Raw genomic sequence first — 144,179 nt, 5'->3', positions numbered from 1 at the left:
GGGCACATATAGACAAACAACCATTCACACTCACATTCATACCTATGGACAATTTGGAGCCGCCAATTAACCTAGCATGTTTTTGGAATGTGGGAGGAAACTGGAGTACCCGGAGAAAACCCACGCATGCACGGAGAGAACCACTTTTCAACATGGAAGACACAATCCCATCTGATAGACAAATACATTCCATCCTTTAATGTCTTCAACAAAAGGGAAGTAGCCTTCTTTGCAAATGGAGGTGAGGGATTGCTGCTGCATTCGTGGCAAATCTCACTGCATCCGGACTATGTTGGGATAGCGGTAGGAGACTTTATACACAAAAACCTCAAGTCTGTCCTGTCAGGGTTCTTCAAGAACATGAGCTTGCACACGTGCGATTAGAACAGTTTAGATCAGGTCTGCATAAACCTCCTGATTGTGTGTCAACAGAGATGCTTGATATTGTTCAGCATTCCGTTACTGATATCAATAAGTCGAATTGATTTTCATTGTCCTTGTAACAGTGACAATAAAGCTCTATTCTATTCTATTGATCTGTAAGTCTACCTCCATATAGCTGCATTCGTGATTGAATGATTCTACTGCTTGTTGTGGAAGAGACCTTAGAAAGAGGTACTTGTTTTTGTGCATGGCAATGTGCAATTTGTAGTGTTTACAGTCATCTCAGTCTGCTTTACAACCAACATAAATGCTAAGTGAATAGAAGGTTTGGTCCCTCTGTTTATGTCTGCTGGTCAAATAAAAACCTAATTTCCCTTATTTTGTCCTCAGAGTCTCATTCACCTTGGTCTCATTCATCTATTGATTTTATAAGGATTGCCATAAAAGGCCAGCCTCTGAGCACCAATTGTAAAGAAATGATCAATAGGAGATAAACAACATAAAAGGTTCTGTGATACGGTGTTGTATTATGAAGTTATGAGTAGCAGGCTGCCATAATCCCAACATTAAAGAGGCTTTTAAAATGATATTGGATCCTTGTGGAGCAATATAATAGGTTTATTTTAATAAAATACCGTGAAACCTCGATTAGCATCATTAGTCTGTTTCAGAAGGTCCGACTCTAACAGAAACACACTCTAACCAAATCTATTTTTCCCATAAGAAATAATATAAATCAATTTATCCGCTCTAGAACACCAAAAATCTTAACACAAAAAAAGTTTTCAGAGTTTTACAATTGTAAAGGTAAAATAATAAAAAAAAAATAGTTCCACATGCATGAAACGCTTCAAAATTGAGGTGTCCTGATCCGATCTATACATTCGGGATTAGCTGCCAATTAATTTTGTACATTAGATAAAAGATCGGGGTAGCTAGCATACAACGTTCATAACTCTCATAACTCTAATCACAATGTTCCAACACAGAATGACCTTAAATAATCAACATATCAACAAATCATAAACAGGTGAGTTGGACCAGGAAAGTGGATAGAAACAGAACGAAACAGAACAGGAAGTAATTACAAAATGAGGGCGTAGAAACACGAACTAAGGAATAGAAAGGAAAACTCTTGCATTGCGACAATTATCCCCCCCACCGCCCCCACCCCCCAACCCCACGCTCACAAGGATGGATCCCAGACGTCCAAAAAAATCCAAAGTCAAAGAGGGATGGGTGGTGGAAGGACGGTTGTCGGTTGCCGGCCAGACCCCTCTGGAGGTTGACCGGGACAACAAGCAGGGCCCCTCCGAGAGACAGAGGGAATGGTTCAGCTGGTGAAGTCAGCATGACCCCTCATGGGGGCAGCCTGGATGGTAAGCAAGATGTGAGTGACCATTAGATGGCGGTATTCACCTGCAGCACACCCAGTGACCACCAGATAGAGGCATAGTGGTAGGGTTAGGGTTTGGGTTAGGGTTTGTGACAGTAGGTATAGGGCTGAAGGAGGTCTTGATAGCTGCTATCATAAGTGGGCCCCCGTAAGTGGGCACGGGCTTTCGTTTGGGACCACTTCCGACTTCCTGTCCCCGCCGGAAGGGGGCGCAATTTGGCAAAAACGTCCGTATCTCGGGAACCGGAAGTCATACAGTGTCGGAGGTGGTCTCGATGGAAAGCTTGGGGTCGAATTACCCTTTGGTCCTCGTCAGCACGCGTGCGGGTGAGTTCTGTAATAATTGGAGATTTAAAATACTCTTTCGGATCGGAGAGCAGGGTATTACAGTAATCGACAGGAAATAAAAGCATGCATCAGCACCTCCGTACTGGCAAGATACCTGATTCCAAGCATCCACAATCCATTCACATATGGTGGTGTAACTCGCCCGGCGCTGCTTCCATGTTCCACGTCTTTCCACCATCACTCTAACGTCACTTTAAACGCCCTGTTTAGACCAATGTCCAGCGGTTGGAGTTCTTTTGTTAATCCTCCTGGAAAGATGGCAAGTGTAACCCACATAAACTAGGAGCTGTCATATGACTTGGTCAGCTGACATGAAGCCCCCTCCTGATTAACTTCACTTGTTTTTTACGTTAAGCATACGTAATGTACGTATTACGTCATGTTGTCTGATTGGTTGACTGCTGCCAGCATGGTATTACGTCCCTGTGTCAGCAGGAAATGTTGTGGTACCAAAGTAGCACGGCAATATTTTTACAGATTTTGCAACACACACATAAGGTGCACCTTTAATACAAAAATTAAAGGCTTTTAAGTAGGCCTTATAAGTATGGTAAATACAGTCATGGAAACAATTATTAGACAACATTGTTCCTTCAGTTTCCTGTTCATTTTAATGCCTGATACAACTAAAGGCAGAGTTGTTTAATGACAACAAAAATAGGTCTTATGGGTAAATTTTTGCAAGTAATTAATGCGTTCAATAACATGATGCTGCTTTTGATAAGACTGCAAAACATAATTGAATATTCTTAACATGGCTAACTTTCTGTCACGCCCTGTGTGGGTTCGCACGTGACAGGTTGAGTTTGAGTTACCTTCTTGGGCTTTGGTTTCCGTTTTGGACACTTATTTTGTATTGGACTTCCTGTTTTGCCTCGTCTGCCTTCGTTGCCATAGCCACCCACACCTGTCCCTAATTTGTCCTCTCTGTTTAGTTCAGGTGTGTTCTTCTCCCTTTGTGGGATCATTGTCGTTTGTCCTTCTGCTGCTGTTATTGCACAGAATAAATATTATTTACCTGAATTTGGTCCTGCTCTCTGCATCCTGGGATCGAACCGTAAAGCAATGAAGCCGAACCGTGACACTTTCTATCCTACCATTTTCTATACCATTTTTCTCACTAGGTATGCTGGAGCCTATCCCTGGACAGGTCGCAGGTCATATATAGACAACAATCATTCAAATGTTAATCTAGTCTACTTCATGTAATTCTTGTTCAAATATGCAATGTATTATATTTTGGTTTTATTTATGTATTAAATGTAAACATAGTGATATATCGAGGCACGGAGGAGCTGCCTAAAATTACAAACCAGAGAGTGAAAACTGTGCAATGAATTTGATCAGACCCCGACCTGACACACTGCTGCCATCAGCGCTGCGTGTGTGTGTGTGTGTGTGTGTGTGTGTGTGTGTGTGAGAGGGTAACATCTGTTTGTAGGCGTCCTGGGACTCAGTGAGTTTGACCTTGCGTCAGCAGACTGGGGCGGGCCTCTCTCTTACATGGACGTCTGCAGCATAAATGGGAAGAAGTGATGCTTAAAGCACATAAACAAAAAAAAGAGCATCCCTGAATCACAATAAACAAAGAACGCACACACTCGTGTTTGCCGTGCATGATCTATCTTCTATGCCACTTATACTCACGAGGGTCGCGGGTGCCGTGCATGATGTCACTCATATCCATCACAGACAAACAAGCTGAGCTCTATATTTCCCCGCCTCGGAAAACACTGCGGCACTGTCGTCTGGCTAGCGTGTTGTCATATACACAGCTGCTCCCTTTCACGCACACACCGCTGTACACGCACACACACACACACCTCTGGCTGTATGACAATTATATTGATGTTCACCACACACATGCAAAAACAAGCAGCAGCAGCGCACCCTCCAGTGCAAACAGATGCAGAAGCAAAACACACAGGAAGCCCTATGGGGATTTTATTTCGGCAAACAAAGATTCCGCTGGAGCTGTGCAACTGTCTACAATTGCTTTTTTTTTTTTTTACCCTTCCTTTATTCTGTGCTCTTCTACTACAATGGACCCCAACCTTTTTGAGCCCACAGACCGACACGTTTCTGTCAAAGCAGGTTTGCTCCACACCTCATAGCAATCTATTGTGATGTAGCCACATATACAACAAAGAAAAGCACAAATGGCAAATGAAAACACGGCACAAAACACACACACACAAAGAATACTGACTCGCCATCAGTGTGAGCCGGGAGTTTGAAGATGAAAACACAGTGGTACCTAGCTTTTTACGATTGATTCCTTCCTAAAGCTCAGAGAAAAAAGTAAACCTACAAAAATCTAAAATATTTTTCCTACAGGAAAAAATGTAAATTTGTCATACATTACTATTATTCATTCACTCATTCATTTTCTACCGCTTTTTTCCTCACAAGGGTCACGTGGGGTGCTGGAGCCTATCCCAGCTGTCTTCGGGCAAGAGGAGGGACTGGTCGCCAGCCAATCACAGGGCACATATAGACAAACAACCATTCACACTCACATTCATACCTATGGACAATTTGGAGTCCCCAATTAACCTAGCATGTTTTTGGAATGTGGGAAACCGGAGTACCCGGAGAAAACCCACGCATGCACAGGGAGAACATGCAAACTCCACACAGGAATTGAACCTTGGTCTCCCAGCTGTGAGGTCTGCACGCTAACCACTAGACCGCCGTGCTGCCCCTCGGAAAAATTAACAACAATTACATTTTAGAGAGAATAATTCTGGTTTTAGGCGGCACGGTGGTCTAGTGGTTAGCGCGCAGACCTCACAGCTAGGAGACCAGGGTTCAATTCCACCCTCAGCCATCTCTGTGTGGAGTTTGCATGTTCTTCCTGTGCATTCCAAAAACATGCTAGGTTAATTAGCGACTCCAAACTGTCCATAGGTATGAATGTGAGTGTGAATGGTTGTTTGTCTAAATGTGCCCTGTGAGTGGCTGGCCACCAGTCCAGGGTGTACCCCGCTTCTCGCCCAAAGACAGCTGGGATAGGCTCCAGCACCCCCGCGACCCTTGTGAGGAAAAAGCGGTAGAAAATGAATGAATGAATTCTAGTTTTACATGCAGGAAATTAATTATCTTTGGTCCTGATGTTAAAAATATACCCGCAATATTTTGGCAAAAATCTTGATTTGCATATTGATAGTGTTGTTCATTCCTATTTTCTGCATCTCAGACAACGCACCAACATATTATTATTAGTAGTAGTATACTGTCCAGAATGGGTTTAGAGATCATCAAGCATGCTTTTTTTTCTGTGGACGGCAATGCTCTGTATACAGTTGTCCCTATTTTTATGAAACTATTAAATGATCTCTCTTTCGTGCTAAACATTGAGAGATATTACTTTACATTACATTACCTTAACACTGCTTGAAGTCAAGTCAAGTGGTAATTTTTTGGCCTCTGAAGTTTCGAAGAAAGAAATTCGAGGCTAACTGGTTAGCTAGCTAGCTTGTTAGCTCATTCGCTAGCTTGTTAGCTCACTAGCTAGCGACCGCCTCAAGTCCTGTGGACTGCAACGCTCTGTATACAGTTGTCCCTATTTTTCTGTAAATATTAAATGATCTCTCTTTCGTGCTAAACATTGAGAGATATGACTTTACATTACATTACCTTAACACTGCATGAAGTCATGTCAAGTGGTAAGTTTTTGGCTTCTGAAGTTTAGAAGAAATTTGAGGCTAACTGGTTAGCTAGCTAGCTTGTTAGCTCATTCGCTAGCTTGTTAGCTCACTAGCTAGCAACCTCAAGTCCTTGCAGCATAAGAGTTGTGGCCAATGAATAATAGGAGTAAAAAGGTGTGCTATTTCTTGGCTATCGCTCTAATAATGTTGAAAATCGTATTCAGGAAGTCATAAACCAGGTTTCTATGCTCTAACTACAAAAATTATACATTTCTATGAATCCTATACCACGCAAGTTCATTAATCGCAGTCGGTCCTTGAACCTTTTTGACTGCTTTTTAGCCAGTGCAGCATAAACAAACTCTGGCTAGTCCAAAATGCAGCAGCAAGGCTCCTCACCAGAATAAGAGAGAGCATATCACGCCTATATTAGCATCCCTGCACTGGCTCTCAGTGAACTTTAGAATCCATTATATATTTTTTTACTTTTAAGATCCTCTCTGGTCTTGCCCCACACATTTATCAGCCCCGACTCTCTGGAACAACCTTGCAGAGGAGTCGAGTGAGGTCAGGTGCCTTCTTTTAAATCATGTTTAAAAAATATTTTTCACATATCTGCTTTCACTGAATTGGTTTAAAATCCCTCTGTTATTTGTTCTTATTAATCTACACTGTTTTGCACTTTATATTTGACATTTCAATATTGTTGTTTTGTCCAGTAATGCACTTTGTTCCTTTGTTTTCAAAAGTGCTATACTGTAAATAAAGTTTGTTACTATTAAAATATGATTTATTTTGATTAATCAGTAGGCCATGACAAAACTCCAACTTTAAAGGGGAACCTATTGTGCTTGTTTTCCACTTTTATGACCTATAAATGTAGTTAGAATGTTGTATTCTCATGTTAAACGATACCAAAGTTTCAGATAATGAGGTTTGTGTATTTGGAAGTGAGCACTGAAAGAAGTTTGGGATGGTTCAAAACACTCGGTTTGAAAAGTCATCATAAAACTGCCCCTTTGTGATGTCACAGAGCGACACACTTCCTTATATGGGCGTGTCTGTAAACCAGATAAGCTTTCTGCCCTCCCCCAAGCTCTGCTCCTCTGTTTACTTGCTAGCAAAGCCACATTTGTTTACAATTCCTAACATTTATTATCCACTCCTTATACCGTTGATCAACTCCTATAAAGTTAGCGACAAAAAAAACGACACAAAAGTGTTTCTATGCACTCAGTAGTGTGACCAACCACAGCGGAGTGGGTGTGCCTCAAGGCGGGCTGTGGATGGAATATATTAAAACAGATTGTTTTCACGGGAAGCACAAAATTAAAATAGTGAATAGGTGCAGATTCTGGAAGAACCATAAAACTTTGTGTAGCTGCTCTATAGGAGTCCAGAACTCAATACAAAAGGTCCCAAAAATAGGTCCCCTTTAATAATAATGTAATGGGGTCTCCCGCCTCTTGCATAGGCTCCAGCATACCCTTGCGACCCTAATGAGGATAAGCAGCATAGAAAATGTGGTCTCCTCCTGGGCAACATGAAAGTTAGAACTGATATTCTGTAAATATTTGGACAAAGATATAAAGACACAGTCACTAAGGGTCTTGCTCCCTGCCATAGCATGTCTGTACCCTAAGGTAGCATATTAGCTATTGTAGCTCTATGGCTGAGTCCAGGATGTGAGAGCACATAAACATAACATTCTCTCACAGTCCGCTGGGTGGATCTCAAAAGGCGTACATGGTCATTTTATTGTCCGGGAAATGGACACGGCCAGGTTGATCGACAGCATGGATCCCTCTGCTTCATCCCACACCGCTTGCGGCGCTTTCTATGTGGTTGCAGCGCAGTAGTGAGGGTCGAGGCTGAGGTGGACCGCCAGAGGACGCATAGCTTCCGTAGTTCCCTTGTGTCCTCGGGTTGTAAATTCCATAAAGAGCTGCTGCCAGTCTGAAAGCAACCTCCGACATGTGTACATACGTACATGTGTACTGGTGAATGCAAAATCATGCGTCTTACCCTTTCAGAAAAAAAGAACCAGATCATTTTCACACAATCTTTTGGCAAAGATCAGCAACCCACTGAAAACGAGTCTGCGACCCACTTTTGGGTCGTGACACTGATTAATGAATCTGTTACAGAGAACCAAAATGTTATCATAACAGATATACAGTATATATTTATATTCGAGTACAATAATAACTTTACATGTAGAAAACAATTGGACATGCATATAAACACATTGAAAAGACAAATGAAAGCGATAAATGACTATTAAATGTCACTTTTACCTTCATTACAAGACAAAGATAAAGACAGCAATGGAGACCAACATGGTCACCTCTTTCTCGTATGAGTCATTAATAATTAATAATGTTTCTCACCATCTTCATCAAAACACTGGCACTGGCATTTTGCTCACACGGTAATATTTTGTGAATAATAAAGTGAATAAACCATGTACCATAACACAAATGGACTCATGTAGCGTATTAATAAGATGCACGGCATATTGCACGCTGAATGAAAAATTAGGCAAAATGTTGGCATAAAAATTTGACAAGAATCAAAAAACACGCTAACCGAGGCATTTGCTAACCGAGGCATATGCTAACCAAGGAATTTGTGTTCCAGAAAATTTGGATATACTGAAAAATCTGGTCTGTGGAAAATTGAAACATGATTTAAATCAGGTGAGAAATGTGGAAATAGTAAGAATTGTAAAGATCAAAGGGGAATTGTTGATACGGAAACTGGAGGACATTTTTGGGATATGAAAAAAGACTGTTATCCTGCCCTGAATGAGCTAAAATATTGGTTAGCTGATTGTTATAATTGGTTGAGAAGTGTGGACGTGGTCAGAATTGTAAAAATCAAAGGGAATTTATGCTGTGAAAAATATGGAATTTGGGGGAAAGCAAAAATATTTGCACATGGAAAATTGTTAGCCTGGATGTCCTGAATGAGCTTAATGTTTTTAAGTTGGAATGATTGGAATCAGCTGTATGTGTGGAAGCAGTAGGAATTTTGTAAGCGAATTTGGAGTACAGAAAATGTACAATATTGGAAAAAGTTTTGGAACATAAAAACGTATTAGCCTATATATATATCCAGCTGTGCCCTTGATTTTTTAGCTGTGTAATGTCCATGCCACTGTCATGGACACATATCACAGTATTAACTGAAAACACTGCACACAGTAACTTTAATCTAAAATGACGAGACAATGAACTTGTTCCTGCACACAACACACAAAGGACTTGGTTCATAAGCATGGAAGCGACATAAGTATAGTTCGGCCTCACCCATGGACCAGTAAGTACCAAGCTTAGTGGTTGGGCACCCCTGATAGACCAGGGCTCTACATTAAAAACAAAAATGACTTGCCCATGGGGAATCCTTAAGGTGAGAACTACTTGCCCCAACTTGCCCCATGTAAAATGAAAAGACTACCATAATGATATCATTTTTGTGGCATCACATGAGAACATGAGATCTCAAATAAAGATGAAATGATTATCATTTCTTGTGGTTGTTTTCCTACATAGATCATGACGTTGCATGGAAATCTGGATTGTCAAGAGACTTCCAGGCACTTTGCCTTTTAGAAGTTGTGCACCACAATGAAACATTATTGAATAAACACATTTGTGTACTAGTAAAGTGTTTTTAATCCAGAAAAAAATGCTGAATGGTCAAACAATAATTTGTGAAGCAAAGGTGATAAAAACACACAGAGAAATGGAAGCGCTAGATTTTGTAGCTTGTGCAAAATAAGCACTTGGTATTGGATCTAATCAGTGGTGTTTCATTGTGATCACTTCAAATTGTCACAGCAATGTGATTCACTCACCTGTGCCATCATTTGATTTGCTGCCGCTAATAAAATACTTGTTTAGGAGGCACTGGTTCATCACTTTTTGCTGTTTTCCTTCACAAGTTGTTGAAGAATTAGACCATGTTGGCAGGGACGCCATGACAGATGTTTTCGTAGTCAAACCATTGCTGATTGGTTGATCGTGAACAAGAACCGGTGTGGGTAAAACGCGGACCGCGGTCTAAATAAACAATTCTGATTGGTCCATTTCAAGATTTGCAAGGATTTGTTTGCATATTAGCACCGGAATTACGCAGTCCGTGTTTTACCAACACCCAACAAGAACCGCTTTTAAAAAAACTCTTGGCAGTATGGCATGCCAAAGTACACTTGCCCGACGGGAATATCACTGATTGGATTTACTTGCCCCAATTTTGTTTTAACTTCGGTTAAAATCGGTACATCGTTATTGTCGAGCCCTGAAGACAAGAGCCTTCTTTCCTTTTCAGCAACCTTTGTCGTCATCCCTTGGCTGACACTCCCTCAACTTTATGTCCTCACCTTTTGCCTCACCTTTCCCTCAGGAGAATCTTGCCAACGTCATCTTCCTGCGCAAAAGCATCATCAGCAGGAGGCAGAGGTGCCAGCCAAAACTCCTGTCAGCTTAGCAGCTGCCTCTGACTAAGCGGGGTGGCATACGGGCACAATTCCGAATTCGAACAGGAGGAAATTACATCCACTCTAAAAAGTGTGAGTTTTGGTAAGAAGAGTGTTGGTTTTGAAATAACTGAAATCACTGACCATTAGACACAGATAGGGCCCAAGCCTCCATGGGGGCGCTAAGCAATATAGAGTAGATGCAGCGTTTTATACCCACCTGTCCACGTAATTAAATGTCTGACTAGGCAACACAACAGGGCACCTCAGTTAACGCTCCGATACAACTGCCATGTTGACCTCAGCGACCTCTTCAGGTGCATTTCATACAGAACACGACATGCAAAAAAAAAATGTCTGAAAAGTTTCGCAGGCTTCCCTTTGCAGTTTAGCTTTCCAACACTGCGGTGTGTTTACGATGCGTGACATCATTGATTACACTCTTCCTCCTCTCACTATGCTAATCTTACATTAGCAGCGCCTCTCAGCCCTAACCAGTGTTTGTCTCCTTCCCGGCCGCCCTCTAAGTCACAGAAGACCCTTAAACGGTAGAATCGAATCAGCGCACCCTCCTACCCTTTTCTCTCCTCCCACAGTGCTTCCTCATCGCCATTTATTCAGATTACATAGCGACCAACAGGAGGCGAGGAGCTGTTTTCATTGTGTGTTTATCAGACTGCAAGAGACTAAAAAATAAATACAACTTGGGAGTGGGTGGGAGATCATTGAAGCACAATGTGGCCCCCTGGTGTCAGGCAGCGGTTGCGCAGGTAATGGTGGACTTTTTTTTTCCCCCTTCAGTCTGGGATTGCACCGTCACGTCTGCAGCTGATTTAAGGCCGCCTGGTGCAAACTGCATGTGGAGACACAGGGAGCGTTAGCATGCACAATGCCTCATTTTGCAGTCTGAAACATAACCCTGACTCCTGGTGCAATATGCTAGCATACTAATGTTTACTGACTGCACCTCAGACTAATAGCACAGAACAACAATATCTTTAAAAATGAAAGGATAATAAGGAGGTTATAATTGTATAACATTAATTATTTGTTTGTATTTTGAAACCGCTCTTGGGAAATAGCTTACTGGAAATATTAACAATATTTTATTACTATAAAATACTATGACATACTGGAAAAATCTGTACAGAAGTTAAGCTGTCACCATAGTAAAACCATTATTATTGTGCATTCATTCATTCATTCATTTTCTACTGCTTTTTCCTCATGAGGTCACAGGAGGTGCTGGAGCCTATCTCAGCTGTCTTTGGGCAAGAGGCGGGGTACACCATGGACTGGTGGCCAGCCAATCACAGGGCACATATAGACAAACAACCATTCACACTCACATTCATACCTATGGACAATTTGGAGTCGCCAATTAACCTAGCATGTTTTTGGAATGTGGGAGGAAACCGGAGTACCCAGAGAAAACCCACGCATGCACGGGGGGAACATGCAAACAAAAGGGTGGAATTGAACCCTGGTCTCCTAGCTGTGAGGTCTGCGCGCTAACCACTCTACCGCTGTGCAGTTATTACTATTATGATACACATTTCACACTGTCCTCTTTTTCAGAAACATCCCATTCCCTTCTCTCTTCAATTGCCATTCTTCACATGCGACATCTTCCAGGTTTAATCTTTCAACACGGCTATGGTGCGTTCAATGTCTGCCGAACAAAGTGGGAAATTTCTACACTTGATGAAAAATGTATCAGGGAAGAATAAGATAATGAAATGTGGGCTTAGTGAGGCTGCACGGTGAACGAGTGGTTAGCGTGCAGGCCACACAGCAAGGAGACCCGAGTTTGATTCCATCTGTGTGGAGTTTGCATGTTCTCCCCATGCATACGTGGCTTTTCTACCACATTCCAAAAACATGCTAGGTTAATTGGTGACTCCAAATTGTCCATAGGTATGAATGTGAGTGTGAATGGTTGTTTGTCTATATGTGCCTTGTGATTGGCTGGCCACCAGTCCAGGGCGTACAGCTGGGATAGGCTCCAGCATGCCTGCGACCCTCGTGAGGATATGCGGCATAGAAAATAGATGGAGGGATGTTTGACTACATACCAGACTCTCTCAAATGCTAAAGAAAACGATAAACATTAAATCTGATAATTTTATTACTGGAAATGCAAAAGTGCAAAATGCAAAAAAAAATAATTACAACAAAAATTATTGTATTTGTTCCATAAATTTTTATCCCTACTAATAAATCACTACTTTGTGATAATTCCATGTTGGATGCAGGAGAAGCCTGAAGAAGCATGAAACCATTTAAGGTGTTACGTTCCCTTCATGCTGAGGCTGCTTAACGAGTCTTCTTAGCAATGTGAGGAGGCTGGTGGCAGTGTGAAGGAGAGAGCATAGCTAAGTCGTTATCCTGATATCACATGGAGCCCTAACGAGCAACAATGAAACCGTGGATACGTGAAATAAACGCAGCAAGAAAGGAAGATCTGTCATCGGGTTTTCTGTCTCGATCGTCTCCAAGACAGCAATAAAAGAGTCTTGTGACGTCCTGAGGGATGATGAGAGTTGTTGTCTTGTCTTTATTAAAAACCTGACACGACTCTCCAAGGCAAAATATCTCATAACGACTCAGCCAATGAAAATTAAATGTAACATAAGCAACAATTATGCCTTTTAATGACACTAAATGCTTGACGCGTTTACCTAAACTGAAAAAGGCAATAATTGGCTGTGCTTTTTTTAGCTTTCATAACCACCATTTTAAAGTGCATACAGACGTAAATAAAGCTACTGGGTGCTGATCATGCACTTCCAGTGACTGTTTTATCCTGCAAGACACACAAACACAGCCTTGGTTCTTGGTTACAATAATACATCATGCATGCAAAAAACATGACGTTATGAAAACAAACAGATATGGTTCTTAACTTGATACCATTTTTGTTGTAATACGCCTCAGAGTCCGCATAAAACATGAGTGCAGCGTAAACACAGCGGAATAATCCAGCATCTGCAAACTCCACACAGAAATGGAATTGAACCCTGGTCTCCTAGCTGTGAGGTCTGCACGCTAACCACTCGACCGCCATGCCGCCCTGACTGAAATCTATGGTCTATTATTATGATTAAAATACAAAGTGACAGAGACATTAGCTTACATTACTTTACCTTAACACTGCGTGAAGTCAGCCATGGCGTGCCCAACATGACAGAGTAAAAAAAAAGTTCTCCTCCCATCCTGTGTGGAAGTGCAAGTTTTTTGGCTTCTTATGTTTAGAAGAAATACATTTCAGGCTAATGGGTTAGCTCGCCAGTTTGCTTGCTTGTGTCTGCCTTGATTCCCTGCATCATAAGAAGTGTAAACAATGAATAATAGCAGTGAAAAGGTGACTAAAGGCATGTTATTTCAGGTGTGCAGGGCTTGAATAATGTTAAAACCATATCTAGAAAGTCATAAACGAGTTTTTTATTTTTTAACATTAAATAAAATATTATGGATGTATACCAATTTAATGCGGTCAGGACTGGAACCAAGACGGGAACCTCTGTAAATGAGGTATGACTGTTTCCTCAAAGCAGTGATTTCAAGTGAAAAAAAATCCTGTGGTGCTTTTGAAGGCAACTACTCAGCTATGGCGATCTGAGCCACACCGGATCGAGTTCCTCATCCGGTCGGTGTACCGTAAGCCTGTCCAACCTCTTTCGCTGGGGCTTGGCGGAGAATCCACTGTGCCCTCTCTGCTGGATCACTGGAGCACATCCTCAGCTGCTGCCCAAGGGCACGGGCGCTACTGCTGGCGCCATGACCAAGTGCTACGGGTCATTACAGAGGTCATCAGCACAGGAATCTCCACCAGTAAACATCAACAACCAACAAGCCAGTCCATCGCCTTTGTTAGGGCTGGAGAAAAGCCAAAGCAGTGCCGGAGTCAAGCAGGAGGGCTGCTGGCGACAGCTCGAGACTGGCAGCTGAAAGACAGCTCAAATTCCCGGAGAACATGACAGGTCACAACTAGGCAAGTGGTCCTGCTGGAGTTGACTGTTCCCTGGGAAGACTGAATGAAGGAGGCCTTTGAGAGGAAGAGGGCCAAGTATGGGGAGCTGGCAAACGAATGCCAAAGCAGAGGATTGATGCAACCCCATCGAGGTCGGGTGCAGAGGCCATTGTAGGCCATTCTCTCATCAGAGTACTCAAAATGTTGGGAGTGAAGGGAGAGCACAACAGAAGAGCCATCAAGAACATCACTGACGCAGCAGAAAAGGCGTCTAGATAGCTGTGGATCAAACGGGGAGATCCGTGGAGAACAACTAAAGGTACTTAGACACAAGCCGGGACTAATAAACCCGGGTGGGTTACCTGGGCGAGGGTGTCTGTCATGAGACCCGAAACACCCAGTGAACCCAGGATGATGTGTCGTATGTCAGAACGAACATGGCTCATAATAACACGGTTAAAGCATTATGCAAATGTTATGATTGTATTCAATAATCTAGTGTTTTAATATAAACATCCTGTCATTGATCTTTTTCTTCTACATGTACTACAGTACGTACATGAATTTCATCCATCCATCCATCTTTCCATCTCGCTACTGCATATGAATGATATGAATTTGTTCAGAGTTGAGCACGGTGAAGGGGTCATGGAAGTAAAAAGTAATGTTGGAAAATGGAACTAAAAAGTCCTAATGAGTCAGACAATAATAGAGGTTGTGATTTTGTCTCCCACTCGTTGCAAGCCTTTTAGCGTCTTTAAGGCTATGTTGCATAACAGCGTGGCTTTCATTCTTCAGTGGAATAAATGATTTTGTGTACCATTTTAAAAATATCAAATAATCCACTGATCACTGAGGTGGAACTAAAGAGCAGCTCGTTCCTCCTTACAAACACCACGTTATGTAAGCCCGCTCCAGGATGTTTTCTATTAATCGTCGGTAAATGACGTTTTTAGACGGAACACGGTGTTTCACTTTGACAAGCAGGAGGCCGCAACACCACCAGGGTGCGTTCTGGAGGTGCACCATGGAGTTAGAGCGAAGCTCCCAACCAAGCGCACCTGAGCTGACATAAGTATTAGGAGTTTTCCATACATTAAGATCATGTCTGTAGCAGCAGACTAACACGCCACCTGCCTGTAAGTTCCCTAAACATCTCCTCTGCTGACTTGACAAAGCTGGCAGGGCTTGGCAACACTGAAGTAAAATGTGTGAGGAAAGATAGGAGGATTTTAATGACTGAGTCTGCTCTGCAACATTAGCATTGAAGTCATGACAGGCACACGTGACGATAACCATAGAACTGAGCTGGTTAGTCTATTTGTTGTTAGGTTGTGCTTTTTAGTTTGTTAGTATTAGTGTTTATGTTGAAAGAATTCAAAGCATGAGTGCTATTGATTTTCAACAAACACAAGACGGTCACTCAGCCAATATACAGTATTTGCAGTTAACTGAGGGGAACCATGACGTAATTAGAAATATAGGTACTGTGCCTTACCGAAAGCCAAGCATGGCATTGGCAGCCTCACGGTTTGGGTTTGCATGAGTGCTACCAGCCCTGGAGGAAGCTGCGGTTCATTGAGGAAAACAGTGATTTCCAAACCAAGTCAGTAGCAACATACTGGTGTCTTACCTACATTTAAGCATGGTTGTCATAGTATCATGATCTGGGGACAAACGAGTGCTACCAGCCCCCGATGGAGCTGCGGTTCATTGAGGAAAACATGGATTTCCAAACCAAGTCAGTAGCAACATACTGGTGTCTACCTACATTTAAGCATGGTTGTCATAGTATCATGATTTGGGGACACACGAGTGCTACCAGCCCCTGATGGAGCTGTGGTTCATTGAGGGGAACCATGATTTACGAACCAAATCAGTAGCAGGATAATGGTATCTTAGCTATATTTAAACATGGTTGTCGTAGCATCATTGTCTGGGGCAGCAAAAGTGCTGCCAGCCCCCGAGGAAGCTGCGGTTCATTGAGGAAAACATGGATTTCCAAATCAAGTCAGTAGCAACATACTGGTGTCTACCTACATTTAAGCATGGTTGTCATAGTATCATGATTTGGGGACACACGAGTGCTACCAGCCCCTGATGGAGCTGTGGTTCATTGAGGGGAACCATGATTTACGAACCAAATCAGTAGCAGGATAATGGTATCTTAACTATATTTAAACATGGTTTTCGTAGCATCATTGTCTGGGGCAGCAAAAGTGCTGCCAGGCCTCGAGGAAGCTGCGGTTCATTGAGGAAAACATGGATTTCCAAACCAAGTCAGTAGCAACATACTGGTGTCTTAACTACATTTAAGCATGGTTGTCATAGTATCATGATCTGGGGACACACGAGAGCTACCAGCCCCTGATGGAGCTGCGGTTCATTGAGGAAAACATGGATTTCCAAACCAAGTCAGTAGCAACATACTGGTGTCTTACCTACATTTAAGCATGGTTGTCATAGTATCATGATCTGGGGACACACGAGTGCTACCAGCCCCCGATGGAGCTGCGGTTCATTGAGGGGAACCATGATTTACGAACCAAATCATTTGCAGGATAATGGTATCTTAGCTATATTTAAACATGGTTGTCGTAGCATCATTGTCTGGGGCAGCAAAAGTGCTGCCAGCCCCCGAGGAAGCTGCGGTTCATTGAGGAAAACAGTGATTTCCAAACCAAGTCAGTAGAAACATACTGGTGTCTACCTACATTTAAGCATGGTTGTCATAGTATCGTGATTTGGGGACACACAAGTGCTACCAGCCCCCGATGGAGCTGTGGTTCATTGAGGGGAACCATGATTTCCAACACAAGTGAGATGCAAGATCATTGTGTCTTGCCTTTATTCAAGCATGGTGGTGGTAGCCTTACAGTTTTGGGCTGCACGAGAGCTGCCAGGAGAGCTTCTTTGAGAGGAACCATGATTTCTGACCCAAATTAGTAGCAAGATAATGGTATCTTAGCTACCTTTAAACATGGTTGTCATAGTATCATGATCTGGGGACACACGAGTGCTACCAGCACCCGATGGAGATGTGGTTCGTTGAGGGGTACCATGATTTCCAACACAAGTGAGAAGCAAGATCATTGTGTCTTGCCTTTATTCAAGCATGGTGGTGGTAGCCTTACAGTTTTGGGCTGCATGAGAGCTACCACGGGAGCTTCTTTGAGGGGAACCTTAATTTCTGACCCAAATTAGTAGCAAGATAATGGTATCCTAGCTACATTTAAACATGGTTGTCGTAGCATCATGGTGTGGGGAAACAAAAGTGCTAGCAGCTGCTGAGGAAGCTGTGGTTCAATGTTGGGAACGATGATTTCCAACAAAAGTGACAAGCAAGAAAATTGTATCTCGCCTACATTCAAGCATGGTGGTGGTAGTGTGATGGTTTGGAGATACACGAGTGCTACTGGCACCCAAGGGAGCTGCGGTTCATTAGGGGAACCATGAAGTCAGTAGCAAGATTATGCATTACCTACAGCCAAACATGAGCGTGGCAGCCTCACAGTCTGGGGCTGCATGAGTGCTGCCGAGACTGGGGGAGTGGTGAATAAAAATTTGTTTGTGTACCTTTGTAATGCAGTGTACTACTACTGTATTATTGGTATTGTTGGATGTAGCAGTGGTGAATCAGATCTATGCACGGGCACACTGCGGTGATAATGTAAAAGAATAAAGTACGATCCAACATAAATCCATGAGGGTTTTTTTTAGCACTCGGGTGTCCTCTTTTTGGGTGCTGAGACAGCAGCTTTCCTTGGTGGCATGAAAGCCGTCATTGTGATAAGACTTCATTACGCTCTTAACACGTTTGACGTGCCAGAAGACGACTTTATTTGATTCCAAGAGAGGCACACGTTTGGTTTCTCTCCGTCATTCAGCGGCATCATTTACTGCTTTCGTCCCTCTCTCCTCGCTCGCTTCCTCTAATCCTCCTTTTTTTCCAATTTTCCTCCCACACTAGTGGCTGAAAAGGGAGCGAGATGAAATGAGAGGAGCGGCGAGGCCGACAGCGTGAGGGAGGTGAGAAATGATGTCACCAGAGTTGTGAAGGAGGATTCAGAGACGAGGTAAGGATGCAGGAGGTGGAGTGCATCAGCGTGAAGAGAGTGGGAGACAGGCATCGTGATGAGGCGGCAAGAGAAAGAACCATGACAAAAGCAAGCCGGAGAGGACGCGGGGGAGGAAGGATGGAGCGGCCGCTTTGACTGCGCTTGCTAAGAAACGCCACAGGTGCTCTGCTGCCAGCTGCAACGTGTGGTCCTCACGTGGACCGCAAAGACAACTCCGGGTCACTGTTTTCACAAGAAACCGCTTTCTTGTTTCACTTTAATAAAAAAAAACCAGAACCGTCGTACGAGCATCTGAAGTATATCAACACAGCTATGGTGCCTTCAATGTCTGCCGAACAAAGTGGGAAATTTCTTCACTTGACGAAAACTGTATCAGGGAAGAATAAGGGGGAAAAAATGTGGACTTGGTGAGGCTGCACGGTGAACGAGTGGTTAGCACGCAGGCCACACAGCAAGGAGACCCAAGTTTGATTCCATCTGTGTGGAGTTTGCAAGTTCTCCCCATGCATACGTGGGTTTCCTCCCACATTCCAAAAACATGCTAGGTTAATTAGCGACTCCAAATTGTCCATAGGTATGAATGTGAGTGTGAATGGTTGTTTGTCTATATGTGCCCTGTGATTGGCTGGCCACCAGTCCAAGGTGTAACCCACCTCTCGCCTGAAGACAGCTGGGATAGGCTCCAGCACCCCCGCGACCCTCGTGAGGAAAAAGCGGTAGAAAATGAATGAACTTAAAATATTCGGGCGGCACGGCGATCTAGTGGTTAGCGCACAGGCCTCACAGCTAGGAGACTAGGGTTCAATTCCACCCTCGGCCATCTCTGTGTGGAGTTTGCATGTTCTTCCCGTGCATGCATGGGTTTTCTCCGGGTACTCCGGTTTCCTCCCACATTCCAAAAACATGCTAGGTTAATTGGCCACTCCAAATTGTCCATAGGTATGAATGTGAGTGTGAATGGTTGTTTGTCTATATGTGCCCTGTGATTGGCTGGCTCCAGCATACCCGTGACTTTCGTGATGATAAGCGGTATAGAAAATGGACAACTGGATGAATGGTGCTGTATAAAAAATCGTGCCATTTAAGGGTTGAACACAGAAAAAAAAAATCATGTAACAACAAAAAATGAGCTTTGGGTGAAGCATATCCCCCCATGCTGTGAACATTACCACCTTGGAGGAAAATAAAATTTTGTACTCTGAATTGAAAGGTTTCCCATCCGCAATGCACAGTCAGTGGCCATTTTACTGAATGAATAGCAAGATGGAAAGATTGTAATCGGGGAACGATTGCATTTGACGGGCGCAGAGTCCACTGAATCAACGTCTTTTTTCCAGTTTTCCCCATCCCGAAAAAAGAAGTCAAATGACATTTATTGAGCTTATAATGGGAAATTGCTCATGAAAGTGGCTCAAATTGAAGGATCGTGCTGCTCTGAGACTTGACAATAATGTCCAAGCGGAATGAATAGGAAATGAATGTAGGTCAGAAGTGTGGAAAAAGGAACAGGAAGCCATCTTAAATTAGCATCTAGTCAAAAATAGGCGTCCTTCATGTACTCATCTCATAGTCCTGCATCAACAAGAGCCCCAATCTCGCCCTCTAGCATCTTCACGGCTGATTTTGTATCGTGATGAATAATGAAGGTTTGATTTCTCCGAGGAGCGTCTGCTCGCGCAGCACCTGGACAGCACCACGCATGTCTGCCGGCCAAGTCAGAGAGCCGCTTTCCTTCCTGCCGCCGCTGCTGCCACCCACTAACTACATCATTTTCAGATGGACTGGGAGCCTTTTGGAGCCAGTCGACACCTCCCTCTCCGGGGAGGGTGGGCATGTTGATGCAGCCATGATGAATTTCTTCCCAGCTTGGCTCGACCGGAAATGCAAACATGCAGTACACTCTAATGCTTCACTTTGCTGCCAAAACTCTATTTAAAAAACTTGTACTGCTGCTCGAGTGTTGACTAGAACTGAAATGTTCTTTTTACCAAGCGGTTTTTAATTATTTGTTTCATGCGTGTTGCCTGCCAGCCTCTCAATGAGGTCTGGCAACTCAGCTGTGCTTTATGGCGTGGCTCATTCGCTCACTTCCGTCTTCCCCCCCTCGTTCTGACAGACAAACGGCCATGCCTCCTATTCCGATTTAAGCAGACGCTTTGATTGATCGGATCTGGAAAATGCCGCCATCCTCCGCGATTGTGGGCCCCAGAAAGGCGTCCGCTTTTATATCTTATTGGTGTCAGCGCTCGCTGAAGGCACAGAGATGCATCAAAAAAAAAGCTCTGGGACTCATTACCAATTCCCTCTTCCAGAGACGGATTAAATATTATTTATGGTGCGGGATGGGGGGGCGGGGGGGGTAGACTTAAGTTCACTTCAATTGCTTCTGCCCCTGTTGTCAATCTAAATGATGCGCTTGCTTTTATTTGAGAGCTCAATGCATTTGGATACTTTTAAATTCACCATTTTGCCTCGGGACGTCTGCAAGAAGATCAGCCGCCCAAATTAGGATGAATGCGCCAAAAAGAAATATTGACTAGATATTGACCAACAAGAATTTTATAAATTATACCTTCTCATCTGATGATCAGCAATTCACACTTCATGTAAAATGACTTATTATATTATTATATATTATTATATATTATTTGAATTAAAAATGTATTTTTAAGAAAAAACTTTTTTATTACTATTTTTTTTATTTTTTTGAGACATTTTCAACCAAAATGAAGTTGCACATTTTTAATAAGTATATTTGACAAAAATGCTAAATTGAAGAGAAATAAGCCACACATTTTCCCAAAATAAGTAATATATTTTCAACTAAAAATAGTACATATTAGAGAAAAAATTACTAACACGTCTTCCATTAAAGAAGCAGTGCCTGGGGACTCCATGGTGTTAATATTATTATTTGAATTAAAAATTAATTTTCAAGAAAAAACTTGTATATTTTTTTATTTGTGTATTCAAAAGATTTATTTAAATGTTGTATATATGAAAAATATTGGACACATTTCAGCAAAATAGTCCTATTTTTTATATATATATAAAAAGCACATTTGGACATTTTCAACCAAAATGAAGTTGCACATTTTTAATTGTTTAATAAGTGTTGTGTTTTACAAAAATGCTAAGTTGAAGAGAAATAAGCCACACATTTTCCCCCAAAAAGTAATACATTTTCAACTAAAAATAGTACATATTAGAGAAAAAAGTTACTAACACGTCTTCCATTACTTACACGTCTTCCATTAAAGAAGCAGTGCCTGGGGTTTCTTCAGGTCCTGGATGCTGTCAGGCTGTCTGGGTTGACGTGACTCTTCAGCACTGTGTGGACCTTAGGGGCGGTGCCTCTGGATTGGCAGACCGGGGTGGTGGTCCCCATTTTTGGTGTGTTCCAAATATTGTGGGATGACGCTCCTCAGCCTTCGTGGTAAGGTATATTCAGACGTTCTGGAGAGGAAGGTCCGTCGGAATCTCAGATTCAGGAGAAGCAGTGTGTTTTTTGGCCTGGTCTTGGAATTTTGAACTCTACACTCGCTGCAGGGTCCTTGAGGGTGCATGGGAGTTTACCAGTTTTACCAGTTTTATCAGTCTACATTTTTGTATGTTTTTTGGTTCACGTCCACATTTTGTGGACTTGGAGAAGGCATTTGACTGTATTCTTTCAGGAGTCCTGAGGGGAGTAATCCGGAAGTAGGGGTTATAGGTCCCCCAAATTCAGCGTCAGAGTTTAGTTCGCATTGCCGGCAGTTAGTTGGATTCGTTTCCAGTGCTGGTTGGATTCCGCCAACCAACAAGGTTGTTGGGAGCGGGGGTAATCTGGTTTGATGATTGCAGGATTGGGTCTCTGCTTTTTGCAGATGACGTGGTCTTGTAGTCTTCATCGGGTCATGATCTTCAAATGTCATTGGATAGGTTTGCAGCTGACTGTGAAGCGGCTCGGATCAGCATCCGCACCTCCAAGTCCGAGTCCATGGTTCTCGTATGGAAAGGTTTCAAGTGCCATCTCCAGGTCAGGAATGATACCCTTTCCCAAGTGGAAGATTTTAAGTATCTGGGACTTTTGTTCACTCGGAAGGGAAGGCTGGAACACAAGATTGACAGGCAAATTGATGAAACATCTGCAGTGATATGATCGATCTACGTTCCTACCCTCACCTATGGCTTTCCGTAGTGACCAAAGTACCTGATTGCATGTCCATTTGGCGCCTGGGCGTCCCAGCCTCACATTTGTACCAGGGAAAATTCAGAGTGCTGCTCCTCCGTATTGAGTTGAACCACATGAGGTGGCTTGGGCATCTGGTCAGGAAGCCTTCCTGACCCCTTCCTGGGGAGGTGTTCAGGGCACACCCAATCAGTAGGATGGCTTGGAGAGACGATGTTTGGACTGGAAAAGTCTTGGGATCTGCTGGGACAGGCTGGACAAAGTAGACCGGGAGAGGGACACTTGGCTTTTCTCTGCTTCAGCTGCTCCCCCTGCAACCCAAACTTGAATAAGATGGATGGACGATCTTAGTAATAGTTGATGGTTAGCATTAAAGACAGAGCAGTATATTACTTAGATCATCTGATCACATCTCAACGCTAATGTCATGTCTGTCTGAAGGCCGCTCTTGCAAGATTTGATCAGCGATTCCTTTGTAGCAACGTCCTTTGTGGAAAGATCACCTGCTTTCTCCTGTTATTCTCCGCAACCTCTGTGGACGTCCAGTTCAAGGATCCTTTTGATGCGGCGCCACATATGAGGCGCAGACACATTAGCACCTCATCATACACCTCGTCACTCATCTTTTGCATTTTGTCTCGCCATCTGTCCGTCCTTGTTTGCACGTGGGTGTTGTGTGCTGTCAAGGGTGGAGGGAAATGTCTCAAGTCTTGGCTTACTTAAAAAAAGAAGAAAATGTCTCCTCTCCACAAAAAGTCACTGCCACAGCAAAGGCTGAGCCGAGCTGTATCAAAGGTGTCAGCTGGTCGCTTGACACGAGCCGCTGAATTTCCGATGGGATTATTTTGCCAAAGACATCTTTGACAGCACCACAGAATTGAAAGATTTTTAGTAGGAGAGCCTCGCTATGCTTAGGGTGGTGATGCTTTTCGGATCTATCTATTGCAAATACGACAAATAACGTGAAACAGGAAAAGGATCGCTTTACATCTTTGCATGTTAAAGTTTGACATTTTTTCTAGCATATTAAAATGTATCAGTTGGTTTTGTACTGATTTACATGTGGAAGCAATGGCAATTAGTTGTTGTTGGCTCTTTTTAGAAAAATTAAGTAAAAAAATATATATAAATATATATTTATATATTTATATATTTATATATTTTTTATTACATACAGCATGTCTTCTTCAGAAAATTTTGTACGTTTTAAATTTATATATATATATATATTTTTTTTTAATTTATATATATATGTTATTACATACAGAATATACATATATATTAATTACATACAGCATGTCTTCCTCAGAATTTTTTTTATATTTTAAATTTATATATATATATATTTAATATATTTATATATATTTTTAAAATTTATATATATATAAATTTAAAATGTACAAAATTATCCGAGGAAGACATGCTGTATGTAATCAAAAAAATATAAAAATATATAAAAATATATAAAAATATATAAAAATATATAAAAATATATACAAATATATACAAATATATACAAATATATACAAATATATACAAATATATACAAATATAAAAATTAATTACAAAATGGAAAAAGTCTCACAAGAAGGGTGTACTATTTAATTTGTTTTTAATTCTAAAAAGAAAAATGTGATGTGTCTCTTTTAATACGATATGGACATGACATGTTTACACAACGGCTTCCAATTCCCCTACCATGAATATGAATCATGTTCAAGGTTAAGATTAGACTTTTTTTTAATTACTGACCGTTGATGAGGTCAAATATAGACAATATAGACGGTCTTATGTTACCTGCTCTGATGTTTAAATTGATTTTCATGTCGGTCAAATGTCGGACAACAAAGAAGCACTTTGTATTTTTGGAATTAGTGCGTGATTATGATGACAAGCACATTGTTAAAGAACATTTTCATGTTTAACAAGTACAAGCCTGCAGTAAAAAGTAAGTATTGAATAAATTCAGAGAAAAATTCATTTCTATTCAATCTTGGTTAAAGGTTGTTGTTTTTGCCTGAAGAATAATATTTGCATGCCGGTGGTGACGTGAAAAAGAAGGCTGCGAGCAGTGATGTGTGGCCTTAATGAGATGCCAAAGCCATGATGGCTCATTGAAAAGATAACGCTTTCATTAAGCTTAAATAAATCAATTTAGGTAGGCAAAATTAAAATTATTCATCTATGAAAGATCGCAGGCACACTAGCGTATTGGCAATCTGTAATTAAAGTGAAATGTAAAACCAGTTAGTCACGCTTCATTAACGGTAACGGGCAACGCAGCACGCTCAGTGGAGGGTTCACAAGTTCACGTGATATCTTAAGACTAAATATACGCCAGTACGTCCTGGACTGCCACTTTCTCATCATGTGATGACCTACGACCCGGTCACGTCGTATGATGGGTTTTCTCTCCTTATTATGATGCTTTGCAACTCCTTTTATGAACTCAGGTAGCAGCAGCGGAATCATCCTCTTCAGACTGCAAGATGTGATTTCAGGAACATAATTAAAAGTATTAAAGCCAAATGAGACACACAGGGAGTCAAATAATAGACTGACAAACCTTAAAGTCAAGTCAATCCACTATGTTCCCCCATAGGAAATAATGATAATAGAAATAATCTGTTCCAAGGTCAAACTATGGCCATCCAAACCCCACACTTTGATATTCCAAACTGCTTATAGCAGGGGTCTCAAACTCAATTTACCTGGGGGCCACTGGAGCTAGGGTCTGGGCAAGGCTGGGCCGCATCAGGTTTTCCAAAAAAAAAAAACGCATTTATTAAAAACAGAAAAATATACAAACTTTTTCAGTGCTTTGGTTCCGATTTTCTACAATAAAAGCTCTGATAAAACATTCCACTGTTCTCAAATATCTTAATTTTTATTTTTCTGCACAAAATAAGATGAAAAATAAATAAACAAATCAAGAATAAAGAAAATCGATCAATCAGTAATAAATAAATAAAAATAATAATAAAACGGCAAATAATAAAAACTTAAGAAACCACATATAGTTGGTGAGTAGACAAATTTTTTTTTCAAACAATTTTTCAGATTAAAATGAACAAAGCATTATTAGAGCCCTGTAGACATGACAAAACACGACTATAGTCACATTTATACTTTTTTCATTTACAACATATTGCACAACTGCAGGGTCTTGAGACACATGCTAACTCGCAAACTAGAGAGCTAGCGACCTAAACGGTAGCCTTCAAGTTATTTCCTTTAAACTTAAATAGCCAAAAACGTACCACTTCCACACGGATAGGGAGGATAACTATTAACAGTTATTTAACCTTTAACATGAACATTAATCAAACGTAATAATTTTTTCTGGGTACATGATACCATACAGCATCTATATCAAACTTGCGCGGGCCGCACTAACATTAAACTTTCATATCAAGGCGGGGGCCTCAAACTAGTGTCCTGTGTCCGGTGTGTCGGGTCAGAGTAGATCCAACGGATGTGTTGTTGCCCACTCTGACATACTGGGTTCTATTCGTTACTGGACCAATAATTGTCCATAACAAACCATGTTCAAACAAAAGGATGGTCAAAAGTGCGCTTGGCACCTGGACCCCATTCCCAAAACCCCATCCTCGCTTGTCAATCATGTCAATCATTCATGGTGGTGATGTTAGTCATAGTGCAGTGCTGGAACTGGTCAGACTACATACGTATATACAGTTATTGTTCAGTTTACATGTAAATCATTACAAAAAAAACTGCTGGGACGTGCACTATAAGACAAACCTCATGCACGTGAGCCGTCTGCGGCTGTTATGACTGCAAACGAGGATGATGGCGTCAAGGTCGATTGATTTAGCAGGCAGCTCGGGGCGTAATCAAAGCCCCTCATCCCAGAGGCGTCGCTGCTCGGCTGCACTGCAATCATATTTGCACTTGATCACATCCCAAAGAGCTTGTCACCTCAGCGGTCTGTGACACTTAAACCCAATACGGCGTACACACCACCCCGGCCCGCCCCCACCGGCCCCCACTCCAGCTCAACGTTCCACTTGTAAAAAGGAGTTGACCTTCCTGGGCTCAGGTAGAGTGCCGGATCCAATCCAGCGCTTTGGTAATGAGATGCTCTCTCACCCATGCAACGTCTTTTCATGCTGGAAGCCGCCTGCATGCGTGGATCTGCTGGAGGACGCCACGTGGCAAACACGCCTCTGGCACTTGTACAAACTCTCATTGATTTATTTATTTATTATTTTAGTCAAAGCTACAGCAGGAATGTAAACAAACCGGAATATTTGAGTAAATCTTAAACGGGCTGTTCCATGCGTGACACCCGGGACAGGAATATTTTACAGGGAAATTTTCTTTACTTATTTTTAGCATGCAGCTTCCAGTCTTGTCACAAGTTAACATTTTTTTTTATTTGCGGGGGCAAACTTTTTCCATGGGATATTACTTTTGTAGATTATCCAGTCATTGGCCTGTTTCCATGGCCATTAAAGGCAACACTGATGTATGATCGATTGATGATTTGATTCAAATCTACATATACAGGTTATGTTATGATTCATCCATCCATGCATTCCGTATGCTGGAGCCTATCCCAGGTGTCTTCGGCGAGAAGCGGGGTACACCCTGGACTGGTGGCCAGCCAATCACAGGGCACATATAGACAAACAACCATTCACACTCACATTCATACCTATGGACAATTTGGAGTCGCCAATTAACCTAGCATGTTTTTGGAATGTGGGAGGAAACCGGAGTACCCGGAGAAACCCCGCACATGCACTGGAAGAAGAAGGAACAGGCAAACTCCACACAGATGGAATCAAACTCGGGTCTCCTTGTTGTGTGGCATGTGCGCCAACCACTCTTTTGCAGCCCAACAGAATAACATATCAAAGGTATATATTGTGCTGGAGACCAGTCCCGGGTGGACCCCGCCTCTCGCCCGAAGACAGCTGGTATAGGCTCCAGCATACCCGCGGCCGTCATGGGGATAAGCGGGATAAAAAATTGATGTATTTATTTTTTAGACACAGACCAAAAAAGACTTGTTGAATGAACACCGTATTCGTTTAATGGGATAAATATTTTACATTCGATATTGTATATCTATAATTTTATACCTGGTACATTTGGAACATTTAAGTTTTATCGTGTGTTAATGTTGCTAGAAATGGAAGTGGAGCCACCAAACTTGTATCATTGTATACTATGTACAATAACTAAACATCCATCTATATAAAACACATTTATTGGGATTTTTCCTATCGTTCCCAATAATTTTGTGAAACATGAACACATATTTCTTTCCCTTTTGTGTGCATTCTACCAAGATAATATAAGCTAGCTAGCAATGCATGTCATGGGAGGTACCTATTTTGACGCTAAAGACGCTAAAAAAATTAAAATAAAATTTAAATAACAGACTTGTATATGAACCAAGATTGTAGCAGCTAACACGAAAAATTATATTTAATTAATTAATTATTAATTAAATTAATTTTGTCTACAAAGACTCAACAAGATGCTCATTTGCTGTTAGCATTTTGTCACCTGAGGACTGCAGCACACATCTTGACACAACCATCCCAATGTTGCTGTTTCTTTGTTGCTGCTGTTGACGGAAGTACCATAAGCTCCTGGAATATAAAATGTAAAATCAATGCACTTGGAATGAAGTTTTGGTAATGTCACGATTGGGCTTCACTCTCACGTAACAGCTCTTTTAGTTTCCTTCTTTGCCTGTTCCGGTTTCCATGCCCTTATTTTGTAACCACTTCCTTTGTCGTTCCCTTCCGTTTTCCTTACCCCTGCTCTTTTCACGCACCTGCCTCTAATTTCATAATTAGTTCAGGTGCGTGCGCTTTCTGTCGTGGCTTCATTGTGAATTGTCGTTGGTTTGGTCCGTTTGGTGGTTTTTGTATCCTGCTGCTGCCATTCGCAATAAAAGATTCATTTTTATCTTCATGTTTGGTCCTGCGTCTATGTCTATGCTCTCTGCATCCTGGGGTCGCATCGCAAAGCTACCAAGACGGCCCGTGACAGGTGATGTATTAAATCTTCACAATACAGGGAACCAAAGTGCAGGGGTACGTCAATTGCCAGTGGGGTTAGGTGAATAAAAATGAAAAATCAATTAGCGCCTAACATGTGTGCCTGAACGCCTCACAATACAAGGAGACCGCAGCAGGAAGGCGACAGAGCGAGTTGTTCCTTGCTCTGTGTGCATCATATCAACATATGAGTAAATCTGAATTAGTTTGTGCATTAAGAGTGTTTCATCTTGAAGATTTAATCTATATTATATACATAAAATATATCATATCTATATTATATATATGTATCATGGACCCTTTAAACTTTCTATGAAATAAATATGCAGACTGAAACCACAGCCATCCTGATTGGACAGAACAGTGAAGCTTAAATTAAGTGGATTCAAATTAAATCAATTTGTAGAGTGTAGTGGAATAAAAGATATGTAGAATAACTTATCTATCAGTGCTCATGTCAAACTTTAAACTAATGTCACCATGCAAAATACAAATTTCTCACAAAGAATTTGTATAAAATGAATGAACCATTGAATTATGTTCAATATTTCAAGTTAATTAACACAATAGGTTTATGTTTTTTTAAGTGTGCAAGAGTAGAGGGTACATGGCTTCAGGTGAAATGTCTGAAGGGGGACGTGACTGTAATAAGTTTGGGAACCACTGCAGTATTACACGTTATCATCAATGTGCCTGTCAATGCATGAACACAGCATGTATATCGGCGTCAAAATATAGGTATCTCCTAATCACATGCAATGTCAGTTAGTTCATACTAATTTGCTTTCGTTAGACTGTGCAGAAATGCAAAATATATTTCTCTGCTCTGCTGTGACTCGAAGGGTTCTTGAGATTTACATTCTTGCACTGTCTCTGACCTTTTGCAGTCGTTGGTCAGTCTACGTGTAACACCAGTGATTGGGCACTGATGTTTATTTTATTGAAAATACTGCCTTTAGGGGTGCATAATCATACAAACCTTTCTTGCTGGAAGAGAAGTTCTAAGCCTGTGAGCGCCCACTCTGGTGACAATTGCAAGCGTGTTTAGTTTAGCATGTTTAGCAGCGAGGGAAGAAATGCTTTGAAGCGCCACAGCCTAGTCTGGATTAATTATGTAGGAATGCTTTCTATAAAATTCATTCATTTTTCTACCGCTTATCCTCACGAGGGTCACGGGGGTGCTGGAGCCTATCCCAGCTGTCTTCGGGTGAGAGGCGGGGTACACCCTGGACTGGTGGCCAGCCAATCACAGGGCACATATAGACAAACAACCATTCACACTCACATTCATACCTATGGACAATTTGGAGTCACCAATTAACCTAGCATGTTTTTGGAATGTGGGAGGAAACCGGAGTCCCGGGACAAAACCCACAGGTTCTCCAAGGGGAGAACATGCAAACTCCACACAGAGATGGCCAAGGGTGAAATTGAACTGGGGTCTCCTAGCTGTGTGGCCTGTGCTTCAACCACTCAGTCGGGAATCATTCGTTCATTCATTTTCTACCGCTTTTCCTCACGAAGGTCGTGGGGGTGCTGGAGCCTATCCCAGCTTTCTTTGGGCGAGAGGCGGGGTACACCCTGGACTGGTGGCCAGCCAGCCAATCACAGGGCACATATAGACGAACAACCATTCACATTCACATTCATACCTATGGACAATTTGGAGTCGCCAATTAACCTAGCATGTTTTTGGAATATGGGAGGAGTAACCGGAGAAAACCCACGGGTTCTCCATGGGGAGAACATGCAAACTCCACACAGAGATGGCCAAGGGTGGGATTGAACCCAGGTCTCCTAGCTGTGAGGTCTGCACACTAACCACTCGACCGCCGTGCAGCCCGCTTTCTATACCATCTGTGATATTAAAATGTTCATTTATGAATGTTTACTTCATGCAACTTTACATTATTCTGCAACACTGCAGGGCTTCCCTAAAGTCCTGGATGCATTATTATTATTATGATTCCTCTCTTTCGCTGCAGCAGACTGTAAACATGGATGCACATCGTCCAGGGAGAATTACTTTTAGCAGAGGGGGGAGAGGCGAAAACGAGATTTGGTAAAGAGTTAGCTGCAGCTGTCTGGAGTGTTCAGCGTCAGTGAGCTTCACCCAATGGAAACTCCTGGGAGACAAAGCAGGAACGCTGGCCTGTCCATCCAGCTGTCCCGCGCAGGCATTATTTCACCTCTGGTCATTTTTTAGTTTGTCTTGCAAACTCAGAATGTGCAAAGTGTCTCCAGCTTACCTCTTTTATGCATCGCAGTGCTTTATTGCGAATGTAAATCTCGGCAGCTTACCTTTTTTTTTTTTAATCCAGACGACCATAAAACAACACAAAATAAGGCAGCAACACGGCAGGGAACTGACGGAGACTTGGCCCTGGAAAAGCAGCTGATTGATAGCCGATCAAATAGATTAATGACACACAGCATTCCAACCTGGATGCCGAAAAGACATTTCCAATAAATCGCGCACCCATTGCCATTCTAACCCACACCATTCTAACGTTTACCCGTCACCCCGTATCCGCTAGGCACAGTGAGTGATGGACGGTGGCTGTCAAAGTCGCACGGTCGTGCTCCGCCTCATCGGCCATGTCTGATGTCACTTCTGACCAGGTAAGAGGCCACCATGTTCTTTTTTGGAGGCGTGGAGGCACGTGGAATGGAATGGAATGGAATGGCCTTTATTGTCATTATACAAGATGTACAACCAGATTGGAGAGCTTCTCCTTTCAGTGCAGTAGTCAAGTTAAAAAAAAAACAAAAAACATAAAAGTAGAGTAAAAAAGACAATTTAACAAGATATATACAAGATATCCAAAATATACACATAGTATTGCACAGGAGCATATGCAGCAGCAGACATATTGCAGATATATTAATTTTAGTGCAATGATAAATGGGTCATAGTGCAAATGATGACTGGATTGTAGCATCCTTTAGCAGTCATAGTGCTTTGGTACACTAAGAAAGTGTTTCTGTGCAATCACACAAGCTCTGTCATGGCTGTTGGAACATGAAGTGGACAAACTTCCAGAACTTCAGGAAGGAAGCTATCCAACGTATTCCTAGTTTTAATCCTTAGATGCACGAGTGACTGGACCCTACACTCTTCCATACTAGAATCAATGCGTTTTTATGTCAATTTTGCCATTTTGGTCAGGAATAATCACTTGTATGATATTTAGTATTATATTTAGGACCACACAAGAATGATTTCATGTTAGAAACATCTTAATTTTTAACTTTTATACATCTTTGAAAAAGAAAATGACCCCGTACAACAATAGAATATGTGAGGATCCATTGTGTGCATCACACACCCAGAAGATCTTTAGGCCATACTTGCCACCTGGACAAAAGTCTGGGTCATCAGACATTTCTGACTCAGAGTCCAACCCCGTTACTGCCTCTCCATCATCCAGCATCTGTAGGACAATTTCAGCTGTGTATCCAGCAGCCAAGGCATGGATGAGGAAACAAAAGAGTAATGGCCAACAATACATATAGTAATGTTAGCCAGCTAGTGTCAGCTAGTTATAAAGTAGGCTCATTTGTTGATAATACTAACAGTCATGAAAGACACATACACAATATTATATGAAGATAATACTTGTTGTATTAGCACTTGATGTGTAAAATAAATGTAAAATTACAAAAAAAAAGTGTAAAATAATCTTCCTGAGGGGTGACACTTCTGATATAGTCTGTGTGGTCTACAGTTAATTTATTCCTGACAGCCAAAGTTGATAAGAATCAAAGGTTCCTATTGGATTCCATAGAAAATGCATGCGGGTCATTTTTGACCCACTTATGGAAGGTTGGGGTAGTAACACAAAAACTAAAATTTCTTAAAATGTATAAAAGGTAAGTTAAAATGTGATATGATAGCAAAAACATGTTTTCTGAGGAATACCTGGAATATGCAATAATAAAAATTTTCATTTCGAAGATATTTCAAGAAAACAACCTGACCGGGTCATTTTTGACCTACTTATGGAAGGTTGGGGTAGTAACACAAAAACTAAAATTTCTTAAAATGTATGAAAGGTAAGTTGAAAATGTGAATGGCATGATATCAAAAACATGATTTTTGGGGAATACCTGGAATATGAAATGATATCAATTTGTCATTACAAAGATATTTCAAGAAAACAACCTGACCGGGTCATTTTTGACCCACTATGGAAGGTTGGGGTAGTAACACAAAAACAAAAATTTCTTAAAATGTATAAAAGGCAAGTTAAAAATGTGAATGGCATGCTATCAAAAACATGTTTTTTGGGGAATACCTAAGGGTTAATGTAGAGATGAACGGTGCTGACCCTGGTTCACACACGCACACACACACACAGTCTAGTCACAATGGTCCAAATGAGCAGAAAAAGGACATTTTGTATTGATTTGGAGCCAGAGCGTGCCAACAGAGCTCTGCCTTGCATTTAAAGACGTGTCCTCAGCTAACGCTATCTTTGACTGGGTAGTCTTGTGGTGCGGTGATTTAATTCATTCCTGCTGATACGCATTTTGGGAGCAGATGGAGAACTGATACCGCTTTTCTTTATGTCACTTAAAAAAATGTCCATCACAGTGGCTCCATCAAAGCATAGCCAGTATAACTACACACTGTACCCATTACTTAGTGCCATCCATCCATCCATTTTTTTTCCTCATTAGGGTTGTGGGAGTATGCTGCAGCCTATCACATCTGTCTTTGGGTAAGACGCGGGGTACACCCTGGACTGGTCCAATATATATATATATATATATATATATATATATATATATATATATATATATATATATATATATATCATCCAGCATCTGTAGATGGTATATATATATATATATATATATATGGCTGCTGAAGTCATACAATGAAAAATTCAACCAAAAAAGTTCCTCTAATGTCTGCTATTGTTTTAGCGCTTCACCTACGTATTTGTACACTGGCATGGCAGTTATTTGTTGGTTGGGTGGGAGGGCAGCTGACAATGGTATGAGGTGCTTAAGTTAGTTTTATAAGCACTTTTATAAAGTTACTTTTACAACTGGATAACAGTTATAAAATACTATAGTACTCCCTCATTTATGGCGAGAAATAGGGCAAAGGAGCCAACTTTATTTGTTTACATTTATATATATACTGTATATACGTATGTAGTGTATGTGTGTGTGTGTGTATATATATATATATATATATATATGTATGTATGTTTTAACAACACAACACAATGGGTGGGCTTTCCTTCAGTCAAGAAGAACTGTTATATTCTATATTTGGCCGACTTTTGTCAACTTAGGGTTCCTAATTGCTGGAATAGGCATTTAAACACACAGAAGAGATGGAGCTATACAAAACCCTTATGGTAGCAGTAGTAAATACAATAATCAATATACAACAGATCAATGATATATCACTCTAATACACCACAAGGACACAGAACATTTATTTTTATTTACACTTTACAATTGCGTGTGTAAGCTTTTTTTTTACACTTGTAAAACTGTTAAAAATGGTAAAATGTTATTTGAAATTTTGAATTCAGAATTAAACAAAATTTTCTACATGTCAAGTATTGGGGTTTTTTGTTTATTTTTTGTAGTTTTTTGCAGGGAACACAATTTACAATTAAGTGCCTGTTTTTACAACTGTATGATAATAAAAAAAATATTACTTAAAATTCATAATTTTACCAAATGTTCCAGACAAAATGTGCATCTAATCATTAAAATGTTATTTAACATGTAAAATTCAGTATTCAACCAACTTTTCCGGGTAAATATGACTCTGCTATTGTTTTTTGGAGGGGGGATTTTAGTGCTTAACTTATTTTTTGCAACTGTATGACAGTTAAGAATGTTAAAATGTTGCTTTAAATTCAGAATTCAACCAAATATGTCATATGTGTATATTTATACATATTATAATCAAAAGAAAAATAATTACAATGAAGTGGTTAAATTATTTTTACAGTTGTAGGACCATTAAGAATGTTAAATTCTGGCTTAAAATTTGGAATTCAACCACAGTATCAGGAAAAAAAAATGGGGCCTTTTAAGATGAATTGTTAAACTTGTTGCTATCTCAACAATTGTAACAAGGTAGCTGCACTCAAGCCTACATTGGTGGAAGAATAAACTCCTTGGAGCAGGTAATAAAGCGATGAGCCCGTATAAACCAGATGGTAATACTGCACACCTGAAATAACTACGCTGACCGCCACATGATCAATCCCAGGTTACCATCACGCTGTAATTGAGTTCATGAATTCAGCTGGGGACTGTGACAGTGTTGTCCTGTTGTGTTGCGTGTTGTGTTGCGGAGACAGATTACACTACACGCTAATCCCGGCGGGGGCAAAAATGGCGCTATTTCCATTTTAATAGCCATTATTGTCATTGTCAAGGTTACAGCTGCTGCTCTGCCTGCTGACATTTTGTGTCTGTGAGGTGATGATGATGATGACGTGCAATCTGCCCTCTACTATACACCGTTATTGGATTCCCTTTCTGTATTTATGCGTTTAATCCACAAGAAAAGGTAACAGAAGGAACAGGGACGTGTACGGTACATCCAACATTAGCCCTGCAATCATCCTTATCACATCAGTTCAACTACTTCCTCAAAACGTTGTATTATAGTCAATTACTCTAATTAATGTAATTAATTTGGAGTGAATATTTGACTCAGAAGGCCAACTTGTCCAATTCAAATACACTGCAATTGACTATATGTGACCCAGAATAACAAAATCCAGTCAAAAATGTTTATATTCCATGAGGATATGCTATTCACCAACTGAATCCAAGCTGCATTTTGGGCTGATGAATGTCTGACATTTCTCCAGCCAGTTTGTCGATTCGACAAATGCAGGCTTTGAATGTTATTTTTATGCATTTTTTTTTCCTGTAATGAATTCATCATAATTAATACAATAACGTCCCTAATCATTACACAATAATCCTCCACACAACTCATTGATTTGTGCAACATAGCAACATGACAGAGTCAATCACTAATGAAGCAACTACACTGCTGTTGTACTGTTGTGACTAAATACTGCCTCTTTGACGTATTGTATTGTTGCTGTTGTGTAGTTTTGCACTGTGCTGGAGAGCCAATACACAACCGTTGTACTACCTGGATATGTACCACAGAAAAGGATGTAAAATCCTGATCATTTAGAATCGTAACATTGACTCAACATGAGCAAGACAAAGCAAATCTGTCTAGCATGTAAGGGCATTTAGATCAACAATACTATCTGCCCAATGGCTGGACGGGACACACAAAAAAAAATTAAAATTAAAATTAAAATTAAAATTAAAATTAAAATTAAAATTAAAATTAAAATTAAAATTAAAATTAAAATTAAAATTAAAATTAAAATTAAAATTAAAATTAAAATTAAAATTAAAACGATCAAGACGCATATTTTTCAGTAATAACGGAACTCAATTGAATGACTTTTCTACTAATTAAAATTGTAATGTTTTGTATAATGTTCTGAATGCTTGTCCTATTATCGCTTAGTATTTATAATACAATATAATAATACTAATAATGTGAATAAGACATGACAACTTTGATGCCTTTCTCCTCTTTCAGTTCTGTTGCTAGCTCCCTAGCATCCAAAATGTGTTTATACCGTACTTCTAAAGGTGCTTCTTCACAGCAGTCTTCAGTGAAATGAAAGTGAGGCGGTGGTCGATATCACATACCCTGAAATTATCCAAACTGGTCACAGCATGCGTCTGCTTAAAGGGGACCTGTTATGCTCGTTTTCGTCATTTTGTATTGAGTTGTGGTCTTTTCTACGGCGAGTGGTTATCATACCTTTTGGAAAAAAAACAAACATACACTTTTGACATGATGAACAGACAGCGTCAACAAAACGTTTTGGCATGACCATTATTGAACAATATTGAGCTAACTCTATTCTTTTGTCTACCAATCCGCTATGCACTTTACTTTGATTTTTACTAATTTGAATTAACGTGTTGTTAATTTAAATGTTCACTTTGAAAAAAAATCAATCAACGTGTCATAATGTGGTGTCCGAAGGCCAAAACTATTCAGGAGGCAGACTTCAGTTTGCACATTTAGGCACATTTATTTAGCTTGGCAGAGAAACTTATGGAAAACACTAAAAATAAAAAAAAATTAAATTGGAAAAAAAAGAATGACTTGACTTCCCAAAACAACAAGAAGAAAAAAAAGGTATTCGCTCACATTACTGAAATTACTAAATTAATGCAGCCTCCCAATCTGCCCAGAATGTCCCACTTTCGTCCATAGGTGAGTCTACAAAACACATCTAATCATGAAACTCTTAAAACTGGATTTCAACACCATCATCTGATGCGACCCCACTGCTACTACTAATCTCCATAAAACATTAACCCATACACATATTTCCCTACCCGAACCCAAGATTAAATACCCATCCAACTTTACAACCCCCTCCCCCCATCCCCAGTACATAGTATGGTCTGATGATGTCACTAATGACATCACCAAACCTATAAAAACCATGGCGGCTCCTCCCCAAACATTCCTGAAGGTGACTCTCCTGGAAAGTATCCCCAGGTAAGACCAACTTTGTACACCTGTTCGAATCCCAATTTAGCCTGGATTAACACAGCACTATTATCAATGACATAACAATGAAATCCTGAATATAATAATACCAGGGACAAGTGATGAGTTCTAACTCATTCACTTTGTCACACAACATAGCAGATCATAATTATAAACAACATAGAACATATTTAAGCAAAGTTGAAAAATCATGTCAGTGACCCTTTTGTTTGTAATTTGAAGCTCCACTTCGAAATCCCATGTACAAAATATAACATTTTGATCAGGAGTGAATGTGTGAGTTAATGGTTGAGAAAACGTCAGCTTTTATCGACCAATGTCAAATTATTTAGTGGGGCTAAAGAATATTTTAGTGAGGCTTCAGCCCTCCTAAAATAGACCTAATGACACCACTGGTCTTGACAACATTTCTCCAGTCAGCGTGTCGACCTGTCAGATGTGGACTTACTGATCTGGCTGTCATACAAGTTCAATTAGAATAAAATATGACTAATTAACTGGGACAACGTCAATATAATAGTCAATAGTCGGGATGAGAGAGTACACCACTATCTGTATCTGTTCACACATCTAAATTATCTGTGGCTGTGGGGTAACCGGGAATGGGCGGAGCTTAGCGCTGTATATTATTCCAGTCTGAAATTGATTTGGACTGATCAGAGGTTGCTATATGTATTGTTTATTATTCAGCTGTATATGTGAGATGTTATTTTTTTTAGTTATTTATATACAGTATATTGTAATTAGGGATGTCCGAAATTGTTTTTTTTTTTTTTGGCCAAAAACCAATATGCCAATATTGTCCAACTCTCAATTTCCGATACCGATATATAAGCTGATACCAATATGTGTAACATGACAAATCTCCTGTGGTGCAATGAACACATATGTTTCATATACATCGGTTTTCATGATTGGGAAAAAAATCTGATGCCACTATCAACCGATATCGCAATTTTAATGCTGATTATTTTACATCTCTAATTATAATTATTTCATATGTATGAGCTCTGTGAAGTTGGTGGTTCATGCAAACATGTCATAAACATGACAATAATCTGTCAGCCTTGCTGATTGAACTGACTTGAAAAGAACCATCAGTGACTGATGCACAATCGTGCCCATGTACCTTGTAGTTATGAAACAAGTTTAAGATTGCAAGGTGCATTGCAACATAATGAGAAGGGAGTAATACTTTGTGTATGGCTTATGTCAGCGACACACGCTCTTATGCAAGTGTACCTAATATTGTGGCCAGTCACGATCACGCATGTTACGGAACAAGTTTACCAAGTACAGTAACTTTAGATACAAACCACAATAGTAGCGACCCGAAGAAAAGTATACTGGAGCCTATCCCAGCTGTCTTTGGGCGGGGTACACCCTGGACTGGTGGCCAGCCAATCACAGGGCACATATAGACAAACAACCATTCACACTCACATTCATACCTATGGACAATTTGGAGTCGCTGATTAACCTAGCATGTTTTTGGAATGTGGGAGGAAACCGTAGTACCCGGAGAAAACCCACGTATGCACGGGGAGAACATGCAAACTCCACACAGAGATGGCTGAGGCTGGAATTGAACTCGGGTATCCTAGCTGTGAGGCCTGCGCGTTAACCACTCATAGATGGTTCAAATATTTGTAAAAGTTTGTGTGTGTTCTTTAGGTTGGTTCTTTAGAAACATTCATATTTCTTTGGAAGCTCATATATATATATATACACATATAGGTGTGTATATATGCATATATGTGTATATATGTATATGTGTATATATGTATGTGTGTGTGTGTGTATATATATATATATATGTGTATATGTGTATATATGTGTATATGTATGTATGAATATGTGTATATACTATGTGTATATATGTATACTTATGTGTGTATATATGCGTATATATATATATATATATATATATGTATATGTATGTATATATGTGTGTGTATATGTATGTATATGTTTTTGTATATATATGTGTGTATATACGTATATGCGTAAATATGTATATATATGCGTATATATATATATTTCGCTCTCTCTTTCTTTTGTGCTTTATTCTACCACATGTTGTGCGTGTTATTGATTTCCTGTCGGTGTCCATAAAATTACATTTGGAAAAATAGACTATTCTCTCAGGATCAATATAAGGCAGGTGATTCCCTGATTATGGCCTCTTTTTTCATCTGAATATCTTCCCAGGAACTACTTTAAATCTTTACTGAGAACAGGGGGGGAAAAAAAACAAAGACACACTTTTTACTTTTGTTATTTGCGGCACTGTCATGGCCAGAAAAAGGATTTTCAATACCGATTTTCTGCAGCACAGCATACTTTACATACCGCCTTCAGTATCAGGGCTGATGTCGCAGTGTCATGTGAAGTCCCACAGTTGCATCAATAATATCAAGGGTTCTGTGTATGCAAAGGCATACAAATGCCAGTCTTCTTCTATGGCTCTCATGCAGCAGTTGTGCCAAGTTGTGCAGGTTAGAAGAAAGAATGACTAACAAGATGCATGAGTTTCTTTATTGCAAAGCTCACTCAGTCGTATCATCGCCTGAGAAAAAAGTTCCAGTTGGAGTTGTGGCTGTTTTTATTGTGGTCTACCTTTTGGCCCACCCTCCAGCGGTCCTGCAGCCAGTGAAGTGGACATGGAGGAGGTTTAAAACAGATGGCTAACAAAGTTTTTGAAGCAATAAAGACTCTTCTTGGATAGAGAGAAGTCAAGTGGGACTGGGGCCGCTAAAGCTGAGGAAAGGAGGACGTTTGAAGTCAAATCCGAGACCTAACCAGTGATATCAATGTGAAAAAGTCCACTGTCACTGAGTGATCGACCAGATGTTTGCCTTTATATTGTTTACCATACCTGGCTCAGGGGTGTCGTTGCAAGTGTGACTGTTTAAAATGTGGTCTTAGGTAGAAGTGAGTCAAAATAGCTACACAAGCTCATCTTCTTCAGCGTCATTAGCAGCAAAGAAGCGCCGCGAGTAAAATGAAAGGCGCTTCTGTCTTTGATGCACATCTTGAGAAACTGTGAGAACTGCTCAGATTAATTAAGAAAAAAAAATCTCTCACTTGTCATTCTAGAAGGTTTGCTCAAAGCCCAAACACCTTGTGATATCACACCTTTACTTTTTGCCGCTTTCATCCCCCACAAAGCCTGGATTGACATTGCGTCTTTAATATTTGACTTGAGTTATGACTGGATAGCGAGTGACTGTGACAGAAAGATAGGTCACATGTTATCTTGTATGTATTAATTTGGTCTTACTTTACTTTTAAATTATTTTGATAACTGTTTATCAGGGTTCAAGTCTTACTTTACCACCATACCATACCATAACCATAACCATAAAATATCAATTACATTACTTTTTTACCAGATTGGTCGAGGCCCAATGTGCAGGTTTGGTATTCAGGAGAGGAACACAGAAGGTGGTTGACTTTACCAAAAGGATGGAAATGGCTGCAGTGAATACTTTCTTCCAGAAGAGAGAGGAACATAGAGTGACCTATAAGAGTGGAGGTAGGAGTACGCAGGTATACTACATCTTGTTTAATCTGAAGGAGATCAGTGACTGCAAAGTAGCGGTAGGTGAAAGTGTAGCCAGACAGCATAGGATGGTGGTGTGTAGAATGACCCTCATGGTGAGGAAGATGAAGAGGGCAAAACAGCGCAGAGGACGAAATGGTGGAAGCCGAAAAGAGAAGTGTTGTAGGATTTTTAGGCTGGAGTTGAGACAGGCTCTGGATGGCCAGGAGGTGCTTCCAGATGACTGGACAACTACAGCAAATGTGATCAGGGAGACAGGTAGGAGAGTACTTGGTGTGTCATCTGGAAAGAAATTAAACAAAGAGACTTGGTGGTGGAATGAGGAGGTGTACACAGCAAAAAAAAAGGTTAGCTAAGAAGAAGTGGGACAATGAGAGGACTGAATAGAGTAGACAGGAGTAAAGAGAGATGAATCGTAAGGTGAAAGTAGAGGTGGCAAAGGCCAAACAAGTGGTCTATGATAAACAGTAAGGAGGGACAGATGGATCTATACTGGTTGGCAAGGCAGAGAAATGGAGATGGGAAGGACATGCAGCAGGTTAGGATGGTTAATGAATGAGGAAAACGAGAAAGAAGGAAGAGTAGAAGAGGTGTCTGCTGTGGACCAGGAAGTAGCAAAGATTAGTAAAGAGGAAGTTAGAAGAGCATTGAAAAATATGAAGAGTAGGAAGGCACTTGGTCCTGATGGTATATACCTGTGGAGGTATGGAAGCGTGTAGGAGAGGTAGCAGTAGAGTTCCTGACTGGGTTGTTCAATAGGATCTTAGGTGGTGAGAAGATGCCTCAGGAATGGAGGAGAAGTGTGTGGGTGGCCATTTTTAAGAAGAAGGGTGATGTGTAGAGCTGTGGCAACTACAGAAGTATAAAGCTAATGAGCCATACTATGAAGTTATGGGAAAGAGTAGTTGAAACTAGACAAAGGGCAGAAGTCAGCATCTGTGAGCAGCAGTATGGTTTCATGCAAAAAACAGTACTCCAGATGCAGTATTTGCTTTAAGAATGTTAATAGAGCGGTACAGAGAAGGTCAGAGGGAGCTGCATTGTGTCTTTGTAGATGTGGAGAAAGCCTATGACAGGGTGCCTGGAGAGGAACTGTGGTATTGTATGAGGAGGTCTGGAATGACAGAAGTATGTTCAAGTGGTGCAGGACATGTATGAGGACTGTGGTAAGATGTGCTGTAGGTGCGACAGAAGAGTTCAAGGTGGAGGTGGGACTTCATCAGGGATCAGCTCTGAGCCCCTTCTTGTTTACTATGGTGATGGACAGGCTGACAGATGAGCTTAGACAAGAATCTCCATGGACTATGATGTTTGCAGATGACATTGTGATTTGTAGTGAGAGTAGAGAACAGGTGGAGGAGATGCTAGAAGAGTGGAGGTTTGCCCTGGAAAGGAGAGGAATGAAGATTAGCCAGCAAGACGGAGTATACATGTGTGAATGAGAGGGACCCAAGTGGAAGAATGAGGTTACAGGGAGAAGAGCTACAGAAGGTGGAGAATATTAAGTACTTGGGGTCAACAGTTCAGAACAATGGAGATTGTGAAAAGGAGGTGAAGAAGCGTGTGCAGGCAGGATGGAACGGGTGGAGAAAAGTATCAGGTGTGATGTGTGATAGAAGAGTTTCAGCTAAAATGAAAGGAAAGGTGTACAAAACTGTGGTGAGACCAGCCATGTTGTTTGGTCTAGAGCAGGGGTCTCAAACTCAATTTACTTGGGGGCCACTGGAGCTAGGGTCTGGGTAAGACTGGGCCGCATCAGGTTTTCCAAAAAGGTTTTGGTTCCGATTTTCTACAAGCAAGGCTCTGATAAAACATTCCACTGTTCTCAAATATCTTAATTTTTATTTTTCTACACAAAATAAGATGAAAAATAAATAAACAAATCAAGAATAAAGAAAATCAATCAATCAGTAATAAATAAATAATATAATAATAATAATAAAAACTTAAGAAACCACATAGTTGGTGAGTAGACAAATTATTTTTTTCACATTAAAATGAACAAAGCATTATTAGAGCCCTGTAGACATGACAAAACACGACTATAGTCACATTTATACTCTTTTTATTTACAACATATTGCGCAACTGCAGGGTCTTGAGACACATGCTAACTCGCAAACTAGAGAGCTAGCGACCTAAACGGTAGCCTTCAAGTTATTTCCTTTAAACTTAAAAAGCCAAAAATGTACCACTTCCACACTGATAGGGAGGATAACTATTAACAGTTATTTAACCTTTAACATGAACATTAATCAAACGTAATAATTTTTTCTGGGTACATGATACCATACAGCATCCATATCAAACTTGCGCGGGCCGCACTAACATTAAACTTTCATATCAAGGCGGGGGCCTCAAACTAGTGTCCTGCGGGCCACATTTGGATAAGGTGTTGTAGCACCTTTGAGACCCCTGGTCTAGAGACAGTGCCACTGAGGAAAAGACAGGAAGCAGAACTGGAGGTAGCAGAGATGAGGATGCTGAGGTTCTCATTGGGAGTGACCAGGGTGGATAGGATCAGGAAGGAGTACATCAGAGGGACATTACATGTTAGAGGCCTGGGAGATAAAGTCAGAGAGGCCAGACTGAGATGGTTGGGACATGTAGAGAGACAGATGTAGAAGACAGGGTTGGATGGAGGAGATTGATGTGCTGTGGAAGGAAAAGCCGAAAGAGAAAGAATGGTTGGACAAACCATACTACCGATTAAGCTAACCAAGGTCTCTTGACTGAGCTGAACATTTTGACGTTGGATTGGTTGAGAAATGTAGGAGGACTAGGCAGATAAAAATGTGGCAGAATAAGAAGTACAGAAATAAATATATTAAAATTGTCATAGAATCTAAAAGTGTGGCCCTCATCATGATGTATTTGAGCAGCATTGGCCTAAAGGTTAAATAAGCCAACTTGGCATCGACCACAACCTGGACCGGAAGGGGAAATAATTGTGAAGAGTTGGGGGCATGCAGCACTGCCCCCTCTTTGTAACCTATGACTTCTCCTCAGGCGCCACAGCTGCCAGCTGCTCCAGCGTGACTAATTTCATATTTTTATTTATTTATTTTTTACTGTATGGGGGGGGGGGATGTCCTACATAATTATTTTTTAGAATTGGGAAAATAGTATTTAAAAAATAACACAAAATGATATGAATATAATCAGGTTTAAGGTGGAATATTTGTTATTTCACAAAACTTAATATCCATCTACAGGAGCAGACTTTAAGACTAATTACAACTAGATCTGATCTGATGGTCCCCACAAGAGATTTAAGCGCCGGAAGTACAAACAAGGCCTGAACGGCGCACACGTTTAATTAGGTGCATCAGCTTTAACGGCAGCAAATATTAAAGCTTATATCAGTTTGAATTAGGATTAGACACATAATCAAGAGGGAAAAAAAGAAGGGTGTAATTAACGAGGCGATCGATGATGGAGGTAATTACAACAGTGTTTATTCTCTTATCGGCTGAAACTGCAGCACAGGCGTTCCTTTATGAACATTTTGTGTTTTGTCGCAGGTATTTAATGCGGAGTGGAATCTGCAATCAATATTAGCTCTATGTCTAGCGACATGGGGGGAAACAAATGAAAATAAAAAGTTAAACTACAGACCAGAAGTACTCAGTACAGTTCACCATCATGGTCGCACTATGTAGTCTCGCTGTAAGTGCCTATCGCCGTCCTAATTGCTTCCCTTTGGCTCCATGTCTGCTCCACTTTTCTCTCTGCATTGGGATCATTTCTTTATCGGACACTCTTTCCTTGAAGGCTTTTGGCCTCATCTCTGCATCTCCCATTGCCCCGCTTGCTCCCGCTCCACAATTATACTGATTAAAGTCCACATTTATAACTGGGGCAACATCAATCAACTCTTAACCACCACCTGTGTCGAAGACGTTCACAGTGGGTTGCAAACATTGTTATAAGTCCTTCGTTTAATCATCACCTTGTAGTGAGAAATGGAAGAGTCCATTGAGTTGGGAGAATGGGAAAATTGAGCTTTATTTACCATATTCATATGTACAGTACATTGCAGTCCAATTTGTTTACGCCGCCATCTTGGATCACATGCCAAAGACGAAATCTCATGACTCCTTATTTCTAAAATCACAAATACTTCAACTTGCTGATATAGTTAATCTTCAAACAGCTAAAATAATGCATAAAGCTATAAACAACCAATTCCCTAAAAATGTCATCCAATGCTACTCTACAAGAGAGGAGAAATATGATCTCAGGGAAGAAGTACATTTGAAACACTTCTATGCTAGGACTACGTTATGCTAGCCATAGCATTTCAGTATGTGGAATCAAACTATGGAATGGATTGAGTAAGGACCTCAAACAATGCACAACGATGAGCCAATTCAAGAAACAATACAAGCAGTCCAGTTTTTGGGTGTCTGGAACAGATTAATTGGATTTATTTTATTTCCTGTTACAAAATTAGTTAGAATCCAATAGAAAATGATAAAACTCTTGACCACAAACCATAGGGCGCACCACAAATGTCATTTACATTCATGCGGAAAAATTCGGACACCTCTCGGGTTGTCTGTGTTTAGTATTTTATTTCCCCCGTTCGTCTGGAGCTGAATGTTGGCTTCCCTGCGTATGATTGTTATTTTTTTTTTGTACAAGAGCCAGTCTTTGAATGAGACAATCTCCTCGAGACTGAAAGACAGCAGCCGCCCTCAGTCTATTTGAGCAGTGAAAGAAAAGTCCAATCTGCCTCAGTGATTACTAGCTGACCCACACAACAAAGAGCCAGGCACACCTTGAGGCTTGGGGTTCGTCCAAGTGCCAGCTGTGGTTCAGGAAAAAAAAAAATCATAAAAACAAAAAAGATGACACAAACTTTAGCAGCGATGTGAGCTAGTGAGCACAGTGCTAACCTTTCACACACATATTAACAGTTATGTCACGTTATGCTAGGTTAGCCTATGTGAAATCTGTTTTTTGTTTTGTTTTTATAAAGCTAATCTACATGAAGTGGTGGAGCGGGCTCAAGAAGGAAGGAGGTTCTTCCTGAAAAACTGCAACTTCCAAAGTAGAGAAGAAACAACAACAAAAATTACATAAGCAAGGTAAATATTGAGTGTTTTCCACAGGACTGCATTTCGTCAAATTTGCATAATTTGCTATGATACATTTTCAATCATTCATTCATTTTCTACCGCTTATCCTCACGAGGGTCGCATGGTTCCTGGAGCCTATCCTAGCTGTCTTCCGGCGAGAGGCGAGGTACACCCTGGACTGGTGGCCAGCCAATCACAGGGCACATATAGACAAACAACCATTCACACTCACATTCATACCTATGGACAATTAACCTAGCATGTTTTTGTGGGAGGAAACCGGAGTACCGAGGGATGGCCGAGGGTGGAATTGAACTCGGGTCTCCTAGCTGTGAGGCCTTCGCGCTAATCACTAATATGCCGTGCAGCCCCTACCGCTTAGGGTGACACATTTTCAAAAAGTGACACAAAAATGAAAAGTAAAACAAATATGAAATATGAAAACTACTATTGAAATTTCTTACGGCCATTCGGAACTGATGTCTATTTTTGTAAACGTTCCCAAATGTTCTCAATTGGATTTAGATCAGATTCCTCTGGCAAGCTAACATTGTGAACTACAGCGTTGTCCCATTAATAAAGCCAGTCATTACCACACAGACGAGCACCGTCAGTCATGATGGATTCCCCCTGCAACATCTCCACATAGCCAGCTGCCGCCCCTGCACAACCTGAAGCTCCTTTGTTCCATTGGAGTAACTTTGGAAGCCATCAGGACCATTAAGGTTATATTTTTTCTCATCAGAGAATAAAACTTTCTTCCACCCTTCAACGTACCACGTTTGGTGCTCTCGTGCAAATTCCTAACGAGCAATTTTTATGGCATTTGAAGGAGACGTATGTATTTTCTTCTCAAATGCCTTCTCTCGCAGATGCCGTCTGATGGTTATTGGACTGGACTTGGCACCAGGAACAACCTTCGTTTGGGCCGAGGATGGTCCCAATCGGATACTCCAGCTCAAGACTGGTGATATTTTTTGGGGTCCACTACTTGACCTTTCTGTTCCATAACCCTCAGTATCTTTGACGTTTCAAATGACTGTCTTACTGCGTCCAACCTCAGCATCAATGCCGCACTGTGAGAGGCCTTGCTTATGCAGCAACAGTCCAACAGCGTCAAAAGGGAGAAACTGTGTACTGATTTGGCAACATTGCTGCATCCCATGACACATGTGGGAGGTGTCACACTTTGGGAGGGGATATAAAATCCAGATGAGGGTGTGTGATACCAGCAAACAGACGATTTTTGCAATTTCCATTTGCATGTACAGTTGATGTCTTTTAGGCTCTGCTGGGAAATGTTGTTGGAAAATGATATTTATTGGCTGGCTTGACTTCAGCTGAGATTAAATATTATAATGTTACTCCAATTACAACTATGAAATGTTGACTCTTTAGCTTTGTCGCAGAGAAAATGATGGATTATGTCAACATCTATTATCATGCAAGAGGCTAACTAAGGCATCCACTCTATGGATGAAGGCGGCATTTAGCAAGCCCCGGCCATCTTGAAAATATGTTTACCTGGTCCTCATTTCCTATATTTGTTGCATGTTAGGTTATGGTTATTGCTGAATAGTGTGAATGCTACCAGCTTCTATTTATTCCTCTTATTTTGACTTGTTTTTCAGTCGCTAACTATTCCTCCATTTCATAACCAATTCAAACAAATCCAGCATCAAAATGTTCAGCTCACTGAGGACAGGCGAGGTCCATTGTATGAATAAGTTAGTTTTATTTTGAGAGTAATATTGAGTGTAGTTTACAGCCGTCTTGGCATTCTTACGGGGCGCTGTAGCTCAGACAACACCTGCCACCTCGTCGCTGACCTTTGGGTCGTTCCTGTTTTATTGGATTCCCTTCAGCTGCCCTTTAGCCGTCAGACGATTATGAGTGATTATCTGATTTGACCTTTATGCCCACAAACTTCCCTTTTTTGCTGGAGAGTTTTAGTAAACTCCTGAAAATGGATTCTGGAGCGTCCACCTAGTTAAAGCTCATAGATCCGTTGAAATAAGGGGATGCAAATTAGGTTGAGAAGTGAGCGGCAAGAATGCCGCTATTGTATCGGGTCTCATTGGCTTGTGCAGGTGTAGTTGATTTTTGTGGCCAGCGAGTGTATATTACACCAATGGGAGCCTGCAGTGGCCATCTAAAACAGTTTGTGGGAGGACATAAAGAAAGCGGCCAAAGTTGTCCTGTCGGGCCGTCTCCGTCAGGTTAAGCGCTTCAACTTGTGGCAATGTGCTTGCCAATGAGGTCGGTTAGCTGAGTGTCCAGACGTCTCCCAGCAGAGCGAAACCGGCCCACGCAGCCGACTGCAGCGCCGGCCAGCTTGAAGCAACAGCTCCCCCTTCAGAGAATGGGCGGACATTCCAAGCAGGCGAGGCCAATTAGTCAACTGGAGTCCAGATGTGGACCCTTGGGGAGACTTTCCAGGGCTTTTTTTCATGGTAGTCAGCCAAGGAGAGCTAAGATGCAAATGTAAACCACAGCAGCTCAGATGAGTATAAGATGGGAGGATTAACTCATGGAGCAGACTGAAGGATGTCTTTTTCTAAACGGTTCCGCTGTATTTAATTATGTATGCAGTCTAAAACAAGTACATTTAACTCCACTTGCTCACATCTGGAACTTACTGCAGAGTGGAGTCTGTTTGATTAGTTGAGGTAATTATATTCACTTGAAGCTAAAGCTGAAATACACAACACTCCCTGGGAGTATACAAAGTCTTTTGTCTGCATCTCCCCTAGGGATGCTGTGATCAGGGTTTAATGCTGCCTATTGCGATGATTCAGAACTCAAACCGGCCGATACCAGGTCATTCCTAATGGAATTATTTTTCTTTCTCGTTGGGCTTTTCCCTTCAGGGGTCGCTACAGCAAGTCAATCTTCTCCATCCTTCTGCATCTGTTTCTCTCACGCCAACTACCCTCATTTCCCCCTTCACTACATCCATAAACCTCCTCTTTGGTCTTCCTCTACACCTCCTACCTGGCAGCATCCTTCTACCAATATATTCACTATCTCTCCTCTGGACATGTCCCAACCATCTCAGTCTGGCCGATAACTGACTTTATCTCCAAGGCCTCTAACATGTAATGTCCCTCTGATGTACTCCTTCCTGATCCTATCCATCCTGGTCACTCCCAATGAGAACCTCAGCATCCTAATCTCTGCTACCTCCAGTTCTGCTTCCTGTCTTTTCTTCAGTGGCACTGTCTCTAGACCAAAAAACATGGCTGGTCTCACAACACTTTTGTATATATAATTACTAATGGAATTAATCATTTATTAATGGTGGGGACTTTGGCGAACTTCCTATCAGAGAATCCCAGAACATTCCTAATCTCTCTTTATAGGCAAGTTACACTGTACACTGACTACCTTATTTCATGGAAAAGGCATGTCATGGTGGCCTACATCGTATACATTTTTTACTCTAGTTTTGAGTTACCATAGGTGTTTCATGATTACTCATGGGTGTGTTACTGGTTTCATCTTAAAATATTTGAAATTTGTCACAAATGGTGATGTAGCTGGGGGACAATGACTTCTGGGTGAGCGTTGTGAGTACATAGTCTAATAAAGACACGTTCCAAAGTAAAAGTACAGGTTTAAATCTGTGCATTAATGTCAATGGTAATTCTGGATATGGCTACGGAGGGACTTTATTTTGAAAAGTTCTTGGATTTGTTGAAGTGCAGCAGCAGCTTGATACATAAGTCCACATGGACAAGAGGTGGTGTTTGTTGCCATTGTGTGAAATGAAGCACTTTGGTGACAGCTAGGTATCATCTCCAGTAACCCTCAGCTGACTCGCTTTTCAATACTCTCCTTTCTCTTTGCATCCTCCACAACTTCACCTCAGGGCTTTAGAGGCCATTGTGAAAGACTGGCCTGAGTCCCCCAGTCCTCAGCAGGCCCCCGGGGGGGGGGGCTCAGGGTTGACTGATCGCTGGATTTCACCGCAGGCTCCCCACAATTTGGGGATTGTTCAAGCAGCTTTGCTTTTCCGCTGAGACCCGTGTGGATTAAGGAGACCTGCACAGCTTCTGGTGCGGTAACGTCGGCCCCACATGGCGTGGAAACGGTGCGGTCTGCCACACCTTTGCCACGCTTCCTCCTGCAGTCCAGCATCAGCTTCTAATGTAGGTCGGCGATATAACGAAACGCTACTTATGTTGGACAATAGCGAGGATTACACAAGGAGAAGCCTACTTTCACATCTCCCAGAGGTCAGGAGGAAAGTAATTGCTGGACTTTTTATACTTAATAAGCTGGAGACAAATACACAGCCTCCACAGTTTGGCCTGAAAAGTTAAAAAAAAAAGTCATCAAGATTTTTCCTCTTTAATCCTTTCTTCTTGCTTCGAGATCTCCAAAGTACAAGTACTTGAAAGGCTTTTAAGGAAGCGTGGAAAGGAAAAAGTGTATGTGTTGGGAGGGGGGGGATTGTTACGCTACTCCCGGGAATGCAAAGAAAGAAAAAGACGCTCTGTAGTTGCTTTGTTTTATTTTTTTATTTGGACTGAGATTTATCAAACAACTCACACTAAATGTAGAACACAGCAGGTCCATCCAGAGTCCAACACGTGTTTCACTTCCTGATGACTCCAAAGGTAAAACAGCCAAAAAGATGGCGGCGGTAGACTATGTTGAAGGTCAAACCAGTTCTTATTTATTGCCAGACAAGACAATGCAATTCTACAGAAGGAGCTTTCATGTGTGTCATGGTCTGGGGCTGCATGAGTGCTGCTGCAAATGGGGAGGTACAGTAGTTGATGGAAACCTTAATTTCGACATGCACTGCGACATTCTGAAGACATGCTACCTGAGTGCTGGTAGCATCCATGGTGCAAGGTTGCATGAGTGCTACCAGACTCTGGGGAGCTGCGATTCATTCATTGAATCCATGTCCAAGAGGATTAAGGCACTGATAAATAACAATGGTGATCACACTAAATACTGTATTCACGCTAAAGACACAATTTGGACATTTGGTGTGTGTGTCACTTTATATTTATTATATTATATTATATTGCAAGATAAGCTAGGTCGGGGGTCGGCAACCCGCGGCTCTTTGCCTGGAGCTTTTTGAAAAATGTTTGAAAATGGAAAAAGACGGGGGAGGGAAATATCGTATTATTTTAATATGGTTTCTGTAGGAGGACAAATATGACACAAACATGACACAAACATTCTTAACGTTTTCCAATGCTGTAAAATGTGTAGAGTAAATATTACATTTCAACATTTGCGTCATAGCCTGTGACACACGGCAGGCAAGTGGCTGTTGTAAACAAACTGGTGGCTGTGTGTTGGGCCATGGATCCCAAAGGGAAAAAGAGAAAAATAACTGAGCAGAACAGAGGATTAAATGTTTCTTGGACCCAGTCATTTGCATTCATTGCATTCATGTTACATGCCCGATGTTGAGAAGCTGACCAGTCATGTCCAAAAACAGAAGTCACATAAAACGGGTAAGAACACAATCCTGTCATATTTAGTAAAAAAGTCGCTGTTTTTATAAAGTGATTTCTGATTTTCGTCAGTATATATTTGGAATGACACTTGTTGCTACGGTCCGAGTGTTACAGGCATTTGCCTTGGTCAGCCACGTAGGGTGAACTTGCACGACGTTTGAACCAGGAAGTTTGTCTGGTGTGAAATGCCTCGGGGCTGGAATGTTAAAATAAAGTTGGTTGGAAGCAACAAGTAAAATTTTTCTTCTCTGCTGAAGTCAGGTCGCCCTTACTAGGGTTCGGAGCTGAATAACACTGACAAGTTAACACGAGGATAGCTACGTTGGTTAAGTAAATACTTTATTCATCTATCTACCTACCTAGCTACCTTCCTGACAAGTTCACACGAGGATAGCTATGTTGGTTAGCTAGATACTTTATTCATCTATCTACCTGCCTAGCTACCTGCCATTTGAACACAAGGATAGCTACGTTGGTTAGCTAAACACTTTATTCATCTTACTACCTATCGAGTTAATTGACAATTGAACACGAGGATAACTACATTGGTTAGCTAAACACTTTATTGATCTATCTACCTACCTAGCTATCTGACAATTGAACACGAGGATAGCTATGTTGGTTAGCTAGATACATTATTCATCTATCTATCTACCTACCGACCTGACAAGTTAACACGAGGATAGCTATGTTGGTTAGCGAGATACATTATTCATCTATCTACCTACCGACCTGACAAGTTAACACGAGGATAGCTACGTTAATTAGCAAGCTACTTTATTCATCTACCTACCTAGCTACCTGACAAGTTAACACACAAGGATAGCTACGTTAATTAGCTAAATACTTTATTCATCTATCTACCTACCTAGCTACCTGACAAGTTAACACACGAGGATAGCTACGTTAATTAGCTAATTACTATATTCATCTACCTACCTAGCTACGTGACAAGTTAACACGAGGATAGCTACGTTGGTTAGCTCGATACTTTATTCATCTATCTACCTACCTAGCTACCTGACAAGTTAACACACGAGGATAGCTACGTTAATTAGCTAATTACTTTATTCATCTACCTACCTAGCTACCTGACAAGTTAACATGAGGATAGCTACGTTAATTAGCTTGATACTTTATTCGTCTACCTATCTAGCTACCTGACAAGTTAAGAAGAGGATAGCTACGTTGCTTAGCTAGATACTTTATTCATCTATCTACCTACCTAGCTACCTGACAAGTTAACACACGAGGATAGCTACGTTGGTTAGCTAGATACATTATTCATCTATCTACCTACCGACCTGGTAAGTTAATACGAGGATAGCTACGTTAATTAGCTAGATACTTTATCCATCTACCTACCTAGCTACCCGACAAGTTAACACGAGGATAGCTACGTTGGTTAGCTAGATACTTTATTCATCTATCTACCTACCTAGCTACCTGACAAGTTAACACACGAGGATAGCTACGTTAATTAGCTAGATACTTTATTCATCTACCTACCTAGCTACCTGACAAGTTAACACACGAGGATAGCTACGTTGGTTAGCTAGATACATTATTCATCTATCTACCTACCGACCTGGTAAGTTAATACGAGGATAGCTACGTTAATTAGCTAGATACTTTATCCATCTACCAACCTAGCTACCCGACAAGTTAACACGAGCATAGCTACGTTGGTTAGCTAGATACTTTATTCATCTATCTACCTACCTAGCTACCTGACAAGTTAACACACGAGGATAGCTACATTAATTAGCTAGATACTTTATTCGTCTACCTATCTAGCTACCTGACAAATTAAGAAGAGGATAGCTACGTTGGTTAGCTAGATACTTTATTCATCTATCTACCTACCTAGCTACCTGACAAGTTAACGCAAGGGTAGCTACGTTGGTTGCGTGCCAAAAGAGAAGCGGACAGCTCCTGCGTTTTACCCTTGTACCGACTTGCTTGGCTTTTGTACAGAAATCAAACTTAAACTGTATTCATTTGATTTTATATACTTTATCTTTTCAAAAGGCTGCTATTTTATTTTTATAAATGCAGACTGCCTTTTATTACACTCCGTTAGTTGCCCAGATAAGGGGCACGTTATGCACGTTCCATTTTGTTGTTGTTTTTTCAAATCCTCAAAATAAAAATCACATCAAAAATCAGATTTTTTTATTGCATTTCTTTAATTTCATCAAAGCAATGAAACATAATTTATTAATATTGTAATAAAGTTAAAGTTGAGGCGGCATGTACAACAGCGTAGTCATGTGGTGCGTCATTCCCTACAGGATGTGCTGCAGGGAAAATAAACATTTAATCATGAAGGCTCATTATGTATTTGTAGCCAACTTAGTCAGTTTGGTAGTAGGATAATATAGCGAATATGGATACATACAGCATGTGTTGCCTTCATTACAAGGCTTTGGATTTGAATTTTTTGCAGCTCCAGACATATTTTTATTTTTATTTTTTGGTTCAATGTGGCTCTTTTTGGACATTTTGGGTTGCCGACCCCTGAGCTAGGTTATATCCAAGTTCACTTGATATAGTATTGTCACTTTAAGAGACAAAATACCTTGGCAAGATAATGTATAAATGCCAGAAGAGGGAATCCTTTCTCAAAGCATGATAGCAATGTTAGCAACACTCTGTCACTTCCACTTTCCCACGCCACATTCCCCCTCACATTTCCGACACTCCTACGCCGCTCATCATCATCATCATCATCTTCTTAGCGCCAGAAGAGTGTTGCGACTATTAAAATGAGCATGCGAAAACACTCTCTTCTCTGTGATTCACTTAGCGTTCGCATGCATGAATCAGCTGGTTCACGGCGACCTGCATGATGACCCGACATATCTAACCATCCGTGTCTGAGCTGACCCTGAATGCATCAATTGACGGGAAGGATTATGTATGGTCGGCGCTGTTCGTTCACACACACACACACACACACACACACACAAAAAAACACACAGCACAGACATACAGTTATACTGACTTTTGCATCATGTTCGTCTTTATATTTAATTACATTTTAATTAGTAGAAAAAGTGTGAATTAATTAATTACAAACTAATTAATTTTTTATCACATAATCTATTTGATTTGATCAGTTTGTTATACATTTAATATAATTTTGTGATATATTATCATAGTGTTTATTTTCTATGTATGGCAAGTATTAATAATAATTGTAATATTTATTCCATGACAAAGTAAGATTTCATGACCTTTATTTATTTAATTATATCACCCTTTAAAGCAGGGGTCTCAAACTCAATTTACCTGGGGGCCACTGGAGCTAGGGTCTGGGTGAGACTGGGCCGCATCAGGTTTTCCAAAAAAAAAAACCCACACATTCATTAAAAACAGAAAAATTAATAAACTTTGCTTTGGTTCTGATTTTCTACAAGAAAAGCTCTGATAAAACATTCCACTGTTCTCAAATATCTTAATTTGTATTTTTCTACACAAAATAAGATGAAAAATAAATTTAAAAAATCAAGAATAAAGAAAATCAATAATTCAGTAATAAATAAATATAATAACAATAAAACGGCAAATAATAAAAACTTAAGAAACCACATATAGTTGGTGGGTAGACAAATTATTTTTTTCAGATTAAAATGAACAAAGCATTATTAGAGCCCTGTAGACATGACAAAACACGACTATAGTCACATTTATACTCTTTTTATTTACAACATATTGCACAACTGCAGGGTCTTGAGACACATGCTAACACATGCTCGCAAACTAGAGAGCTAGTGACCTAAACGGTAGCCTTCAAGTTATTTCCTTTAAACTTAAATGGCCAAAAACTTACCACTTCCACACAGATAGGGAGGATAACTATTAACAGTTATTTAACCTTTAACATGAACATTAATCAAACGTAATAATTTTTTCTGGGTACATGATACCATACAGCATCCATATCAAACTTGCGCGGGCCGCACTAACATTAAACTTTCATATCAAGGTGGGGGCCTCAAACGTGCCTCAAACATTTGGCCCGTGTTTGAGACCCCTGCTATAAAGTGTGAATTAAATGTCCAATAAATAAATAAACTGTAAAAACAGTACATGTTATTACAATAATAAAATTGAACTGAATAAAAAAATTTTATGAAATCCTTAAAAACACCATGAAATCTATAATTTGGTTATGAAATATATATTACAAAATAATTTGTTGAGTGCAAATTGATTTGATTAAATAAGTTCACATTATTAAATAAATGCTCAAAGACAGCTGGGATAGGCTCCAGCAACCCTGGTAAGAATAAGCGGTGTAGAAGACGGATGATGGATGACTGGATGGACGAGCAGGGCGGCCATTAGGGTGTATATGAAAGTCCACCAGAGGGCAGTGCTGAGTTCTGTCATGACCTCAAGGCTGAGCTTGACAACCAGCAGCTGCTTGTCATCCCACCCACAACTGACTGGAGCACAGTCAGGGAACTTTGGATGATGACATCTATTATGAAGTGGAGATGTTTCTTAGATTAGCCTGCGATGGACATTACTTTCTGTCTGACGTTGGACGAAAAAAATGTAACATGACACAATTAGTATCCCAGGAATGACCGTCAACTATTCGAAGGTCTTTTCACAGACAATTAAGTCGCCGAAGGAGCATTAGAAAATATAGCCAGTCAGTGTCGTTGAGGCTTTTGCCGTCACCAATTAGAAGTCTGAATAATTACATCTGCTATGCTCTTTTATTATCTTATTAATGTTGACTGTGGGGCATAGCGGAGAGACTTGGTGTCCTGTGAGTGAACTGACTCTTATTGAGACAAAGCCTTTTACCAACACTTTATCACAGGCTGATATACTCTACGGCAGGGGTCTCAAACATGCGGCCCACGGGCCAAATGTGGCCCGCAGGACACTAGTTTGAGGCCCCCGCCTTGATATGAACATGCTGTACGGTATCATGTACCCAGAAAAAATTATTAGGTTTGATTAATGTTCATGTTAAAAGTTAAATAACTGTTAATAGTTATCCTCCCTATCTGTGTGGAAGTGGTAAGTTTTTGGCTATTTAAGTTTAAAGGAAATAACTTGAAGGCTACCGTTTAGCGAGTTGCGAGTTAGCATGTGTCACAAGACCCTGCAGTTGCGCAATATGTTGTAAATAAAAAGAGTATAAATGTGACTATAGTCGTGTTTTGTCATGTCTACAGGGCTCTAATAATGCTTTGTTCATTTTAATCTGAAAAAAATAATTTGTCTACCCACCAACTATATGTGGTTAAGTTTTTATTATTTGCCGTTTTATTATTATTATTATATTTATTTATTACTGATTGATTTATTTTCTTTATTCTTGATCTTATTTTGTGTAGAAAAATAAAAAGCTTTATTTTCTTGTAGAAAATCCGAACCAAAGCAAAGTTTATTCATTTTTCTGTTTTTAATAAATGCGTTTTTTTTGTTTTTTTTTTGAAAACCTAATGCGGCCCAGCCTTGCCCAGACCCTAGCTCCAGTGGCCCCCAGGTAAATTGAGTTTGAGACCCCTGCTCTACGGCAATATACTTACTTTTGGTACAATCCAAAGAGTATTCTGTATGCCTTGAAAGATCAAAAATATGTAGAAATATCGGATATTGTCCAGAAATTGTACACAAACTTGCTTCTACTACCCTCAAATGGTCAGTTGTGGTAGTTCAGAAAAATAGAGCAAGTGTTCTGGGAGTTACCTTATTTCGAGGAACTCCTCCTCCATCCTCGGCCCGAGTGGAAACCAGGTCAACGTCGGCGTGTGGTCTCGGTGTGATGCATTCTCTTACTGCTTCCCATCAAAGTGTTTCTCACCCGGGCAGACGGGAGCTGCAACAACAGTGCAAAAAAAAAAAAGATTAACCCAAGCAGTCAAGCTAATGAAAAGTGAGCTATTAGGCACAGTCGCGGATGCCGTGTCTTCGCGGGTGCCACAAGGCGCTTAATTGTTAAGGCGCTTTTTCAACATCACAAAACCATGATGATGAAACCAGAGCACCGTGATTATTGCTCCTCCTGACAGCAGGAAACAGAAAAAAAGGGTTAGAATAACACGCTGACATGCTAGCAGAGGTTTAATCAAGTCCTCAGCTTTGGGAGCCAAGAGGGGTCTGCTGGTCCGACAAGATGAGATCTGAGCCCGGGCGCTGAAAGCCGAGCCCAAGACGACTTCAGAGGTGATATTTTGGGAGAGCGTCCCCAGTTAGCTTGCAGCCTGTGAAGATGACATCAATAGGCCCAGACGTGAGATCTGATAGGGACTGACTGGGAGTGAGTCGCCGCACACCAGAACCCGACAACACATTGCGCTTTTATTCAAACCGCATGGCTTCATGTTCATACATGAGTTGTGGTAGTTTACTTCAGAGGGGGGGCAGACGTAAATGTGCCCTCACACCAGGCAAAATGATTACAGTTTGTGCGCTTATGATGGAGCAAGGCGGCCATTCCATGTGTCCTTTTGTTCGTCATTCACTGGGCCTCACGTCAGTCTGATGTGGAGATCTGGCCAATAACAGGGCACATTTGTATAGACAAACAACCATTCACACTCACATTCATACCTATGGACAATTAACCTAGCATGTTTTTGTGGGAGGAAACCGGAGTACCGAGGGATGGCCGAGGGTGGAATTGAACTCGGGTCTCCTAGCTGTGAGACCTGCGCGCTAATCACTCAACCACCGTGCAGCCCCTGCCGCTTAGGGTGACACATTTTCAAAAAGTGACAAAAAAATGAAAAGTAAAACAAATATGAAATATGAAAACTACTATTGAAATTTCTTACGGGCATTCGGAACTGATGCCTATTTTTGTAAACGTTCCCAAATGTTCTCAATTGGATTTAGATCAGATTCCTCTGGCAGGCTAACAGCAAGAGGAGGGGCACATCCTGGACTGGTGGCCAGCCAATCACAGGGCACATAAAGACAAACAACCATTCACACTCACATTCATACCTGTGGACAATTTGGAGTGGCCAACACAGACCCCAGTTGGACTTTTCCGAAGACATTTTTAAGGATCAAAAACCTGTATTTGTGTACGCCAAAATGCATAGAATTTATGTGAAAATATGTTGTGAAATACTACTTTTAAAAGGCTCCAAAAAACATTATTTGTATGTGGTGGGAAGGCAAAAACACACGGAAAAATGTGTGAAAATACTTCGACATAGCGTTGATTAAAAATCATTATCCTCACTCGGGTCGTGGGTATGCTGGAGTCTGTCCCAACAGGGTACACCCTGGACTGGTCACCAGCCAATCACAGGGCACATATAGACAAACAACCATTCACACTCACATTCATACCTATGGACAATTTGGAGTCTCCAATTAACCTAGCATGTTTTTGGAATGTGGGAGGAAACCGGAGTACCGGGACAAAACCCACAGGTTCTCCAAGGGGAGAACATGCAAACTCCACACAGAGATGGCCAAGGGTGAAATTGAACTGGGGTCTCCTAGCTGTGTGGCCTGTGCTTTAACCACTCAGTCGGGAATCATTCATTCATTCATTTTCTACCGCTTTTCCTCACGAAGGTCGTGGGGGTGCTGGAGCCTATCCCAGCTGTCTTTGGGCGAGAGGCGGGGTACACCCTGGACTGGTGGCCAGCCAGCCAATCACAGGGCACATATAGACAAACAACCATTCACACTCACATTCATACCTATGGACAATTTGGAGTCGCCAATTAACCGAGATGGCCGAGGGTGGAATTGAACTCGGGTCCCCAAGCTGTGAGGCCTGCGCACTAACCACTCATGTGTATTTTTATTATTTGTATTATTATCATTATATAATTATATTTTGGTAAATGGGACCTATTGTGCACATTTTCGGCCCTTTGTATTGAGTTACGGACTCCTATAGAGCAGCTACACAAGATAACACACACAGAAAGCTTTCTAGAGCTAGCATGTTTTTGGAATGTGGGAGAAAACCGGAGTACCCGGAGAAAACCCACGCATGCACGGGGAGAACATGCCAAAAACATGTTAAAACAAAAAAAACAAAAAAACATAAGACGTACGTCTTTGTTAGCGAATGAGTTAATAAGATGAAAGGATACCAACTCGGTAGTCCCCGTTTTCAAAAAGTTATATTTAAGGACCAAAATACTACATCTGTGTAGTGTCAAAAAACATTGACACAAACATCTTCGAAACAAGACATGTTTAGTATTATGGTGATTTTTTACGAACACACGGTTTCATGCGGCAGAATCTGTCAAACAACCATCTGGGCTATCAACCTGACGCAGGTATCGAGTATCGGCCATGGCCAAGTTTATGATTTTGCTTACCCAGCCACCCACCTTGCTATTTTTTCACTTTGGAACAACATCATAAGGCTATGCTGTTTGTGTGTATATTAATATATACAAAATCATCAACGCAGCAGTACAATTTTTAAAAAGCCATACAAGCATCGGACGTAAAAAAAAAAAAAAAAAAAAATACGTGGCAGATGTTTTATGACGTGGGAAATGTGTTCAACATGTTGGGCCCGCAGGAGACATTTAATGTGTTTTTGGAGAGTCTCACTGAATGCAAACAATACCATTTGGATCAAAGCCTCCACAGGAGTCCTGGCATGCACGTTTCAACATTATTAGTGCACTTAATGAAACACATGAAATTAACCTAACACTCTTTGATGGACGCTAATACGAGAGAGAGCCACTGGTGACGTGCACGACATAATGTGCATGCTGAAGCCACTCGTGTCAGAGAGTGACATCCCTCCGGGATGAATTATGCATCCCCGGGGAGGCGGGAATGTGTGGCAGTCTTCGTAGTCGTCGCAGTCTCGGAGGAAACGTTTTTAACCGTGCGGCTTGTGCCATGTTGAAATAATCAGCGAGCTTGTTGTGTCAGAGGAGGTTGTCTGCCATAAATAGTGTCGGGTTACAAGCGCCATGTGTCGTTGTGCGGGTCGTCTTTCGGCCGCCATGGCTCACAGTAGGATGGCCTGTCAGTGCGTCCTTAAGGTCTTTTAGAGAAAGCACAGCACTGCTGCCTGACAGCAGCGAGGTTCTGGGTTCGACTGTCAGCAACATATTTTTTCAATGTTAAGGACAACACGTATGTTAGGTTTGCTGTAGACCCATAATGGTTTTTGATTGTTACAAAAGGTTTGTTTGGGTATTTGAAGCCTCAAAATTGTCTTCACTGTTTACAAAGACATTAATGTTTGTTTATCTAAGACCTAAATTATCTGACTAAATTATCTTCAAAGTTTGTGAAAAACACATATTATTGTCAAAACAATAACCCTAACCCTAACCCCTAACCCCTAACCCCTAACCCCTAACCCCTAACCCTAACCCTGGAAAAACACATATTATTGTCAAAACAATAATAATAACCCTAACCCTACCCTAACCCTACCCTAACCCCTAAACCCTAACCCTGAAAAACACATATTATTGTCAAAACAATAATAATAACCCTACCCTAACCCTAACCCTAACCTTAACCTTAACCTTAACCTTAACCTTAACCTTAACCTTAACCCTAACCCTAACCCTAACCCTAACCCTAACCCTAACCCTAACCCTAACCCTAACCCTAACCCTAACCCTAACCCTAACCCTAACCCTAACCCTAACCTAACCTAACCTAACCTAACCTAACCTAACCCTAACAATAAGAAGACTACGCGAAAGTCTCCAAAAACATGAACTGAACACTACATTATCTTCAAATACATTAGCTTTGTTCGTTGGACGATTATCATCACTTATTATAGAAAAAAAGCATTAACTGAATATTAAATCTTCACAGTTTCTAGAAAACATTTACATAAATACAGTTGGAAGGTGTAGAATAAAAATGGTCTAAGTTAGGTTAGGTTTGTTGACGACTAAAATTAACTTTGACGTTCGGGTAGTTCGGCTCGCGGTGTGATCATCAGCCAAACGGCAGATAACGTAGCATGGAAGTCCAGTTTGAGCTCCACCAATATACTCTCACATCTAAAGTCTCCTTAAAGGAGGCTTGTCATCCTCTGTAAGTTTCACCAGTGATATATTTTTTCTTCAAAAAGTCAGTAAAATATGTTTTTGTCAAAATTAAAGTGATTTTAGGATTCCTTTTTTCATGTCATGTACAGGGGTATGAAACGGTTTAGGCACCCCTGATTTATTCATTCATTCATTTTCTACCACTTATCCTCACAAGGGTCGCGGGTGGGGGCTGGAGCCTATCCCAGCTGTCTTCGGGCATGAGTACACCGTGGACTGGTGGCCAGCCAATCACAGGGCACATATAGGCAAACAACCATTCACACTCACATTCATACCTATGGACAATTTGGAGTCGCCAATTAACCTAGCATGTTTTTGGAATGTGGGAGGAAACCGGAGTACCCGGAGAACACACAGAGATGGCCGATGGTGGGATTGGTTGTTGGGATCTACAAAAGTAGGCAGCTGCACCAACATAAAAAATTGACATCAATATTTAGTAGAGCCTCCTATTGGCTTCCAATGAGGGTCTGGATTCTGGTTGAAGGTATTTTGGACCATTCTTCTTTCCTAAACATCTCCAATTGAGTCAGGTTTGATGGCTTCCAATCATGGACACTACAGATTTCCAACAATATTTAGTAGGTCTGGATGTCCATTCCGGAATGTACTTGTTCCTGAGCATGAAAGCCGTAGTGGAATTTGAGCAGTGTTTACGATCATTGTCTTATTGGAAGTTTCCACTCCCGACGGGAATTTCAACTTTGTCACTGATTCTTGAACATTGTTGGCAAGAATCTGCTGATACTGACTGGAATCCATGTGGCCTTCTTACTGCAAATTACATTGCTATCTGTTGGCTGTTCTGGGGCAGTGATCCAATTGCCCCTAAAGCAAAATCTCCACTGATTTTAATACCACAACATACATGAAAGTTTGTTCCATTGTTGTTGTTAACATTTACTCATCAGTAATTTATTGGGATAGGACTACTGGAATATTGGAATTGTTTCCCCATGTCCCTTTTTCAGTGCGAACACAACATATTTAGCCAAGGAGTTAATCTCAGTATCCGTTCAGAAAGTACTAATCCTCGTCAGGAAAGCTACAACACTCACCACAATTTGAAGTCTCTGGAAGAACACGTTAGATTATTTCAGCGGGAAAAAGTTGGCTGCAAGGCGAGATAGTGACGCCAGCCGATCGACCCCGTGCTCAAATATACGCCTAATTAGCTCTGGGACCAGGTTAGCCGAACAAAACATAAAGAAGCCGACATTGATCAAGGGAGAGGCAACAAGAGAGCCTGGCAACCTGATTGCTCTTTAATTAAAAGTAAAAGGTTTATCCTTGCAGAAAAGCAGGCTGCTCTCCCCACAGGCCACTTCAATTACGAGGAAAGACAAAAGGAAGGAATCCTGACTGAGAGAAGAAACATGGAACGACTGTGGGAATGTTTCGCCCCGATACTATTTGGGACTCAATTTTTTAATGTTGCCATTGTCAAATGTTTTATTTTTGGTCCCATGTGACCCAGTTATAGTAAATGGTCTTTCACTTGTATATTTTATATTCGCTTTTCCACCTCCAAATCACTGCTGATCAGGAAGGTTCAGTATCTTGGCCAAGAATACTCATTGATTAGTGTATATTTCTGTGATATTGATATTGACACATGTACATAGTTCTGTGCAATGATGTCACTTTTTTTTACCTTCCAGACAGCAACTCAGCCCACTCTAGAAACCCGAGTCAAAAAACAGACAGGAAGTGTTGGCAGACATTTATAGATGAATGATAAACTAAAGGGAAACAGAGCATTCCGAAGACTGGAAGTTACACCCATGAACACACCTTACTTGTTGCTTTGATGTAGGTGCTGGAGCTATTAGACATCGAAAACGCCTGATGCACCCCTGTCTGCTTGTCCTGCAGAAATTAGCTTGCTAAATCGGCCGCTGAAATGCACGACAGCGTGTCATTTCCATTGCATCATCGACTAGTAGCAGGACAGAACTAATACCCAAACTATCTCAGTGGTCGTTAGATAGAATGTTTAGATTTCTGATGCTATTCGTTTTATTATTTATAGTTTGTATGAAGATCAGCGAGTGATGGCTTCATTCTGCCATCAACTTGACGAATCGGTGGAATTTTTAGCACAGAGCAGGTGCACATTTAAATGTCACTTTGTGGTGCATTGTAGTGTCATTTGTTATCGGTGATGAGGCAACCTCACTCACTCAAAAGCCAAGAAGCCCCTAAATAGTTCAGAATTCCACCATAACTGATGAGAAATGAGCCTCTAAAGCATTGGTCTCAAACACGCGGCCCGCGGGCCAAATGTGGCCCACAGGACACTAGTTTGAGGCCCCCGCCTTGATATGAAAGTTTAATGTTAGTGCGGCCCACGCAAGTTTGATATAGATGCTGTATGGTATCATGTACCCAGAAAAAATTATTAGGTTTGATTAATGTTCATGTTAAAGGTTAAATAACTGTTAATAGTTATCCTCCCTATCCGTGTGGAAGTGGTACGTTTTTGGTTATTTAAGTTTAAAGGAAATAACTTGAAGGCTACCGTTTAGGTCGCGAGTTAGCATGTGTCTCAAGACCCTGCAATTGCGCAATATGTTGTAAATAAAAAAAGTATAAATGTGACTATAGATGTGTTTTGTCATGTCTACAGGGCTCTAATAATGCTTTGTTCATTTTAATCTGAAAAAAATAATTTGTCTACCCACCAACTATATGTGGTTTCTTAAGTTTTTATTATTTGCCGTTTTATTATTATTATTATATTTATTTATTGCTGATTGATTGATTTTCTTTATTCTTGATTTGTTTATTTATTTTTCATTTTATTTTGTGCAGAAAAATAAAAATTAAGATATTTGAGAACAGTGGAATGTTTTATCAGAGCTTTTATTGTAGAAAATTGGAACCAAAACACTGAAAAAGTTTGTATATTTTTCTGTTTTTAATAAATGCGTTTTTTTTGGGGGGGGGGGGGGGGGGGGGGACCTGATGCGGCCCAGCCTTGCCCAGACCCTAGCTCCAGTGGCCCCCAGGTAATTTGAGTTTGAGACCCCTGCTCTAAAGTCATCTCAAGAAGCTACTTGTTTTTTAAAAATGTATAAATGATCGCTGTTTCATGGTTGACTACAGTATAGTCTTGTGTAATGTGTCATGTGTAAATATTAAGTCTTATGTAGGTAGTATTCTGTCACGAGGTGTCAGTAATGTTACGTTGATGAAACATTACATTACCTTAAAGGGGACCTACTGTATTATGCTAATTTTTCGGCCCTTTGTATTAAGTAGTGGACTCCTATAGAGCAGCTACACACAATAACCAGCACAGAAAGCTTTCTAGATCTTTCAGAATCTACACCCAATGTGCACAATAGGTCCCATTTACCAGAATATAATTATAAAATAATAATAATAAAAATAATAAAACTATAAATAAAATGGGCCGAGTGGTTAGCGCGCAGGCCCAACAGCTAGGAGACCGGAGTTCAATTCCACCCGTGGCCATCTCTGTGTGGAATTTGCATGTTCTCCCCGTGCATGCGTGGGTTTCCTCCCACATTCCAAAAACATGCTAGGTTAATTGGCCACTCCAAATTGTCCATAGGTATGAATGTGAGTGTGAATGGTTGTTTGTCTATATGTGCCCTGTGATTGGCCGTGGACCAGTTCAGGGTGCACCCCGTCTCTCGCCTGAAGACAGCTTGGATAGGCTCCAGCACCCCTGCGACCCTCGTGAGGATAAGCGGTAGAAAATGAAAATAAGTTTTGGATTCATGCATGTCAATTTTGTCAGTTGCTATCGTGCTATTAGGGCAAAATAATCTCTCTCTAAATACCTCCATTATGTGTCCTTAAAGTGTTTATTTGTTTATGTTTTAGCATTGCATGACAACAAGAATGTTAAAATCTTACTTAACACATTGCCTGTGCAACTAATATAGTTTGATGGCCACCGTTTGACCCTGGAACAGATCATATTTATTTGCATGATTTCCTGTGGGAAAAAACGAAGTGTTTGACTTTACAGGGTCCTTAGAGAATGTTTGATGATTGCAAGCAGTGGTCTCATACTCTAATGTAAGCGAAGGGGCAAGAAAGCCAGACAGGATGTGATTCTTCAGTCTCGGAACATGTGTGTAAGACTGTTTGGAAGGACTGGAAGGCGGGTAGGGGTGGGGTGTTGGGTCTGAGAGAGGGCGTCGCTCTCCTGGTCCCTCCCCAGGCCCAACCCGGCCCCTTTACATAGAGGAGTATCCTGTGTGTAAGGTCCCCTAAAAGTGGAAAGTCATTCAGGCCCCGGTGAATGGAGTGTGTCTTCAAGCGGCGAGAGAGTGGAGGACTTAACTTGCAGCACTAAAACATGAGAGCCCTGTCGTTTGCTCTGGCGGGCATCGTCCTGCCCCTGCTGAGCCTGCCCAGCCCAGGTCATGGAGGTGAGTAGTAATTATTATTAATTATTATTATCTGTGCACCCCTCATGCATCTGGAAGAAAAGTGGCGCTTAAATCAGGTGTAAGATGAACTTGATCACACAAGCATCGTGAGCTTCGTCTTTTTGAATGAAAGTCAAGCCACTGAGGTATGCTTCTTTTTTAATGCTTCATTTTACTGCTTCCACGTCTGCACCCTGAGAGTGTTTGCATTTGCTGTCGTCAGAGGTCAGCAGTGAGAGACAGACAGGTGAGAAGACCGGGAGGTCTCTCTCTGCATGCAGCCATGAATTGCTCTTTCACTACGTATCCAAACAGGGGTGCTGCCTGGGAAGAGAGGGGGGGGGGGGTGGATGAAAGTCAGAGTGCAGTGTGAGTTTGTCAGGGAGGCGGGGGTCCATACAATGGCTCCATAGTGCACAGGCACAAGTCAGCCTCAGTACCTTTTTCAGTTGTGACGTGAGGGAGCTGTTGGACTTCCTCCTCACGAGAAGTACAGTTTGTGTAGGATGCACAGCATGGCTAAACAGAAACCATCATTGCCTTGAGACGTTTAAACATAACATATATTGTATTCTGTTGACATATTTGCAACTGAAATAATCTGCTTTTCCCCATAGAAAGTAATGGAAAAATACATTTTGTGTGCAAAGGTTAATGAGTTAGATCACATAAACAAATATATACAGTTAGAATTTGCAATTTCATTCTGTTAGTTTAAGTGGCCAGACAAGATAAAGAAAAAGCAAAATGCATGGGCAGTGATCGTTTGCTGCTCGCTGAACTGAGGTCTCGTGTGGTTCGCATCATAAAAATCATAAAAGTTCCAAATGAATGCAGTTGGCAGGATTGTAGAGGATCCGCAAAGAAGGAAAAATTGTATGAAAACATCGATATGGTTTATTTTGCATTATTGCATTGACAACAAAAAGTCAACATACTCACAACAAATGTCTGAAATTGAAATCTTATTACTAATTGTACACACCATCCTCTTTAATAATGGAGAACCGCAGTAAAAGGACACATTTTAGATCAGGGGTCTCAAACTCAATTTACTTGGGGGCCACTGGAGCTCGGGTCTGGGTGAGACTGGGCCGCATCAGGTTTTCAAAAAAAAAAAAAAAAACGCATTTATTGAAAACTAAAAAATTTTAAAAACTTTGCTTTGGTTCCAATTTTCTACAATAAAAGCTCTGATAAAACATTCCACTGTTCTCAAATATCTTACTTTTTATTTTTCTGCACAAAATAAGATGAAAAATAAATAAACAAATCAAGAATAAAGAAAATCAATCAATCAGTAATAAATACATAAATATAATAATAATAATAATAAAACGTCAAATAATAAAAACTTAAGAAACCACATATAGTTGGTGGGTAGACAAATTATTTTTTTTAGATTAAAATGAACAAAGCATTATTAGAGCCCTGTAGACATGACAAAACACGACTATAGTCACATTTATACTTTTTTTATTTACAACATATTGCGCAACTGCAGGGTCTTGAGACACATGCTAACTCCAAACTAGAGAGCTAGCGACCTAAACGGTAGCCTTCAAGTTATTTCCTTTAAACTTAAATAGCCAAAAACTTACCACTTCCACACGGATAGGGAGGATAAATATTAACAGTTATTTAACCTTTAACATGAACATTAATCAAACGTAATAATTTTTTCTGGGTACATGATACCATACAGCATCCATATCAAACTTGCGCGGGCCGCACTAACATTAAACTTTCATATCAAGGCGGGGGCCTCAAACTAGTGTCCTGCGGGCCACATTTGGCCCGCGGGCCGCGTGTTTGAGACCCCTGTTTTAGATCCTTCAAGGCCACCATAGTGCTGGTTTATGGTCAGGAACACAACTTGCTAACCTTGTCTGTCACAAAAGAGGAAAAGTAGCATGCGTTCATTAAAGCATGAAGAGCTTGAAGATTCTACTTGTGTCATATTGGCAGGATCTTTGCATCGTCTTGCAACGGCTGTCAGTCGCTCAATCTCGCACCGCAAATTGCACTCCAATTACTTGCGGGCAAACCCTCTCCACGAGCGTCTCATTGGCGGCTAATGTGCCGAGGCATCGCCTGATTTGCACAGAGTGTTGCTTTGTTTCACTGTGAGTTTGACGCTCAGCCGGAAAAGCTGGAATCAATCCATCTTTAGTGGCGTGAAAACAGTCATCTGCCCTTCCATTTACAGGAGACTCTGTGGCATGTCCTCGTGCAACACGCAGTGCATTAAGTCGTGATTTCAGTTAGTAACGTTTGGCGAATAGTGGCACGAAGGGTGGCATTTTCCACCTCATCAAATTGATGGAAGACAGGAAAAAAACATCAGCCCATATAATTGTCTTCTGGCACCCCCATTCCTCCTGCCTTGACCCTGGAGAGCTCACGCTAATGTTGGCCAGATGTAGCGAGTCTCAGATTAGATTCAACCTTTCGCTTCTACCAGCTGTCAGGATGGTGGCGGGTGGGGGGCTGTGGGGGTTCTCCACCAAGGTTCCATCACCATCCCCATGTTTACATCTTGAAATGTCACAGGCCGTGTACCACATCAAGTCCACATGCCAAAGCGGTTCCCGAGCCATTTGTTACAAGAAGTCTGCGCTGGGCACCCTTCGTCCAATCGGAGCCTCTCGCTTCAATCACAAGCAGATTTTGAACAAACGGGAGCCCAGAGAGTAATCTCCTGCAAATGTAATAACATTTTCCGTTCATGCAACCCACAACTTTTTCCACAATTTTCTGTCCTCATGTTACCCACTCAGAGGTTCCCCAGGAGCAGCTCTGAATGCGTGTGCTTCAGCAAAAGGATTGTTGTCCAGCATATGTTGTCTCACCTCCTCCTCAGCCCTCGGGTGCTAAATACCTTTGGACTTTACCTGTCCAACTTTAGTATCGACTGAACAGGAACAGGAAGAAGCCTTGGTCCACATTTGATGGTGTCTGTATGTGAAATTGGACATGATAGATCCATATCCTCGCAGCACTTCAGCCCTCTGTGGTTTCTGTCATGATGAGGACTTTCCTTCAACCAATGCCCAGAAGTTTGAAGAAAACTGACAAGCAAGGCGTTCTTTTCCCGACTGTAAATAGGTAGTGGTGTTTCCCAACATGGACGGGATGCTTGTTTCATAAGTCTGCTTGCAAACAGAAAGCTAAAAACCTGCTATTTTGTGAATTTTGACTGATGTGCGAAGGACTCGTGTATGTTCGCCGACATGCACTTCCTACAACTGATGAATGATCTATTCATTTGATGAATAGATGAATAATTCCATAGTTCAATAAATGGATGGGCAGATGAATTGGTGGATGGTTAATAGACAGTGGAAAGGGTGCATGGTTGGGTGAATGGATGGATACATGGATGGACTGGATGGATGGATGAAAAGATGGATGGCTAATCTATGGTTAGTTGGGGGTTGGATGGATGGATGGATGGATGGATAGATAGATAGATGAAGGTGGCGGGATGGATGAATGGATGAAAAGCTAGATGGCTAATCTATGGTTAGGTAGGGGTGAATGGATAGATATAGATAGATGAAGGTGGCAGGATAGATGGATAGATTGATGGATGGATGGATGGATAAAAAGATAGATGGCTAATCTATGGCTAGGTGGAGGGGTGAATGGATAGATAGATGGATGAAGGTTGCAGGATGGATGGATAGATTGAAGAATGGATGGATGGATGGATGGATGAAAAGATGGATGGCTAATCTATGGTTAGTTGGGGGTTGGATGGATGGATGGCTGGATGGCTGGTTGGATGGATGGATGGATAGATAGAAGGTGGCGGGATGGATGAATGGATGAAAAGCTAGATGGCTAATCTATGGTTAGGTGGGGGTGAATGGATAGATAGATAGATGACGGTGGCAGGATAGATTGATGGATGGATGGATAAAAAGATAGATGGCTAATCTATGGTTAGATGGGGGGTGAATGGATAGATATATTGATGAAGGTTGCAGGATGGATGGATAGATTGAAGAATGGATGGAGGGATGGATGGATGGATGGTGGAAGCATGGACAGGTGGATGCATAGATGGATGAATAGTGGGATGATGGATGAATGGATTGAAGGATGTTGAATAAAAAGCTAGATGGCTAATCCATGATTAGGTGGGGGTGAATGGCTAGATAGATGGATGAAGGTTGCAGGATGGATGGATAGATTGAAGAATGGATGGATGGATGGATGGTGGAAGCATGGACAGGTGGATGCATAGATGGATGAATCGTGGGATGATGGATGAATGGATAGAAGAACGAATGGGGGATTATAGGTGACAATGAATGGATTATAAAAATGTGAATAATGATAGAGGGAAAGATAGATAAATAGATAAATGAAGAGTGTAAACCGAATAACCGTATGAGTAATACATGAATAATGGTTACATGAATAGAATGATGGGTAGATGATTGGATGATTGGCAGAATAGCTGGATGATGGACAGATGTTAGCTGTTTAGAGCAGTCAAATGATGAGGGATTGAAATAGACGGGTGAATAAAACACCTACAACCGTAGAGTGGGTATAACATATTAATGATGGTAATCTAAAAAAGATGGCATAAATGTATGAACATCTAATCGCTAAGTCTTGTCTATGGAAATTTACACTTCAACTGCTCATCTGTAACCACTCTAAAAAGCATACAATCTCTGCCTCGTGGTTTGGGTCTATTATTATTTTCCAAGATGTCTCTGTTTGCAGTTGCACAGCCTAACTGGGGATTTGGATCCAGCCAGTTTATTGTCACCATGGCAACAAGCAGACAAAATAAATATGGAATCTGTCTGTGCCCTGAGAAGCGTCTCTATACAAGGTAGCGCTCTTGCGACTAATAAGTCCATTAGTCCATTTGCATTGGGATATTGATGATTTACTGATGTTCTAAGAGGCTGGGGGGGGGGGGGGGGGGGGTATGCGCACTTGGTGACCCTCATCTCACCTCTTTGTTTAAACACAAAGTAGGATGAAATCCAAACAGGGAGTGTGTATAAATTAGCGGGATTTCTAGGGATGTCTTCAATATATGACACAAAGGTTGTAGTTGATTCGTTCAAGACACTTTTCAAAAAAAGTCAAAGTTTATAAATGTTCTCCTAGAGCTTCATTTGCAGGCTGTGATGGTTTATTAATAATATTCAAAGCTTCCAGCATGAATATACGGGGGCTAAAGATAGCCGTCTGTACATGGCACCTCCTTATACAGTACAGTGCTTATTAGATCTTGTTGCCAAAGGTGCAATCTTATATCTGCTGACCTGAAGCAACACGGCCGAGGTAGTGATTACACTCCTCTTCCCGTAATGGAAAAGCTGGTGAGTTTGATTAGTGTAACAGTTAATAACTGTTTCCAAAGTGTCCTTGAACACCACACAGAGCTGCTGTGGCTGGAATGTAAGTAGATATTATTGCTTCGTTATTTTTACAGGCTTGGAAGCAGTCTGTTTAGTGTTTTTACGCTGTTTTTACGCAGTGTTTCTATTGGTTACAGAATAATCACACAAGATAAAAACATAACATGTCAGAAACATGTGAAACATGCTATTGCTGTCAGCCATGTAATCAAAGCACAAACTATTTCAAGGTTGAAGCGAGACCATCCCAATTCTTAGCCAAATGCTTTCCCAGTTCAGACATTTGAAGGCTGATAATTTCCTAGCATGCTACAACGACTAAAAATATCTTCACGGTCACAGTTATCCCAAGAATTCTTTATGCGTCAAAGGGAATATTTTAATACGCTGCCATTTAAGTCATGATGTGCTATACATATCACTATATTGACAGTTACTATGGTACCCATTATGTCATTGGATGCTCATATCACCTTGTACTTCGGTACGAGGTGCATTATTTAAAAAAACAACAACAAAAAAAACCTTAAACCAGGGGTCTCAAACTCAATTTACCTGGGGGCCACTGGAGCTAGGGTCTGGGCAAGGCTGGGCCGCATCAGGTTTTCCAAAAAAAAAAAAAAAAGCATTTATTAAAAACAGAAAAATATACAAACTTTTTCAATGCTTTGGTTCCGATTTTCTACAATAAAAGCTCTGATAAAACATTCCACTGTTCTCAAATATCTTAATTTTTATTTTTCTGCAAAAAATAAGATGAAAAATAAATAAACAAATCAAGAATAAAGAAAATCAATCAATCAGTAATAAATAAATATAATAATAATAATAAAATGACAAATAATAAAAACTTAAAAAACCACATATAGTTGGTGGGTAGACAAATTATTTTTTTCAGATTAAAATGAACAAAGCATTATTAGAGCCCTGTAGACATGACAAAACACGACTATAGTCACATTTATACTCTTTTTATTTACAACATATTGCGCAACTGCAGGGTCTTGAGACACATGCTAACTCGCAAACTAGAGAGCTAGCGACCAAAAACAAAAAAAATAGCCAAAAACTTACCACTTCCACACGGATAGGGAGGATAACTATTAACAGTTATTTAACCTTTAACATGAACATTAATCAAACGTAATAATTTTTTCTGGGTACATGATACCATACAGCAGAGGTAGGGAACCTATGGCTCGGGAGCCAAGTAGGGCTCTTTTGATGACTGTATCTGGCTCTCAAGCATTTCTTACCACAATAAAAAAAAAATTTTGCTAACATTTTAAAGTAAACATCACAGAAATGACTGTTAAAAATAATATTAAAAATCAACAACTTTCTTATGCATTTTAATTCGTCCATCTATATTCTGCTGCAATACGGCCAAACATATCTAACATATCTATCTTTCCTGATGATATTTTCCAGGTCAAACACCAAAACTTGATTATTACTGGGTAATGCTGTAGTCTACCTCGGTCATTGAGATGTCAAAAAAACATGTAAATGTAAACTTTCCTCCTTTAGTCAAATAGCTAAAGCTGCAGAACCAAGCCTTCTGACGAAGATGGCCAAAAGAATGAAATACGTCTACGGAGTACGGTGCAAAACTATGCAGCAGCAGAAGTTGTATTAATGGCAACAAGTATTTGATTTATTATTAGACACTGCGCTGCTCACGAAAGTGTGCTGGCCACACCCCATTGGCGTGGGGTAGTGTGCCTGGTCTACGTAATTAGAGCCCATTATATCTAAAACTGTTGGTCTTACATAAAAATGCACACATTTTATTGCATTCAATGTTTAAAAAAATGTATATGGCTCTCACAGATACACATTTTAAAATATCTGGCCTTCATGGCTCTCTTAGCCAAAAAGGTTCCCGGCCCCTGCCATACAGCATCCATATCAAACTTGCGCGGGCCGCACTAACATTAAACTTTCATAGCAAGGCGGGGGCCTCAAACTAGTGTCCCGCGGGCCGCATGTTTGAGACCCCTGCCTTAAACTGTATTATGGAAAGCAGGAAGTGAACAAATGTAACAGTTACTGATTGTAAAAGTACCAGATGGAGGGGTAAGATTTAATAAGCTTTGCTTCTTCCTACTCCTTTTGGACATGTGGAACTGTGAACTGATTATGGGATGCACTCAATTGTAATCTGATGCATGTTCAAATGAAATAAAACCATTACCATTGAAAGTAGAGGAAAAGCAGCCAAGACCAGATTTATTAAAAGCTTGTATTTGGACCTAGCATATTGACATACTACAAAAGTACGAAACCATCAGTCGGCCATGCAGTCCCATAGAACCAGGTTTGACGAGACTTTCAGAGGTGCCTCAGAACCAGGGAAAATTTACAAGTATTTCCTCATGATCATCAGATGTTGTTTGTAAGATGGTTGCTGCCGTTGGGAACGTCTTACGTGTATCATTTCTACCCGTAGAAAGTCTTATCATTGGAAGAATCTATAGCAGTATACCGCTATATAAAACACCTACAGTACTGAGTAACATAATAACAGATTCCTTAAACGTGCACCCTACTGTAATAGCCGTAGTCAATTACTTTCAACCCAACAGGGCAGGAGTTGGAAGTGTTGGTTTACCCTATTACATCTTAGATACTAACACTCTGCTGTTTATACAGAATACTCAGAAAGCAAGCGTTTAATGATGTTACGGAACATGAGCAATTGATCATTCATGTAACTGATATGTGAGGAACTCAGGTTGAACATCTGGTGAAAGAACATGCGCACTAAGTGCAATCATACTGTGATTTTCTGTGCTTCCCGACCACCTCAAAGTTTGGTGTTTGCAGTCTCTCATCCAAATTCTTCAGCAGAACCCTGAAGCTAATCTGGAGAGGGCTTTCAACCCTCTTGGGGGGTCTGAACAATGCAGAGTTGTTTATTAGGTAATTCATTAAAAGGCGTCAAATGAACACATCTGTATTGTTTTAGCTTCAGTGATGCATGTATTGATAGACATACTGCATATTTTGCCCCATCTGGCCCCTAAATATTGGTCATTGATCACATAGTGTCATTATTCCCGATGTCAGGAAAATAAATATTCCGCTATGAAGTAGGAAATGCCTGATGAAGCTGTGAAAGTTTGATAACACGAACGACAGAAAAGTGCATTGTTGTCTTCAAATTTGCAAATGACGGTTCGCTCCCTCTTGCTCTCTTTGAGGCAGCCTGTCAGAACATGGTGATATTTTAAGGCCGTGATCTCCTTGGTGGGGTTAGGCAGCCCACACACAATCCTCATTTAGCCTTGGGTGCGTACACAAAGAAGTCGCTGTACGTAAACACAGACCTAGATCTCGTCCTCCATTTGGGAGGTCAAAGGGCTTGGCGTTGTGTTGATCTAACCCTGTCAATCAGATTAGTTGCTGAAAAAGGATTTAGTGATGGCCCACGCCCACATTTTAAGCCCACAAGTGGCAAATTGTTGATATAAGTGTGATTGTGACTGTGTTGCTGAGTAATTCCGGGAATTCCAAGGACGCAGTTTTGTCATGCCACATTAGACAAAGAACAGGAGGGAAATACTCTCAGATGCTTGAGCAAGGAATCGAACCCAGGTCCAAGGCTAACCAGGCTAACCACTCGTCCACCATGCGGCCTGGGTTATATAAATATATGCAGTATATATTTAAATTAAACAATATATACACAAGTCGGCACGGCACTAACCACATGTCCGCCGTGCCGACAAGTGGTTTCCTCCCACATTCCAAAAATATGCTAGGTTAATTGGCCACTCCAAATTATCCATAGGTATGAATGTGAGTGTGAATGGTTGTTTGTCTATATGTGATTGTGATTGGCTGGCGACCAGTCCAGGGTGTACCCGCCTCTCGTCTGAAGACAGCTGGGATAGGTAAGCGGTAGAAAATGAATGAATGAATGAATATACACAGTATGTTTATATACTGTGTGTATTCCTATAAGTACATCAACAGCTACGGCAATGTACTGCCAAAAACAGCTGATTTTAGGCATTCCATGTATTCAAATCTATTTTTATTGTATATCACATTCATTTCTTCTAAACTTGAGAGGCCAAAATCTTATCAATTCCAACTTTTTTCTACTCTTTCATGTCAGACATGCCATGGATGAATGAGTGACTTTAAGCAGCGTTAATGTAATTTAATGTAAGGTAATGTCTCATCAATGTTATGTATCATTACTGCCATCTACTGACCAGAATACTATATATCCTTTGTATTTCAATATGTTTTGTTTAAAATAGACCATTGTATAACTGCGAAACAAATCATTTATGGATTGTAAATAAGTAAATAAACAAATAAATACAAAACTGTGGTGAGACCAGCCATGTTGTTTGGTTTAGAGACAGTGCCACTGAGGAAAAGACAGGAAGCAGAACTGGAGGTAGCAGAGATGAGGATGCTGAGGTTCTCACTGGGAGTGACCAGGATGGATAGGATCAGGAAGGAGTACATCAGAGGGACATTACATGTTAGAGGCCTTGGAGATAAAGTCAGTTATCGGCCAGACTGAGATGGTTGGGACATGTCCAGAGGAGAGATAGTGAATATATTGGTAAAAGGATGCTGCCAGGTAGGAGGCGTAGAGGAAGACCAAAGAGGTTTATGGATGTAGTGAAGGAGGACATGAGGGTAGTTGGTGTGAGAGAGACAGATGCAGAAGACAGATGATTTGCCGAAACCTGAAGCTGAAAAGCTGAAAAAGAAACAAGAAACAAATAAACGCAACATGAAGCAAAACTCGAATTTGAATAAATTATATAGAAGTCTGGCAACAACTTGCTACCCGCATACCTGCCAGACCAAAGACGTGTTTGGTACATCTGTTATGTTACATCACCATTATGTGATTTCAGGTCAAAAAGGCAACTTCAAGGCTGCAAAGGAAGCCAAATGTAAAAGTGGAATGAATAAGTAAATACTACATAATGTACATAATGTCATTTCATAGCAAGTTCAGTCAATTCTAACCCAGAGCCAAGCCGCTGGAGGACAAACAGGCTTAGATGCAGTGTGTCATTATTTACCTACAGGGCCAAAAGGCGTGAACTGTCACTTTGAGAAATCAAAGTGCTGGGTGAAAGACGGGCTTACATCCATCGGCCTTCCACACAGCAGCAGCAGCAACTCAATTGGCGTGTTTATTTGCGATAAGAGCTTTTGGGGCGTCCAAAATGGAAACGCCAGAGAAAATTCTCATTATCACACAAGTGCCAAGTTTTCAATAAGAAGGAATTATGCATGACCAGATGTTCTGATATGGCCTCTGTGGCGCACGACTTTTTTATTTATTTACCAAATGAATAAAGAGGATTCAGTTCTGTTTTCTCCGCCTTTTTATCACTGGAAATAAATTAAAATGATAAAAAACCAAAACGGGCAGTGGCGGCGGAATGATGTCCCCTGACGTCGGCTCTCATGACCTTAAGTCCTTATCGTCGTCAGCTGCTAATTGAATGACTCCACATCATCACGGGGGTATCATTTAACGTGTCCATTAGGGAGTTAGGACCAGCATGACATTTTGGAGATGTGTCGCATGTATCTCACATGCCCCTGACGGACGGAATCAGGTTGAATGTAGCCCGCAGGGGACGCTCGTTCAGGCGTGTGGAAAAACTGCGTGTGTCACGGGAAGCGATATGATGCTGAGTCATGCATTTGGAAAGTGCCTCCAACATCTGGAGACGTCTTGCTTCGCTGGACGGCAGTAAGAGGAATCGTCCGTCTGCTTGTCTATTGCCTAATATAGACAAAACAAAACAGCACTGAATGCAAAAGCTGAATAATTTATGTTTATGGCAGCACAGCAGTACACATAGAGACATTTGTACATGTCAAGTGAGGAACAATGTGATACCTCGGATATGCATATGAGTCACCGCTTTAAATATAGCCGTAAGGAATCCACTGGATGTGCAGGGACTCCCTCCAGGCCCGAGGCTGCATGAGTCACAATCATAAGGCGGCTTCATCATGAGACCGCGGCCAATAAATTTGCTTGAGCTTCATAGTCCATAAGCATTCCGTATTGGCAACCATAAGTGACGCTATCCCACACAATCTAGCCTGGATGCTGGGATTTAGACAGTTTGAACGTACGGCCTTTCCATGTATAGACACCTTCTCCTTCAATTGCCATCTCGACACAATCCATGCCTCACAAGCTCATTAAACACATTTTAGCAGCTACACAAGATAACCAGTACAGGAAGCTTTCTAGATCTTCCAGAATCTGCACCTATTCCAGCTGTATTTCTTGAAAAATGGTCTGTTTTAGTGTATTCCGACCACGGCCAGCCTCCCAGGTTCTCAGGAAGACTTTCAATGTATTGCAGATACCTGGCAACTTAGGAGTTGATAATAAACGCCGATGTCCGCTTTTGACATACAGCCATATGTGTTAGATCCCGAATCCGATCCGGAAGTAGAAACTGGACATTCTGAAGTTTCTCGAGAAAAAATGTCTCTGGATGGCTTTAGTATTTTAGCGTTTTTGGTAATGTGTAATGTGGTCATAGCATGCTTTTTGCGGGACTAGCAGTGTTTAAAAAACTCTGGTAGACCCACTGATTGTGGTAGGAAATGAATGTTAGCAACTCCAGATTTAATAAGCTTGTAATTCGCACCCTCCCCGTGTATGCACACTCTATAATGATACACAGAAAGACACTTTTGTTGCAGTACTTACACAAAATAAACACAGTTAGGACACTGATAAATTGTTACTTACTGCTTGACCAAGTAACGTGCATACTAACCCATGTTCACAAAACAGTCCAATGTGAAATGCCGTTGATCCGGAAGTAGAAACTGGACAGTCAGAAGTTTCCCAAGAAAAAATGTCTCTCTACCGTTTTCGGTAATGTGTTATGTGTTCATTGCAGGCTTTTTGCGGGTCTACCAGTGTTTAAAAAAACTCTGGTAGACCCACTGATTGTGGTAGGAAATGAATGTTTCAACTCCAGATTTGATAAGCTTGTAATTTGCACCCTCCCCCTGTATGCACATTCTATAATGCTACACAGACAACCACTTTTGTTGCATTACTTACACAAACTAAGCACAGTTAGGACACTCCAACTCCAACCACTTGTGTCTGATGTTTGCCTCGTTAGGAATTGTAAACAAATGTAGCTTTTCCTTCCACTCTCAGAAACACTTCCTGGGAGACTTTAGATCAGGTGACTCAAACTTGCGGCCCGCGGGCCAAATGCGGCCCACGAGACGCTTGTTGGAGGCCCCCACCTTGATACCAAGGTTTACTGTTGAAATGACAGCTTAAAGCTGTGTGCACACCGGACACAATTAGCATGATTTTGCCCCGCCCATACTGTTACCCTACCCTGTTACCCCGCCCTGTTATGCCTTGGATTAGCAATGAAGCTAAAGGTTTATGATGCTGGGTACAAATAAATGCAGGAAATGATTTGGAATAAAACGGAAAATACACGTCAAGATAAAGCATCTCATCAAACATGTTGTTAAAGTTACCACGCTGCTCCCAGATGGAACTGAGTATGATGCTAACTTGCTAATTGGGACAAATTATTAAGTTTCATTAATGTTCATGTTAAAGGTTAAATAACTGTTAATACTGTACATTTGAATCTGAAAAAAATAATTTCTCTACCAAACTGTATGTGGTTTCTTACGTTTTTCTTATTTGCTGTTTTATTATTATTTTACTTATTTATTACTGATTGATTTATTGTCTTTGTTCTTAATTTGTTTATTTATTTTTTTATCTTATTTTGTGTAGAGATAAATAAAAATTAAGATATTTGAGAACAGTGGAATGTTTTATCAGATATTTTGGTGTGGAAAACCGGAACCAAAGTACTGAAAAAGTGTAGGGTATAGCAGAAGCAAAAGCATTGAACATAGTTTTTTTTATTGATTTTTTTTCCAGTTTTTAATAAATGCGTTTTGTTTTTTTTGAAAACCTGATGCGGCCCAGCTTCACCCAGAACCTAGCTCTGGTGGCCCCCAGGTAAATTGAGTTTGAGACCCCTGCTTTAGATTGTTCTCATGTGATAGCGCCACCTGGTGCTTTGGCATATGTTATATGTATATGACAGCCTGCAAACAGGTTTTCACATGGACAAAGATGCTTTTAAAACACAATGGAGTCTGAATCCTCTTGTATAAATGTGGACAAAGCTTCAGATGATGTTCCACGGCATCTAATTGCGGTACAATAATAAGCTGGTATTCTTTACGTCTTTACAATAGCCCGTCAGCGAGGGTCCTCATTTGTACCCTTGATCGTTGTTCCTGTCATACCTCATAAAAGGTACAAACAATGACTCTGTGAGTGCCATAATTATCCCTAATGGATTCTTCTTGCACTCCCGTGACCCAGCACTGCTACTTTATTGTCTGTCCTCGCTGTTCTAAATCTTTTTGCATTGTCACAAGCGTGTAAAACATTCAACATGATTGCACAGGGAGCTTGTTGTCTGCAAGGAGGGTGAGGTTGTTGCCTCAGCTCCCCTGTGCAGCTGTTGTGGGATGCTTTGCTACCAAGAGCTGCTGTGCTGCTGCTGCTGCTTAAGCCAAACATCACGTAATTTCCTTTCTCTATTTTAAGCCACCATAACCAGCCAGGATGACCTTTACTGTGGCCCCTAATGCTCCCAACCCCCCCCCCCCCCCCCCCCCTCCCTGTCGGATCCCCTATCCTTACTCAATGGTGGTTCTGATGTCCACCTATTTTTACCCCGTGGTGGCTTGCTTACGCCCAGTACAAACCCCCAACTCAAATAATGGAGAACACTTATTAGCCCCCGCTAGGGTGGCATCAACATTTGTTGAGGTTTTACATTTCTTCCAACAGGAAATAATGGAACTACAAATAATCAATTCCAGGGTCAAGCTGTGGCCATCATACAACTTTTATTTATTGTGTGGACAACAGTTTTAGCAGCATTTTAACATCATTCACTGATGTACAAGTGTAAAAAGAAGTTTAACACAGTTAATAATAAAACATAGACAAATGATGGATCTATTTTGATGTTCTTATCCCATTGTAAGAAATATAAACATTTATATTTCACCTGAATTATATTAAAATAATTCATTTAGTGATTCATTATTAGTTGTTTTGAATATATTTTTATACACTTTAATATATTTTTATTACTATATATTTGATATATTGTTGCGTTTTTATATATTTCATATTAATTTTAGCCATTTCCACAAATTCAATTTGTAAAGTTGTTTTTCAGAAGGAAACACTAAATGCTTTTTAACGAAAGAAACAGAGCATGTTTTTTTAATAAATGATTACATATGATTTAAAAAAAATCATGTTTTACTTTAATTTCCATTTTTACAAAAACACATTTACAGTCTAAGAATTAAACATTTTTTAAGGAATGCAAATGTTTGATATATTTTTAATATTAATTTCAGAGGACCATTTTAACAATTCACACGACTTTTCTTTTTACAGCTGTTTTTCAGAATGAAACATCAAATGCTTTGGAACAAAATAATTTTTATTTCTATTATATTACATATGTATTTTTATATGGCTGAAGTTACGTTCCGACAATAGTGCCTCTGCTGGTTGCAGCCTAGTACTGCAGTGCATTTTGCCCATTCATCCATTCATCCATCCATCCATTCATCCATTTTCTATGCCGCTTATTCTCGCTAGGGTAGCGGGTATGCTGAAGCCTATCCCAGCTGTCTTTGGGCGAGAGGCGGAGTACACCCTGGACTGGTGGCCAGCCAATCACAGGGCACATATAGACAAACAACCATTCACACTCACATTCATACCTATGGACAATTTGGCGTCACCAATTAACCTGTTCATGTAATTAAATACCAAATCTAATTGGTAAAAAGAGGTATTGGACTGTGTTTGGCCTTAGATTTTCTTCTGTATGTTTGAGTTGGATGCATGTGAAGCATCTATAAGAGCCTGCATTTGGAGTCCCATCAGCTCCAGTCTACAGGGGGCCGTGTTCATTTATTGAGCAGAAGAAGCAGATGGGGGTCTTGCTCACATGTAGGTGAAGGGGAGGAGGCGCTCTTATCTTGATGTTTTATTCATAGACGGGTGACGAGGAGGGTATGTGTGTGTATGTGGGAGCACATCCGATTGATGGAAACTGTGGTCCAAACTTGCTCTAAAGGGAGGACTATCCAGGATTAGATTCAATCTGGTGGAAACAGGCGCCCCTGCAAACTTCTAGCGTACAATCATTTCCTCTTTGCGAGCAGCCGCCGTGTGACTTTGCCATCAGGTGGCGGTGTCAGATAACGGCAACAAACACAGGATTCCATTCCAGCCATCAGAATTGCAGATCTGGAAATCATATTTCGGGTTTATGGCGGCAGCAGCGGCGGCAGCAGCGGCGGCGGCGGCGGTTTCAATACGAGTTTGCGGGGAGAAATTGCCGTGTCATTCAACGTGCAGCGACTCAAGAGCACAAATATTTTAGTGGCGGCGTTATAGAGTTTATTTTTCATTCGGGGCAGCTTGGCTCAGGTGGTTGGCATCCTTTGAGGAGATAAAGGTCGTGGTTTATACAGCCAGGAAACACAAGTTGCGATTAGTCCATTCCTGCAGTTTTACCGGAACTGGTCGATATGTGCTGATGTACTTTATATTTGAAAGTAAGGATCCGATGCTATACGACATCTAAAAACTTTGATTAATCACCAATAAAACAGGGATCATGGACCTGTACCTATACTTAATAAATTAGTTTTGAGAGGCGCTGTTTTTCTATTTTCAAATATCTTAATTTTTATTTTTCTGCACAAAATAAGATGAAAATTAAATAAACAAATCAAAAATAAAGAAAATCAATCAATCAGTAATAAATAAATATAATAATAATAATAAAACAGCAAATAATAAAAACTTAAGAAACCACATATAGTTGGTGGGTAGACAAATTATTTTTTTCAGATTAAAATGAACAAAGCATTATTAGAGCCCTGTAGACATGACAAAACACGACTATAGTCACATTTATACTCTTTTTATTTACAACATACAGGGTCAACTGCAGGGTCTTGAGACACATGCTAACTCGCAAACTAGAGAGCTAGCGACCTAAACGGTAGCCTTCAAGTTATTTCCTTTAAACTTAAATAGCCAAAAACTGACCACTTCCACACGGATAGGGAGGATAACTATTAACAGTTATTACATGATACATGGTACATGATACATGGTACATGATACCATACAGCATCCATATCAAAATTGCGCGGGCCGCACTAACATTAAACTTTCATATTAAGACGGGGGCCTCAAACTAGTGTCCTGCGGGCCACATTTGGCCCACGGGCCGCGTGTTTGAGTCCCCTGCTCTAAATAAACACAGATAAATAGAGAAGAGCAGCAAAGCGAGAGACACATAAGAACGAGTGACACATACAAGGAAAGAACATAGAAACGGGTGACAGATTTGGATAAAGAGGACACCCAAATGAGCGGATGAGAAAAAGATGTCTTCCTATCAAATGACAGCATGCAACTGAGACAAAACACAAAGCTTCTGACCAAACATATCCATTCAGGTCTGAGATCAGGTCCCAGAAAATAAGCAGTCTTAGACCTGACCTTGCAACCTGCTGCACCTTCCCAAACACTCTTTTATCAAACCATTCTGAGTGTCATGTTAATCATCGGGTTTCCCTCTCAACAAAGCCTAATTGTAGTGGGATTCCGATGTCGTGTCGTGTACATAAACGAGAACAGGACTGAATGATGGTTCATTAATTGGGTGTCATTAAGACCTTTTCAAGTGCTGGCAGCAAATGAACATAAACTATCACTCTCGCACCCAAGTGGCTAAGAATGTGGCCGGCGACCAAAGGATTCGTTTCTCCAGAAAACTGCGGAGTTCATTTTTAATAAATGGTGTTCATGTGCTAGCCCTCGTCTTCAGTGACTTTCTGCTGAGCAAGCACTTTGGGTTCGCTTTTTTCGCTAAAAGTGCAGACAACTCTATTTTTGACTCATAGTCCTGTTTAACCGACCCCTCTTCTTTACACCAGACTGGTGACATCAAGTCCATATTCCAAACCAAAACATGATTCAGTGTAGAAATTGGACGTGGTAGGTCTGCTGCAGAGGATGTAAAGCCAGAACATCACGTCGACATTCCTGAGCTTGCGGCCAGTAGGGGGGGGGGGGGTATTCGGGAGCCAAGTGCTCTGAATGATCTTTTCAGACGCTTCCAGTGGAAAGCAAATATGAAACAGCTGCTGCATGGGAGCATCAGCAGTTGCAGGATTGTGACTTCACCAATGACTGGTTTGTTCATCAAGTTATTTTGCTTGAGGACCAAAAAGTGTACAGTTACCGAAGGAACGTGAAGGCACCACGCTGAAGTTACTTTTAATTTCAAATGCATCTTAATTGTAATGGTAATGGTAATGGTTTTATTTCATTTGAACATGCATCAGATTACAATTGAGTGCATCCCATAATCAGTTCCCAGTTCCACATGTCCAAAAGGAGTAGGAAGAAGCAAATCTTATTAAATCCTACCCCTCCATCTGGTACTTTTACAATCAGTAACTGTTACATTTGTTCACTTCCTGCTTTCCATAATACAGTTTTTTTTTTTTTTTTTAATAATGCACCTCGTACCAAAGTACAAGGTGATATGAGCATCCAATGCCATAATGGGTACCATAGTAAGTGTCAATATAGTGATATATATAGCACATCATGACTGGTTCAAGACTCTTCATCCTTGTATTTAGCAAACATCAATCATTATTTGAGTTCCTTATTCAATCCATTCCATAGTTTGATTCCACATACTGAAATGCTATGGCTTTTTTAACGTAGTCCTTAATTATCCCATAGAAACAATTTATATAAGTTTGAAGACACTTTCTCATTCAATATGATACAATAATCTATCCAAATGTTTGATTGGTAATGTCTGAGAACTTAAACACAACTAACAGTAGAGACCGGCTGTCCCAATATAGGTTGTATCAAGAACAGACACCCAGGGTTTAACAATTTTAACCGTACACGTCATGGAAGAATGTGGAAAAACGCAATTTTAAGACATTTCTACATAGAAACAATATGACTTTGTCTGAGAATCATTGAGTTGATGATAAAAAGAGCAGGTAATTAAAGTCTATTGTTGTGACCGAGGACCACAAGAGGAAATGGAGCGTTGTTGGTATTGTTTCTGTGGTAGCAACAACGTAGGACCTTTCCAGTGAAAACAAAATCTCAATCTCAAAACATTATTTTAGTCAATTTATTTTTTTTATGTCACAGACAATATGTTTTTTAAAAGGTATATTTTTGTATGTGTTTTGGCCTTTTACCCACAAACAATGTTGGCTAAAATGGCCTTTGTGTTTGAGGTTATAGCGCCAACTGTTTCTCTGTAAATGTTAGTTTTTTCAAGAAGAATTACTCTGAATGGTTTCAATGTTCTACATTCAACAGGATTATACAGAAAACGCCACACCGATTTGTACGAAAATTGTTTTTTTTGGTGGTGCATAGGCTAGGTAAGAACAATCTAGATACATCAATTGTCTGCTAACTAGCACATATATGGACCAACAATAGTTTAGCCTAAGATAAGGTATTTATTGACAATTATATTATGTAGCCAGTCTGGCTAGCCAGCCCCGTGTTCCGTCTTAGGCTCGAACTAAGATCTGCAGAATAACTGTCAGGAGCGCTAGCCGTCGAGCTAAAAGCTTGAACTGTCAAGTGGACATCCAGGGCAAGTCTTAAGGATCAGGGAGTGAGGTTTGCTAATGTACAGCCGCACAGCTGCACCAGGTGGCATCCGTTACTATCCCTTTAAATTAACAGCAGCACTCATGCAGCCCCCTAATTATGACACAGTTGGGCATTTTGGTGATTTCAGGTTGTGCGTTTTCTTTATGATAAATATATTCTTGGCGGGGATGGACGGGGTCATGAGTGGTTAGCGCGCAGGCCACACAGGTAGGAGACCTGAGTTCGATTCCACTCTCAGGCATCTCTGTGTGGAGTTTGCATGTTCTCCACGGTTTTCCCCGGCATTCCAAAAACATGCTAGGTTAATTGGCGACTCCAAATTGTACATAGATGAATGTGAGTGTGAATGGTTTTTTCTCTATATGTGCCCTGTGATTGGCTGGCCACCACTCCAGGATGTACCTCGCTTATCATCCAAAGACAGCTGGCATAGGCTCCAGCACCCCTGCGACCTTCGTGAGGATAAGCGGTAGAAAATGAATGAATGAATGAATGTCCATGGCGGACGTTTTCACTTTACTGACTGAGGTCCTAGCGTACTTAGACCACTGTACGTTTTTGGCAGTACTGCTTCTTGTTGGGAGCCACCAGGAATCCTTAAAGCAGTCCAACAGCAACACAAAGCCCTGCTTCCGCTTTGCACACCGAAAAGTCACACAAGGACAATAAAACAAGATCTACACGCCGTCACATATTCAATTTGAGCTCCTTATTAAATCACACAGCTGTTCGGCATGCCGTGTCCTGAACTCCCGCAGGGTGGCGGGCGGTGTTTTTAGCCAAGACCACGACTGGCTGACTCGGGTGTCATCGACTATTGATGGCGGTCTCCATCTGAATTACAGTACACGTCTGCGATGAGGTCATGTGGAAGCGGTGGTCCTCAAATGTGTGCCGAGCAGACAGGAGCGGGGGTTTCTTCTCAGTATGTGCGGTTAAGGAATTCAGCTTAACTATGAGCAGGTGTCTTGTGTCACATGTGAGATATATTTTCTTCCAAAATACATAATCCTGTGGAAAAAGGTCCTATTGGCATTGCTGAGTGACATGGAGATAAATAACCTTCAAACATGCTGAGTGTGCACATCTCCAATGCATGCAGTGTATGTTTCTTTTCCAGAGGAACGCTGTTGCGATGTACACTCGGTTGCCAAATGCAACATGCCCGACCACGTAAGGCGTGGCAGGGTGGGGCACAAATGTCACAGCTTGTTTTTTTCATGCTAATAAACGATCTTATGACTATGACAGTGCAATAAACAGACATTGTGATTCCTGACATGGCAACCAACCAAAAAAAAAAAAATTCCACACTATGCCACAGAATGGTGGAATAAACAACTTCTTAGGGCTAGAGAATCCTTTAATCATCATTATATGTGTGGTTTGTTTGTTCATAGAACACGCACAGAATGATGCACAACTCTGTATCTGTGTCCTTTCTTTCATCTTTCAAGCACTGCATGGTGTTTCGTGGAGTATTGTAATGCATATTTCGTATGTTAGAGGCCGCAAAGGAAGCTGCAAGTGCCAGAACTGTGATGAAGAAGTTGACCAATGATACTGAATTCAATAAAGAGCTGGTACCAAAGTATGACGGTTGACTCTGTTTCAAAAATTGTAATGTAAAGGAAACATAACGTTTACATTCAAGCCAAGAACAAAAGATGCATGACTTCCGGCCACCCCTGCCTTTTTAGGCTTTTAAAGCATGACAGCTACAATATGTCCGTTGATGAACTCAAAGGAAAATTCCAAGTAGCGTTGGTGCTAACAGCATTCAGGGAGAATTTCCACTGGATGCTCCAAGACGGAGGGTAACAATTGGACATTGCTTCAATGCAAACTAGTTTTTTGGAAAGCTAAGAATGAGTCTCGCGTGTCATCGTGCCAATTTTCAGCGCTCCAGATGAGTTTATTTCATTCCGGCTTTTTGTTTTTTTCTTAACAACCGTCTTTAGAACATCTGAACGCCAGCTGGAGGGTCTCGGCCTGCCTTCGGCGGGATTATTGGGATTTCTTATTTTTCGGTGCAGCCTTCATTAGGACACAGATATGAATACTGTATTTAGGTGGTGTTGCTTCAATTGGCCCATGGTATTACATTGCTTAAGCTCATTGAAATTCCAATAAACATACATAAATATATTCATAACTAAAGGCCAAAATTCATTTCCATCTCATTCACAAGGAGGAGGCTTCCACGTTACACGCTACATGTTTCCAACACATTATCATATCTGGGATGCTTCCAATGCATGAGAAAAGCAATGCAGCAGTAGCAGGATGGATGTATTTAAAAAAGAATGTCAAGAGAACATGAAAGGGTTTCTTACCAAAGGTGCCACGGTTCAAACCTGGATTGGATTTAGCGCAGATGTTCACCAGGAGACTTTTACTTGATGTTTTTTGGGTTGTTTTTTTTTTTTGTGGAGTGCTACTTGTGGAAAGATGGTAATGTGAAAAGGTCTTTGCACAGTAAATAGTATCAGCATAAGGAATGACATTAAAGTTGATTTAGAGTAGTGTAACTGAAGATTTACATCCATTTCTGGTGTCGGTGCTGTCTAATCACGGTTGTTAATGTAGTTTTTCGATGAAATACTTTGCTATAAAACCATTTTTATCGATCTGAATGCAAGATAAATGTTCCTGACATACGTGCTTGTCATTAGGCAGCATGAAAAATCAAAGGCTAGCATGTTTCTGAAAACTAGCACGAGAATGTATCCTTCTTTTTACTTTTTGCTAATCAAATTCGCAAAAATAGCAGTATTTTAGCTGTATTTTAGCAAATTATATATATTATACAAATGTAATTAACTCCAGAACATCCCAGCAAAATAAATGTTTCTGACATACGTGCTTCTCATTAGGCAGCATAAAAAATCCAGCAAAAAAAATCAAAGGCTAGCATTTTTCTGAAAACTCACAAGAGAATGTATCCTTATTTTTACTTTTTGCCAATCAAATTAGCAAAAATAGCAGTATTTTAGCTGTATTTTAACAAATTATATATATAATACAAATGTAATTAACTCCAGAACATGCCAACAAATGTTTGTAGCAAATGGCTAGCATGAAGATAAACCAGCTTTAGTTTCACCAAAAGGCTCACATAGAGGTAAGAAGACAGAACATGTTAACATTAAGCGAGACTGTTCATGTTAGATCATGTTAGTTCATGTTAGAAATAATTTATATATACATATAAAATAATATATAAATATAAAATATGTCAGGTGTGGCTAAAATTGCTAGCATGGGGCAAAATTAGCCTTAAGTCTTCTTTAAAGGCACACAAACAGGTAATTAGATTAATTAATTGTTGGAATTAAGACAGACTCTTCATGTTGTTTCAACAAATTAGGACCAGACAGCTCTTTATTTGACAGAAGCTAATTATGAGCTATGACACAACTCATAATGCATTGCGTCTGAGCAAAGCAATTCAATGGAGGACAAGCGGCATAGAAAGTAGGTGGATGGATGGATGGATGGATAGATAAATAGATAGATAGACTTTCTTTATTGTCATTGCACAATATCAAAGCAGTGAAATTGCCAACGAAATGTTGTTGCCTGGCTCCCGCATAATAATAAATAATAATAATAATAATGTGGAATATAAATAGATGACATCAAATATGAACAATGTACAGCGTAAACAGTGATTTGTACAAATAATTTAAATAATTTTGAATAAATAATAATTTAAAGTTTTACGTGTGCATGTGGGCAGGTGAATGAGTGTAAATTTAAAGGGAACCTATTGTGCTTTTTCCACTTTTCTGACCTATAAATGTAGTTAGAATGTTGTATTCTCGTGTTATACGATACCAAAGTTTCAGATAATGAGGTTTGTGCATTTGGAAGTGAGCTCTGAAAGAAGTTTGGAATGGCTCAAAACGCTCGGTTTCAGACGGCGTGGTAAAACTAACCCTTTGTGATGTCACAGAGAGGTAAATTTCCTTATATGGTTCATAGTCAGGAGGAAATACAGCAGGAATAGGTGAAGATTCTAAATAAAATTGTTTTCTGTGTGGGTTATTGTGTGTAGCTGCTCTATAGGGTTGGAAAATTAGCATAATATGTCCCCTTTAAGAAATTTTGGATGAGTCCAATCCCATGCTAATAATAAAACACTGATATATACCAGTGATACTCAGCGTTAACTTGATGTCTAACACAGAATGACAAAGCTGTGAAAGGACTCCAGTTATTTTTAACACCACATTCTTAACAGTCACACAAGTGCAAAATGAATTTTTCCACTGTGTAACGCTGACGCAGACTTTCTAGACATCTTGGCAAGATTGAATTCAATTCGTCTTTCTCACCTTCTTATCAAATTGCTGGAATTGCTTTCTTTGGGCCCTTGGCAGGTTATTTAGCACTAAGTAAAACCATAACATGCAAAGACATTGAGGCAGCTTTGTTTGGTTTGGTTTGATTTTGCAGATCGATACAACACAGAGCAAACAGACTAGTTTCATTCATTCATTCATTTTCTACCGCTTATCCTCACGAGGGGTGCTGGAGCCTATCCCAGCTGTCATTGGGTGAGAGGCGGGGTACACCCTGGACTGGTGGCCAGCCAATCACAGGGCACATATAGACAAACAACCATTCACACTCAACATTCAACCTAGCATGTTTTTGGAATGTGGGAGGAAACCGGAGTACCCGGAGAAAACCCACGCATGCACGGGGAGAACATGCAAACTCCACACAGAGATGGCAAAGGGAGGAATTGAACCCTGGTCTCCTAGCTGTGAGGTATAACCACTCGTCCACCGTGCAGCCCCACAGACTAGTTTGTTATGTGCAATATTGTACATAAAAAATGTTGTATGATTGAAAACCCAATCATACCAAAACTAGGACTTGGTTTGGCTTTATATTTATGAACAGAGACATGTTCAGCATTTTGACACATATGGCATATATGGAACATATGGCATACGTATGGGACATATGTCTTTTTTTTACCAACAGCCGATAAATCAATTTAAAACTGGGTTACTTTGGCGGTCATACAGCCAAGCCTCACTGTCTGCATCGGTAAAAGTTGTGTGTGTGTATCTCAGGCTGTATGAGTGCGTTACACAAAAAGCCAAAGGTGCTAATTTTGTCACATAGCAAGAGCCAGAAGCCAACTAAAATCAAGACACGCAGCATCCATGGGTGTTTCCGACTTCTGGAGATCACACGCTTTTAATTCGTTGCGTTGCGCTGCCATTTCTGTAGCAGCGCCACATCAGACAGACCGGGCCGTTAAGAAAGTGCAGCACGTTATTAAGGTCTTATGAAGCTGTGTCACAGAGAGAGTGACGCTACTGGAAACAAGACCAACACCCTGACGGCCCGCCAAAACCTCCACAAGGAACTGCCTAAAATACATCCCATGCCGGCCCCTCCCACCAGCGGGTACTTTGAGCGATTCTTTCCACTCCTTCGCTGCTCTTAGTCAAGTGTGGTTTACTTGTGACGGCACAAAGGCTCCTTGTACAGTAGCCATATGAAAAATTGCTGTTTGGGTTCTGGAAGGATGATGATGGGGTGGGTCTCATGTGCAGCTCATAAATGTTTTACTAAGTGCCTGATCAAAACTCACCTGATGCAAATACATCACAAATCGTCCTTTTTTTAGCCTGACTCCGTCCATCACTTACATTCTCTGCCGCTGAATCCCTGATCCATGCATTCATCCCAACCAGAATGGACTACTGCAACAGTATTCTCTACGGTACACCTTCCAAAATCTTCAATAAACTACAATATATTCACAACTCCGCTGCCTGCCTCCTCACCTCCACCCGCTCCCGTCAACACATTACCCCTGTCCTCCAAAACCTCCATTGGCTTCCTGTCCCCCAATGCATTCACTTCAAAGTTCTTCTCATAACCTACAAAGCCCTCCACGATCTGACCCCCCCCCCCATATCTCACAGACCTGCTCCATCCACACAATCCCCCACGTCCCCTTCGCTCCTCAGACTCCAAAGTCCTGGCACTCCCCTGTAAGACCAAGCTCCGAACCTGGGGAGACAGAGCCTTCTCCATGGCTGCCCCCATCCTCTGGAACTCTTTGCCCCATTCACTCCGTGCTTGCCCTGACCTTCCCACCTTCAAAAACCAACTCAAAACCCACCTCTTTAAATCTGTTTTTAATGTCTAACTTTTTATGTCTGACTGCTGTGCCCCGCCCCGCTTTTACTCATCTTTTAACTGTGTATTAACCAATCAATGTTGTATTTTGGTGTGTCTTCTACTCTGTTTACTTGCTTTTATTCAACTCCATTCTTCTGTAAAGTGTCTTTGAGTATTTTGAAAAGCACTATACAGTGCGGGTCGGACATCATAGCCATCATTTAATTAATGATCACTGTTTTGTGGTTGAATGTGGTCTGTATTAGAAAACAATATGCATATTTAAGTATATTTTACGTATTCAAGTCCTAAATTAAGTATTTTCAAGCATAAAATACAAATATAAGGCATTGAAAAGTCATAATATGAAGTGTTATACACTATATGAAGCGTTCTGCAGTGTAGAGAGTGGCCGACAGCAGCTCCTGTGTGAATGTTGACTGCTTGTGTCCTCTGTTTTTTAATAATGCGATTAAAGTGCACCTTGAGTCTCTCCTTAACCATAAACAGTGGCAGTAGAGTAGTAGTCTAGACTGGTTTCAGTAGGTGTCAGTAATGTTACAATGTTGAGACAAAAGCCATCACAGGAGCTGTCAATGCCCACGTATTTATTATTACTTTTATTATTAATCTATTATATTGGGTAATACGTGAGTAAAGGTGAATATAGGTGTATTCTTTAATGTTTACAGAGCTCTTATAATGGTTAAACAAAGTATTTAGAAGGTCATAAACAGGTTTTCTGAGCTCTAACTGCAAAAATATTCAATTAATTTTTGAATTATTATTTATTATTATAATTAATTATTAATTATTATATTAATTATAATTATGTTATATAAATTATTATATTATATAATTATAATTAATTATTATGTATTATTTTTTATTTATTTATTTTAAAATTTTGAATGTATTTATATTTCTATTTATTTCAATATGATGGATTAATATTGAATGCTAAGATTACCAGCAGGTGCATAAGTTGTGCTAACAGCCCCATTTTCCACAGAGGTACTAACTGCATTGTAATGCAGTTCTAGCAGCTTAAAAATGGCATTGTTGGTGTGCAGTCAGGGCCAGGAAGGCCTTCTCTGCTGGCCTATCCATCACCAGGAACGCTGACCCACATTTCAAACTTAAACTGAAGTATTTGTTCCATGAAATGATATTAATTTATCCCAATAGCCTATTTGTAGCATGTTGTTGACTTGACTTTTCCTCCAGTCAAAGTTCAGCTTCTATGTGTTGCCATATTGATCTAATCTGCTCAGGGCCTTCAGAATCAGAAGTGCTGGCCCATGTCGCATACATAAACTATTAGGGCTGGGTTGTTTTTTTTTTAGCCAGACTTTGCCTCTCAGGGCCAGAGTGACATCAGCACTTGTCTGTGAGGCTGCACGGCTGTCGAGTGGTGCAGACCTCACAGCTAGGAGACCAGGGTTCAATTCCACCCTCGGCCATCTCTGTGTGGAGTTTGCATGTTCCCCGTGCATGCGAGGGTTTTCTCCGGGTACTCCCACATTCCAAAAACATGCTAGGTTAACTTTTCCATCCAGTCCAAATATGTTGACAAGCACAGAGAACATACGCTCTCTCCATCGTCTGCCATTGCACTCACGTCCTTCTCGCCACAATGACCCCAGCAGTGCGTAACGCTGTGGTTTGCGCCTACCTTTCAAACATGCAAAAGTAGACACAAAAACAGCAACCGGAAACTGTTTCAGGCTTTGATAAATCGCATTGCGGGTGCTAAATGATAGCACTTGCATCTCCTCCTTCCTGTGCTTTGAGAGTTCTGATCATCTGCATATATTTTGCTAATAGAGGGGTGTCAACAATCCTCAGTGCGCCCTGTTATTAGATCAGCTTTACAGCCGCAGCCAAGTTTGCATGTGTTTTTACACATGCAAAGCTTTAGTAGAACAGGCCTTATATGTGTTGTTTTGATTTGTTAAAGTTGTGGCTTGAGTTGCTTGTTGCTCAAACTCAAGCCCAAACGGAGTCGCTTTTTTAGAAACTGGCCACTCGTGTTGCTTTGAGTGCTCTGTTGAATTGCAAGTAATTTGGTCGGCTATTAACAGACCCGCTTGTGGTCTGGAGTCACAATCGCATCCGTTGTTCTTGCACCAGAAGAAATGCAGTCATGCTCTCTGCACCACACGGCCTCCAGTCATCGTTTATTTAACAACTGGAAGCCACGAGGGGGGACGAATACGTCACGTTAGTTATGACCAACAAAATCTGACAAAACAAAAGCGCGCTAACAAAACTGAGAAGCCCTTGCGTACACCACCCTGCACATGACTCAACAGGAAAGGAAAAGAAAAATACATCACGCAGCTAAAATGGCCACTTGAACCACACAACACAGTCTTGTTTGTCAGAGAGAAACACATAGACATCTAGTATTTGCTAATTATGCTTATACTTCACCTCATGGAACTTTAAAAATACATATTTATGTATGTGTCTTGCTTCTAGACGTTCCTTATATAGGTGGTCCTTGGTTCTATTGCTTTACTAGGGAGGGAGATCATGAGATCAGATGTTCAATGATAGCATCTTTAGCCTTGAGAATGGTAGCAACATTCGAGACCGATCATGCAACCAATTTCGATTTCAGAGCTTTTTACAATCTAATTTAACTCCACTCTTCACAAAGTATTATTGTCCTTCTTCACCAATGTATTCTTCGATGTTGAGAGGCATCCTGACATCATACCCACATCAAACAGTTAACCCGGACTGCATTTTTCCATCTTAAGAACACAGCCCGACTCCGTCCATCACTTACATTCTCTGCCGCTGAATCCCTGATCCATGCATTCATCCCAACCAGAATGGACTACTGCAACAGTATTCTCTACGGTACGCCTTCCAAAACCCTCAACAAACTACAATATATTATTATTATTATTATTATTACGCCACCCCCCTGGACAGAACCGGGGGTTGTAGTTACACCGTTTTTGGACACTTGCACCATTTTTTTTTCTTCTTTATTTCAAACAATATCCAAAACACAACAAACCAAACATAAATCAACACAAATAAAAAATACCTATGTATATATAAACCTACACATGTTCGAAAGGGAATGGGAATAAGTCAAGACTTATCTAGTCCCACCCCCCAACCACCCAGATTCCAACCTCATCCCAACAAAACATATATTATTCCTAGTCTACCAGAATGAAACATTAAACATCAAAACAAGACGAACAAAAAAACAGAAATCTTTAAAGGCCCATTACGGTTTAAATACTCTGTAACAACGCATAAGGTCACAGTATCCGTAGGAACGGAACATGTTCTTATCTGCTTTGTGGTCACATTGAGTACATGAGAAGACGTGTGTTATGTTGACATTTTCGATCAACAGAAACACAAACGCATCGTAAATGTCATGGCGGGTGTTTTGATAGGATGTAAAGCGGAAGTTTGTTTTGACTTTTTGCACATCGCCAAGCGACATCCTGCGAGCTAATCTGCAGATTTGTGATGAAGGCATCTGCGAGCATACAGTCTTGATCCCCGTACCAGCGACGCGTACACGTTCTTGTGAGATTAATTAGCGCCGGTGAACACACACGTGTGCAGAACGATGCCTTCATGTCCTCATGTTTCACGAGCTGCACATGCGTACGTGACTTCAGGAGCCACAATGTGAACACTTTCTCCTCCTAGATGGAGTATAATTCATGATAAATCCTCTTTTTCTCTCATGTGGATGTTGAAATAGGACCAAGCTGATGAATGGCAGTGAACATCCCCAAAGCAGGTGTGCACCAGGGATTTCTGTGCAGGAGGTCAAAAGAAGAGTAGAGAAAGCCTTTCTGAAGCCTTGTAAATCCCCCCCCCCAAAAAAAAATCTAACCTCAAATAGGGATTATCACCTTTTTTCTTCACTTCTGGATATTTGGCTTCATGGCACAGATCAAGGTTGTTCCTCCCGCAGATTAAAGTATCTCCTCTGCTCTCTTCTCCTCTGTGAAAGTGAACTTAAAGGTGCCGTGGTGTATTTTGAACATGCTCGCCACAATCCCACTTGTGCACGGCGTGCTTAGCAATGAGCCGGGGAACTTTTAAAACGTAGTGAGTGTGCAGCGTGTATCGCCTTACGATGCGCTGAAAATGAGTCAACACGCAACGTTTATTCATTCATTCATTTTCTACCGGGTGCTTGAGCCTATCCCAGCTGTCTTCAGGCAAGAGGCGGGGTACACTCTGGACTGGTGGCCATCCAATCACAGGGCACATATAGACAAACAAGCATTCACACTCACATTCATACCTATGGACAATTTGGAGTAACCAATTAACCTAGCATGTTTTTGGAATGTGGGAGGAAACCGGAGTACCCGGAGAAAACTCACACAATAGAACCAGAGAGCAATAAGAGAGCAATTTGTCATTTTATTTGTGTTCAAAAACAAATTTTAGCTAGCTAGTTTCACTGCCATGTCTTATTCTATGCTCGTTCTGTTTTAAAAGATCAAATATACATTAAATTCTGCCTGCCATTTCTGATGCTAAATATCTCCAATTACTGTCATTTGCGTTGTATTTTTTATAAGATACTTATCAATATGGCCATATTTTGTGGCCTTTAGGACTTTGTTTTTAGGACTTTATTTCTCCACCACCAAGTTTTCAGTGCTTTCAGCATCGACTTGGCTCTGTTTTGCCCTTAAGTAAAAACAATGTGTCTGCCTGAGTGGAGCTCTCACCTCCAGCGGTGAATCAAATGGACATTTCTTTCCTTTTGGGGCACAGCGCTCAGTGACCGGCCACTATTGATGGTCTCTCCGCCTCCCTGGTTCGCATTGACGCTGTCTTTCAGCACTGGGCCCTCATGGAGGTCCCGTCAATAGCTAAAGCCAGGAAAAAGCCACCTAAAAGAACGTAAGCATGCATTAACAACTACATCTTCAGTCAATAAGGTGATAGCAAATTTTAGCATTTTATAAGTGATAAGTGAGTCTTACGGGCTGGGTATGCTTGTTTTATAACACCACAGGTATCCCCACCCAACAACGCCAAGGCCAACCAATCCCTGTTGCTTTGTTCAAAACACCAGCGACATATCACATGATGTTTTGAGCAGATTATGGAAATCATGGGTATACTTTTGCTGAATGTCAAAATCAGGTGGCTTAATTAGAAAAAGTCGATTATGTTGATTTCAATATTAAAAATCAATGCACGTGTGTCATTTTACCTTGCTGCACATCGTTACAAGTCAAGAGGAACATTACAGCACAAAAGTATGTATTTGTCTTATGATTTGTTGTTCCAAGATAGATTTACATCCATTTCTGGTGTCGGTGCTGTCTAATCACGGTTGTTAATGTGGTTTTTCGATGAAATACTTTGCTATAAAACCATTTTTATTGCTCTGAATGCAAAATAAATGTTCCTGACATACGTGCTTGTCATTAGGCAGCATAAAAAATCCAGCATAAAAAAATCAAAGGCTAGCATGTTTCTGAAAACTAGCAAGAGAATGTATCCTTATTTTTACATTTGCTAATCAAATTAGCAAAAATAGCAGTATTTTACCTGTATTTTAACAAAGTATATATATAATACAAATGTAATTAATTCCAGAACATCCCAGCAAAATAAATGTTGCTGAAATACGTGCTTCTCATTAGGCAGCATAAAAAATCCAGCATAAAAAATCAAAGGCTAGCATGTTTCTGAAAACTCGCAAGAGAATGTATCCTTATTTTTACCTTTTGCTAATCAAATTAGCAAAAATAGCAGTATTTTAGCTGTATTTTAACAAATTATATATATAATACAAATGTAATTAACTCCAGAACATGCCAACAAATGTTTGTAGCAAATGGCTAGCATGAAGATAAACCAGCTTTAGTTTCACCAAAAGGCTCACATAGAGGTAAGAAGACAGAACATGTTAACATTAAGCGAGACTGTTCATTTTAGATCAACAAATAATTTATATATACATATATACATATAAAATATAAAAAATATATAAATATAAAATATGTCAAATTAGCAAAAATAGTAGTATTTTACCTGTATTTTAACAAAGTATATATATAATACAAATGTAATTAATTCCAGAACTTCCCAGCAAAATAAATGTTGCTGAAATACGTGTTTCTCATTAGGCAGCATAAAAAATCCAGCATAAAAAATCAAAGGCTAGCATGTTTCTGAAAACTCGCAAGAGAATGTATCCTTATTTTTACAAATAACAACAAATAATTTATATATACATATATACATATAAAATATAAAAAATATATAAATATAAAATATGTCAGGTGTGGCTAAAATTGCTAGCATGGGGCAAAATTAGCCTTAAGTCTTCTCTAAAGGCTCACAAACAGGTAATGAGATTAATTAATTGTTGGAGTTAAGAGAGACTCTTCATGTTGTTTCAACAAATTGGGACCAGACAGCTCTTTATTTGACAGAAGCTAATTATGAGCTATGACACAACTCATAATGCATTGCGCCTGAGCAAAGCAATTCAATGGAGAACAAGCGACATAGAAAGTAGGTGGGTGGCTGGATGGATGGATGGATCAATGGATGGATGGATGGATCAATGGATGGATCAATGGATCAATGAATGGAGGGATAGACGGATGGATGGATGAATGGATCAATGGATGGATGGATGGATGAATGCTGCATGTGTCTACCAGAGGGAGGTAGAGGAGCCCAGATGGAGGCTTCCATCATTGCAGTGCCCCAGCAACCACCAATTACTTCCTATGGGTGTTAAGTTGCTGTGTGATGAGTTTAGTGTTCTTGGTAAGATAGCACCACACGTTATATTTAGTATTTAAAAGGTTACAAGTAGTTGTGAAGTAAAGGAATTGTCACATGATTGGAACCTATTAAATAATTTAGCTATTTTAACGTTTTATACATTGCGTAGGCCACACGGTTCAAAGTTTAAGAAAAAAGCAGCGACTTATACACCAGAATTATGGGAATTGAGATTTAGGTTGTTGTCATTCAGTGTGTCTGTTAGCGTAATTTCAACAAATTAGGTGTTTGGCCGCACATTGAAAATACGATGCCTCAACTTGCTTCCTGTCTGAGCTTAGCTTGATTGTTGTAAAACTATGTTCAGTTGTGAAAAGGGTTAAGTTGGTGGTTGAGCCAATAAGAGCATATTCCCCTCAAATGAAATAAAGACATAACACCGTCAATCAGAGGCAATGAGGTGTATTACTTGTAATTATTTTGTTGCCGGAACAACAGCCCTGCTTTGGTTATCATCTAAATGCAAATTGGATGTGAAAGGCATCTGCTGTGGATGTCAGCTAACGTCAAAAAGAAAGCAGCAGCAGCTTTGGCTCATTCTTGGTTTGCTGCCACTTGTTTTCTTTTTCAACCCCACAAGAATGCTGCGCAGTTGGTCAGGCTACTGTTCATCATTTCCCTGTCTCCCTGGACGTGTTTTGTTTGTTTGTTTGTTTGCTTGCTTGCTTTGAGACTTCCAAGAGTTTCAGTCAGCAATAAAACGCATGAACTCATGGCGCCACGGCATCAAATTCCACTCATGACCCTCGTCACAAGATGCGCCCGCACATAAAACCAAGAGGATGCTCTTGCATCGGGAATTTAATAGGCTTTTTATTCAAATACTTGCTTTGACTCAAGTTGACATTTTCCGGGAAAGTGACCTCTTGTTTTCGTGCAAACAATGAAGGGAGCAGCTCGTTTAGTTTACTACTTTTTGGCTGCTGACTTCACTTCATCTTTTACAATCATTAAAGACAGTGGCCGTTAATTGGAAGCAGGTGATAATTAAAAAACGAGTGTTATTCCCCAAAGGTGAAAACTGACTATATACTTCATAACAAGTACATTATTTAACTTTAATAATGTTTTGAATTGCATGAGACAGTGGAAAAAGAAAATATACCTCTATTCGACCCCATTTGTTAATCCGTGTATTTCAGAACACAGCAACAACAGAAACTATGTTCGACTGGGATAATGAGCAAACTTCTCAGCCAGCTTTAATAGTGCTGATTAGGGCTGTAACGAATACATGCACAGTGCTACCTGGGTTTTCCGACAACTGAAATGTATGAAAACCGAGGTACTTTTTCTCCATAGGAATTAATGAAAATCAAATTATCAATCCATTGTAGACATTCATTCATTTTCTACCGCTTTTCCTCACGAGGGTCAGCCTATCCCAGCTGTCTTTGGTCGAGAGGCAGGGTACACCCTGGACTGGTGGCCAGCCAATCACAGGGCACATATAGACAAACAACCATTCACACTCACATTCATACCTATGGACAATTTGGAGTCACCAATTAACCTAGCATGTTTTTGGAATGTGGGAGGAAACCGAAGTACCCGGAGAAAACCCACGCATGCACGGGGAGAACATGCAAACTCCACACAGAGAGATGGCCGAGGGTGGAATTGAACCCTGGTCTCCTAGCTGTAAGGTCTGCGCGCGAACCACTCGACCTCCATTGCAGACATCCAATATATAAACACAAAATACATTTTATAGAGAGTCATGTTCAATAAGAAATGTACAAACGATGAGTCAGCAACGTATAGGATGTCATGTTTGTTTTCGCCGTAGGATGCTGTGCAAAACAAACGGGCAAAGTAGTTACATGCATGACAAAAAACGTGCAAAATTCTGAGACAAAAAACGAACCATATAAAAACTGTATTAGCAAAAGCTCCGTCCCAATGACCAACTCTACAGTGAGGTACATGAAGTGCGCATTCAGTGTTGTAATGTAAGTGAATCAAATGGTGCATGTAGAGGTAGATAAAGATGCCAGATGCTGGACTACTTATGATATTTCAAATGCATCTCTTGGAGTTCATTCAACAAAATCTGCATCGGGAAGTTGTCTACAGCCACAGATCTTAATGCCAATGTTTTTATGTTTTTTGAACCGTATTAAAGACCCCGAGGTTTATTTGCGTTGGCAGACCAATTACCCGTCCACAATTGGAGATTTGGATTGAATAGCGATGGTCTTTGTAACATTTATGAAAAAAGATAACCCACTTAAGAGTCTGTTTTTTTCAATGATTATATGGTTACATATTGGAATAAACAGTACATCAGTTCTTGTGTCTGTAAAAAGGCTTCAAAATGGACCATTTATGCTCATTTTTGGCACTTTGTATTGAGTTGTAGACTCCTATAGAGCAGTTACACACGATTACCTTTCTAGAGCTTCCAGATTCCGCACCTCTTTCTGCAGTGTTTCCATGAACCCAAACGATCTGTTGAATTTACTCTATTCCTCCTCCTCTAGGTACGCCCACTCTGCTGTGATCAGTCACACTAGTGGAAAAAGCTTAGTAGGTCCCTTTTAAAGGAGAAATGCACTTTTTTTTTATTTTGCCCATCATTTACAATCCTTATGTGAAACATGAACACATATTTATTTTCCTTTCCCTGTGCATTTCAACATGAAAACACTAGTTAATATGAGCTAGCTAACAATGTACATTATTAGGACATACCTATTCACCTATTTTGACTGTGAAGCTATGACTATTTCTCATGAAGTCCATTGTTAGCTAACTCATTTAAACTGAATTTTCTAGCATTAGAATGCACAGAACAGGGAAAGAAATATGTGTTTATGTTTCACATCAGGATTGTGGATGGTGGGCAAAATTTTAAAAAGTGCATTTCCCCTTTAAAGATTGCCAATGGAACAGTCCTCTATAGGAAAAAATAGCTGTTCAAGCTAAGATATCCTAGTGTATGCTACAATATTTCCTGGAACAGATTGTGTTTGAGTTCTTTGGGTTCCCTGTTGAATCTAGACTTCTAGTCTATTGTTCCTGTTCCCATCTGTGATAAGATTGCTGCTCCTCAGTGCACCTCCCTGTCTCAAATAATACCTTTGGATCCAGAGGTGGCTGCAGCAGCCAAAGCCCAACTTCCCCACCCAGCTCTGGAGCTATTTTAGTCGTAGGGCGACCGCGGCCAGGCCGAGTCTCAAAGGCCACAAAGTAGAATAAAATATACAGCTTCCACTGTATTAGGCAGATGTTCTTATTAAGACTCTTTATTGCACAAAAGCCTGCTCTAGATGGACGCGCAGACAAAAGATGCTGTCTTGTTTTGACAAAAGACGGAAGACTGTTTTCATTTTTTTTTACAAGCCAAAAGGAAAAAATTGCTGCCTTGGATGACAGCATTGTGATTTCTTCCCTGGTAATATCTGCCATGGCGATTGACGGACTGTTGTGTTGAGCATCGCCATGACGCACTCAAAGGCCACTGCGGCATGCACGCCGGCCGCTGTCGGCGAGGCTTTTGGCATGGCATGGCAGTGCAGCTTAGAAGCACATGTTTAAACCATTAGCAGGCCCAGAGAAAGCAGTGTTTAAATTGAAATGATGAAACCTTGTAATCCGTGTGCAGGAATGGGAGAGATTCCGCAGGGCATAAGGAAAAAATGAGGGATGAGTGTTGCTTTTGGAAAAAAGGGTGAGTGACTGCGCCAGAAGCAGCAATACTCAGTGAACCTAATATTGTTGTTTTTTTAACAACTCAAAAACAGCCCTATCAACACACTGTTCAAAGGTTGGATTTGTTCAAGTATCACATTGATTTTTCTTACGTAAAACAATAGCGCTAAGCGTCAAAATGTCTCCATCATTAAACAATTAATTAGTCTATACTAGGGCTAGGCGGTATATATATCAGCCTCTCATAATACATATTCTATGGCAGACCAGTCCATAGTGTACACCACCTTTCGCCCGAAGTCTGCTGGGATAGGCTCCATGTCTTCACAGTCTGGAAGATCTAGAAAGGTTATCGTGTGTAACTGCTCTATAGAAGTCCACAACTCAATACAAAGTGCCATAACAGTGATAGGTGATAGCCAAATTGAGTACAATTTAAAGCATAGTGATCCTGTACTACATCTGATGGGTCACTGTCTGAGTTGGCCCAATGCAAATTAACTATAACAATGATGAGAGAAAATAAATTCTTGCATTTGCAATTTTTTCTGATGCTCACTAAAATTTGTGCATAAACCTTCCCATTCACAATTCATTAAGAACAACCAATAAAAATCCTTACAGCTCTTGTAATTTTACTCTTAACAGAGGCAAAATCACAAATTGTGAATGGACAAACGCCAAAATACATCAATAAATACAAGCACATAAATCCTTAAAGAGGGAACCCAAAATCGGGAAGTTGTCTACAGCCACAGATCTTAATGCCAATGTTTTTTGACCCGAATTAAGGACCCCAAGGGTTATTTGCATTGGCAGGCCAATCACCCGTCCACAATTGGAGATTTGGATTGAATGGTGATGGCCATAGCGTCTTTGTAACATTTATAAAAAAAAAAGATAACCCACTTAAGAGTCTGTTTTTTTTCAATGATTATATGGTTACATGTTGGTATAAACAGTCCATCCGTTCTTGTGCCTGTAAAATGGCTTTAAAATTGACCACTTATGCTCATTTTTGGCATTTTAGACTCCTATAGAGCAGTTACACACAATAACCTTTCTAGATCTTGCAGATTCTGCACCTCTTTCTGTAGTGTTTCCATGGACCCAAACAATCTGTTGAATTTACTCCACCCCTGGCCCTCCTCTAGGTACGCCCACTTCGCTGTGATTGCTCACACTAGTGGAAAAAGCTTAGTAGGTCCTTTTTAAAGGGGAAATGCACTTTTTTTATTTTGCCCATCATTCACAATCCTTATGTGAAACATGAACACATATTTATTTCCCTTTCCCATTTCAACATGAAAACACTAGTTAATATGAGCTAGCTAACAATGCACATTATTAGGACATACCTATTCACCTATTTTGACTATGAATCTATGACTAGCTAAGACTAAGCTAATGACTATTGTTAGCTAACTCATATGGACCCATATAACTCCATGGACCCAAACAATCTGTTGAATTTACTCCACCCCTGGCCCTCCTCTAGGTACGCCCACTCCGCTGTGATTGGTCACACTAGTGGAAAAAGCTTAGTTGCTCACTAAAATTTGTGCATACACCTTCCCATTCACAATTCATTAAGCACAACCAAAAAAAAAAATCCTTACCGCCCTTGCAATTTTACACTTAACAGAGGCAAAATCACAAACTGTGAATGGACAAAAGCCAAAATACATCAATAAATACAAGCACATAAATCCTTAAAGAGGAAACCCAAAGTGCATGCTAAATATTTCCACCATGCTAACCTTTATATGTGGTTTATTTTGGCCTGAAGGAAGCCTGCACTGTATACGAGGGAGCACTCTGTACTCTAATTTGTTTCCCCAGTAAGAGTTGGGCTGACGTCTGGGTGGAACAGGGTGGGCCCCCCGTCTACAGTAGCGATCTGGAAAAGAGACGGCGAGCTGACTCAGGAGGAATGACTGTCAATTACAATACTGCTGTACTAGTACATACTAATATGTGTTTATATCTGTACCTCTGGATTTGGGTGTGCATGTTGGAATGGTTTGGCGTGACGGAAAAGAGGCAGCATCTGGATTAGGCATTTCTGTGAGTGAATAAGCGGTGTTTTCTCCAGGGTGGCTGGGGGGGGATCAGTCTGGGCTGCAAAGGGTCAGTCTACTGGTGTGTGCCTTCAGCTGGTTCCCATTACGGCAGGCTAATGTGACGCTCTGATCTTGAACACACACTGGTTTTGCTGGTCCTTCTTGAAGTCTACCGGTACATATGTGTTATTTCTTTTCAGTGGGGAGGATCGTTCACAGCAGCTTCTGTATCATTGTGTCCCCCCTCTCGGTGGACTTTGGGGAGGTCCAATTTACAGAAAGGTCATGGAAACTTTGGAGGTATGATGATGAAAAATAGTGTGGAGAGACGAGTTTTGCGTGCAAATAATTGAAGGCCGTTACGCCATTCAAAGGCTGTGCAAATTATATAGCGCGTTCAAATGCGGCCTTCTTTGCTAATCTTTTTGGAGGACACACTGCTACTATCGTGAAACTCAAAGGCTGTCCAAATGTTTCCCACCACTTATGGAAAAATAGCCTTGATATTTACCACCATTTTGATTATTAAGCAGGTTATAACCAATCCATGTAAGTCAAAGGTATGCGTCATTAAAACTTCTCTTTGGTAGTTTTTAATGATGATAATTTGTTCATTATTGGCTCAAGCTGAAACTCCAATCTACGACAGTAGCAAAACCAGTTTCCGTGCTTCTCCCAAAACCAATTTGTGGTTGTGTTTTGTTTGATGTGTGAATTTGAATTTGGTTAGTTTGTGGCACATGAAAAAAAAATAACTATAACATCATGTTTAGCAACGTTGTCAGGGTTACAATGATAAACGGAACTGGATGTTTTTTTTTCTGCAAAAATAAACATGACTCATGCTTCTCATGGCGCAAACGTGGTTGGAAACAGTGAAGCTGCTGTATTATTGCAGTATAACTCAGATGCAAATACACAACTCCAAGTCAACTCAGGACAAGACGAGAACCAAACAAACTAGATGGAAGTCGTTCCCGGGAGTAACCAAGACCTGAAAATATTCACTAAATCAGGGGTCTCAAACATGCGGCCCGTGGGCCAAATGTGGCCCGCAGGACACCAGTTTGAGGCCCCCGCCTTGATATGAAAGTTTAATGTTAGTGCGACCCGTGCAAGTTTGATATGGATGCTGTATGGTATCATGTACCCAGAAAAAATTATTACGTTTGATTAATGTCCATGTTAAAGGTTAAATAACTGTTAATAGTTATCCTCCCTATCCGTGTGGAAGCGGTAAGTTTTTGGCTATTTAAGTTTAAAGGAAATAACTTGAAGGCTACCGTTTAGGTCGCTAGCTCTCTAGTTTGCGAGTTAGCATGTGTCTCAAGACCCTGCAGTTGCGCAATATGTTGTAAATAAAGAGTATAAATGTGACTATAGTCGTGTTTTGTCATGTCTACAGGGCTCTAATAATGCTTTGTTCATTTTAATCTGAAAAAAATAATTTGTCTACCCACCAACTATATGTGGTTTCTTAAGTTTTTATTATTTGCAGTTTTATTATTATTATTATATTTATTTATTTATTACTGATTGATTGATTTTCTTTATTGTTGATTTGTTTATTTATTTTTCATCTTATTTTGTGCAGAAATATAAAAATTAAGATATTTGAGAACAGTGGAATGTTTTATCAGAGCTTTTATTGTAGAAAATCGTAACCAAAGCACTGAAAAATTTTGTATATTTTTCTGTTTTTAATAAATGTGTTTTTTTGGGGGGGGGGGGACCTGATGCGACCCAGCCTTGCCCAGACCCTAGCTCCAGTGGCCCCCAGGTAAATTGAGTTTGAGACCCCTGCACTAAATGATAGTAAAACACAATCCCAGCGATCCTTCTTAGGATTCTGGAGTCAAACCTTTCAACCTGCTTTAACTTTAGAACCACTGTAGCTTGTTAAGAATACATCAAGATCACTGAAGTGTGAAAAGAGTTTCAACAAAAACACAGCCTATGGAATTCCAGATGGTTAATTTATGAGATCTGTCTGGGGAAAAAATGGATTCCAAACAAAAGACAATCTTTAGCGAGCCTTCACATACCATCAAGTTGTAGTAGTTTCCAGCGTTTTAATTCATTTAAGACAGTGAAGTGCAATTTACCAACCGCTCTTTGATTTTTTTTTTATATTTCCAGCTAGTGAAAAGCCAATGTCACACTATGGTAATTAGCAGCAGAGTGACGGATGCCCACACTCATAACTGCAGCTCCGAGGGAGTGGGGAATCACACTGGTGTCAATGGTAGCTGTGAATGGTGCTGTTGATATGTCATGACTGACTATGAGCAACGAGATGAGGCGTTCGGGATTCAAGCTGGCTCGCTCATTTGTGACTAAATAACGTTGGAAAGGCATCAGGCTTCAATAACACTTTGGTGGGTAGTCCAGCGTTGGCCATTTTCACAAAACAGTCACATATTTTTCTCTTGCTGGTCGGGAATCTACCACTCCAACCACTTCTGCCTGATGTTTGCCTCTTTAGGTAAATTCATATAAGGCTCCCTTTGACATCACAGTGAGCTGGTGTTAGAAAAAAGTCAGCGTTTAGAGCATCCCAACATTCTTTCAGGTCTCACTTCCTCATTATTAACATAGCCACCATCAAACTAAACGTTTTTGAGAATGTGGGGGACTGAGGAACTAATTCTGTATTACAGGCATCTCTTAGGAACTAATTCTGTATTACAGGCATCCCTTGCTGAATTTTAGTAAAGTCGGATTCAATATTAATGATTGGAATCTTTTCGTAATTAGAGTATATCAATCGTTATTATGAAATATAATTCTAAATATGCTTTATACCAGGGGTCTCAAACTCAATTTACCTGGGGGCCACTCGAGCTAGGGTCTGGGCAAGGCTGGGCCGCATCAGGTTTTCCAAAGAAAAAACAAAAAAAACGCATTTATTAAAAAACAGAAAAATATACAAACTTTTTCAGTGCTTTGGTTCCGATTTTCTACAATAAAAGCTCTGATAAAACATATTGCGCAACTGCAGGGTTTTGAGACACATGCTAACTCGCAAACTAGAGAGCTAGCGACCTAAACGGTAGCCTCCAAGTTATTTCCTTTAAACTTAAATAGCCAAAAACTTACCACTTCCACACAGATAGGGAGGATAACTATTTAACCTTTAACATGAACATTAATCAAACTTAATAATTTTTTCTGGGTACATGATACCATACAGCATCCATATCAAACTTGCGCGGGCTGCACTAACATTAAACGAGGCGGGGGCCTCAAACTAGTGTCCTGCGGGCCACATTTAGCCCGCGGGCCGTATGTTTGAGACCCCTGCTCTAAATGCCGCATCCTTCTACCAATATATTCACTATCTCTCCTCTGGACATGTCCCAACCATCTCAGTCTGACTGATAACTGACTTTATCTCCAAGGCCTCTAACATGTAATGTCCCTCTGACGTACTTGTTCCTGATCCTATCCATCCTGGTCACTCCCAATGAGAACCTCAGCATCCTCATCTCTGCTACTTCCAGTTCTGCTTCCTGATTCAAATCTAAAAACGTTTATCATCATCTCAACATCTCATAAATCAGGGTTCAAATTTGGTGTGGATTGGGTAAAGAGGTATCAGCTCAAGTACGACTTCAACTTTCATATCAAGGCGGGGGCCTCAAACTAGTGTCCTGCGGGCCACATTTGGCCCGCGGGCCGCGTGTTTGAGACCCCTGCTTTATACCATTATTAGAGCTCTGTTAACATGAAATAACAACCCTATATTTACCTTGACACTTCAATTACCCAATATAATGGAAATTAAGCCATCTTACGTGCCTTGGAAAGAAGTTTCAGTAATGTTTTACATCATTAAAATATGGCAATATACTGTAAGTATTACACATTAGCATTAATGTACTTGTCAGTGTATGATCACAGCATATATATCAAATGATACAATATTGTTAAAGATTTTTTCCGAGGGCTTAGTAGTCAAAATAGGTCCACCCCAACGATGTGTATTGTTGGCTGGCTAAGTCGCTATAATTCACAGAAATTCACAAAATAAAATAAAAAGTGTGCAGTTTCCTTTTAATGATTAATTATGTTTTGAAAAAGCAGATAGAGTGCATGCGATTTGACCACAATAATTAAGAGGGCCAATGTAATTTAGATATTTTATTATTCTCTATGGAGAAAAAACTGTTTCTAAATTGAAAGAAACCTTTATCCCCAAAAACGGGTTGTGTTCACTTTCAGTGGTTGTGCTGCATTTATGAGTAAAAAGAACAGACCCCTTTTTGATTGTGTGGGGAAAATCCTGACATAATATGAGCACCACTCACTCGGAAACCAAACGTCAGGTTTAGCATGTTCTCCCACATGGTGGCCAGTGGAAATATCTCCATGTTCACCTTGCTCCGTCACAAAGACGTACAGTGCAGAAATAGCTGACAAAAAAAGGCCCAAATAAGGCACGTAACCAAGTCCAGCAGCGTGTTGGCTAAAACGGCAGAGGAGTTCTGCGCTGCTGATGAGCTCACTGGCACATAACAACATTGTAAAACAAACAGTAGCGTGAACAGAAGCATTGAGGCCAGTCGAGGCCCTGCTCCAGTTTACGAGTGGCGGGGGCACAAAGTGGGCCTCTGTGCCGCTCAAACCAAACCGACATCCCACTTGGGTGGGTCTCATTTGGCGTAGTCTGACTGCAATATTGCATAAGTGTAACACATAGACGCTCATGTAGAGCAAAGGCGTTTATAGACTGAGCAGAGCGCATTTTAGCATACTAGTTAGGAATTCCCGAGTGGATTCTAACTGTGTGAAAAATGACCACGTCTCCACTGTCTCCGCCTGTCGCAAGAGTGGAAAGTGCACCTTTTATAAATCTCATTAAATGTCGTTAAAGGATGCTTTATGATCCTGCAGGTGTAAGAACGAAGCGCGTCGGCGAGACAGCTCTCGCATAGCGCTGACAACCCCAGCCCAGAGGAAATGAGGCAACGCTTAAAAAGCAGCACCACTTAAGTTTCTAATATGCGCAATGTCAGTATCGGGAAAGAGCCTCTCTGTTGCCACGACTACTGATTAGTGCAGATAATATCACTTATTATATAGTCTGGCAGATTTGAAGCATGACGGCATGAAAGCCCTAAAGCCAGGGTATCAAACAGGGGGCCAAAACTCAAAGCCTACGGAATTGGTCATTACACCCCATCCACATGGACATTTATTTGCCAAGGAGTGGGGAAAATGTGCATTTTTGCACATGTGCTCTAAGGCAGGGGTCTCAAACTCAATTTACCTGGGGGCCACTGAGCTAGGGTCTGGGCGAGGCTGGGCCGCATCAGGTTTTCCAAAAAAAAAAATACGCATTTAATAAAAACTGAAAAATGAAAAAACTTTGCTTTGGTTCCGATTTTCTACAAGAAAAGATCTGATAAAACATTCTACTGTTCTCAAATATCTTCATTTTTATTTTTCTACACAAAATAAGATCAAGAATAAAGAAAATCAATCAATCAGTAATAAATAAATATAATAATTATAAAATGGCAAATAATTAAAAATTAAGAAACCCCATATAATTGGTGGGTAGACAAATTATTTTTTTCAGATTAAAATGAACAAAGCATTATTAGAGCCCTGTAGACATGACAAAACACGACTATAGTCACATTTATATTCTTTTTATTTACAACATATTGCGCAACTGCAGGGTCTTGAGACACATGCTAACTCGCAAACTTGAGCGCTAGCGACCTAAACGGTAGCCTCCAAGTTATTTCCTTTCAACTTAAAAAGCCAAAAACTTACCATTTCCACACGGATAGGGAGGATAACTATTAACAGTTATTTAACCTTTAACATGAACATTAATCAAACGTAATATTTTTTTCTGGGTACATGATACCATACAGCATCCATATCAAACTTGTGCGGGCCGCACTAACATTAAACTTTCATATCAAGGCGGGGGCCTCAAATTAGTGTCCTGCAGGCCACATTTGGCCCGCGGCCCGCGTGTTTGAGACCCCTGCTCTAAGGCATTTAAGCACAGCAGGAACGTTCCATTTCACAACAGCAGGGGTGTCCAAAAACTACAAAAAGTGTAATGTAAGCAAGATTAAATAGCTCATTTTAAATTCTTAAATAGCTTTTTTGTGTTTGTTGTAATTAATTTGCACAAAAAATATGAGTTAGAAGAACTTGGAATTGTCCAGTTACTGAATGACCCAATAATCCTCCTGAAGTAGGTGGTCCCTTAAGATACTTATTACACAGAAAGTGCCGGTTTGTTAGCACAATTAATTATTATTAGTGCAATTATTTCGTTATTGAGTGCAATTTTGATATTTAAATAAATCTATTTTCTATGCCGCTTATTCTTACAAGGGTCATGGGTATGCTAGAGCCTATCCCAGCTGGTGGGGTACACCCTGGACTGGTCGCCAGCCAATCACAAGGCACATATAGACAAACAACCATTCACACTCACATTCATACCTATGGACAATTTGGAGTCACCAATTAACCTAGCCTGTTTTTGGAATGTGGGAGGAAACCGGAGTACCCGGAGAAAACCCACGCATGCACGGGGAGAACATGCAAACTCCACACAGAGATGGCCAAACAAATATTCCAACAAGATCTTCCCAATCTCCTGACTTGGAAGACATGACAATGGTTGGAATGCTGAATTTGGGAGTCTTATTTTTTTTCCGATTTGTGCAACTTCACTGGGGGTTCGAACTTTACAAGTTCAACTGTATTGCTGTATTGAGTTACAGCGTTGTTAAGAGTTAATCCTTTAATGCTCACTGATCTGAGGTCTGAACTCCAAAGGTTTGTGGTCCTTCCAAGGCGTGTATTTCCTGAAATTTTGAGGTACATTCCCCACAACCACAGGAGTGTTCCACTGTCGGGATTCCACTGTGTAATATTCCATAAATCAAGTCTGTTACAAAGCCGACCCCCCCAATCGCCCACCCCCCTCCTGTATTGCTTCAAAGTTGGCCTTTCCCCCCCCGTCCTTCCTTACTGAGACTTTTTGAGAGCACAAAGCCAAACAAGATGGATTCTTTTCTTTTATTTACTTTAAAATAAACGATCCAATCTCCATTCAAATTGAGGGGGGGGTCATAATTTTCCCGCTTGTGTTTTAGAGATACAAAGCTAGTGGAATTTGAACAGAATCTCCCCCGCCGTGTCGCCATGAGCCGATCCTTTACGGATGGGACCTCCTGAGTCCTGTGACTGCAGAGGTGGATTATGGGGGAAGGTGGCCCGAATGATGCTGTGTTTGCTTTGAGGCAGCAGTGAGAAATGACTCTGTGAAGCCAGTAAAAGTGTGTCCCTGGTGACTTCAGAAAAGTAAGGCAGCGAAGAAGAAGAAAGGGGGTCCATATTAAGTAGTGCTGTCACGGAATGCAGAGTTGTGGCTCTGCTCTTTGCTGTGTGAACCTTGCTGGTGTTATCTGGAACTTTCCAACAAGACTTGAGTGTGCAAACACCAAAACAAGAACTTTCCTTTCATGTTTCAACACAACGTGGTTCCGCGTGCCACTGATTCAAACAGTCCGTGACGCAGCCAATGAACATTTAAAGGTAAATGTCACAGATTAATCTGCGTCATCACGAAATTGGGGAAACATCATATTTTGTAGAAATAACTGCATACTTTGCAAAATATGGATCACTACAAGCCACAGTCAACGAACCGTCAAGGCTCTGGACTCTAAGGAATAGTTACATTTGCAAATCATATTAACAGTGACATTCCTTCTAAGACAGGGGTCTCAAACACGCGGCCCGCGGGCCAAATGTTGCAACAAATAATTAAATAATTGCACTAATAATAATTAATTGTGCTAACAAACCGGCACTTTCTGTGTAATAAGTATCTTAAGGGACCACCTACTTCAGGAGGATTATTGGGTCATTCAGTAACTTGAGGATTCCAAGTTCTTCTAACTCATATTTTTTGTGCAAATTAATTACAACAAACACAAAAAAAGCTATTTAGAATTTAAAATGAGCTATTTAATCTTGCTTACATTACACTTTTTGTAGTTTTTGGACACCCCTACTGTTGTGAAATGAAATGTTCCTGCTGTGCTTAAATGCCTTAGAGCAGGGGTCTCAAGCATGCGGCCCGCGGGCCAAATGTGGCCCGCAGGACACTAGTTTGAGGCCCCCGCCTTGATATGAAAGTTTAATGTTAGTGCGGCCCGCGCAAGTTTGATATGGATGCTGTATGGTATCATGTACCCAGAAAAAATGATTACGTTTGATTAATGTTCATGTTAAAGGTTACATAACTGTTAATAGTTGTCCTCCCTATCCGTGTGGAAGTGGTAAGTTTTTGGCTATTTAAGTTGAAAGGAAATAACTTGAAGGCTACCGTTTAGGTCGCTAGCGCTCAAGTTTGCGAGTTAGCATGTGTCTCAAGACCCTGCAGTTGCGCAATATGTTGTAAATAAAAAGAGTATAAATGTGACTATAGTCGTGTTTTGTCATGTCTACAGGGCTCTAATAATGCTTTGTTCATTTTAATCTGAAAAAAATAATTTGTCTACCCACCAAATATATGTGGTTTCTTAAATTTTAATTATTTGCCGTTTTACTATTATTATATTTATTTATTTATTACTGATTGATTGATTTTCTTTATTCTTGATCTTATTTTTGTGCAGAAAAATAAAAAGTAAGATATTTGAGAACAGTGGAATGTTTTATCAGAGCTTTTCTTGTAGAAAATCGGAACCAAAGCAAAGTTTATTCATTTTTTTGTTTTTAATAAATGCGTTTTTTGTTTTTTTTTGGAAAACCTGATGCGGCCCAGCCTCGCCCAGACCCTAGCTCCAGTGGCCCCCAGGTAAATTGAGTTTGAGACCCCTGTTCTAAGAGCTCTAGAGGTGTATGTACATTTGTCTTAATGACACCCTACCCCTCATATAGTAATTACCCAGAAGCCTTTGTGCCCGTGTTGCAGAGCCGCAGCACGAAAGGAAACAAATGATCAACATAACCCCTATTAATAGCTTTAATGTGGTGATTGCAACTAGAGTTTGGGAAATATATCCAGTCTATCCAAGTTCATCCGTGTCTTCCGGACGTGTGTGGCAGGACCAAAGGGAGAAGAAGAACAGGCAGCGGAGGAGAGGGAAAGGAAAACAACACGGGTCATTCACTGGGTGGAAGGAAGACTCTGTTTCCTCTGAGCCTTATTAAGAGGAGTGCATCAAATTATAGCCATCTGCATTGGCCTGAGACCAGGGTCCTACTTGACCCACAATTAAGTAGTGTGAAGTGGTACGCCGACCAAATTAATGTGCAGTTCAACTTCCGCGCAAGTGAAGTATCTTGAATGCACAGTATCCTATTTTCCATCAGGAAGTTTTAAGCCCGCAAATGTTGACAACACTGGGAAGAAAACAGACGGAGTGTTTCAGTTGACCTTTCTTTATTTGGATAGGACTCTGTGAACGCGGTGGCAGAGAAATCACTTACAGAAGAACCTGAGAGTGAAACAAGGCGGGTCAGCGTTTGGAAAATGTACTATTCCTCAATGCAGTCTGTTCTACGCAGGGCTTTAGTCGGCTTAGTGGGGGGGGGGGAGGGAGGATGCTAATGAATTCCAGGTCGAGGTACACAGCAGAGAGTAGAGCTATTGTGCGGAATCACGACAAAATGTGCTCCTCTTCCTCAAGGCAAACGGTGAGCGAGCTGAATTCCAACCAGAAAATCCCCGGGCGGAATTGTCTTGGCATCGCTTTCTCCTTCAGCGTTTTATCCCCACGCTCAGTGAACAATCCGACAAAAGCCACAGGTTTAAGACGTACAGAGCTCATTGAGGTTTTCTTTGTTAATGCAATTTGCCTGAAAGAAAAGATTCTTCTCCTCGTCTATTTCGCAGTCTGGGCCTGGAGGCTGCTGCGCAATTAGCGGAGGTCACTCATCTGGAGTACTTTCGTCTTGGCATCAATTACGGAATGCATACCATGATAGGCTTTGGGTCGGGATGTGGCAGCAAATTTCTAAAATCACAAATACTTCAACTTGCTGATATAGTTCATCTTCAAACAGCTAAAATAATGCATAAGGCTAAAAATAACCAATCAGCTAAAAATGTCATCCAATACATCCAATAGAAATATGATCTCAGGGAAGAAGTACATTTGAAACACTTGTATGCTAGGACTACGTTATGCTAGCCATAGCATTTCAGTATGTGGAATCAAACTATGGAATGGATTGAGTCAGGAAATCAAACAATGCACAACGATGAGCCAATTCAAGAAACAATACAAGCAGTTGATGTTTGCTAAATACAAGGATGAAGAGTCTTGAACCAGTCATGATGTGCTATATATATCACTATATTGACACTTACTATGGTACCCATTATGGCATTGGATGCTCATATCACCTCCTACTTCGGTACAAAGTGCGTTATTAAAAAAAACTGTATTATGGAAAGCAGGAAGTGAACAAATGTAACAGTTACTGATTGTAAAAGTACCAGATGGAGGGGTAGGATTTAATAAGCTTTGCTTCTTCCTACTCCTTTTGGACATGTGGAACTGGGAACTGATTATGGGATGCACTCAATTGTAATCTGATGCATGTTCAAATGAAATAAAACCATTACCATTACCATTACCAAATGACCAAAGCCTCTCAATAGTTGTATTCTAAGGACACACCTCAAAAAACTGGTGTTAGACAGCACTTTTTAAGTTTAATGTTTTTATAACGCCGGCTTGCAGATTTGACCGGTGCAGCTCTCTATGACTAAAAAGTAATCCCGAAAGAAATTGAAGATAGTGGCACAATAAAATGTTTTTGTTGATTATTAGGGCGGCACGGCGGTCTAGTGGTTAGCGCGCAGATCTCATAGCTAGGAGACTAGGGTTCAATTCCACCCTCGGCCATCTCTGTGTGGAGTTTGCATGTTCTTTACTCCCACATTCCAAAAACATGCTAGGTTAATTGGCGACTCCAAATTGTCCATAGGTATGAATATGAGTGTGAATGGTTGTTTGTCTATATGTGCCCTGTGATTGGCTGGCGACCAGTCCAAAATGAATGAATGTTGATTATTAAGGGGGAGTTAAATCCAGACACAGGTGCTCCTACTTGTTGGCTACGTGCAAAAATAGCAATGCTAATAAAATGCACAAACCACTTACTCCATATGTACGAAACCCCTCCCCCTCTGACTAGCCTACTTCCTCTACGTGCTGGCCACAGCCAACAAATTTCCTAAAAATTGCGGCGCCCGTATACCACCCATAATGTATTTCTTTCCCTTTTTTGTGCATTATAACACAAGAAAACAAGTTAATTTCAGCTAGCTTACAATGCCGTCATTGGGATTTCGACTATGAAGCCCTCTAAAAAAAACCTCTAACAACGTTGCATAGTTTGATATCCATGCTGTGTCATTCATAAACACATACATTGATGATAACATAGTAATAGTTGCAGTATCTTGCTGTATTTTGATCATTTAAAACACCACCGAAACTTATTTTCAAGGCGCATGGTTCTGTCAATAACAACAGCAGCAACAACGCTTACAATGTCTGCTCTCCTTGGGATGGCTGTGTCTTCCAGCACAAGACGTGTGCTCGACTCCTCAGGTAAAAACTGCTGACGGCAAACAAGCATCTTGTTGAGTCTTTGTAGCAAAATGGAGAGCTAGGTTTTCCACTCTTCCGTCTTCCGAGTTGAGCGGTTAGCGAGGTACCGTGTTAGCTAGTATCAATGTGCAGAGGAAAGAAGTTTCGGTAGTGTTTTAAATAATCAAAATACGGCAACTATTACATGTAAACACAGGAGTACACGGATAAGATTGTTACACCCCAAAAAAAGCATAGTGTGGACTTGTTTTTAACATACAAATTGAAGTTTTCTGAGAGGCGTGTTAGATTATGAGGGCACAAAAATAACATTTCTTGAAATTCTCATTTTATATTTACTCAATATAATGTTGGTTACAATACAACATGTGGTGCCATTTAAATGGGTTGTCTCTGATATTTATTTTGGGAAAGCAAGAACATTAATTTTCCTCGTCGGCAGGAGATGGCTCCTGTGCAACAATGTACGACGGAGAGAGTTGCTGAGCGTTTGGCTTTCCAAGCCTTGGAAGCTGAACCAGACGCCTCTTAGTCAAATCTCCCAAGCAATGAAGTGTGACGACAGAGGCTTTGCTTCCGTCCGTCCTTGCTGACAGCAAATGAAAGTGATTGTCCTGGTTTATATTTGCAGTCGTAGCTGCTGCTAATCTGGGAGGGTTCATTGAAAGGATGAGGAACTAAAAACGACACTCAGTTGTTTTGTATTTGATGACAACGCAACACGGGTTCAAAAACACAATCACATTCTCCCACGTGGGAAAACGTATTTTATTCATTTATAGAGTTCTTTGTTTGCCATCTTTTCTGATGCAATCATAGTCTGTCTATGTTGGGAATCTGCCCATGTTGTTGATGTTGGGGGGAATACTTACAACCTCAGGATCTCATGGGAGATCCTAACTTTGACACTTAAGCATCTCCCTCTGTGTCACTATTGCAAAATCACTATTGTTTAAAGACAGGAGATCTTCAGCTTGACCCAAAGAGCTTCTGTATCGGGAGCTGTCTCCTGGAAATACCCGATCCTGAGTGTATATCTGAGAACAGTTTAGGGGAAATCCATGTCGAGGAAATAGTTGTCTTGGCGGTGGTCCAGCTTAATCTCCTATGTGCAATGGGAAATAATTGACTTCCTCCATGGCTTCCTGCATTTGCTGAGGACAGCGAAGTGCAGAGTCTAAGTTAAAAGCAGAATTTGCGTACTATTAGAAACATGAACAGTCAACCTGGCCTTTTTCATGTTGATATCATTTCAATTGAATGTCACATTCAGGAAAAAAAATCTCCTTTTATTTGCAGCTCCTGTCTTCCTGTGTGTGGCTACCAGTACAAAATGTAACAGCTTTCTTGTGCTTTGTGTTGATATTCAGTTCAATTCAAGTTCCAATGTCCAGGAATGCACCTTGCATGAGGATATAGGTTATTGGTGGATAATGAGGAAGTGTTGTGTGGGTGTGGAGAGGACGGCGAGACTCTATATGGTGTTGGAGCTGAGCACTGCTGTTGCAGTGCATGCATTTTCTGTATCGCTTATCCTCATGAGGGTCGCAGACACGCTAGAGACCAGCTGTCTTCAGGCGAAAGGCGGGGTACATCCTGGATTGGTGGCCAGCCAATCACAGGGCACATGTAGACAAACAACCATTCACACTCACATTCATACCTATGGACAATTTGGAGTCGCCAATTAACCTAGCATGTTTTTGGAATGTGTGAGGAAATCGGAGTACCTGGAGAAAACCCACAAGGAGAACATGCAAACTCCACACAGAGATGGCCAAAGGTGGAATTGAACCCTGGTCTTCTAGCAGTGAGTTCTGCGCGCTAACCACTCGACCGCCGTGCCGCCCCCTTTGAGGAAAATGTTTTTTTTTTCATCATAATAAACATTTTTAAATCATATTGTTAAAATTGGTTGTATGTATTTTTGTAATAATAATAATTATTATTATAATTATAATTATAATTATAATGTATACACATTATTAATATAAATATTATTATTGTTATTGTTAGTAATATAATATAATAATATTATATATATATAATGAATATATAATATACGTATATTGTAATACATATATTATTATTATATGATAAAAAAAACTTCATAATACTATGAAGAAGGGGGTGAATGTTCTTTTAGAGTTGGTACATCGTGTAAAAAGTCATGTCAGATAATGGACACTTCTTACTCGACAAACGGGATCAAAACTAGCAAACTGTTCTCAGTGCTGTGCAAGCTTTTTGTATGAATGGTGCATTCAGGTGCATCAATTAACCTAGCATATTTTTGGAATGTGGGAGGAAACCGGAGTACCCGGAGAAAACCCACAAAGAGAATATGCAAACTCCACACAGGGAGTGTTTCCCGAGCGGGGAATCGAACCAAGCTGTGTGGCCTGCGTGTTGAAGTTTTAGGTTAAACTATAAAGTCAGAATAAAGTTTTAAAAAATAGCATCAGACTTCATGAACCTTTGTCAGGACGTTACAATAACAATGCAGCACATTTCACTGTCTGTAACTATAAAGGTGTAAAAGTTAAACTATTAATTAATTAGATTACCTGGTACTGGAAAACAATAACTATGTTTGTTATTTTTGTCGCCATCATCATTACTCCCAAAACTGCATACCAACTGAGGCAACTGTACCCGGACATTCCATATGTCCATGAAAACTCAGCCGAGATTATGATTGATGTCTTGGTAATAAAATATTTAAGGCCATGGGAGCTTCTCTGGAACAGCTGGAGGACACCAGCAAGTGTTATAAAGAAGTTAGAACCATAATGGAATGTTTCCGGCTCCTCTTCTGACATGGGACTACTATACTGTAGCCCTAAATAACCTATTCAAACATCTTATTTTTCGCAGAATCCTACTTTGGGGACAGTTTCTGCAGCATCCAAGCTTTCCAAGATGTCTCCACGTTCCATGTGTCACTACAGATGAAAACGAGTCGGAGAAGCGGCCTGTTGCTACTCGCTGCTGGAATGCAGGACTACCTGTTCATTGAGCTCCAAAATGGGAAAATCCAGGTGAGTAGGTCACTTAGAAGTGATGGAAGAAAGTAAAACATTGAATTACGCAACATTATTTTGATATAAATCATTCTTCCACAGGCCCGGATGAACCTAGGACAAGATGAGGTGACCCTGTCATCCTCACAAGGTCTACAGCTGAACAATCTTCTGGAGCACAAAGTCTCCCTCACGCTGCAGGACGGCAAGCTCACCATGATAATCGACGAACTCTTTTCAACGTTCGTCCCCGTGAGGAATGAAGGAGAGGAGCTAAACATTGACCTGGGCATTTGGATGGGAGGAACCGGAGATCTTGACGCTCCCTACCTTAGCAATGCCATTCCACCTTTCCGGGGCTGCTTAACTGACGTGAAATTCGAGTCCCATGACTTTGATATTCTCAGCACGCTTTTTAAACAATGCCACGACACCAAGGATTCCTGCAGCGCTGAATTTGAGGCGGGTGACGGAGAGGCGACTAGTTTCAGCACTCCCGATTCTTTTGTTTCCTTTCCCACTTGGAGTGGTGCAAGCGGAGCACCGAGAGTTTTGGAATTCCTCATGAAAACCACCATAGAGGATGCCCTTCTTGCTTTCCACCCTGGAAGAGAGAGCGACTTCATTGCGGTCGGTATCGTGAAAGGCTACCTGAAAGGTTTGCTGGACTACGGCAACGGCATGGAGGTGCTGGAGAACACGGAGGTTCAGTTGGACGACGATCAGTGGCACAGAGTTAGGGTGCAGGTCAGTCAGGAGTCGTTTGACATCAACGTCGACAGTCAGATCGTGTCGCTTCCTCTCGACGCGTCACAGAAACTGGACTTGGTGGGAAACTTGTATTTGGGAGGCATTCAGGCTAAAATGAAGGATCTCTTTCGCGAGAGTGGGTCATTGAACCGTGCGGAGGAAGAAATGACAGCTGAGTCTTTTATCGGATGCTTGGGGGAGATCAAAGTCAATCAGAAGGATAGGAGTCTGCAGGATGCACTGGTGACCAAAGACGTTCACGTTAAATGCGAAGGAGAGGACTATGACTACTCCAGTTATTATGACATTGACACGACAACTTCCCCCCCGCCTCAAACTCGCTATGTCGATATCGAGACGACCGAACCACATTGCTACCCGACAGACGACATGCCAGAGATATTCAAAAATGTAACTAAGCTCCTTGACGTTACGCCGTTGCTGGTACCCGAAGGCGGAGAGGTTTTTCTTAACGTTGACAATCTGAGCCCAACCTTTGACCTCAGCGCTGCAGGGATGCGTCAGTCGGAGATTGTCTTTTCGCTCAAAAGCGACCCCTGGTACGGTGTGGTTGATATGAACATCAACACAAAGCGTACACAAAAATTCACTCTCTTGGATGTTGTCAACCACAAAATCAAGTACATGCACGACGGACATGAAAGACATGCAGATCGAATTCACTTGGAGGTGCTCGCTAGCAGTAACGCATATCTCCCGGAATGTCTTAAAACATCGCAAAGTTACGTTGTACCAGTTGAAATTATTCCCGTCAATGACATACCGCAACTGAGTGGGGGAGAAATCACCATTACAGAAAACGGCAGAACTCGCTTGAGCCCCGGCTTGATCAAAATCACCGATTCTGACACCCGCTGTGACAACTTAGTAGTAACTGTGACCTCCGAGCCTTCTGTAGAAGTAGGTTATCTCGAGAACAGCCAAGAGCCGGGACGACGGATCACTGAGTTTACTTGCAGGAATCTGAAGGAAGGGAGTATCTATTATGTGCACAAAGGGGGCAATGCAGATTCAATGACCCTGGAAGTATCAGACGGACAATCTGTGATCCACTCTGCAACTTTTAAGCTGGCTTTAACTCAGCCACATATGACTATTGTTACCAACACAGGCCTCGTCTTGGCTCAAGGTAGCAATTCTTCTATTGGTATCAACAACTTGGCTGTGCTCACACACCCTCGTAATGGAGACGTCATTTATAACGTAACACAACCGTTGATGTTTGGGGAACTCAAGCTATTGACAAGCGATGGCGTGTTAAAACCAGTCAACGCCTTCCATCAATCAGATCTGGATCAAAACCATTTAAGGTACATTAGCACGGATTCAAGTGACCAGGAAGATGTTGTTCTGGAACGGATTCAGTTTGACACACACCTGGGGAAGTTCTCCCTGTGGAATAATACTTTCTTAGTCAAGATCATGCCTTCTCCAGTGAAACTCTCCGCTCTGGTCCCACTAGAAATGCAGTCCGGTGAGGAAGTAACAATCGGAAATACCGAGCTTCAAGCAGAAGTGAAAGGAAAAAACTCAGACCCGGAAACTGTTAAGTACATCCTTGTCGAGCCTCCAACACTGGGTAGTCTCCAGCTACTGGACACAGAGTTGACTAAAGGGGACACATTCACTCAGAGAGACATTATGGACAATTATATCACTTACAGCGTCCTGGCGCAAAGAGCTGTTGACAGTACCGATCAATTCCAGTTCAAAGTATTTGTTGACGATCAGTACTCTCCTTTGTACACATTCCCAATTAACATCCTCGCTGATTCCGATGCCCCTACTCTGACCAATGAGGTTCTAACTGTCCTACATGGTAGTGAACAAGTTGTTGACAAAAATCATCTTTGGATGGAATCAACCAGCTCTGCAGATTTTATGTACCAGATCACTCAAGCACCGACACATGGGCGACTGATAAGGGACTCCCCGCCAGGTCAACCTCGTTTTGATGGAGCGATTAGAGTGTTCAGTAATGAAGACCTCCAACTCAACAGACTGATATACCAGCATGATGGTTCCAGGACAGTTAGTGATGAATTTCACTTCACGGTATTTGATCAGAGCGCAGACAAATTTGGGGTTCAGGAAACAATTACTGGCATCTTCAGGTTATCCATCCAAAGCAAGAACGAGCACGCTCCACTGCAGGTTGTTGATAAAGTATTCGATGTCGTCCGCCATGGTCAGCGTCTGCTGACGACTGATGACATCCGCTTCAAGGATGACGACTCGGGTTTTAATGACTCCCAGATTGTCTACGCTCGTGAGGGAATCCTCTCTGGAAACATTGTCTCTTCGCTGAATCCCTCACAATCCCTTTTCCGTTTCACGCAAGCCGATCTACGAGATAAAAAGGTTCTCTTCATTCATCACGGAGCTGATCAGGAACGCTTCCCGTTGCAAGTGTCCGACGGCTTTCACAAAACGACTACTCTGCTGCAGATCCAAGCCAGTGAAGCCTACCTGCGAGTCGTCAACAACACGATCATCGTCATTGACCACGGCGGCACTAAGACCCTCGACACGACGCTGCTGAGCGCAGAGTCCAACATGGACATCAGGGACGACAGCGAGATAACGTTTCATGTAACATCCCCTCCTAGTGATGGCAGGATTATTGTCAGCGGGATCGAGTCCTCAGAATTCACCCAGGAGGACTTGAAGAAGGGTGTTGTTTCCTATGAACATAACTATGAGAGTCTGAGGTCCAAGGATGCATTCAGCTTCACAGTCCAAGCAGGAGGACACTCAGAGGAGGGCACATTCAGGATTAAAATATTCAAACAAGGGTACCTCTCTGAGCCTGAAGTGCTGACCAATGAAGTCATCATTGCCTACGAAGGCGAGCACACCGTTATCAACTCGGATTATCTCAAGGTAATTCCTGACCCTGTCAATATTTCATGTTGAGCAAAATTTATGTTTTTTCACACAGCATTTTCAATGAATTTGAGAACGTCCGCATTTATTTGACGAGATGCGGTCTGCTTTTTCACCCCACCGATGCCTCGTCTCTCTAATCTACATTGCCGCCACATGAAAGTCACACTAAATGTGACAGCACAGGCGCTCCTTTTAATCTACTTTATGTACTAAATTGCAGTCTATTAAGTGTGGAAAACAGAGCACCGCGTATCCCGCGGGAAGCTTCCTGAAGCCCACTGTAATTTGTACGAGGGGGCCTGCCTCCCGTTCATTTGGAGAGTACTTCACGGGATTCATCTGTTAAGTCTGAACATGTTGTACTTTTAGACTAATGAAGAGTAATTTTGATTGCAAAATTATATAAGTATACATTTCATATCCTCTGCACAGAGTGGGAAAAATTCAGAAAAACCAAGCATGCATACGCACTTGTTTAGCCTTGATGGCACCGCGTTTACAAATAGTAAAATATTGACTTGGCTGGTGGGAGTGCATCTAATATGTTTCCTACAACACTATGAAATGCAAAGTAGTGTGATGTGAAATATTGTGAAAGGGAGCCATGACTGCTAAACAGGCTCAGGGGCTCCCGGGAGCTGATTAAAAACTTCTCCGAGTAGGATGACCATAAATCTGCCTGTGTGTAAATGTGTAATATGACACAAGTATACAGCCCTGTCCCAATTTCACACACCAGTGTTAATGAAGTTGTAAGCACATATTTTCCATACTCTGAACCCCGAATTATAGAAATATTGGGCTCAAAGTGACAGGAAACGGCACTCAGTGCCAACTGAAAGGAAAGACAGCCTTCTGGAGTTATTATACTAAATTTGATTGGTGTTCTTGGACCCGTAGCACAATTTCCTTGTATTTTCTCAGGTGTGAGAGCTCTTTTGTTAGCAATATCCCTGCAGTAGCTCCAACAATAACCACACAGTCTGTTAGGAGTAACACGGAGGGATGGGTGACATGGCCTAAAATCCATTCTGCGATATATCTTGCACATCACAACTCAACTCTATGCTATTACAATATTATTTTCCTCAAAATATTGCAAGTTTATTCTCATAAAATTGGGATTTTCGACTCATTCTTTTTTCACTTAATATTTTGACTTTATTCTTTACTTAGAGCTGTTTTTCCACATTTCTTTTTTAAAATGTACAAGTTCTCTGAATTTTTTTCTCATGTTTATGACTTATGCCTGACTTTATTATTGTAGTATATTATAGTATAGTATAGTATATTGTAGTACTTTTTTTCTGCAAGTCAACTTCAGTCCTTGTTCTGTTAGATTCACACAATATTACAGCTTGTAAAAAATTTGTTTTCCTCTTGAATATTTCATCTATATTCTTCTAAAATTACATTATTTTTCCTCACTTAAAAAAAATTTTCACTTAATATTTTGACTTTATTCTTTACTTAGAGCTGCTTTTCCCCATTTCTTTTTTAAAATGTACAACTTCTTCTCAGAATTTTCTTTCTCATATTTATGACTTTATGCCTGACTTTATTATTGTAATATTGTACTTTTTTTCTGCAAGTCAACTTCAGTCCTTGTTCTGTTTGTTTCACATAATATTACAACTTTTAAAAAAATTGTTTTCCTCTTGAATATTTCATCTATATTCTTCTAAAATGACATTATTTTTCCTCGTGATATTACAAAGTTATTGTACTTTTTTTCTGTAAGTCAACTTCATTCCTTGATCTCTTTGTTTCACATAATATTACAGCTTTTAAAAAATTTGTTTGACGTTGATGTTATTTTTCCACGTAATATTACAAAGTTATTCTCAAAAAAATATGAGAAATATTTTTCTCATTAGACAACAACTTCATATTTTGGCTTTATTCTTGTAAAATTACTGAACATTTTTGCTGTTGTTGTTTTTTTTTTTTTTTGTTAAATAATATTTTTAGAATGTGCCGTGGACCAATGAAGAAACAGTGGAGGCCCATATGGCCCCAGGGCTGCATTTTTGGGCACTCCTGTGTTAACGTGTGCTAAGCACTCATTCTTTTGTTTTTACACCTTTATATTCAAGCTAGCTAATTTCCAGAGAGAAAATTTGACACTTCTGCATCATCAGTCACATTTATATTAATTCTATCGTTCTAATGCGTTACAAATTAAAGCATCATCCTATGTTTACAGTATATTATTTTATTTCATCTGCTTGTGAAGATCTGTCAACGGAATAATGATTCAGAGATGGTGCCACTGCTTTGTCTTTCATTTAGGTGGAGCAAGCGGACATCCTGCCCACAGAAATGGTGTTCACCATCAAAGAGCCTCCTCGCCTCGGTCACGTGGTCCAGCTAACAAACAGCTCGGACGGCACCGACTCGCCAGTCCTTGATTATATTCACTCATTCACACAAGAGGATGTCAATCACGGGCGCATCCTCTACGTGTCCGCATCCATCCAGGTTTGCTGTTTACTTTGTTATTGGCTTTTTGTTATTGGTGGTGACTTTTTAAAAAAGGGACCTATTATGCTTTTTCTTTTTTGAATTTTAAATGTAGTTAAAATGTTGTATCCTCGTGTTAAATGATGCCAAAGTTTCAGATAATGAGGTTTGCATATTTGAAAGTGAGCCCTGAAAGACGTTTGGGATGGCTCAAAATGCTCAGTTTCAGAAGGCGTGGTAAAACTGCCCCTTTGTGCACTCCCTTATATGGGCGTGTCTGTAAGCTGGATAAGCACTCTGCCCTCTCCCAAGCTCTGCTTCTCTGTTTACGCTGCTAGCAATGGCCTGTAAGGGAAAGACACATTTGTTTACAATTCCTAAAGACGTCACCATCAGTCACAAGTGGTTGGAGTTCCTAATTCCCTACCAGCAAAACAAATGCATTTTAATCTGGCAGCATTTCACACAGGACTGTTTTGTGAACATGGGCCAGTATGCAGCTTAACTAGCCGACAAATGTATGCTGCTGAAGCCTGATGTCTTTCCAACGTTACTTGTTTGTGTGGAAGAGTCAGAAGAGCAAGCATTAAGTAACAAATAATCAGTGTCGCAACTGTGGTTATTTTATGTAAGTCATGGAGCAAAAGCGCTTGTCTGTGTAGCATTATAGCATTACACATTACCGATGAAATGCCAAAGCTTCTTAATATTGAGAGAAGCTTTCAAGTAATCTTTTTTCTTGAGAAATTTCGGACCGTCCAGTCCCTAGTTCCGGATTGGATTCGGGATCATTTCAAAAAGATAAATCACTGTTAATTATCAACTCCTATACCGTTTATCAACTCCTATAAAGTTAGGTTTGCAGCTAGCTAAGCACTCGGGAGTGTGACCAACCACAGCGGAGTGGGCGTGCCTGGAGGCGGGCCGTGGGTGCAATACCGATACATTAAAACAGACTGTTTATGCAGGAATAGGTGCAGATTCTGGAAGAACTAAAAAGCTTTCTTTTTGTGTTTTTTTGTGTTTTTGTAATATTGTGGGGCGGCACGGTGGTCTAGTGGCTAGGGCGCAGACCTCACACCTAGGAGACCAGCCATCTCCATGTGGAGTTTGCATGTTCTCCCCGTGCATGCGTGGGTTTTCTCCGGGTACTCTACGGGTCCTCCCACATTCCAAAAACATGCTAGGTTAATTGGCAACTCCAAATTGTCCATAGGTATGAATGTGAGTGTGAATGGTTGTTTGTCTATATGTGCCCTGTGATTGGCTGGCCACCAGTCCAGGGTGTACCCCGCCTCAAGCCTGAAGACAGCTGGGATAGGCTCCAGCACCCCCGCGACCCTCGTGAGGAAAAGCGGTAGAAAATGAATAAATTTAATATTGTGTGGAACTGCTCTATAGAAGTCTACAACTCAATACAAAGGGCCAAACAATGAGCATAACGGGTCCCCTTTAAAACATGACATACTTGAATAACTCGCATAATGTCTTATGCAGGGTCTCGACGGCTTCACTATGGACGTCAACAATGGTTTTACCACAGTGGAGGACCTTCACATCACGGTCAACATCGTGCCTCGCCTCATCCCTATCGAGACCTTCAACTTCACTGTGAAGGAAGGCTTCAGCCAGGTCATCAACGACAACGTCATCAACATCTCACACCCCTTCTACAACTCCATCAACATCGAGTTTGTGGTGGAGGAGCCGCCGCAGCATGGGGAAATACGTTTCCAGGATGGAGATGAGCTCACGTACTTCACATGGGAGGAGGTACTGTATATGCGTATAAATATAACTACAGTGTAAAAGCCGTTCAAGAACTTATTTTAGATTTACTCAATAAGAAGTGGTGATGCTTAAATGTGGTGGCAAACATGACAAAGACAAAGCAAAACACACTCCTTTGCTCTTTGCAAAACTCACTTCTTGTGATGGTTTAGATCAGGGGTCTCAAACTCAGTTTACCTGAGGGCCACTGGAGCTAGGGTCTGGGCAAGGCTGGGCCGCATCAGGTTTTCCAAAAAAAAAAAAAAAACGCATTAATTAAAAACAGAAATATATACTCAGTGCTTTGGTTCCGATTTTCTACAGAAAAGCTCTGATAAAACATTCCACTTTTCTCAAATATTTTAATTTTTATTTTTCTGCACAAAATAAGATGAAAAATAAATAAACGAATCAAGAATAAAGAAAATCAATCGGTAATAAATAAATATAATAATAATAATAAAATGGCAAATAATAAAAACTTAAGAAACCACATATAGTTGGTGGGTAGACAAATTATTTTTTTCAGATTAAAATTAACAAAGCATTATTAGAGCCCTGTAGACATGACAAAACACGACTATAGTCACATTTATACTCTTTTTATTTACAACATATTGTGCAACTGCAGGGTCTTGAGACACATGCTAACTCGCAAACTAGAGAGCTAGCGACCTTTAAACTTAAAAAGCCAAAAACTTACTACTTCCACACGGATAGGGAGGATAACTATTAACAGTTATTTAACCTTTAACATGAACATTAATCAAACGTAATATTTTTTTCTGGGTACATGATACCATACAGCATCCATATCAAACTTGCGCGGGCCGCACTAACATTAAACTTTCATATCAAGGCGGGGGCCTCGAACTAGCGTCCTGCGGGCCACATTTGGCCCACGGGCCGCGTGTTTGAGACCCCTGGTTTACATGGTTTAGGTGCCAAAGTTTTACTACAGAAACTACAGATGTAGTACAGATGTAAAAAAGATGTCTTTTTTTAGAAAAGTCGAACAAACTACTGTGTTTCTCATGCGGTAATACACTGAAATGAAAAAATATTAACTGAACCACCAAAATAAAGTCCTAAATCTGGAATGAAGACAAAAGATTGTATACAGTCGTCCCTTGCTAGTATATCGTAACGCTACAGTATATTGCATTTTTTTTGAGGAAATTAATTCATTCCGTGTGGTAGTGGTAAGTTTGATGCATCTACTTTGTCCTTCCTCTCCACTCCAATTGAAACCCTTTCTTAAGTTTAGAAGAAATACTTTTCAGGCTAACTGGTTAGCTCGCTAGCTGTTTAGCTGGTTAGCTCTGAAGCAACTTTGTGGCTTCTTACTTGTCTTTCCTCCCCAACCGGTTTGAAACCCTTTCTTTAGTTTAGAAGAAATACTTTTGAGGCTAACTGGTTAGCTCGCTAGCTGGTTAGCTGGTTAGCTCTCAAGCAAATTTGTGGCTTCTTACTTGTCTTTCCTCCCCAAACCGGTTTGAAACCCTTTCTTAAGTTTAGAAGAAATACTTTTGAGGCTAACTGGTTAGCTTGCTAACTGGTTAGCTTGCTAGCTGGCGGTTGTCGACAGTCCCTGTAGCATAACAGTTGCGCAATATGCTGTAAATAATGTAAAACAGGAGTGCAAAAGTGACAATAAGGGTGTTATTTCATGTCTAAGGGGCTCTAATAATGTTTTTGAAAGTATTTAGAAACTCATAACTACAAAAATATTAATATAAATAAAAAATAATAAAACAATAAAACGAATTTTAAAATAAAAATAAAAATAAAAATAAAAATAAAAATAAAAATAAAAATAAAAATAAAAATAAAAATAAAAATAAAAATAAAATAAAAATGTAAAATGTAAAATGTAAAATGTAAAATGTAAAATGTAAAATAATATATAAAATATAACATACATATATATAATATTTTATATAAAATAAAATATTAAAAAATATAAAAAATTATCATTAAATCCTATACTGACGAAATTTATTTATCGCAATTGGGTCTGGAACCAATTAATCACGATAAACGACGGACGACTATATTCTATGAAAACACAAACAAAAAATAGTAGCCTCAAAGAGAAAAAAGTAATATAATTTTAAAGAAAAAAATCATAATATCACAAGAACATAAACCCATTTAGGCGCCCTTCAATTTCACAATACAAAACAACAATCCAATGGTCTTAGTATGCAGTACTGCAACAACAAATATTTACATCCTACATCCATGTAACAAACTTCAAAGTTGATCCCATCTTAAGAAGATTTCATTGAGGATTACCACGCCGAGCAAACCATCGTGGAACTTTCCCCCTCAAGTTACTATTGGGCGCTGTTTTGTCTCCCGCCACTTTTGAGGAAAATATTAAAAATACATGAGCAGTTAGCAATGGAAAAACCTCAGAGAGAGCGGACCACATCGTTTGGGTTTTGTCACACAGACAACTGAGGAGCTCCCGCCTCATCCAGCCTCATGTAGAAGTACGCTGGAAAAACTGACGATGCTTTTTGACCGCCTGCAGCCAAAATAAACTGGCAGTGCACATTCCTATTATAAAGTTTGCACACAAACCCGCCCTGTGCTTTTGTTGCTACCAGACCCACGTCTCTCAAAAAGTGGAAATCATACCCCTTGGGAGGGGAGGCCAACATTGCATTGATATGATTTGCCACTATGGAAAACTCTCACAGGAATAATACAAAAGCTTTGAGCTTTTTTTTTTATGTATGCACTTTTTTTACTTTTACTCACTGGAGGAATGGAAGCCAAACTGTAATTTCTGACTATTTTCCATAAGTTCAACAGTTCCTAGCGCCACTCTGGGACACTGACACCGTGTGCATACGGAGGTGTGAGTGTGTGCGTAGTGGATGTGTCTTTTATATATATGCCTACAGTTTCACGCGCCGACTGAAGCTCCGCAAAAGAAGGTGAAATAAATCTGACGTGTCAGCTCCCAGCATGGAATCTCCATCAGCTATAATGTCATCTTTCTCCTCCAATAGACCTTCACTTCAATCAGGTTCCAACATCTTTCTATTAGGTGCAGAATGAACTATTAACACAAAAGTATCAGGACACCCGATACTGTAAGTAGTAGTTAGAAAACAGTGAAGCCACCTCTGGACAAAATGGCTGCAGATACGAGACTCACTCCAAATACATAATCAAAAACATAGGGCAGGATCTTCCTCAAAGACGGCAAATTTTATCACGAGCCGAGCTCGCGAATGTTGTGATTTGTGGTAAATCATCAAACACCTTACATCAGGGGTGTCCAAACTTTTTCTACCAAGGGCCACATGTAGGTATGCTAAAGGTAGCAGCTAAAGGTAAATAAACTACATTTCAGCTTCATAATAAAGGTGAAATGCTACTAAAAATGACATTTTTTACCATATGAATATTAAGAGTTTATTTTTTCCTTAATATTTTGACTTTATTCTCCTAACATTAAAGCTTTTTTTTCACTTCTGCTGTTTTTTGCTTTTTTAAATTGCCTTCTCATCATTATGACTTTATTCCCATAATAGTTTTTATTTATTATATTCACTAGTTCTCCTCTGGACATGTCCCAACCATCTCAGTCTGGCTGATAACTGACTTTATCTCCAAGGCCTCTAACATGTAATGTCCCTCTGACGTACTCGTTCCTGATCCTATCCATCCTGGTCACTCCCAATGAGAACCTCAGCATCCTCATCTCTGCTACTTCCAGTTCTACTTCCTGATTCAAATCTAAAAACGTACAGTTTTCACTGTTTATCATCATCTCAACATCTCATAAATCAGGGTTCAAGGTTGGTGTGGATTGGGTAAAAAGTACGATTCCTGGTTACAGGTAAAATCTTTTTTTCAATCCCAAAATGGCATTGAAAAAAATGTCTGACTACCTGCATGATCTTTAATCATTTTCATTTTCCGATGTTTCACTACCCTGCGCTTCGTGTTTCATGATCAACACTTTAAAGGGGAAAACTTGCAATATTATCATTTTATATCGCCCAACTGTCTAGTATACCTGGTAGAATTATGATGGGGTATATTTCCTAGGAGTTAGGGCATCTTCAAAGCAAAATGGCGGACTACCTGTGCATTTTGACAATACCTCCAGTTGACATCCAGATCTTTTTTGTCCCCCGCAGATCAAACTTGGACATATCTACTACATGCACGACAGCACCGAGAACACCAAGGACAGTTTCACCATCTCCGCCTCGGCTTATGAGATCAAGCGCCGCAGCCTACCCGTCACAGTCTCTGTGACTGTCTGGCCCGTCAACGACGAGCCACCGCGACTGACGCGCAACACGGGTCTGGAGGTAAGGTTCTGGAAAGTACCGTTGCTTGCCTCTGTTAGTTCGATGCTGACTCAGTCGCTGGTGAAACATTGCCGACAGGAAAATCTTTACAGCCTTTTTTTGTTACTTTGTTTTCCCGTCTCTGATGAGGATTCAAGGTGAGCACGAGGGAAATATTTCAACTTGAAATGAAACTTTTATCCTATCCTGAAGCTACAGTTATATCAGCTCCGGTACAGTAAAAGATGGCGGCCAAGCATAAAACTCACATTTCCAAAAAAAGCATTTTGACCAGCGATATATTTTCCTTGACATGATTGAGACGGGACAAAATCTTAGTAGGATTGTTTTCAGACTTAATGAAAAATTCCATATATATACACATATTGGCTCTATAAATAAGATTTCCCGGCCTTGGCGGAGGTCCACTTATGACTTGTACAGACAGATTTGAACCCAAAGCAATGACCAGTGAGTATAAAGACCTCAAGTCAGACTTTTTCTCACAAATATATCATCAAATAATTACAGTAATGTGTCAGAGGTTCAATGAGGGCCACATATCATAAAAGACGTTTGGAAGAAACTCTCCACGAGCTGGGTTCTGTGAGGAGGCCGGCAATTGGGAAGAACTCCCAGCACTGGAACCCAAGTGTGTCATTCAGCGCCACGGCTCCCTGGCAACGCGTATTTTTGGAAAAACCAAAAAGGCTTCATGATGAGGCCGCGGCTTCTCTGGCCCAGCGAGGATCCGGCGGTCGCGCGTCGTTTTTTTTGCTGCGGTTGCTTGATGTAACAGGATAACACACACACACACACACACACACATACAAGGCGAGTGTCACTGATTTAAAGCAGGAAGTGCGTGCGTGGTGACCTCTGAGGCCCGCGAGCAGACATGATGACTGGCATTGACTGAACTCAGGCGCGGTCGTGGATCAACCGTTGAGCTCTTGTAGCCCGGTCGGCTGCTCTCTATTAGTCTTTACATACTCTATATCTGTCTGGTTCTACATATTTCTCATTTTAAATCATAGAAATCGTAGAAAAACGCCCAAAGACTGGAGCTGATGTCACATGTACAGGTTATTATCCTTCATTACTGTGATTATTTCAACAAGGTTTGGGGCCAGAGTCCAGATGCAGTGGCAGTACATTAGTAGCAGTACATTAGTAGCAGCCGCAGTCAGACATGTTGCAGGCCCTCAAACGTTAGTTCTCCAGCAGTTATTTAATCATCTGCATTATTATTATTATTATGACCGTCTGAGAGGGGAAATGTGAGCCATCGTGCGTCAGCTCAGGTTATTGGATTTATATAGTTCATCCTTTTACGTTGTAAAAGCATCGATCGCCACATAAAGCATTCATTTTTGTAAAAGCACAGCACTCAGTACGGAGGGCAAGTTGATGCTTGTGGGCCGGGACAATGGGGCCATCTGGTGGCGAAATTTTGGAACTGCATTCTGACGTCACAGGGGTCTATTGAGTGTGACCTCATTTGAAGGCTTGATGTTGTCTGTGGGTTTAAAATTAATAATAATAAATGATAATACATTTTATTTGTATAGCGCTTTTCAAAATACTCAAAGACACTTTACAGAAGAATGAAGTTGAATAAAGCAAGTAAACAGAATAGAAGACACACCAAAATACAACATTCATTGGTTAAATTTATGAATTAATTCATTCATAAAAGTGTTTTTTCATTCAAGTAGAATTTAAATAGTAAATTATTTGAACATTTTTGGATCAATTATCCTATGAGTATTTATTATTTGTTAGTAAAACATATTTTTTTTAATGTTTAAATATCAAGTGTGTTTTTAAAACACAAAAACCTAAGCAATAAATAATGTCCAATATTTTTTTCAAATGTATTCAAATAATAGTAGTAGCAATAAATACACATGTATGTATTGTATATTATTGTGTATTGTATAAAAGCAAACACAACACATAAGTTTGTGTAATTATCTGAAAAAGTCAATGTTTTTCAATTTCAAAAAATCAACTTTCTGCTTTTCAGTTATTTTCCAGACATTCTCTCTCCATCATAATTTAGTCCAAATTAGAGACATAATTATACTACAATATGATGCTCCAAAGATGAAGCACAGTACCTTCTATCAATTTATCCCTTTTGTCAAAATCTTACACATTTCCCTGACTTTAAAGACATTCTGTGGCTTGGGTGTTGCTCGCTGCTTCCTGTCGCTCAGATTAGTGTCGGCCTGGGAAGCATTGATTTTTGCTCCGTCGAGCAGGAATGTTTTTTTTTGGGGGGGGGGGTGTTTTTGGAGATTAAAAACGTGCTTGTTGTTGTTTTTTTTTTTTGTGGCTCTTTTCAGGAATGTGATGGAAAACTTGATTGGCTGTGATAATCCACAGCTTTATTCTCCAAAATAGTTCTGATATTTTATTTAATTGGCTTGTTTTAATTGTCTTTTTTATTGCATCCATTTCATAACAACAAAATGCTGAGTATTTGATTCATTCATGTGTATAAATAATAGATAATAGATGAATTAGAATAATATATTGAAGTTATATACCGCCTTTTACAAGGTACCCAAAGTACTTCAGAGTGAAGTGAACCCATTATTCAGTCACTGGTGGTGGGCTACATCTGTAGGCACAGGTACCTTTAGGTAGAGTGGCAGGAAAGTGGTCGCCAATTTGCGCTTACGGCCTCTACGAATTCCACCAAACATTCCTTCACATTCACACGCAAGATGGGGGTGACTGGGTGGAGGGAGCAGGGATGGAACCACCAACCTTCTAGTTTGTGGACAACCTGTTCTACTTCCTGGGCTACTGCCGCCCAATTACGAACATCAAATTTTGAAGTGGAAGAACAGAGCAGTATAGAATTAAGACACTGAATAGCCGACTCACCCTATCTTTTCTCTGCTATGTGGGGCAGCTCCAAGTTGCCAAGGAAACCGTACAGCGACTGTGAATGGCACGCAACCATTTGCTTGAATCACTCTTTTTTGGAGCTCCAATTGATGTGCGTCATATATTCTGCCTAGCAACAAGTGAAAACATGTAGTCAGCTGCTATGCCAAAAATATTTTGGTATATTTGTTATTAGTTATGATGCACTACAATATTATAAAGTCATCTAAGATAATGTAACGTAAGGGATACTTAATGTTGTGGACACTTGAACGCATCGTTCACATCTCTTCTCCAAGGTCCTCGCCGGCGAGGAGGCCGACATCACATCCAGCATGCTAACCACGGACGACGCAGACACCCCCGCGGAGGAGGTGGTTTACAACGTGGAGATGCCAACCAGCGGCATGGTGGCGTTCAAGGACTTCCCAGAGGAGGCCATTGCCAATTTCACACAGGCTCAAATCAACAACGGGGAAGTGATCTTCATCCACGAGGGTGAGGAGGACACAGACACACCCGAAGAGTCAAAACACATTGACGTGAATGACGAGTCCTGATCCTGTCAGCACGCTGTAAATAAATAACTTTAAAAGTCGACTCTTTGTGTGTCTGCAGGTGAGGACTCGGGCGGGTTCAGCTTCACAGTGACAGACGGCGAGCACACGTCTCCTCTCTACAGATTCGTGGTCACGGCTAGACCCCTCACTATCACCATGGTAACACAAGAGGAGCTGATGGTGTTCCCAGGTAAGATGTCAAAATCCTTTATAAAAAGCAGTCAAGGCAAGCAGCAGTGCCACAGTAAATATATAAGCTTAAAAACATTTATGGTGTTGTTTTTTTAGTTTATTATAGATTTAGATTATTTATTATCATTTATTTTTTGCTTATTGCTTTACCGTTTTAATTCAAGTTTTTTTACTATTATTTTTTTAATTCTCATATAAAGTAAATTCATTCATTCATTAATTTTTTACCGCTTATCCTCACGAGGGTCGTGGGGGTGCTGGACCCTGGACTGGTGGCCAGCCAATCACAGGGCACATATAGACAAACAACCATTCACACTCACATTCATACCTATGGACAATTTGGAGTGGCCAATTAACCTAGCATGTTTTTGGAATGTGGGAGGAAACCGGAGTACCCGGAGAAAACCCACGCATGCACGGGGAGAACATGCAAACTCCACACAGAGATTGCCAAGGGTGGAATTGAACCCGGGTCTCCTAGCTGTGAGGTCTGTGCATTTGAAGTAAATTTATTTTTTGTAATTTTTATATTTAATAATTTTGTTGTCATTGTGTATAAATGTATTATATTTAATGTATATTATTTAGGATTGTGATAGATTGTATAAAGGTCAACACTTGTGTATATGTGTACCTGAAAATAAAATACAAATAATTCAATAAATATATAAAAATAAATAAATAAAACAATAAACATTACAATAAATGTTTACAAATTATTTAATAAAAAACAAGAAAACAGAAAAAAAAATATTTACGTGTTTTTTAAATAAAAATTTTATGAATAATCCAGGGTTTTGGCCGCACAGTGGAGAAGTGGTTAGCATGTAGGCCACACAGTCAGGAGATGGGGAAGACCTGGGCTCAATTTTCCGCTTGTGCACGTCTGTGTGGAGTTTGCACTTCCACCCGGAGGGTTTTCTCAGGGTACTCCGGTTTCCTCCCATACTCCAAACACATGCATGTTCCATAACCTTGTATGCAATGAAATAGTGTTTTAAAGAGTTTTAAATCAGTCACAGTAAAAAGTGGTTTTAACAAATTTCATTTCATTATTATGAAGCACACTGTATATTTTTTTCAAGTTGTCGATGAACCTCACTTAACCTTTAGATGCACGAGTGAGTGGACCCTACACTCTTCCATAAGTGGGTCAAAAATGACCCATACTAGAATCAATGCGTTTTTATGCCAATTTTGCCATTTTGGTTAGGAATCACTTGTATGATATTTAGTATTATATTTATGATAATGCTTTCATGTTAGAAACATCTTAATTTTTCACTTTTTTACATCTTTGAAAAAGAAAATGACCCTGTACAACAATAATAACTGTACAATATGTACAATGTGTACAATATGTACAATATGTACAATATGTACAATGTGTACAATGTGTACAATAAACAAAAATAAATGTGAGGATCCATTGTGTGTTGCAAAAAGCTAAGTGAAAATGTGAATGGTATGATATCAAAAATATGTTTTTTGAGGAATACCTGGAATATGAAATGATAACAATTTTTCATTACAAAGATATTTCAAGAAAACAACCTGACCGGGTCATTTTTGACCCACTTATGGAAGGTTGGGGTAGTAACACAAAAACAAAAATTTCTTAAAATCTATAAAAGATGAGTTAAAAATGTGAATGGCATGATATCAAAAACATGTTTTTTTAGGAATACCTGGAATATGAAATGATAACAAATTTTCATTACAAAGATATCTCAAGAAAACAACCTGACTGGGTCATTTTTCTTTTTTTCCTTCCTAATGGAAGGTTGGGGTAGTAACACAAAAACAAAAAATTCTTAAAATGTATAAAAGATAAGTTAAAAATGTGAACGGCATGATATCGAAAATAAGTTAATACCTGGAATATAAAATGATTTAAAAAAATGTCATTACGAAGATATTTCAAGAAAACAACCTGACCGGGTCATTTTTGACCCACTTATGCATCTAAGGGTTAATAAAAACATCATAAATCAATATTGCCAATCCTAAACTCCCAACGTAAAAAACCACACACACCGTATACGGTGTATATAAAAGCATGTAAAAAAAAATACTAAATTGACTCTGGAGTCTGCTTAAGTTCAACTGCTTCAGTGAGGAACTTAATTTTCCGCTGATTAACGTGTGCGCACCCGTAGGAACGAGGCAGCCCATCACCAGTGCCAATCTGGGGGCTGTGACTAACGAGGATGGAAATGAGATCAGCTACTCGTTGGTCCACCCCCCTCGTTTGGGGAGGCTGATCATGGCCAACGACAAGAACCAGATGGAGGAAATCAGCCGCTTCTCCCAAACGCAGGTGACCACTTTGTGTGTGTGTGTGTGTGTGTGCGTTTTCGTGAGGTCAAAGAACAATTGTGAGACCATTTTTGTGGGCCTAACCTCTGTTTGGGTATAAAGGATACTGGTAGAGGACCTGTTGGGAAGAGCCAGACACTGCAATTCATTGGCCCTGTACCAGCAGGTAGTAGTCAGCTAAAAATGGTTACTTTACCTTATATATATTTTTTTGTTTTGGATGGGACTGTCATATAAAATGTATATGCTCATCAATAGGATCCATCAATAATTGGATTGCATAAGCAGCACAGCCTGCAAACTGCTGAGCAGAAACGTCTCAATGTGATTATTTGAGTTCTTTGCTGGCTATGTGTGTGTTTGTGTGTGTTTGTGTGTGTTTGTGTGTGTTTGTGTGTATAAGCATTATTCTACTTGTGTGTGTGTGAGACAGAGAGAGAGTTGAGTTCAGGACATGTTGACCTCAGAAAAATAAACAAGCCTCCACATTCCGACATTCAGTCTCAACTAGATGCAGAACGCCAATTTCCCTGCGTTTTTTTTTTTTTTTCAACTTCCTGAGGGAAGAAGATGTCAGCTGAAAAATGTCAGCTGAGTGCCTCCTAAAAATAAAAAATAATGAGTTCTCTGAGTGGAAAACTTAGTTATTGTCCTACTGTATGTCTTCAATGCTGTCTCTCCTCATCCTTAGCTGGAGTCAGGAGTGATCTTCTATGAGCACCAGATGCCTGAGGACCCCTTCTGGGTGGTGAGGGACTCTATGGAGCTCATCCTGTCATCCCAGCCCGCCCCGGACATCCGTCACATGCTGCCTGTCACCGTGTCATACTACGCCACGCACAGCAACATCTCCTCTCAGCTGTGGAGGAACAAAGGTAAATGTGTGAAATACAGTGCAAGGATGAACCCTACATGAGGAAAGGCGGGAATGCTATAAAACAGTGTTTTTCAAACTTTTTTGAGCCACGGCACGTTTTTTTTTTAACATTGGAAAAATCTTGTGGCACACCACTAACCAAAAATGTTACAAAATGTCACCACGACCTCACACGTGCATCAATAAGTCTATCAGAGGAACAAGGTAGGTGTTGCCACACGGACCAATATTACATTGCTCTGCCAGTCTTTACACCACAGACACTCCACAGTAGCCACGTTTTTACATCACCACTTTTTCTCTTTCCGAATGACCTTTAGGGAAACAATGGTATCCATGGAAAGGAATATTCCAATCTCTTGTCTACATGCGCCGTGAAAATCAAACAGAATAGTCAATAGGGCATGCCCAGTAAAATGTAAACATCAACATCACGTGATAGCGGCTTCCCCAAGTTTTTCTTTCACTTGTTGGAATAACTCCGTATTGCCAGTTTTTCATCTGTCCAGTCTTGAAATTTAGTTTGAATCAAAAGCAAACTTTGCTTAGTCCAGTGCCGATTGCTGGCCTCCATTTTTAAAAGTAAGAACGTCTGGATCTGCGTGTTACGTCATATCTGAGCATGGGCTGAAAGAACGCACCCGGGATTAATTTAAAAGAGAAAAGATCACATTCAAGCTAATATTTTATAATTAAACTCAGGATATGTTTTATATAGATATATATTTTCTTTTTTAATAAAACTGCACTTGTGAATAAAGTATAGAAGGGTTTAGATCAGGGGTCTCAAACTCAATTTACTTGGGGGCCACCGGAGCTCGGTTCTGGGTGAGACTGGGCCGCATCAGGTTTTCCAAAAAAAAAAAAAAACGCATTTATTAAAAACAAAAAAATTAAAAAAAACTTGGTTCCAATTTTCTACAATAAAAGCTCTGATAAAACATTCCACTGTTCTCAAATATCTTACTTTTTATTTTTCTACACAAAATAAGATGAAAAATAAATAAACAAATCAAGAATAAAGAAAATCAATCAATCAGTAATAAATAAATAAATACAATAATAATAAAACGGCAAATAATAAAAACTTAAGAAACCACATATAGTTGGTGGGTAGACAAATTATTTTTTTCAGATTAAAATGAACAAAGCATTATTAGAGCCCTGTAGACATGACAAAACATGACTATAGTCACATTTATACTTTTTTATTTACAACATATTGCGCAACTGCAGGGTCTTGAGACACATGCTAACTCGCAAACTAGAGAGCTAGCGACCTAAACGGTAGCCTCCAAGTTATTTCCTTTAAATTTAAAAAAGCCAAAAACTTACCACTTCCACACGGATAGGGAGGATAACTATTAGCAGTTATTTAACCTTTAACATGAACATTAATCAAACCTAATAATTTTTTCTGGGTACATGATACCATACAGCATCCATATCAAACTTGCGCGGGCCGCACTAACATTAAACTTTCATATCAAGGCGGGGGCCTCAAACTAGTGTCCTGCAGGCCACATTTGAGCGGGCACAAGATACCTCAAAAGGAATATTCCATCCCTGTTCAATTCTTTCTGTTTGAGAAAATAATCCATGTATACTATTGACATAAAGGCTATTGACGTAATATTTGCAAATGATGATTAATAAATGTTAATTATAAAAAGTGACATTGGATAATTCCTCACGGCACACCTGACGGTTTCTCAAGGTACACTAGTGTGCTGCTGCACAGTGGTTGAAAATCACTGCTATAAAGCACCACTACTTGCCCAAAGGCACCAGGTGTGTCCCGCTGCACTGCCTTCTGCCAGAATTCCAGACCTCTAGGGAGGAACCAAAACACAACACAGAGCAAGAGAAAAAAAATTGAAGCATGACTGTCATGTGGGAAATGACAGTAACGTCCCCTAGGGATGGATCCCAGATGTCAGAAAGTCCGAAATAATACACGGTGGGTGGACGGAGTACAGACACTGAGAGTGGAGCAGTGGTGCGACCAGAGAAGACGAGTAGAGCAACTCTAGTCGCTCCACCGAAACCGAAAGCTGGCATGGATCCTGCTCAAGGGATAGACACATTCGAGACATTCCCCCTGGAGAACAAGAAGGTGTAGGACGCTCATGGGTTGAAACCTCCGGTCAAACCGGGCCCAGTTGTCAAGTAGGAACAGGAGGAAGTTACCCTGCTGGAACAAAAGACAGGCATGGGTGGAGGGAGGTGTGGGGGAGGAGCCTATCAATTTGTTTTCATTTGCAGCTATAAATTTTCAAACCTAAGTTATTGGTCGTTTAGTGCGTCACATAGCTTTAACTGACATTAACTGACAACCAGTCTGCTTTTTGACCTCCAACCTTGACAATAAATGAGTAGAAAACTAATGCTGAAATGAACGAATGGATGAGCCAAGCTGATTCATAGCGTAGATCGAAAAAAAAAAGAATCATTTTTGGATCCTCTAAGGCAGGGGTCTCAAACTCAATTTACCTGGGGGCCACCGGAGCTAGGTTCTGGGTGAAGCCGGACCGCATCAGGTTTTCAAAAAAAAACCCGAAACACATTTATTAAAAACTGAAAAAAAAAAAAAAAATTTTTTTTTCTGTACACAAAATAAGATAAAAAAAAAAAACAAATTAAGAATAAAGACAATAAATCAATCAGTCAGTAATAAATAAGTAAAATAATAATAAAACAGCAAATAAGAAAAACGTAAGAAACCAATAATTTTTTTCAGATTCAAATGTACAGTATTAACAGTTATTTAACCTTTAACATGAACATTAATGAAACTTAATAATTTGACCCAATTAGCACGTTAGCATCATACTCAGTTCCATCTGGGAGCAGCGTGGTAACTTTAACAACATGTTTGATGAGATGCTTTATCTTGACGTGTATTTTCCCTTTTATTCCAAATCATTTCCTGCATTTATTTGTACCCAGCGTCATAAACCTTTAGCTTCATTGCTAATCCAAAGCAAAACAGGGCGGGGTAACAGGGTAGGGTAACAGTATGGGCGGGGCTAAATCATGTTAATTGTGTCCGGTGTGCACACAGCTTTAAGCTGTCATTTCAACATTAAACTTTGGTATCAAGGTGGTGGGCCTCAAACTAGCATCTTGCGGGCCGCATTTGGCCCACGGGCCACGAGTTTTCAGGCAACTGAAATGTGCTCATTGTTTCCCTACAGGTCTGGAAATCGTGCAAGGCCAGAGGAAAACAATCGATGAGTCCATCCTGGATGCTTCCAACCTCCTGGCCAGCCTTCCTGAGTCCGAGAGAGCCGAGACGGATGTGGTCTTTGAGATGAAGCGCTTCCCTGACCATGGACGCATCACCCTAAGGGGTCAGGACTTACCTCGGGATGCACCCTACTTCATGCAGAAAGATGTGTCCCAGGGCGAGCTGGAGTATCTCCATGACGACTCAGGAGCCTCCTTTGACAGCTTCTCCTTTAGGGCCCGTCTGAAATCTCAGAGTCGTACTTTGACCTCCCCGGCCGACGCTGTTGTCCTGGAGGAGATCTTTAACGTCTCCGTTAAACGTCGTGGTTCGAAATCCCCTGAGCTTGTCACTATTGACATGCTACTAGAGGTCCTGCAAGGTTCTATGGCCGTTTTGACCCAGAAACATCTGAACACCCACGATGAAGACAGTCCCCCAGATGAGGTCCACTTCAAGGTGACCAAAGCGCCAAGAAACGGGCATTTGGTGGACACCCACACCATGGACAGCCTCTCTGAGTTCACCCAGGAGATGATCAACCGCGAGCAGGTGGGCTTTCAAAATGACGGCAGCCTCGCCGACGGCTTTGTGGAATTCATCGTGTCAGACGGAGAACATGACACCGAGCCGCACACGCTCCACATCGGGGTCCTCGCTCGCACCCTCATTCTGGACAAAGCCCCGGAGATCAAGGTGAAGCAAGGAGATGACGAGACACTGGTGACTGAAGAGATGCTGAGAGCAACCACCGGTGGTCCCGTGGAGGAGGACGTCCTGTACAAGATCACAAGCGTCCCCAAGTACGCAGCGGTCATGGTAGACCGGCAGCCCACCTCAGCCTTCACCCAGAAACAGATCAAAGAAGGAAGAGTCAGCGTCCGCTTTGTGAAGTCCACTTCACCTCGCGATAGCGTGGCCTTCATTGCTCGCAGTCGAGCGGCTAACGTGTCGTCTGTTCTCAACATCACGGTCCAGCCTCTGGCCAAGATTGCTCAGGATCCCCGACTCCCCCGAGGCTCGCTTGTTCAACTGGACAGAAACCTTCTTGACGCTACGCCCCTGGCGAACAAGACCAGGACCAACCCAACGTTCACCGTCATCCAGCAACCACGAGGAGCTCGATTCGTCAAATCTGGTGGTCCTGGTGCAGGCCAGCCGGTAGACTCGTTCAACCAACGAGACCTGGATGAAGGGCGTGTTGCTGTAGAAATCCCAAAAAGCTCCTCTGGGTCCCAAGATGGGGTCACTCAAGATGAGGCCCGATTATTGCTAAAGGCTCATGGAGTCCCCCCAGCAGAGTGTGTGCTTTCGTTTCAAACTGAGCCCTACAACGCCTCTGGGGTCTACCCTGCCACTCTGTTGACGGTCCCCTCAGGGGCCCCATCGAAGGACAACAATAACGTGGGTGGGTCCCCTCGTGCGACTCCTGAAAGCCCGCTTTGGAAAGCCAACAAGGACCAACCCCAAGCGGAGGCCACCACCGCAGCCCCCTCTGGCACCAGCTCCCATAGGAACCCCGTGGTTTCTCGACGGGGCAATGTGTGGTCCATTCTCATACCCATTCTGGTCATACTCATACTCCTGCTCCTGGCGGCCATCTTGGCGTACTACCTAGTGCGGAAAAACAAAACAGGCAAGCACAACGTCCAGACGGCAGCATCCAAGCCGAAAAACGGAGAAGTGGCCGGCACTGAAACCTTTCGGAAAACCGACCCGGCAAATAACATCCCCATGTCCAATATGGATTCCAAGGAGGCTGATCCGGAGTTGCTGCAACACTGTCGAACGACTCCGGCCTTGAAAAAGAACCAGTACTGGGTTTGAGACTTTGGACCTCACCACCCCCCAAAAAAGAGGCCCTTTTCCAAGTCTTCTTATCAGTATTAAAGACTTTGATGGATTTTTGTGCTCCGACACCAACTGATCTCAACATTAACTGTGGACTGAATCTCAGGCAACAAGACACTGAATAGTTGTTGACAAAGCGAGAGGCAGTCTTTTATCTTCTGGTGCCATGTCTATTTATTTTATCATTCCTCTTTGTCAAAAGGCACAAACGACATAAACATGCTCCGTGTTTGCAAAAAGAAAATATTCTGGCTGTGCCATCTTTTTTTTTTTTTTTCAGCCCACATTTTACAGCATTTGTTCACCATTTTTATAATCGATTAGTTAAAACATAAAGAAGACCATGATCTGCCTCTTTTTATGTTACTGTTTCTTCAGTTGTTTCTCAGGGCTAAATTCAGTCATCACTCGCAACATTTCATTAGTTTGTCTATTTTTTGGAGGATTTGGTACTAAAAATAAAACAAAAAAACATGAGAAAAGTTGGTGTAAAAACTTGAATTTAGCTCAGAGTACTGACCAGTTGGTCTTAAACTAGGGATGGGGTCGTCCTAATCCAGTATCGGATTACGGTAACCAGCGTAAATCACGTATTGGAATTTGACGATACCACCTACAGGGATTTCCGATCCATGAGCCACGCCCATGTTTTGTTGTTGTCGGCAGACATAGCCAAAAAGAGTAGCCATCCTCCATAACAGGCGTGTTGGTAGAGACTGGCACTCTTTTAGCTACATTTGCTAATATTATTTTCACATATTATTACATATTAATACAAACTCAGTTCTGGTATCGGAATTGGGTTTGTATCGGTAGATATGTGGCTGGATGCATCCCTACCTTAAACACACCTTGATAAACATTGTCAGGGTGTAAGAATTCCCAGAACTTGCGTAGTGCCTGAGTGGGAATAATACACCCGTTAGGTTCAGATGTTCTCTAAGCATTCCATACTGTTTGTAAGCTACATATTGTGATGTACTGAAATATTGATTTTATTTTTTTTTTTGCAGACGTTTATGTCATAATCATGAACTTTGACTTCCTTGTTCGTCTCTGCTTGGAGGATAAAATAAAAATGAGCTAGACTAGAATTTCAGTTGTTTCTCCACTAAATGTTGTCGCTTTGTCTTACTTTTCACGTTAACGTTAAAAACTTACAGTAACTTTTAACGACCATTTACTAAATTGTTGTTGATGTGTGTTGAGATTTGGAGATGGCATAGAGCTCAGGAAGTGATGTATTTGGAGGACAGCGTATATATTTCCTGTGAAATGTTTTTTCTTTCTTACCACACATTCTCTGCATTTTATGCATTTTTTTAAATGTAAATAATCAGTTTTTGGTGAGGTTTTGGGGTATTCATTTGTGTTTGTCTGTACTCCAATTAAACATTTAATGAGAACTAACCACCCTTTTATCCATACTGCTCCTTCCCTTCTGTTTTCATTCCTGTGTCATCACCACCACTTCCACCTTTTTCATTCATTATTTATTATTATTATTATTATTTCTTTCACTGCCCTTGCATCACTTTATGTTGTAAAAGACTTTAGCTTCCACAAGACATCATCCACTCAACATTTTGCCTCGCACTAATTTAAATAAAAGAAAACTGATACAATAAAAAGTGTGTTTTGTTTTGTATTATACATATATGCCAACACATTTATAGACTTTGTGTGTGGAGATATTTAAATATGTTTTAAGTTTGACCACCAGGTGGCGGCATTGTCCATTCCCAGCTATATGTGAGGCGAAAACAACAATCTTGCTTCCTCTCTTTGACGT

At 40.7% G+C, this 144,179-nt stretch overlaps 1 protein-coding gene and 1 long non-coding RNA gene across 2 annotated transcripts; one reads left to right on the top strand and one right to left on the bottom strand.

The window, feature by feature from the left end:
• Positions 1-65,587: 65,587 nt before the first annotated feature.
• On the top strand, positions 65,588-143,972 carry cspg4 (chondroitin sulfate proteoglycan 4). The gene is made up of 11 exons (XM_058076147.2): positions 65,588-65,728; positions 118,098-118,261; positions 118,346-121,897; positions 124,196-124,384; positions 125,864-126,139; positions 130,300-130,476; positions 133,656-133,854; positions 133,975-134,106; positions 136,271-136,431; positions 137,122-137,305; positions 140,505-143,972. The coding sequence occupies exons 1-11, from the start codon at positions 65,656-65,658 to the stop codon at positions 142,361-142,363; spliced, it is 6,966 nt and encodes a 2,321-aa protein (XP_057932130.2). The 5' UTR covers positions 65,588-65,655; the 3' UTR covers positions 142,364-143,972.
• On the bottom strand, positions 94,240-95,964 carry LOC131131433 (uncharacterized). The gene is made up of 3 exons (XR_009130192.2): positions 95,806-95,964; positions 94,972-95,063; positions 94,240-94,873 (listed from the first exon to the last, which is right to left on the bottom strand). It is a non-coding gene; the product is annotated as an uncharacterized LOC131131433 (long non-coding RNA).
• Positions 143,973-144,179: the final 207 nt, after the last annotated feature.

The sequence above is a fragment of the Doryrhamphus excisus genome, linkage group LG1, assembly GCF_037039965.1.
Source record: "Doryrhamphus excisus strain RoL-2023G ecotype Guam linkage group LG1, RoL_Dexc_Guam_v1.1, whole genome shotgun sequence".
Classification (NCBI taxonomy): domain Eukaryota; kingdom Metazoa; phylum Chordata; class Actinopteri; order Syngnathiformes; family Syngnathidae; genus Doryrhamphus; species Doryrhamphus excisus.
Note: the sequence above shows the minus strand (reverse complement) of the source record. Positions and strands in the feature narration are given on the sequence as shown.

Excerpts from the sequence above, each read along its gene's own strand:
- cspg4 (XM_058076147.2), top strand. The coding sequence starts at position 65,656 with ATGAGAGCCCTGTCGTTTGCTCTGGCGGGCATCGTCCTGCCCCTGCTG. Across the intron at positions 118,262-118,345 it reads TCCAAAATGGGAAAATCCAG|GCCCGGATGAACCTAGGACA; the intron begins GTGAGTAGGTCA and ends ATTCTTCCACAG. Across the intron at positions 124,385-125,863 it reads ACGTGTCCGCATCCATCCAG|GGTCTCGACGGCTTCACTAT; the intron begins GTTTGCTGTTTA and ends TGTCTTATGCAG.